The sequence below is a fragment of the Cavia porcellus genome, unplaced genomic scaffold (assembly GCF_034190915.1).
Source record: "Cavia porcellus strain 051 isolate PalLab524CR breed Dunkin Hartley unplaced genomic scaffold, mCavPor4.1 scaffold_19, whole genome shotgun sequence".
Taxonomy (NCBI): Eukaryota; Metazoa; Chordata; class Mammalia; order Rodentia; family Caviidae; genus Cavia; species Cavia porcellus.
In genome coordinates, this window is record NW_026947502.1 from 38,727,223 (window position 1) to 38,871,401 (window position 144,179).

General features: G+C 36.9%; 1 long non-coding RNA gene across 1 annotated transcript; it reads left to right on the forward strand.

The window, feature by feature from the left end:
- The first annotated feature begins 9,089 nt into the window (after positions 1–9,089).
- Positions 9,090–114,245, forward strand: LOC134471718 (uncharacterized). Its single transcript, XR_010041306.1, has 3 exons — positions 9,090–9,195; positions 29,139–29,344; positions 113,248–114,245. It is a non-coding gene; the product is annotated as an uncharacterized LOC134471718 (long non-coding RNA).
- The last annotated feature ends 29,934 nt before the right edge of the window (positions 114,246–144,179 follow it).

Below are 144,179 nucleotides of genomic sequence, written 5' to 3' on the forward strand. Positions count from 1 at the left end.
TAGGCCATAAAGGTTTAGCTGCAGTCTCCTCTCATGCTTTCTACTTCTGGCCTTTGTTACACGTTTTCAGTCCATTTCATACTGATTTCCTGTTTCCTCCCTGGATCCAGGATGGGGGAAGTGAAAAGGACAGTGTGTCTCATGGACCAGTGATTTAGCCTGAGAAGCTCCATTTCCAAGAGAGCTGAAACGTGACCGGAAATGGGGCAGTAACTGAGGGAGAGAGGCCTGTCTTCTTGCCCTCCCTCCCTGAGAGCTGCTTGCATGATTGTATTCCCAGAAAGCACACAGCATACTCCTATATCAAGGCTTCTATTTTATGGACTGCTCTTCCACTGAGATTCTTTAGGATATTAAAATTCTCAGACTATTTTGAATAATGAAGGCACCAAACATAAATTTCAATGTTTGCAGATAGTTTACTTGAACATACATAAAACAAAATCCAGTAAAAACACCACAAATATTAGCCAAACCGATAAGCTAGAGAAATTGAGTGAATACGGGCATATACTATGTATATAGGGGCTGTCAAGTCTGGACATCTGAAAATATAGGGTAGCATATAATCCACCAGATACAGACTGAAACCCAAGCAGTAGCTGAAGCTGCAATCCACAGCTGCAAGTTTTTTATTCTTCTGGAAATTTAGGGGATTTCTTCCCCTTGGAAGACATCTCATGTGTCTTTGGATCTTCAGGACACAGAGAACTCGACTAAAACATTTGTTTGGAAATAGAAGATAAGAAGAGCTACTCCTTTCATGCAAGAAAAATTTTCTCTCCTGACAAAGGGAAGGAACAAAAAAGCTGCAGAGAAAATAAACGGAAAAGTCACCTATGAAAAATCAAAATGCAAAATTTTTATTACAAACAGATCCTAAAGTCATAATATGAAAAGCAAACATCAGTGGAAAGCTTGATCCCACACTCCACAAGTGTGGAACACCCGCGCTCACGAAAGCAATCACAAACCCACTCTTCAAGGACAGTTAAAAATTTAAGGACAAAGGAACCCCCTGGGGGGAGGATAGGCAACGTGAGGATGAGTGCACAGTGGGGAGAACGCACACTTTCACAGCCCATGGCAGGAAAGGCACATGACGAAGGGAATTTTAAAGGCAAAATATCCCAAGTACTCGAGGTAAACAAACTGACACCAAAAGGTAAGTAAGCTAAAAGCCACTAAAGAGATAAATGTAGGAATACATCCCACAGTGGAAGAACCACGGGGCGGGGGGCAGATTTGCAAAAGATTCAAAAAAGTACTTCAGAAACAAAGTAGAGAAATTGAAAATTTAAAAATTAATATACACTTCGATTCTGTTAAGATCTTTGATGTTCTAATCTTGCCATCTCACAGCAGTGTTGTCAGTTAATTCTGCTTGATTGATGTTCAAATTAGTAAGCACAAGAACTTCCAAATATTTTTAAATTCTGCTGGTAATCAAAATGAAAATATTGGAAGAGACATCCTTAGGCATGGAAACATTGATTTCAGCTTCATTTTTCAAATCTTTTTTAAAAAGAATTCACAAGTCCATTAATGTACCTCACTCTCTACAATGCTTCGGATGTTTTATGAAGAACTGTTTTGACTACTGCTTAAAAAGCATAGTGAGCTTTGCGGTATAACTACTTATAACTAGTGGGAAAAGTTTTATTACCTTTAGTTCGATTTATTTTGTGCATGTTTTAAAATTGGTTTTAATTTTGATAATTTTCTATTATTTCCCATCGTTCTGATTGAGCTAGGAAAAGCTATTTCATACTAGAAAGCCTGTACATTCTGTGTCATTAAACTTTGGGGTTTGGAGTTAATAAAACTGTAATTCAGGGTTTTGGCACAAGTTTTCTTTTAGAGTCCCTTTAGGGTTACTCCCCCAATGGGATTTTTTTACAGTCATAATTTTCCTTTTTAACAAAGAACCTATCCTTTGGCCAATGCTTGGTAATAGTACTTTTGTCTCAGCTTACAATATAGCATATTTGATGTTACCACATTAGGACTTTTTAGAAACGTACTTCTCAAAAGGTGATTGGCTGGTTCTTTGTACCAAATTATTTTGGATATTTGCTAATCTATTGTCTTTTTGGGACCCTCTCTGTCAGAATACTGCAGAACAGTAGACTCTTCATCCTTTAGTAAATTTGCTGTTTCCTGTGTCTAACCTCTTCTATTAACCTGTGTAGAAAAAAATCATTAAGAAAAAAATGTCATTACTAAAACAAAGTGGATGCTACTAGAAATACTTCTTAGTAATTAATAATATCTTATTGTATTCATCCTTCATTCATAGGATGTACTTTCTTTAGCGTTTATCTTTTAAAATATTATTTTACTTAAAATACTACGTTTCATCTACTTCACTTTCTTCTGCTCTCGTCTTTATTTTGCCACTTACTTGTTCAAATGAACACACTGCAAACTGGCTTTCTTCATCATGACCAGAGATCATTTAAAACTTTCAACTTTTCCGGCAACACGGACATCTTCCGGGATCATCATGGTTGTTTCCTGTTCCCAGATCAGGAATTTCTTACTCTTCAAGGAGTTTAGTTTCCCTCTGACAGAGAAGAGCATCTGGAGATTACAGGAGGCAGGGGCGCACCGCGATGTCACTTCTGAGGGCAACATGGCTGGACACTGGCTCAGGGTCAGAGGAAAAAGACGCTGCTCTTCAGTTGTGGATGCACATTAATATTTTTTATTTTTGAATCAAGCACTTTTAATTCATTTTGCATATTTTAAAACTTCAGTTTTTGCAAAAGATCCTTAATTTTAAGTTTTCTTCAGCAAATTACGTTGTGAGGGCGCTTCTTGCTTTTCTGTAGTCTTTGGGAATATTAACTTTCTCTCTTACATGCCTTAGTGACTTTATTGCCAAAGAGCATATTAGATACATCGGCAGAAGGAAATTTAAAAGTGACCTAGAATAAAGCCCCAAAACACAAACTAAAAATATGAGATAGATGCTAAGAAACATGAAGAGAGAGCTGACTGAGAATATTCAATTTTCTCCAATGGAAACTTGAAAAGAAGAAAGCAGAAGTAGATTAGAGGCATAAATTCAATAGATAATGCCTGACCACTTTCAAAGCAGATGGATGGCTTCTCTTTCTCATGTTAGGGTGGCATCTTGTCATCCTGAAAGGATATACAGTGGGAGGCAGAATTCTAACCCATACCCTAGAACTGTCAGCCTGTGGTGCATACCAGCCATATGAGCTTTACCATGCGTGTAGACCTTGTAAATACGATGGGTGTTTACTTACAAAATGTACTTATATTTTATAGCAGAGGTGATCAGCCTATGCAGATGGAGTTAAAGTATCAAATCAGATGTTTTTAATTGATCTAAAGGGAGTTTAATGGGGGCTGGGAGTGTAACTCAGTGGTAAAACATATGATTAACATCTAAAAGGCTCTGTGTTTGACTCTTAGCACTACAAAAGAAGAGGGTAGATGGGAAATTAGAAAGACTGGGCCAAACTAGGGAAAAGCTCATAAGAGAGAAACTGGATTCTTCCTTAAGAGAGCTTATCTCCTCTCAGTTCTTCATAAGCAAATGACCACACTATGAATGTTTGTGTTGGGCAGAGATCTATAAGCAGCGTTTGTAAATTGAGGGTGATCCCTAGCTCACGGTGAGTGAGTAGATGTGGGCTAAACCATATAGCTTCATGGAGAGGCGTTTTGTCAACAAACTGAGGGGACTGAGGGAGGCTTTCTCTAGTCTTTGTTGAGACTTCAGATCCACTCAACATGAGTGTTGCAATCCTGTAAGACCTGGAAGCAGAAAATTTAGTTAAGGCATTCCTGGACTCCTGGATCATCAAAACTGTGAGGCAGTAAAATCAGGCTGTGTCAGGACACTTAGCATATGACAATGTTTTATGTAGCAGCAGTAAGCTGTTTGCTCACCGATCATGTTTGTGCCAGTGACATGGACACAGTGAATCATTTCCTTTGAAGTAGAGAGTGATATATATATTATACATAAACACATATATAATACTCTGCATTGACCTTTTTGGATTTTGAATTCAGCATACTACACTGCACTTGAGATTACAAATTTGATTCATTTTTGACTGACCGAGCTATCAGAGTAGAGCGATAGTCTGATCAAGAGGTCTCTGTAGTAGGTGCAATCACGTGGACTGGTGCTCAGTCTGTGTCACACTGTAGAGCTGATGGTATTAATGGTATCTGTTATGAAGAAGGAAACGAGGAAGCTTTTCTGGGAAAATTCCATTAAAAATCTCCTGCATAAGAAACCCAAACTATAAATAACTTAAAAGCAAAATAAAAGATAGCTTTTAGGAAATGGGGATTTAGACCTTTCTTAGATGGGATGGGGTTGTAGGATGAAAAGATAGGGAAGAAAGAAAAGGGGAAGGAAAAAAATTAAGATGTAATATATGTATGAACCAATTCTGCGTGATGAATGCATTCATTATATATTGCAAGCATACTGATAAAAAATGTAGGGTAGACCTACTCAGTTCAGGAATAAAGTTATACCTTCTATAGAACATACATACTCTTTATTTAAAATACGATTCCTGGCATGCTTGACTTTATCATAGACTGAGGACCTGACTAATGTTCACCTATTATCTACACAATTAGAACTAAACACACTGAGCTATGTACTCTACTATTTGCTTTCCCAAAATAACGTGTAAGTTCAAAGAAATGGTGATGCATTGTATGGAGACAATGGTATATTTAGCATCAGGCCTAGGTAAAGTCAGAAGGCATTAAAGTTACAAAATTAGGTAATCTAGACCCGATGTCCCTAATTTCATTAGTCCAATTCCTCTTTATAAGGTCATAGTATAACGTATGGTATTCTTTCTCACCAAAGAATAGAGAGGAAAACTTGGCTTACATCTGCAATACCACCCACTCAGGGGTAACCCTATTAAATAGTATTTAGAAAATCCTTTTTTAGGTAAATATGTGAACAGGGTACACTTTGTCTTAAAAGAGAAGTGCACGGAGATACAAACATCCTGCTGAAATCCTGGAGAACGGCAGTGTCCAGTTGGTCAGGGGTTTGAGTCAAGAATACAAAGAACTGGAGGAGGGACTGAGGAGGGATTGGAACAAAGCATATAATCTTTGTGTCTCACTCTGGTGGATGGTCTCAAGATATCAAGGGTACAGGATCACTCATGCTATGAATCTCATCCGGTGTTTTCTCTTCAGTCACTTGTGTACCACAATGGTATCTGTGCATGTGGCAATTATAGCACAGCTCCTGGAATATGGTCCTCAGTAAGGCTAATGTAGGTCCTCAGTAATGCTGCTGAATGCCTCAGAGCCAAAAGCAATGAGAGATGTGGTGTCCCTGCATTACTACCAGGAGTCAAGTTGCAAAAGTTGGAAAATTAACATACAAACTACCTAGTTGCATTTGAGTTTCAGATAAACCATCAATATTTTTAGGTAACTATACCTCACAAAATATTTGAGACATACTAAAAGTACATTGATTACCTAGCTGATGTCCAAATTGATTTGAATGTCTTATGTTTTATCTGGTGGTGCTCAACAAAAGGCCAGTCAATTATACTAAATCCTTCTGCAGAGGGACAGGTTAGGGGTTCAGAGATTATCATTACCAGAATCAATAACTATCCTGGATACAGTGAATTTTCCTTCTCAAAGTGGTTTTAGAATGGCTGAACAACAACCCATTTTACTTCCTCACATGTTTATTTGTGAATTTCATTATGATTTGCAACAATGTACTAATAAAAATAGAGAAATAAGTACCCAACATAGTACTCTTATGGATCTGTGAACTCCTAACAGCGAGTGCTTGAAAATTAATATGGAATCCACTCGTCTTACATGTACGCAGTGTCCAGCTAGCAGATTAATACAATGGATAATAAAATCTTGTCTAAGGTATTAGTTGAAGAATATAATCTAGAAACTGATGTCCTATCTTGAGAGGATTTGTGTATTTATTGCCATCTAAGAAAAGTTAATTGCTAAAATTCAGTCTCTTCTACAATCATTTTTGAAATCTCACTGAAAGCAGAATAGAAATTCCTTTACTTGAAAATACGTTAAAAAGTTTCAGGGTAACATACGCTGGCTGGTAAAAGTAGCATTCCTTTTTTCATGTGAGAATACTTTAAGGATGCCTAAATACTATATTCTTTGGCCTGTGTGTTGGGTACCTGGGATTGAATCTCATTATTAGAGCTTTATCTGAATATATGGGCTGCTTATGTATAGTGTGCTATAATTTACTTTTAGGCTATAAGAAATAATGCCTGCTACTCCAACTCTTACTCAACGTTTTCTTAAAATCCTCTGCAACACAAGAAAAAGGTCACATTGGTGAGGAGTTGGATGTAGGGGTCCCCTGGTGTTGGCAGGCGGTGGGGAAGGTAGTGAGATTTCAGCTGGCTGAGGAGGAAACTGAGGAGAGGCTGTGGAAAGCTGGGAAATGCAGAATGGTCTCTGGAAAATCTAGTTTGGAAGAAGAGGAAAGAGACAGGTAGGGGTAAGAAGCTTGAAGACAGTTCAATATTAAAATAAGGTAGGACTCACGCATAGTCACAGGTGACTAAGCGGGAGGTACTTCAGGAAGACAGGTAAAGACAAAAGAGAGGACTGAAGGAGAAAAGTCAAGAAGCCCAGGAAAAGGGACACTATTTTTTTGATTTTCAAGAGTCATAAAGTCCTATCTATTTCAGTGCACAATAATAGTTTGCTTATTTGGGCAAATTCAAAATTATTCAAGTGGGGGCTTAGCTATAGGTTATCCTTATGACATGTTTTATTATTATATTTTAATTGCATGATAATGAAATACACAATGTAAAGAGAATTGGAGAGGAATGTTTATCCCACTGAAGAGATCTTAATAAAAATAAACTCATTAATAAAATAAACTACATTATATTTGCATAGCAGCGGTGTGCTAATTACAATTGCTCTTTTACGCCGCAAACATCAACTAGAATCTTTGCTTGGTAACATTTGCTAGCTTGAGGCTATAGCATACATAGTCCAATGGCAGTCTTCCAAAATACTGTGTAACCACTTGTTTTAACATGGAAGACCTAACACTTTCCTTCTTTATATTATTCCGAATTAATGAGTTTTGCTGTACTGTGGAGAGTGGACCCAGAGAACACTGCCTAGTTTGATGACCAGTACTTGGAATTGTAAACAGTCATTTCCTTCATTTTCTTTCATTCTTTCAACCCAAAGCTCTTGTCTAGAGTCTAATTCAAGCTGAGTTCCTTTCAGCCACACCTGGTGGAAGGGTGGTGACGCTCTAGGCAGCTCGGGGGAGCCTGCCTGAGTGCATAAAGTCTTCCCACACTCAGGGCTGCTTTGTGTGCATCGCCAATTTACTTCTTGCTGCTTTGTCTTGGGCCCCTTACAACATGCTCTAATGACAGCTCAGCAGTTTTAATAGCCCTTTTTAATGGCTGGAATCAGGGCCAGTGTGTCCACACACAGCCTATTCACCAGCTCTCATCAAAACAATTCCATTTTGCTATATGACGATGCAGCAGACCATGGCAAGCGGCCACACACACTCTATTCAAGTCCGAAGCTGGACCCTGGGGCCAAAGCAAGTCAACCCAAGCAACTATCACATTAAACACTTTTTAAAAAGCTGTCTGTTTCTGAAACAGGGCTTCCATTTCAGTGGGGCAGTGCAGGTTTCACTTTAGAAATGCTAAAGCAACTCTGCACAATTTAAAAATCCAATAGAGAAACTTTTTCCTTGAAAGGGTGAGAGATTTTTGTTTTGACTTTAAGATGTCATTTGTGCTAAAACACCTTCATGTCATATCCCGGAAAGGAAGTCTGCAGAGAGATTGTGGATAATTTGTTTAATTAAGACACACGAGCATTTCTTGGTTATTTTCCTCGTAAGTCAGTGCACAAGTTTAGTGAGCCTGTCCTCACTATAACTTTTTGACTTTGATATCTTTGTCATTGGGTGGTTTTCATTTCCAAATCTTTATAATGTCCTGACCTACAGAGATATAGCAATAAAGGGAATACTAAATGACACTTAAAATAAAAAATACCCAGTTTCTCTACGTTCCCTTAGGGATGTAATTTTAAAATGTAAATGCATTAATGATTCTTCATGAAAAAGGTTCTTTCTTTGCAATTTTCAGTTTTAAAAGGTGGATTTCTAAGCAATATTTAACAAATGTAAATTTAATGGGGCTGCTGTAAATCAGTTCACTCACTTTATATAGAAAGACAAATTAGAAAATGCTGCTTTGTTAATGCTTATTACCTATGTATCTCAGCCAACGTGCATCCTAGGTCTAGAGTTTTCATTTCGGGATAAACTATACATGTAGTTAAACAAATCACTACACAGTTGTGGAACAATATTTCAACTCATTTTGTCTTCTGATAGCACCTTGTTTGAACAGAGACAAGGAATCTTTGAACAGAGACAAGGATAAATGAAACCTAGAGGTATTGTTAGACTCTGACCACCATAGTGTGATAATAAGGTGGGAGATGAAGCCAGTCCTGGTGATGGAGCTCGCTCACTGTTGCTGCTGAAGTGAGTGTGCTTTGGAGTGTGCAGATGGTGAGCCTTTTGCCTTAGGTCTTGTTCTTATGCCCTGCACAAGAGTCCACTTGTTGTTTCCAGTGTCTGAGACTTAGAAGAGCTGATGGCATGCGGAGAGCAGATACCTTTGCTTCCTTTGAGATGGGGGGTTGTAGGGAGGGAGCTCAGGGCTGATGGGTGTGGGGCCCTTCTGACAATCCTTTGACTGGAGCATGAGTAGCTGCTAATGCTTGAGCTGCCAGACACCTGCAGACAGATGAAGCAGGTTCAAAGACAGTGATGTGAGAAACACTTGCACGACAGACACAACCATTACAGATGAAATTCCTGTACAATTTAAGTACAGGTATGGAAAGTTCTGGCATGTGGAGAAAATAATGTACCCTCAGCAGCATAGAGGAGTCTCCCCAATGAGGCTTAACATCCAATTGTTGAGGACAGGGCAGTGTCTAGCAAGCCAGCTTAAACATAGCCATGTGATGTAAATGTATAAAGCCTCCGTATGCTCAGTTTCTGGGTGACTGTGTGTCATCTGTGCAGAATCTAATTCAAGCATGTGATTTCAAGTTTGGAACCACTGACACCAACTTGAAGGAATAAAACAATAAGATGTAAGTATATCCTTATCTTTTATTTCATTTGTCCATGTTTGTAGTACATAGTAAATGCCTTCATCATAGGGAGTGGGGTATCTGTGTATACACATCTCTTAATTCTTTTATTTTATCCCCTTCCTCTTACCTCTCTTCTCCATCCCTCCACTGCCTTCCTTTATCGGGTACAGATACACTTGCAGCCAGTGTAGAACATCCAGAACCTGCTGCATTTGTATTCGTTTGTATTGGTTGGGTGGGATGGGAGTGTGGTGGAGGCAGGTTGTTCTATTTTGTCATGCGGTGAGTCTGTTTCTGTGCTCTGAAAGAGGACAGTTCCCATTTTCCCTGGCATTGCAGTGCCTCAGGCAATATATCACATTCACCTAGAATTGGTGGTAAAGCAAATTATTTATAATATCTCTACCTCTTTGTCCTTGGTGGTGAATTTTGCTTCAAGGTAATTCTAAAATTTAACAAGAATGTCTCAGTATTGCCAGAGAGAGAGAGAGAGAGAGAGAGAGAGAGAGAGAGAGAGAGAGAGAGAGAAAGAGAGAGAGAGAGAGCAATTGGATAGAATTGGGAACATATTTTACATTTTATCACCTTTAATGAGGCAGTCAGAGTCTCACTGCTGTGATGGACTGGTTACCTTCAATATATTTTCTAAGGCATTTAAGAAGGGCAGTATTTTCTTTTCTCTGTTCCCAATATTACTGACTAAATATTTAATCACTAACTAGAGCTGCAGTAGCTGCTTCTCAGAAGTGATGAATAACAAGCCTGTACATTTGTGAACTCCCCATTGTTGGCCGATTAGGTTGACTTTGCACAGAGAGGGTGGGCAAAGAGGTCTCACTACTCACAGTCAGAGTCCTAACGCCAGTGTCACTCACAGATGTGACAGCCCAAAGGCTGCTTTGCCATTACTGTGTCATCTTACTAGTCTCTGGGCTAATATGAGGTTTCTTTTTGGTGTTCCTAATCCTTTTCAGAAGTATCCAAGTACCTTTCTAACATTTTCTAAAATGTACCTCCTTTATATAACTCCTATGGTATATTCTCCCCTTGCTAGGTAAGATTTTTCACTTGTTCAAATGGTGAAACTAAATGAAAAAGAAATAAAATTATTAACCTTTGACAGTGTATCCAAAATAGTGTAAGAAATAGGATGAAATATTCTGACTCCTTTTAAATGGATCATATTGGAAATCTGCAGTACAATCTCATATCCTCTTCTTTTATCAAAGCAGTGGGACTTAACCCATTTTCCCTATGTGCTCATTTTTTTGTCAGATAAAGTTATTATGCAACGTTATGAAGACAGTAATACCTACCTGAATCAAAAATTTGTTGCCACAACTATAAATAACACTTGAAACTACCTCCCTCCTTCCTGACACACAAGAGGCATTTTATTTATCACGGTTTCTTATTCTTACCCAGGATTGAACTCATGACGTCTTGCTTGCCAGGCAGGTGCCTATGCTTCTGAGTTAAATCCCCACCCTGGTTTCTTCTTATTATTATCTTCTTTTATTACTTAATTAGATGCATTTACCTGGTGTTTGCCACATAGCGATATCAAGTTGTGATTATTTGTGCACCATCAGTTGTGCAGCCCAAACAGCACAGCTATTCTCTTGCCTCAGGGGCTACAAGTCTCAGATCGGGCGTCAGCAGAGTTGATGTCTTCCTAGTTCTACTCTTCTCCTTGGCTCACAGATGTATCTTCTTTTTATGTCTGCCTGCGGTCTTCCTTTGGCACATATCAGTGTCCAAATTTCCTTTTGTAAGAATACCAGTCATTCTGAATAAACACCTACTAACATTGTTCTAACTTAACTGCTCCTTTAAGGAATCTATCTACAGAAATAGTTGCATAATTACCTTTTCAGGTCATACTAGCTATAAGGAAAGGTAAATGGTACATTTTGGGGGAGTATGAAAAAATGTCATCTTGTAGGGCAGTGGAACCTGAAGAAATACTTAGGATGTGGGAAAGAGAAGGAGAGGTAGTTCAGTCAGTGTTGATGGCGTGGATTCCACTGTGGACCACTGAAGCACTTTCCTACTGAGACCATGAAAGCCATGGTGGACTTTGCAGCAGACTTACCCTACACCATGGTCCAAGAAGCTAGGTGTTTAGACAGCAACTCATGGGCATGAAGCCTGCCTTTGAAAGGACTGGATGGAGTTCTGAGGTCACAAGCAGTGTCTGCAACAGCAATGTTAAATTCAGAGGTCGTATGGACATGGAATTGTCTCAGTATTTTCCTCAGGATTTAGTCTGTGCTAGTTTTGGGTTGGGCAAAATGGCACAGTTGTAATAGTCATGAGACAATAGTGAAAAATCTCTAATGGAAAGTGTGATATGTATTTGTGTTACTATGAATGCCAGCTGGTATATGTTTTATTTGGTAAAGAATAAAGTGAAATTAAGTCGGTAGTTTTAACAGAGTAGTTAAAGGTTGGCTTGGAAATAGAACTGACCTAGATTTGATGCTTACTAGCTATGAACAAGACACTTTCTAACTTTTCTTTATGAAAAGAGAATAGCAAAAAGTATTATTAGATTATCTGAGAATATGTGAGTTTTTCTTAGTAACTTCCAGGTCGTCAATGCCCAATAAGGAATTATTATAATTATTCTAATAGTAGTAGCAATGCAACTTTGACACGTTACCAAAGTATCTCTTTCTATCTAGCACCAGAAAACTGACTCTGTCTTCTAGAGTCCAATGTTGAGATGAGGCCTCTACTTTTCTCCATCATTAAAGCAAACATCATCAAAATCAAGAGGTATTTGCATACATAATCAAGAGATTTTGTGATAGTCATGAAAGAGCTTTTATGGTGTGAGATGCTCAATGGATATAAGCTTTCTGTTTACATGTTCAATATAACAGAAGAGCAGGATTTTCTCCTTTCACTTGCCAGCTCAAAATTTAGATAAGGCACCAAAATCGTTTGCTTTCTAAGACTGCAATCTTTGTTATTTTGCCACATAACCTGAGTACAGCAGACTATTAGCTATTTAGAGAAGAAAAGAACTGTTAAAATGCAGGAAACTGAGTGTTCAAATATATTTTGAAACACAATGTGCAGTTCCAGAGAATATCCACTGATTCTGATTTAATACAGTTTGATGTGCTATTCTGGGTCCTGATATTCATCATCTGCATTACCTTGAATCTCTGTGGAATCTCACCTTTTGGCTCCATGTCTCAGGTGGAACCTTGTTGTGTCAGATGAATATTGCACTCCTACAGACATCTGCCCCAAGCAAGTGTTTGTCATCTTGGGAAATGCATGTAGCACTGATTTTAGAAGCTCCCAAACCCAAAGCTACTGTTCTCCTCCCTCCTGCTCCCCTTCCCTTCCTTCCCCTCCTCTCCCCTCCTGTCCTTCCCCTCCCCTCCCCTCCCTTCTCCTTCTTTTTCCCTCTTCACTTCCTTTCCCTCCCCTTTCCTTTCTCCCTTTATTTTCCTTCCTGTCTGCTTACCTGCCTACCTTCCTTCTCTTTCTTTTTCTCTTGCTCATTTGCATTTTACTTTGTCATGTTTCCTTCTTGCTTGGATAAAATCATTTCTCTTTTTGGTCCTCTTCTCTTATACAACATCTTTTTATTGTATCTGCCCTTGCTGGCTCCCATCTTCTCATAAATGTGATTTGGCTGGCAGTCAAGTCCAAAATTAACCTTTCTAAAACAAACCTTGTATCTGCAAAATATAAGCATTAGAGAAATTGGGGTGCTATTGTATGATACAAAGTGGTGAAGGGGTATCTTTGTGCAGCGATGAGGTTTATTACTTAGCAGGAAAGCAGTACAGCTTGAGGTCATACATGTGGTCATGTTTAATTGGCTGAGTACAGCTCTCCTCTGTCCTTTCCTGAGATACAAATTCCATTCCACCTCAATCATTCTCCTTCAATTACATTTGCTTCTATCTCTTCCCATTCCATCTCATCTAGTTTTCTTCCTGTTGTGTGTTAGGGACCACTCTGAATAAAGACACTTTTCTAGGTAATAAAATCATGATACGTAATCTGTAAGGTTTCAAGATGCTGTAGGAATTACTGAGGTGGTAATTAATACTAAGCTAACAGGAATTTATGTTTAAAATTGTATTTCAATTAAGTGTTACTTACTCAAAGGATGCCACTGTGTCTCCAGACTTGGAAAAAGTAAACAAATTCTTCAATGTTCTTTCCAAAGTGAGGGTAAAGTACAGTATTTCATTTCTGATCTTTATAGGGTAAAGCAAGAGTTGTGGGACAGAGTTATCTCTACAATGGAAAATTCAAATTTAGTTGTAAGTTATCATCTTTTTTTCAAATAAATTGTCCAGTTTGTAAGTGGTTGCAGAAAGCTTTGGAATGACTTTCCCCACGTTCATTTTACTCTCATACACTGTGCTGTTGCCACATGGTTGTGTGAGATTCACCCTTTCTGCTGCTCCAAGAGTTCCCTGCGGTTAATTGTGTAAACCATTCAGAATAATCTTTAAATTTTTATGCAACATTAAAAATAAGGAAAGTGTATTTTAGATATATAGCTCCAATTATCTTCATTCGTGTATTTACCTGTAATTAGGACAGAACTAATTGAATCTTTTCTTAACCTAGATTGGGTCAGTGAAGCCCACGCGATGCAAGATTAAGCCACCGAGGCCATGGCATTTTCTGTCAGCTTCGGTGACTCCTTGAGGATTGTTCCAGCAAGAATGGAACATGTGCTAACTCTGGGGAAAATGGGTCTGTGCAGTACACTGTGAACCAGGACGTGTTGTTTCAGGTTTTTCTGAATGCCCTTTTGTGACTGCACAGAGATAAGAACTCACAGAGGAAGATACAAATAGATGACAGGGAACTCAGATTGAACTCCAACTGAGACTCACCCCACTCCGAGAAGTTCTTAATTAACCCAATTGGGGCTGAGTTTTCATTTATTTAAGATCTGAACAAATTTAACTCAGTTACTTTTCTACATTTTGTTTACTTAGGAGTTGCTTTTTTTTTTCCACATGAGCAGCTTCTTGCAAACTTCTATATAAAACCTACATGTATCACCGATGCACGCATAGAATTTTGAGTGTTGTAGTTTCATTTTTTTTCAAACTAAAATTCTAGCAAAGTCTCCTCTAGTTTCTATGCTTTGTGAGCAAAACCAGGAGTTCGTGGAGAACATACTAATATAACCAAGGGAGAATATAAAAGTTTTCCTGGTAAATTTTTATAATATAAACATAAGTCTTCTGACTTATGTATGACTATCTAGTTCTTATATTCTGGATAAAGTATTAAAAGAACTGGACCCAAATGCCACTTCTGTCCACTAATATACTCTGTCACATAAGAAAGTCTATTTTTCTATTTAAATATGTTTAACTGTAAAGGAAAGTTAGATTTTATGTGCTAGAATTTCTATTAGCCTAGAAATTGCTATGATCTTTCATACTTAAGTGTATCAATGCCTCCTCTTTGATCAGATTCTTACTCTCCTTCCTTCCTATCATTATTTCATTGGTTTTTCTTTTCCTTTGGTAAACACTTAACAATGTTTTTATTCATGTTTGTTAATGGCTATGACTACTTAAGTTGTATAAAGAGGAAAATAATACATAATAGCTGCTCTGATATTTTTTTCTTTTACATCATATTGTGTTATCAGTGCACACACTGATACTTTGGTCTGAAAGCTGTCCACTGTCTCTTAACTGACCTGATGGTGAAGAAGATAGCTTACCCAACCCATGCACCAATCTTTGTTTCAAGTCTGAAGAGAAGTCATGAGATGACATTGAGCCCTGAGTTAGAAAGGAGAGTTAAAGCTTTGCAAAAAAGGTTCTTTTCATTTTCCCCTTTTATTTTACAATAGACACTTTCTTCCTCCGTCCTTTTTTAAGTCAAACTTGCCATCATTCTGACTGTATTAATTGTAATTCATATTAAAGTTTACTTAAAGGTGTGATTGCTAAATTGTTAGATCACCAAGAGCCACCTGGAAAAGCCCAGTTTCTATGCAGGAAATAAGATTTGTTTTGTGGGACCTAAATCAGCAGCTCAATCAGATTAACAAGTGAAGATCTTAATGCTTTTTGAAAATCTAGAATCTGCAAATTTTTTTTGGAGAAAACTCTGCACTCTTTGAGAGTGCAAGAAACCCAATAACAGAATTTAAAATACTTTTAAAAGTCGCCTTCTAGCTAATCCCTAGATCTTTTGGGAGCTACTGACCTAGATTAGGCTAGGCCTAAACTTGGCTCAAAGATATGTAAGATTCTTTATTGTTTCACAATAATGTTGGTCCCTTTGTATCTGTTGATATAGCTTGAATTTACATTGAATCCTGCCATTGAACTTTATTGCATTAATAGGACTAAAATGAATAACTATCAGAAATATTTTTCATGACCACGAGCTGATTCATATACAGTTAAATACAGGTGAGAGAAATAATATGCATGTGGAAATGTGCATGGGCACCTAACATAGAGCGACAGCCTCAAATGCAGGTAAAACTTTAAACAAGTAAGTGTGCTGGAGTAAGAAGACAGATCAGGCAGTTGGGAAATGCATTCCCTGTCAGAAGGATCTTGCCAATCCTACCGGTTCAGTCAGTTGGTTTCCTATGAGAATTAGGCAGAGGTGTGCCAGATGGTCAGATAGTGGTTTTTTTTTGTTTGTTTGTTTGTTTTGGTTTTTTTTGTTTGTTTTGTTTTTTTTGTTTTGTTTTGTTTTGTTTTGTTTTAAGGTAAAAGTCTCGACTTTACGTCAAAATATCACCTTTCAATTTCACAGTTTAATTTTTTTTAATTACACAATTTAAATCTTGGCACATTTATAAAGTACAGAGGCATATAGGTGAGGATTAATCCTAGAGGGAAAATGTTTGCTTCTGAACTCTGCATTTTTGGCTGCCTCTGCAGAGCCCAGGGATGCTGGGAAGTGAGCATGGAGGGCAGTACCAGGAGGAGCAGGCTGGCTGTGCGCTGGGCCCCGGAGCCAGCACCCTCACCGCTGCTGAGGGCTGCATCTGGGAAGCCTGCTGTCTTGGACGCACTCTTAGCCCAGGGGCACTACCTGACTTAGGCCTCTGTCCTCTGCTGTGACACCCTTAATCCTAGGGCGTGCACACCAGCACTTTGGAATATTTATTTCACAAAATGAAAGCATGCCATATTTTTTTTTTCCTACTTGATGGCTAAAAGTGAAGAAAAAAGATAGGTGTCTTCAAATATATTTAAGTCCATAAATAAAATACTTTAATGAATGAAAATATAATTGTTGAGAAAGAAAAAACCTGAGTGGTTATTGAAGCTTTTGCAAAAGAAAGGATTAAACATTTTAATAATGTATTGAAAGTATTTAGGTGGGTTGCCAAGATTCAAACAGCAACTAGACAGAAGACAGCTTAATTCAAAACTCCCTTATGTGTTTATAGAAATAAAAGTGTGTGTCACCTTAAAGGAAATAACTCACCAGTTAAACTCGGTTACTTTGTACAGACTTTTCCAACTAGCTTGTTTCATCATACACAGTTCCTTACCCAACACAACTAAACTACAAATGGGAAACTTTGTCTCATATTAATAATCTTATTTGAAAGATTGTTCAGAATTTCTAAAATACATATTGTCAGGTTTTTAGTTTTAGCTTTGTATTACTGAACTGATTTTATCTTTTGATTTTGAAATAATTTCAGAGTTAAATTTGCAAGATTGATATATCAACATCCATATATCTTTTATGCAGTCATCAAGTTTAACATTTTTACCCTATTTTATTTCCTATCTTCTCTCTCTCCATGGTTATTCTATGTACTATGCATTATACATAGATATCAGTTATTATTTTTGGTACCAGAAGTGGAACTCAGAACCTCATGCTTATAATGCAGGAGCTGTGTCCCTGCCCTTAGTATCATTTTCTAATTCACCTTAAAGGAAGTTGTAAATATCACATCTCTCTTCCCCTGGCTATTGCTGTCTTCACTTAATAAGACCAAAAATAATTCTTGTATAACCTCCATATATTTATTAAAATTGGAATATTTAACAAATTCAACAACATGTAATACATGCTCTTTTCAGATATCTAGCATGCATTCGGATGTTACCTCTTGTACAGTTATGGTCCTTTAGAGCACTTTAACTGAGTTCAGTCCCTCACTCAAGTTTACAAATTGCCAAATCTCTTTCCTTTCCATTCTTTGTGATGTTATCTTAGTCTCCCTAAACGTAGTAATTTCCCAGCCTTTTTCATTCTTCATGGCACTGACAGTTTTGAAGAGTACAAGTGGATTATTTCTCATATTATCTCTCCATTTGGAGTTGTCTGGTTTCCTTAGAAAAACATCACATTAGCGCTACTGAGACATGTCACTTTCCTGTTAACTTTGCTCACTTGATTAAGATAATTTACATCATATTTCTGCACTCCAAAATTCCTTGTTTTTCTTTTATAATTTAGAAGTAATTTGAGAAAAGAGATATTTTTTAAAACTATGTGTCATTCCTAATCAAACTTTTACTCCTAAGTCTTAATGCCTATTGATTCTTGCCATAATCAGTTAATGCAATGATGAATGCAAAAATCATTATTTTCTAACTCTCTTCCATTTTTCTATGTTTATTAGTTGACCTTCTACTGGCTTTCTTCATTTTTCCTTATCTATATGAATATATATTGACTGATTCTTATTATATTGAATAGATTATAATCTATCATTGCCATTAGTTAATTTGATGCTCAGAGTGTCCAAATCTTAATGAAATACTACAGATATCATGGTTTCTGTAAGTCTAGTTCCATTCCATTACGACAGTGCATTCATTGGAGGAGTAAGTTCAGCATTTCTGATCTGTTTTCATCCTGTCCACTGCTTCAGGAAACTCATTTACCTGAACTGGTTGCATGGTTTCTGTTGTTTGGTTTTGGGTTGGGTTTGATCCATGAGAAGTAGGTGGTTTAAGGGAGAAAGGAACATAAATTCAGATATTTGTTCATTAATGGTAGTTTTACTTTTTAAAGTACTATTTCACATTTTGAATTAAAGAGGATAGAACTGAAAGTTGGCAGTTAATTTCCTCTCAGCTGTATTGCCCTGTGTTCTGACTTCAACTGTTATGGTGAGAATTCTGTTATCAGTGCAACTTTTGGTCTTTGTAGGTAAAGGTAGACTGTCTTGCATTATGGTTTATTTCCAGAAACTTTCATTGTCCTTGTCATTTTGCATTTTTACTCTAAGCTGTCCAAGTGTAATGTTCTTTATCTTGTCTTGTTTAGAGTTCATTGGCCTCCTAAATTCAGTACTCAGATTTTATTATTTCTAAAAAAATCCCAAGTATTTTTCCTTTTAACATTATATTTGTTCTATTCTCTTCCTTCAGATATACTTTTAGAAATTGTTTGAAACATTTTATTTATTTATTTACTTCTATTTTTTACTCTTAACAGTTTTCCACATTTTTGGCCTATTTCTCTGTCTCTGTCTAGATGATTTTGTGAGCTCTGTTAGTTCACTGATTTTTCACTCTATGTTCTATTTCACTGACCTATAGAATTTTAATGAGTTTTGTTTTTACATTTTGTTTCTCTTCAGCTCTATCCAACTTGATTCATGTTAACAATAGCCCAGGACAACTTTTATGTAACTTTCTACAGATTTATGAACCACACTAACATTGTTAATTGCACTTCCCAAGCTGATAAAAAGTATAGGCCATTGATATGAGATCTGCTTTGGTCTGAGGGAGGATTTTCGGGTGACATTATGTGTCTGTAGGTAACTTGCTCTAGGCCATGGCTTCATCCAGAATTTCACTATGAATTCTACAGAGAATGTGCAGAGATGGTGCAGTTCCAAATCTTTCCTTTTTTACAAATATATTGTCCTTGGTTGTCAGACGCCCTCTTGGAGATGAGTAATCCTTTCTTGGGAAGCTGCAGCCTTGTGTATTCACTACTCTGTTAGTATTTCATTTTGTTTTGGCCTGTATAGATTTCTTTTCCTTTCTTTGGGAGTTCACAATAATTAAATATTGTAAAGCTAGCTTTTGGAGATATAATTCATTTATCATAAATCTGCATACATCAGTATTCTGAGTTTTGGCATTTTGATGGAGTTGTGAAACTTCACTGCAACAATACTAGAGTATTTTATTACCTTAAACAGAAACTCTACCATATAACACTAATGCCAAAATTCCCAAAATTGTACAGCACTAGGGAACTATTCATCTATATTCTATCTCTATTTTGAACATTTCATATAAATGGAATCATATACAGTTTTTTGTGGATGTCTTTTTACATAGCATAAGATTTTCAAGGTTTGTATATTTTATAATATAAATCAATGCCTATTTTTTTGTTTTTCTGATTAATAAAATATTTTAGAGAAATTTTAGGTTTACAACAAAACCGAGCAGGTAAAAGAGAAAGTTCTGATGTTCTACAATGTATAGCCTTCAGCATGTGGAAATTCTGTGCCACAGTGGTAATTTATTACATTCAATGGCTATACACTGATAATTATTATCCAAAGTCTTTTGTTCATATTACGATTCACTGTTGGTGTTGTACTTTTATAGGTTTTCAGAAATATATAGTGAAAATATGCACCACTGTAATACTATATAGAATAGTGTCAGGACTCTAAAATCTTTTCTGCCCTGAATATTTATCCTTGGTTTTCCTTGTTTGCCAACATTAATCATTTCATTGTTTCCACCATTAAAGCCATCTAAGGTTTGTCCTGTGGTCTTTTCTAATGTGTAGATTATTTAATTACTAACTTTCAATCATTGTTTTATTAGTAACTCAAAATATTTAATTGTCTTAGAGCATGTCTCAGTTATTTTGTCAATGCTGAGATGTAATATCTAACATACATAACTTAAAGGAAGAAAGCTCTATTTTAAGACAAAGTATGTAGAAATTTCATTTCATAGCCGGCTCCAAGGCAGGGCAGCATGGCAATGAGGCATGACAAAGGAGAAATGGCTCATGGCATGTCCACAGGGAGCCTAGTGTAGTCCAGGGAGAGACAGAGGACTAATTCAGTAGTAAGCACCATGCCCCCATGATCCAGTCACCTCCACAAACCCTAGCTATGAATGCATGAATTTTAAGGGACAGCTAGACACAAAATATAATATTCAACCCCCAAAATCTCATGCACATCCACTTTTGGAAAATGTATTTAGCACATCTCCAAGTGTTGTCAAAGTCTTGACAGTTTCAGTATTGCTGGTAAGTCCAAGTCCAAAGCCATCTCTGAGATTTAAGGGAAACAGCTGTGAACCCTGTGCAAATGAAAAGAAAGTTAAAAACTTCCAACAAGGAACAGGATAAACATGCCCACCCTAAAAGGGAGAAATGGGAGATAGAAAGGAATGGGACCAAAGCAAGCTCAAAACCCAGCAGAGTACCATGTCCAGGCTCCTGGGGAAATTGTGGTAAGATATGAAGTCCAAAGGGCTTGAGAAACCTCACTGCTACAACATCACTGGTGGCTGTAACCTCCAAGGCTTCCCTCTTGGGCCAGCTTTCCTCACATATTCATCTTCCTAGTTCTCCAACCCTCTGGAGTATCCATTGTGTTTTCAGCTTCACATTTACTGCTTCGTGATGCACTGTCCATCATGATCATGCTGCCCAGCCTCCAGGGCCTTCTTCTGATATCTGGACAGAAAACTCTCTGACCCCACAACTTTTGCATTGTGCATGCACATAAAACCAATGCTACATGAATGATATCAAGTTCTGCCCAACTTGAGCAGTAGCTCAGCCCTTTCACATTTTGCTGGTAGTTGCAGAGATCTCAAAGCACCTGGATGACTGATTATGGTGAACTGAAACTTGGGAAATCAATACCCATTCCTTAGACTGCCACCATTCTGGAACATGGTATGCTGGGATTCTAGTCTCACATCAGTCTTTGACTTTTACACCTTTGAGTCTGCAAAGGGTGGGAAGTTGTCATCTCCTGGTGGCAGCTTCCTTAGAGATGTTTGAAAATTTTCAGAGACTTTAAATGTGTGTGTTTGGAAAGAAATTTCATTAGTTATACTACTTATAGTTATTTAGGAGGTCTGCCGTCTCACGCTGCCATCCCAGAAGTGGATTAGTGCATCTGTCTAATCTAGATTTCAAGATACCTTGAATAATTTTCAGCTTTTCTGCTAAATTTGCCAAAGTAGAGCTCTATAATTTTCTGAAGCCTCACAGTCATATAAACTCTAACTGATGTGAAAAATCTCTCAGGTAATGGCAATTAGCTTCTTGTGGCTCTTCATCTATTCATCTAAACATGTGATGTTGCACCTTCTGGTTTTAAAATGGATATTTTATCATCGTTGTTCAAATAAACATCTCACTGAAAAAACTCAAAACTGGATTTATGCATTTCATTTATGTAGGATTTGTAATGGCACTGGAGAGTGGGGAAGTATCTGTGAAGTGTGCTGTGATGATCAGATACTTAAAATCTTCAGTTTGGTAGAGATGTTACTTTTTGCATCCCCAACAGCCGTCCTATTCTTCAGCAAATATACTTTGATATTTCCTGGAGAAGCTGCTCTGTGTTGTGTGTTGTAGATGAACCACTGTGTCTTGCACAACAATTTCTAGAGTCTAGCTAAGGAGGTAAGTATGTAGAACATTCTGCCCTGGGCCAGGGGTCAGCGTAGGACAAATGTGGACCACAGTTGCTGCTGTTGGGATCATGGTGGTAGTAAGGCAGTTTGCCCATATGCACTTTTGCCATTGAGAATGACATTTGCAGTGTTCGCTGTGCCACATGTGAAGAGATGCTCTTTTCCTCTTGTGATCACTAAGGCCAATGTTTGTAAATCTAGAAATTCCAAAGGCCATTGTTGCTACTCTTAGAGAAAATTTATGAGAGAAAAAAAAAAGTCAACACAGAAGGGAGAGCTGAGGGACGAGGTAGAATCCATACAACACCATTTAGTATGACACTGTAGGGCCTAATAACACTAAAAGTATGCATGCTTAATTTCCAGTCTATATTTCTCTCTGTATCTGATTCTACAGTCCCCTTCCTGGACCAGGAATAAATTGAAATTCTGTCTTTTTCCTTTTCTAAATATAAGCCTTTTCTAAAACAAAGTAAATCATGTACCTATTTTAACTTAGGCACTAGGCAATAAAACTACTCATTGATTGCAAATGACTCAGTTTATTTTGGCCTTCTAAAATACAATAGTCATGAGTTGTCCTGCTAGCTGGAGAGGGTTTTTGGTTAAGAGTTTGAAACAGGTAGTGTGTAATGATAGATGCACAAGTATTTAGAGACTAGTCATTTAAAAAAAAGTCTAGCATCTGTTTCTGTCACACAGAAACTCTTGTTTCTTACTCAAGTAAGAAATGCGTGCATTTATAAAGAGAGATACTTGGGGGATGCGTAGAGACACCCAATTACGAAGCCTCCTTGTCAGCAGGTCTACTGTCTTCTAACAGTGAAAGCCAAGAATAACTTAAGCCTTCTCTGGAGCCTTCATTACCACCAAGAGCTGTAGCCACACATATCCCAGGGGATAGCAAGGGAAAGACTAGGTTGGGGCTCCCAGAGGGCTGTAAGCCTGTGTTTGAACAAGCTCTGCAGTTTTTCCTATAGGGATGTTTGGGAAAATGAGACAAACTGCAGGCTTAGAATCACCAGTGGAATTATTTAAGCTGTCTTATGTTTGTGTATCGTACTTCTCTGTGCTTCCGAAGCTCTGGGACTGTGGGCACAGAGAGCCAACTGTTTGGCTGTGCAAAGGCTCACACACATCAGTACAACCTCCTGCAAGGCACTGCTGTAAACAAGGCCACAGGAAAAGAAAGGCGGGCCCAGCTGCAATGACCGGCTCTTCCCTCTGAGGAAGTGCGGAAGTGGGAGTTAGGAGAGTCTGGGTGCCTAGGAGAGCTAGCTGTGGGCACTTGTATGAAAGCAGAGTTTTGCTAAATAAGGAAATAAAAAAGGAAAAGGACAAATCAACCTTTTTGTAATTTTGTAATTTTGCCCCTTTTCACTCTTAATTGCTTTCTAGTGTAGTGTAGAATCTTGGATGGAGGCCTTCATTCTCCTATTCTATGATCCCCTACCCCATCTCCAGCCCTTCTCCTCCCCTTCTGTACTCACTTTTTTCTGTCTCTCTGTCTCTCTCTGTCTCTCTCTGTTTCTCTCTGTCTCTCTGTCTGTCTGTCTCATTTCTGATACCTTTCCTAGGACTTCAGGGATTACTTGCATATTATAAATATTTTCCCCTGTATATTTTTGGGAAGGTAATACAGATCTCCATACTCCTGTTCAACCACCACATCTCTAAATCCCTACTTAAACTTGCAAGATGAGGTACCTGTGCTTAAATTGGTGCTAAGTAGACTCTTTAGAAACAGAAAAACAAAAGAACATGTCTACATTGTTTCACGAAAGTTTTGTCATTTTAAGATACTGGGACTATATAATAAAAAAAAATTGAGATTTTTATATACTGAGATTTAATATCTAGTATATGCACCTTTAAAAATAAATCAAAGCTTAGCTTTTTAAAATTTAGCTACAGGGGCCGAGGGTTTAACTCAGTGGCACAAGCATCTGCCTGGCAAGTGCTAGGTCTCAAGTTCCATCCTTGGTCCAAAGGGGAAAAAAAATTAGCTGCAAACTTTCACAATTACTTTCCATAAAATTATCTTTACTTTTTGGGCATACTACCCACACAAAAAGTTTTAAAACAGTGCCTTTTATTACATTATTAAACTGCTTAGCAAAATATTTCTTTGTGATAATGTAAAGGTAAATTTAAACCTAATCCATAGTAAGTGATTGCCATTTCCATTAGTTGAACTGGAATTAATGAGCTTTTCGTGGTTGACCCCATTTTTAATCACATTTTTTCTTGAGCCTTTTCAAACTGTACTATCTTAGGACCTCTTTGTTACTTACAATTATTTTTCAGTCCTCTAAAATCTTGATGACTCACTTCTTTTATCCCTTGTTCTGTTCTTTTTATTTGTTTTCCCTCTGTGGAGTAGACCATGAACTGTGACCTAGAAAAACCAACCAGTCCTAAGAAGAATGAGAATAATATTCTAGTTTCTTCTTATTGGTCTTCTGATTCTCCAAGAACTTAGATCATTTTGATGTTTGTAGCACTAGAACACTTGAGGTTTTTTCTTATTTAAACCACACATTTCTATCAATTTTGTATCTGGATCATTCTTTTTTTTTTTTTTTTTTTTTTTTTTTTTTGGTACCGGGGATCGAACCCATGACTATGCACTTACAAGGCAGGTGCTTATACCGCTTAGCTAAATCCCTGGCTGGATCATTCATTTTTGTCTCTTAAGTAATAGTCACTCATTTTTTTCTCATTAATGTGATTCCAGTACTTCTAATATTTTCATTAAGCCCAAAGCTCAACTCTGCTTCTAAGAATGAGCAAACCTAGGAGGAAAGCACTCTCGACACATACAGGCACACTGACTATCGGGGTTTACAAACTCCCCAGTCAACCACTGCCCTAAAAGGAGATTAGATCCATTTGATAAAAGGAATCAATGTAAACAGACTCCTTCCTGAATTTTAGCTGCCACACAAACTGTCATTTAGCAATGCTTTTAATGCATTAGCTCAAAACCCTGTAACAGTGTGAGATTTCTGTCTGACTCTCAGGGATCCTTGTGACCCAGCTGCATGGTAGTGGGTACCAGCGTGTCCCCACTGCTTATGGCACACTCCCATCAGCCTTCCTAGGATCCTGCATCTCTCCTCTTTGTTCAGATCTCCCTACATTTCTCTCTAGAACCCTTGTTCCTATGCATTAGGGATTGAATCCAACCCAGGGCCTTCATACTGAGCGACATCCCCAATCCTGTTTTATTTTACTGCAGGGTTTCCTTAAGTTACTAAGTTGCCAGGCTCATCACAACCCTCCTGCCTCAGCCTCTCAGAACCTTATAAATATAGGTGTGTGGCTCCATACTGGCCTTATCTTGCTCATCCAGCAAGAAATCGCTGCTCTTATTTTATTTTTTTACTCAGTTATTTATTTTGGTACTGGGGATGGAACTCACAACCGCGCACTGGCAATGAAGGTGCTTATGCCACTTAGCTAAATCCCTGGCCCTAGATTGCTACTCTTATCTTCCCTGATCAATAACACTTTTACCTCTTGGATTTCACTCCCCATTCTCTTTCAAATTGTTTTATTTTAAAATACTCCCACACTTTAAGAAAATGCAAAAACAGTATGTTGACTTTCTGAACACCATCCTCCTGGCATCACCTGATGACACTGTCTGAATGACCATTGTACAATAAGCTAAACAATAACTGACCTACATATGGTACTTGAGTTCTACAGATTCTCCTTTTTAAGGTCCAATAGTGTTCTCTTCAGAATATAAGAAGTCTCTACTTTCTTTTTGCACAAACTTCTAAGCACCCATTTTGTTGCTGTTGCTTTTTTTTATATTAAATACTAAGTACCACTGACAATGCTCACTTCACTTTAAATTTCCTACTAATTTTAATTAAATGCACAGAGCAGCCTTTATCCGCATTCCCAAAGCCCTAATGATAAGCGCATATCAGTGCCCCAAACAATGACCAGTTCCTTCCTGTGGCTGGGTGGAGTCCCTGCATCTGGATAAATGTTTGTTGGAGGATTTAAACCAAGGATAGCCAGCTCTCATCTGAAGTATTTGAGTAAACGCATCTGTGAAATGTTTATTTTTTATTGTTTTGCAAATTCGCATGTACCAACAATAACTCAATGAAGGTCAGGGGATTGAAACCTGTGAGGAGGTCGCTTAGGATAGGAACACCATCAGTCAATTACACACAGTCTGAAAGGTCAGATTATACCCAGGGTACGGTTTTACCACATTTAGAAGACTGAGTGTGCCTCAACTGAGGGTGTGTGCACTGTTCAAATACAGAGCATTCTATTTAATTTTTTCTTAGCTCACTTCATTCTACAAGGAAGTTGCCAGACTTGTCATAATCCTCCTGCCTCAGCCTCTCTGAACCCTAAAAATATAGGAATATACCACTAATGAAATTACAGAGGATTTCTTGTCCTACAGGGCTGCAGGCTTATTTATAAGGTCTATAGTTTCGTAAACTCTTGAATGTAGAGCCAATATACTGTGACTTATTACTAGAATGTCTACATGGACAGGGGACTTCATTTAATTACCATAATATAACAGTTTGATATGGGACAGACATAATAGTAAAAGTACTTGAAAATCCCATTTATAATGATAATTATTTTGGGGAAAAAAGCATATTGTTTAATGGAAAAGCATCTATCTGGCAAATTCTTGCTGGATTCAGTGATGTGTTTTAGGGGTGACATGGGGAGAGCTAAATTTTCACTTTGATGATGGTGTCCAGAGACACATCAGTTGCAGAATATGCGACTGAAATCTGCATGGAAGAAAGACCAGGCAATGTCTATGAGATGAAAAGATAAACGAGCCCCAAATCCAGAAAATAAAAAACCTCAGAGGAGAAGAATGAATCATCTAGACCTTGAATTTGCTAGCTATGGAACAGGCATTAGAGCTCTCTTCTGATAAATGGCAACTCACCAACAGATTTCTGAAGAGAAACACTTTGTACTGTCAGAGCTTTGCCTACTCAGAACTTCGTTCATTTTGCTTTGTAAGACTCTAATAACTCATATTTTAGAGTGAATATTTATTGGGTAAAAGAGACTACAAGATGAAAAATTTTCTTCTTTCTGTTATTCCATCATCGTGGGAATATTTCGAATCTAAGACTTGATCACTGAGCTTTTGTCTTGCTGGGTTCCTAAGGAATAGGGAGAACACGCACTAGCCGGCACTTATCACTAAAGAGAGATATTATTATCCCTATTTTACATGTAAGGGCAATGAAGTCTAGAAATATCACACACAGGAAGTGGATAGATTTGAACCCAGATTGTCTGATTCCAAAGCCTCTGTCATCTTAATTTGTAGAAATTAGGTCACTATAAGTTCCTCATAAGTATTTATAAATTTGTGTGAGAATCATGCTGAAGGGTTGTAAAAATAGTGCAGATAACAAGGCAAGAGGGACATCATGAAGCCACAGTACTCAGTCTCCTGCTCAGAGGGAAGCATTTGCGCACAGGTAGTCTTGCAGAATGGCTCATCCAGAAAAACCGAGGTAGGATGCCAGAGTTACTGGGCTGTAAGTGGTAGATCAGAGGCTGAAAGGCAGGCAGCCTGGCTCAGGAATCTGTCCTCTCCCTGCATTTTATATACTCTATCCTTGAGACACATGATTTCATTTGACTGAGGGACACTAACCAACACATGAGTTTCTCAACTAATCTATCTCCTAATTACCTAATTAGTAATCAACTAGAACTATTGGAGAAGCAATTCAAATTCTATCCACCTGGGGAGGCATCACTGTAGTTTCCCTGCTGCTCAGGTAGATCCAGGGCAATCCTGTTCCTCTACTAGTATAGTTCACCTCTTGCCACCCTGGCTTCATTTACGTTAGGAGAAAGTACCATGGGATATTGGCTCTAGCCATGAGAAATGCTGTGTATTATACTCAGTTTCATAAAGATGCTGTGTTGGGAGAACGAGGGGACAACTCCCCTAAAAGACTTCTTTTCTGTCTTTCTAGCACATACTCTTAAGTTTGGGAAGTGAAAAAAAAAATGCTAACCAAATATTCTACCCTAGTTACTGAGATGGATACATCTCAGCTTTTAGGGAGTCAGCCTCCTTAGCTTTGAATTCCCAGTTTCCCATGGGTATGTATGTTAACGTGTGTCTATTTCCTTGGGAGAACATCAGCTCACACAGAGATATTCTTTGCAATGAGCTGGCCAGGCCCTGAATTCCCGGCTGGCTCCTCTCCCTGACAACTTTTGCAATTAAGGCTTTGGCAAGGAGATCTGCTGCTCCTCCTTAATTCCAGCACTGGGAAGACTATGCAAGAACTTGTTTGTGGAGCATAATAGACAATCACATCTATAGAAAAAAAGGGAAGGAGGTTTTATGAAGTTGATTAATACCAAATGATAGTGCTTAAAACAATTGTGGGAAGGATGTTGTTCATGGTAAAAGCATAAGCCACTGATTCTTGCTGAGTCTTATTTCATTTGGCCACTGTCATAAGCTATAAAATTTTCTTTTGTGTGACTTCTTAGCATTGTCATAGGTGAGAACCAGAGAGTGTATATCTTCTTCCTAGCTTTGCCCTTATTTATCACACAAGCATAACACAAGCACAGTGTATCTTTCCCCTTCCATTCCCTTCCCTATGACAGTGAAAATGTTCTTACTTGGACACTTTGTCACATGTTTCCCATTGTGACCTTAACTGCCTTCAAATGCAGGGCTCTAAATTGTGACATAAAGCTGAAAACCAGTGGGAGCCTGGCACTGAGGAGGGAGTTCTCTAAATAATGGAACAAATTCAGTGTCCAAAGTGGACTATTAGGATTAACTTTGGCTATTCCCAACAGATGGAAGCCTGGGTCCTTTGAGAGTAGGAAAAGCCTGCAATCATCTCTTCCATTCATTGCACAAATGGTATCAGCACACCATTGTGTGGTCCATCTGGTCATCTCTCGGTCCTAAGTAACTTTCTCGCAAGGGAGAAAGAAATACTAAAAGAACAAGCAGTTTGAAATAGATCACTCATTCATGTAGCTTCTAAATACATATGTGAAGCTGCCTACACAGAATCTGTTTGAACTAGACAGGGTTCGTTGCGAAATGCTGTCACTTGAGAAATGCGGTTACATCTGTTTATTTCCATTTTAGGCTGCTGTCCTTAAAATAGTTTACCTCAATGCACTTCTGCGTGAAACAGGAAGAAGTCCGAGTGTGGGTGGCAGGAGAAGCTGGGTATCGTAAGCAGAAAGTTTGCACAAACAACACACAAAGCGCTTCTTTTTTCTTGTCTGCAGATGACCACCATCATGGGACATTTGCATGCATGCATCTGGAGGAGGCTTTAGAATGACTTGGGCAGTTGGACCGGAAGATGGACACCACAGATCCATAGCAAGCCCACCTGTCCCAGGGGTCCTGTTGTCTATTTCATAAAATGACCGTGTGACTTTCAACATGAATAAAAGCAAGGATGCTGACACCAACAATGTTATTAAAGATGGTGAGATAGTAAAATATAGCAGGTACTTGGAAGTAGATGTGTATCCGTTTATGTGTGTGCATTTGTAACTTAGTAGGTGTATGACCTCATAACATTTAATGTATGTTATCTGGTACTGACAATACTGCATAGTATTGTCAACTATATGTTTTTCTTTTTAAGAACAGGAAAATTTATTGAAGAATGGGAATGGAGGACAGGAGTACCTCTCGAGAGACAGGTGGGGTCCCAAATGGGTTGCATAATTTTTTTAATGTATAAAACATATTAAAAATAAAATAAAGGCTTTTTAAATTTTTTATTAAAAATGAAGGAAAGAAGGAGATTAAGATAAAAGAGGACATTACAACATAATAATATAGGTCAGAACAGAACAATTTAAACCATAGTGTTTCACCACAAGATAAAATGACATAACAGTAGGTATCATAGTGTCTCTTTCCTTGAAATATTTAAGTATAACTTCATATATTACAGCATCAAACACAACATGACAGTGTAAAACCATTCAAGAGAATGCAAGTATTACAGAGTATTTAGAACCAACTAATAGAAAACAAAAAATGGTTTCTATATTATCTCCTTGTCTATAAAAGTTTTTGTTTATATTATCACATATAATAAAATCCAATAAGATACAACACGATAAACCTATGGAGACAGAAGAACAAAAGCTTAATGGGACTTCAAAACAAGATGATATTAAATCAGCACTAGCTATTATATTGTCTTGTTTTCTTCAAAGTAACTGTTCATACAATTATACACAATAAAATCAAACAACCCAGAATAAAACCATTCCAATTAATGAATGAAAACATTGTAAGTCTTCAAAGCAATATAATAGGGAATCATGTTTACCACATACTTTTGTTTTCTTATCATTTCTTACACTAGGAAAACTATTCGGTATTTATACATGTGAGTTTGATTTATTTCACTTACGAGTACGGTCTCAAGCTGTGCCAATTTATTTATAAATATCTCAATGTGATCCTTCTTTATAGCTGAGTAGTACACCATTGTGTAAAAATACTACAGCTTTTTTATCCATTCCTCAGTTGGTGGACACTTAGGTTGTTTCCAAGATCTGGCTATTACAAATTGTGCTGCTATAAACATGGGTCCACATGTATCTCTGTGGTATGAAGTTTTCAGTTTTTCTGGGAATAAGCCTAGAATTGGAATAGCTGGAACAAATCGGATTTCCAATGCCAGCTTTTTAAGAAATCTCCAGACTGACCTCCAGAATGGCTGCACCAGTCTACACTCTTACCAACAGTGCAGTGAGTTCCTTTTCCCCCACAGCCTCTCCAGCATTTGTTGTTGGTAGTTCTCTTGATCTTGGCCATTCCTTCAGGAGTGAAATGGAATCTCAATGTGGTTTTAATTTGCATTTCTTTAATGAGTAATGATGAGGAACATTTTTTCATGTATTTATTTGCCACTTGTTTTTCTTCGTCTGAGAAGTGTATATTCATCTCAGATGCCCATTTTTGGATTGGATTGTTGAGCTTTGGGGGTCTGATTTTTTAAAATTCTTTAATGTTTTAAACAGAAGTCCTTTGTCTGAGGGACAGTTCACTAAGATTTTTTCCTAGTTTGTGGGTTTTCTTTTCACTATGCTGGAGATTTCTTTTGACATGCCGAAACTTTTTAATAAGAGGTGATCCCAGTTATTGATTTTGGGAAGTATTTCCTGTGCAGTTTGATTCCTGTTCATGAATTTTCTACCTACTCCTATGTCTTCAAGAACTTTACCCAATCTGTCCTCCAATAGATTTAGTGTTTCTGTTTTAATATTCAGATCTTTGATCCATTTAGATTTTAATTTACTATCTGGTGACAGGCATGGGTCTAGTTTTAGTTTTCGGCATGTAGAGAGCCAGTTTTTCCAACACCACTTATAAAAGAGACTATCATTCTTCCAGTTAACATGTTTGGCCCTTTATCAAAGATAAGGTGATTGAGTGTGTTTGTAGTTGTGATTGTATCTTCTAATCTATGCCATTGATCTTTGGCTCTGTTTTGATTCCAGTACCATGTCGATTTTACTACAGTTGCTTTGTAGTATAAGTTCAAATCAGGGATTATGATGCCTCCTACCTGGCCTTTGATGCTTAGAACTGTCTTTGCTATTCTAGGTCTTTTCTGGTTTCAGATGAATTTGAGGAGTGATTTCTTTAGATCCATGAGGTATGTTGATGGTATTTTATTGGGATTGCATTGAATCTGTATAGCAGTTTTGGGGGAATGGCCATTTTCACAAAATTTATTCTTCCTTTTCATGAGCAAGGGATGTCTTTCCAATTTCTGAAATCCTCTGCAATTTCTTTTCTCAATGTATTATAATTTTCCCTATATAGGACTTCCACTTCTTTCATGAGAATAATTCCTAAATATTTCATTTTTTTTGGTTGCTAGTGTGAAGGGTGTGGCTTCTCATTTCTCTCTATGATTTCGTTGTTAGTATATAGAAATGCTATTGATTTTTGAGTATTGTTTTTGTATCCAGCTACATTGCTGAATTTATTTATTATATCTAGGAGTCTTTCAATGGAGTTTAGGGGGTCTTCTATGTAGAGTATCATGTCAACCACAAATAATGATAATTTAACTTCTTCTCTTCTTATCTTTATCCCTTTTTTTCTCTCTCTCTTGGCTAACTGCTCTGGCTAGTATTTCCAGTACTATATTAAATAGGAGCGGTGATAAGGGACATCCTTGTCTTGTGCCTGATTTTAAAGTAAAGGCATTCAATTTTTGGCCATTTAGTATGATACTGGCTGTTGGTTTGTCATTAATGACCTTTATTATATTGAGTTAAAGACCTTCTATTCCAATTTTCTGTAAGGTTCTTATCATGAATGAATGTTGAACCTTATCAAAAGCTTTATCTGCATCTATAGAAATGATCATGTGATTCTTACTTTTGGTTGTATTGATATGGTGGGTTACAGTTATTGATTTACATATGTTGAACCATCCCTACATGCCTGGGATGAATTCCACTTGGTCATGGTGTATAATCTTCTTGATGATTTGCTGCATCCAATTTGACAATATTTTATTGAGGATTTTTGCATCTGTGTTCTTGAGGGAGATTGGCCTATATTTCTCTTTTTTAGCTGGGTCTTTCTCAGGTTTTGGTACTAGAGTAATATTTGCTTTTAGGAATGACTTAGGAAGGATTGCTTCCCTTTCAACTTCATTGAAGAGTTTGAGGAGTGTCGTCATTAAGTCTTCTTCGTATTTCTTGTAGAATTCTGCAGTGAATCCATCTGGGCCTGGGCTCTTCTTTGTAGGTAAGGCCTTAACTACACTATCAATTTCATTAATAGAAATTGGGTTATTTAGCAGTTTTACATCTTGACATAGCTTTAGTGCTTCATATGTTTCTAGGAATTTATCTATCTCTTCTGTGTTATGAAATCAATGAAAGTAGAGGTTTTCAAAATAAGAGTTGATGATCTTCCGTATTTCTACAGAGTCTGTAGTGGTTTTACCTTTTTCATTCCTTATTGCATGAATTTGAGCTTTTTCTTCCCTTTTTAAAATAAGTTGGCTAGGGGCTTATCAATTTAATTTATTCTTTCAAAGAACCAAATATTTGGTTCATTGATTATTTGGATTGTTTTCTTAGTGTCTATTGCATTAATTTCTGCTCTGATTTTTATAATTTCTTCCCTTCTTTTGGCATTGGGCTTGACTTGCTCTTCTTTTTCGAGATGTTTGAGGTGTAGCATCAGGTTGTTTATTTGTATTTCTGTTTTCCTAATATGGGAACTCAGTGTAATAAATTTTCCTCTGAGCACAGCTTTCATTGCATCCCACAGATTCCAGTAAGTTATATTTGTATTTTTGTTTGCTTGTAGGTATTGCTTAATTTCTTCTTTAATTTCCCTTCTGAGCCACTAATTACTCAAGAGTGTGTTATTCAGTTTTCATGTGTTTGTGGGATTTTTGCACTACCTTTTATCAGTAATTTCTAATTTCATTGTGCTATGATCTGACAACATGCATGCGATAATTTCAACTCTTTTACATTTATTTAAATATGTTCTGTGGACTAATATATGGCCTATTTTAAAGGATGTCCCATGTACTGCATAGAGAAATGTGTATTCTGATGTTATTGAATGGAACACTCTATATATATATCTACCAAGTCCATTTGTTCACAAGTATGATTCAGTTCTGTTATTTCTTTGCTGATTTTCTGTCTGGTTGATCTGTCCCTTGGTGTCAATGATGTGTTAAGGTCTCCTGTGATAATCGTGTTACTGCTAATTTGGTTTTTAATTTCTGTTAATACTTGCTTTATATAACTGGATGCTCTGGAATTTGGTGCATATATATTATCTTTTCCTCTTGAAGTTTTCCCCTAACCAGTAAGTAATGACCTTCTTTATCTCTTCTGATTATTATTGGTTTGAAGTTCACATTGTCTACAAACAGAATAGCTACCCTCGCTTTTGGGGGGGGGGTTCCTGTTGCTTAAAGTATTGTTTTCTGACCTTTGACTTTCAGTCTGTGAGTATCCTTTTGGGTTAGATTGGTTTCCTGTAGACAGCATCTGCTTGAATGTTGTTTTCTGATCCATTCTGCCAGTCTGTGTCTTTTAATTGGTGCATTGAGACCATTTACATTAATGGTTATAACTGTTATATGTTGGTTTATTATTGACATGTTATCTTTCTGCTGTTGAATTTCTATCCTTCTGTTCTGTTTAATTGTCTGCTTTGGTTAGTGGTTTTTTCTTAGGTGTATCTAAACTGTCTTTCAGTATTCTTTGCAGGGCTGGCTTGGTGATCATGAAGTTCTTCAGCTGCTCTTTGTCATGACGTATCTTATTTCTCCATTGATTTTGAAGGACAGTTTTTCAGGGTACATCATTCTAGGTTGGAAATAATTTTCCTTTAGGATCTGAAATACTTCACTCCATGCTCTTCTTGACTTTATTGTTTGTGCTGAGAAGTCTGCTGTGATTCAGATAGGTTTTCCTTTATAGGTGATCTGTCTTTTCTCTCTGATGGCTTTTAATATTCTACTCTTCTGTTGGATTTCTGGGATGGTGATTATTATATGTCTGGGTGGAGTTTTATTTTGGTTATGGCTATTTGGAGTTGTATATGCTTCACTGATCCTGATGTCAGTATCCACTCTCATGTTTGGGAAATTTTCAGCAATTACTTCTCTAAATAATCTCTTGACATCTTTTATGTTGTCCCTTTCTTTTTCATTTATACATATCAATCGAATGTTGCTTTTCTTTGCATCATCTTGCAGCTATTGAATTGTTATTTCCTGATTCCTTGTTATGTTTAAAAGATCTTTCCTTTCCTGTTCACTATCTGCAATCCTTTCTTTGAGGTTTGAAATTCTATCCTCATTTCATTGAGGCAATTTTTACAATTTTCAATGGAATTTTTGATTTCCTGTGCATCTCTTTGCATCTCCGTTATGTATTCTGTTTGTTTATTATATTGCTCTTCTAGGGATTCTATCTTTTTTTAGTTCCTCCAATTGTTTAACTGTATCTTCTTTAGATATGTTCAGCATCTCTTTCATTTCTTTTATCATTTCTTCTTTTACCTGGGAGATTATTTCTAGTTTGAATTCATTTAAAGCTTCCTAGAGTTACTTCTTTTTTTCAGTTGCTATTATTTCAGGTATTTCAGGTGTATGGCATATATTTTCTTCTATGTACCTAGCTTTTGAGCTTTCTTGGGAAGTGCGGAGGTTTTAGATTTCATTTTTGTCTCTCATTTTGTCATTTTCCTATATTTCTGTGCTTCAAGTGTTGTTCTAAGGCTTCCCCTGGATGTTTTGGAAATTGTCTCCTGTGCCCTAGCCTCTTGAGACTGAATGGAAGTTGCTGAGCCTGGTCCAGTTAGGCCCTCAGGCCCTCCCGTGCCACCTTCTGTGTTCCAGGTAGCTGGGCAGACACTGAAACACTGTGGATGATGGGTTAATGCTCTTCCCAAGTGAAGACCAATGCCCTGGAACTTACTTCACCTACTCTCAAAGCCTGTAATTGAAGAAGGTCACTGGGTGTACTATAATTGGCCCACAAAACCTCCCAAGGCTAGTCTATGTGTTTTGGCTGTGGATGGGTCTTTGAGCTCCGGAAGAGATGATCTTAAAATTTCCCGGGGCTTGGAGTGGTGCACAAATTTACCCCAGCTGCTGGCTGAGTTTCCTGGTTTGTGAGAAGGTCCTTGGGCTTGTCCTGGGCAGGCCTGAAACCTGCCAAGTGCAGCCCAGTGTGGCTGGACTCTGGGCGGGTCCTTGAGCTGTGGAAGAAGTGATCTTATAATCTCCCTGGGGCTCAGACTGGTGTGTGGACTCCTAAAATAAAGTCTTAAAACAGACATTCTTATCTAAAGCCATGCACATGCTTCAAGGCTAAAAAGACAAAGGATGTTATGCTTACAAAGAATGTTGTGTGTCTTTCTTGTATTGTGATAGTCTAGGAATTATTTAAGATAAGCACTCGGAGCATTAGTTGACCCTCATTAAGAAAGTAGTGATTTTTAAAAACATTCTTTTTTTGATAAACTAGTGTTCTGCAGTTAGCTAAAAACTGTCTGTGTGGAATGTGGCTTTCAAGGCCCATACCAGATCAAGGCCGGTGTGAAGTTCTCCAGGGCTTGCAGGGAGCTGGATAGTTGACACAGAATATGCTCTGAGGCTGAGGATGGAATGTATTCAACTTTGTAAAATATTCATAGCTATTCTATCTATTTTATGTTGGTTTCCATAGTCTATGAGATGGCAAGTTGATCTTCATTTTCGAGTGTTTTTCTCATTCAAGTTTATGTGGCCAGCTTGCTGGAATCTTGGAAGTATTCTTCTTTTCCCTCCTGACCTTTTTAAGAGCTCAAGGATTCACACTCAAGGGATTTTTTTTCCCATACTGTGAAATCAATAAGTATTACTAGTGCAATGAGGTATACAGGCACTACACTACCTATTTAAACTCCCATTAGTTACAATTTTAGTTGTTAAGCATCATTAAATAAGCATTCCTTGGCCTGAGCATCTCACACCTCAAAGTCATGCAAATGCTGGATCATGAATTCTGATAAATGCCTATGAACATTTTTAGGCAGTAGGGCATCATACTTTTCAATCAGTATAAGAACCTCTTGAAGACAGCAGATTAAAGTTAGACATAAATATTTAAAGAACCCACTTTTTCACTGGCAACTGGAAAAAAATACCAGATGCCTAATGTGACTATTGGCAAGCACTGTCATCATCACAATGAGTGTATCTAGATGATGGTGTTGGTAGTGATAGTAGGAGCTATCATTCACAGGTAATGTAAATGTGTAATAAATACACAGGTGCCACACATACTGAGGTAGGTGGTCAATTTGGAGTAGTTCGAAGCTCATAAAAGATCTCTTGCCATAGAAAAAGGCGTATTCTAGTAGGTATGGTGATGACATATTCCAGCACATAGTGTAGTCTTGATTTCGTTCATAGCAAAGATGGATAGATTGTCTTCCCTGTCTCTTAACGAGTCCCTTAGAAACTAATTTATTAAGCTAAATTTTTATTAGCTAACAACCTTAATTACAATTTTATAATATTTTATCTTACACACTGACTTTTATGGTGCATATTTGGACAACCACTTGCTACCTTATTTCAGGTCTTGAAACAAGGCTCAATATCTGTTTTCAAATAAAGTCATGGAGGTGTGCCACTCCAGGAAAATTTAAAAATTCATTACAACAAATAGGATTTGAGTAATTGTTTGAATAATGCAATGTACAAACATCATTACAAATTTGGATATCATTATCAGATTGATGTATTGATATATTGAATATATGTCAGGTTAAAGTGACATTTTTTTGGTTCTTATATACAAATAAATTTTCCTAAATTCTTGATTTTACTTTATATACAAAGACTGTCTTGCTTATCTTGTGGTCATTTTGTATAAATTTAATTGTGTTCATCTGGTACTCGAGTCAGTAATTTCTCATTTAATAATTGTTTTTTATTCTTTTTTCTATGGTGTTATCTTTTTTAGAGTTGAGATAGGTTTTTAAAGTTTGTTTTATTAGAACAGTTAAAGGAAAGACATAAGTAAATTTGCAGCAAACATCAATCTGTTAAGACAATTACCAAAAAGTATAGCGAAATGTGCAGCAATCTTAGAAATCCCTTCATTAACCACAGTATTGCTTCACATAAATTTAATGGGAACCAGTCAATTTGCTCTCATTGTTATTTAATATCCATGTAGTGCAAAAGTATGTACATGACTCTATATTAAATGTAATTGTGTCTTGAAACCATTTAGCAGTGATTCCAAGGAGGATTATTGTCCAGGATTACATCAAAGGGGCAGTGACTGCAGCCCTGTATGTAAACGTCTATCCTGGATAAGAGTAAGATGCAGTTGATATAGTGGGTTACACCCTAATATAATACATTTTTCTGTTTCTAGGATCTGGTGGCCAAGTTATTTGTTTTGTTTTAATTATCTAGTTTAATTTACAAAATTCCGTTATTGAGAAATTTTTCAAACTCAGTTCATCTGAAAAGAGATAGCAATCATTCAGTTTATCTGAACTCTGCTTCCTCCCCAGTGACAAAGGGAAGGAGTAGACATTTGAATTAAGTGAAAGCCACTTAATGAATTGTTCAGGCCTACACTTAAAAGTGCTACCATAGAAGCGTTATTTAAAAAATAGTGGCAAGATCCAGGAAGTTTCCGCAGTTTGAAAGATGGAACACTAATTAAAAAGCTATATACAGATACATTTTTGTATAAACTGACTAAAAGTGGCAGAGGATTGATGCTTACCGAAAAATCATTTAAAGTGCTGAAAATGACAAACTCTTCAACCTAAATGAATACTTGCATCTACATACAAGTATCAAGCAATTTTGAGAGCTGTTTCTTCCCTATCTTTTTTCTCATCAGAAAAGATTCAAGGTAGGGCCAAATAGGAATCTCCCTTCAAATTCACACTGAGAAAGGAACGTCACAGAGTCCTTAAAAATTCACTCAAGTTTCCAACGCCCGTATTCTTGAAGACATCAAACTCTCTACTTACCTAAGGTATGTGAGGGGGATTTGAAAGAGACTTCTCAACATAGACTTGCTAGAAATTTAACAGTATGAAGTTAAGCTGCGAAGTGGAGAAAAAACTGTCCAGGTGAGAATAGTGACTAAAAAGACAGAAAGTTCTACTGGTGGGGTTTTTCTTTTTAAATCAAGGTTCAGAATTTAGAAACAGCACAGCATTTCCACATGCCCTGGTCTTTTTGTTCTCTCTTTGTCAAATACCTTCTTTATGAAGCTCATCCGTAGAATTAGCTGAAGTACCTGTTTTAAGCACCACATTATCTTTCTCCATCACTCTTTTAGCTAACAGTGTTACAACCCTAATAATTTACCCACAGGGTCAATCTGCACGTATTTCTGTATTATTTTGTAACTGGCTATATTTGTCATATGCATGACAAACGCTAAAGCTGACCTTTGTAATTAGACCAAAACATTAATAACTCAGAGAAAACCAATAAAAGTAGAGAAAAAAAATATTTTCAGGAATTTTAAAAATCAGTGAAATTAACTGCTTTGCTTTGTAGAATTAAAAGAATAAATAAATCCTTTTACAGTTTTAAGGAATAAAATCCTTTCATTAAATAACATTCCATTCTGTGGGTTGTTCAGTTGAATAATACAGATATTGGCAAATACTTATTTCTCAAATTGCTATTTTTTTAAACTCAACAAAAGACCATGGGGTAAAATTTAATTTAAGGGACTGAACTATTTTTACTTATTTACTGTATGCCTGCGTAATCCACAGATGCATAGGAGTTTCTGTTTTCTGAATCTTAAGCCCATATTTTTCTGTTTTATCTGCGCTCCTCACCTTTTACACAGTGTAGGCTGCACAGAGCTTCATCGAGCTCAGTAGCGTGGGTCTTTTTCTCACCACGAGTCTTTCCTAACTCACTGGAGATACCGAGGCCACTAGACCTGCTGGCGTTGTCCGTCATGTCGTTGGGCCCCAGCAGAAGAGAGGCCAACTCCAGTTGGGTGAGGAAACAACTGTGCGTGTGTGGATATACCTAAGGGAGACAAGGTCAGCACGTCCACTTCTGCTGGCCACTGAGCGTGGCTGGATGTTGGAAGGGAGGGCACAGAAAGTTGAGTAAGCACCTGATGGTGGTTTGAGGAATGTGCTTAACTTATTACCTGTGAGACACTGGGAAAGTCATTTACTTTCTCTGAGATTCAGTTGCTTTATCTATGATTTGGGAAGAGTAAGGTTAATTTGATTATTACAAAGGATTTGTGAGAATATTTACTTTATGCCCACAGAATTACTTATCTCATTGCCTTATGCATAGTACAAAATTTATATTTTTTACAGGACTATTTTAAGTTTTTTTGTTTGTTTGTGGTATTTTTCTTTTTGCAGTGTGCAGTACTGGGAACTGAACCAGGGCTTTTGCACTTGTCTGCATCTCCAGCCCTTTTTAAATATTTATTTTGAGACAGACTCTTGCTAGATTACCATGACTTAGAGTTCTCCTGTCTCAGCCTCCAAGAGTGCTAGATCCAGTGTGCACTGCCACGGCTAACTCTCAGGGCTGGATTATCTGAAAGCTATGTGTGAATTTCCAGTTTTAGTTTGCTTGTGTAGCCTTTCTCTGTTGAGACAAATTCCTCATGCTGTTTCTTCTGTCCATGTTCAAACACTGAAGAACAGGAAACTGCTAACATAAAGGTTGGTGGCATGGATTTACTTCAAGGTGCAAAGTGACCTGGACCTAACCTCAGATCGGTAATCCGTACCTGCAGCTACCTTTCCGCACGCCACTCTTCCCTTCCCTGCTGTTCTGCCCTCTGGAAGGCACAGGCTTCTGCATATGCTCCTGAATCCATCGCCTCTCTCCTTAGTTATTGTCACAGTCCTGAGTTATTCTCTAGTTCCTTTCTGATGTCAGTGTTTTTATCCACAGGCTTCCCCCTCCTGCTGTGACCTTGTTCCATTTCTTCTACTCCAAGCCCCACATGTGGGAGGGATTGTATGGCTCTTTGAGGGATGTGAGGGGTGTATAGGGAAATTCTGGGTGACTGGAGAATATCTCTTTTACAGATCATCTATTCTCAAAATGAGCCTTTTTAAAAAAATTTTCCAGTACTAATATTTATGATTGCATTACACCGAAATGCCTGCTTCCACTCAGAGTGTTTCCCAGTGACCTCTGAGTCACTCACCTGCCAAGGGACAGGGTTTCAGTTGCTGCTTCAGAGGCGGTGTGACTGCACTGACCTGCAAGCTCCCACTTTTCCTCTGGCCTCCGAGCTCACTCCTTCCTGGTTTTGACCTCACCCATGCACTGCTGTCTTAATTCCTTGAGTCTGTAGTTCCGGTTCCACTCACTCCTCCTCCTCTGTGAACTCAACAATGGTCATCACTTTGGTCACCTTACACAACTGACCTCTAAATTAGACCTTTTTTTGCTCTGTGAGAATTTTGTTAAGAAACCCAACTTCTTCCTGGGCTTTTCTCACCTAATAAAGCCACACCTTGTGCAAGTCTCTTTCTCTCTGTCTGGTTTTTGTTTTCACATTCTCCTTAACCTGAGAGCATCACCATGTGTACAGTCACAGGCACCAAACCTCTCCCTGCTTTGCTGGCAATGACTCAATGTAATTACTCTGATTTTTTAAAAGTACATATTATGTCCTGTGTTCCTCCCTGTTTTCCCTGCTTGTTTTAGATGCTGTGACTTTTCTCCTGTTGTTCACACTATCCCTCACACTGGTGCTTTGTCTTTGGTTTTAATCCCCTAAGACTTGTTTTCTCACTAGTGCGATCCATCTCAAATACATGTCTATTTGTATTATGATCTCCTTTAATCACAGAGTCAGATTCCAATTCCTTAGCTTAATGGCCTCAGTCCTTGGCTATCAGACCATGCCTACTTTTTTCAATTCCATTGCTTGAAATTGTATTCACAGCTCTCAATTGTGGAAATGTGCTGCCTGACATACTGCTGTCCACAAGGATTATGCCGCTTCCAAATCCTGCGTTTTGTGCCACCTCTTCTTTCTTTCTGCAATATTCTTCTCTAAATTTTTTTTACCATGATATGACTAAGTCACTCTTTAGTACTTAGTTCTGCAGTGATTTCAAGAGAAAAATCTTGGCCCAAATATGACAAAGTGAACTCTAACTGCTTTCCTAAACTTTCAGATCACTTAGTAGAAACTGAAATTGGAATTACTAAATTATTAGTGAAAATCTTCTCTTTCTCATGAAGATACTGGTAGTGGAAATGTGTATTATATTTCCATATTGTATATTTTCATTGACTAACTACACTATAAATAATTCTTGAAGTTATATGAATTCTTGCCAGACAGCGTATTTTGACCTGTCCTAGGGCAATTATCCCAGAGTAGCAATTGTGTGTTCTCAAGACATATGACATACATAACTCACTGTGGACATTTCTCAAGTACTTTTTCTTATTCTTGTTTGAAAAAAATCCATATTTTTTTCTCTGTAACAAGAACAGTGTACTGAATGGGAACTTCTTAAATTACATATGGAATACACAATTGCTCATAGAAATATGTGGGATACATTATTTTCTTTTTAGGGACTACAAATCTTTCTGTAATTAAAAAATACTCAATGAGCGAAAAATTCTAATCCTGCAGCTGCACTCGTCTGTCCTGCCGAAGCTGTCAGTGACTGAATGCAGCATCTGTCCCACTGTCTCCTGTCTCAAATGCCAGCTTAGAGCTTAAAAGAATGAGTTGGTTATGTAGGGCACACTTGTGGTCCATAGATGCAACAGGCTAAAAATGTAAGGATTAAAAATAAACTTCTGAAAGTTCATAGCCAGCAGAGATGCCCTGATATAAAAGTGTTATGGGAAAATAATTTGAGAGAGAAGGGAAAGATGTAAGAAAGAAACTGTTAGATACACGATATGGAAGTAATAAAGATCTCCAAACCCTGAAATGAATAATTCTCTGGAGCATATTGTTTGTTTAATAAAATTGTGTAAGTCTTTAAAAGTTTGTAGTTGTCATCAGCAACAGAACTAATGGATACCATTAGAAGTTTGTTTTCTATTTGAAAGAAGATACTGTGATTTATTTTATAAAATGTCTTGTTTGCTATAGTGGACTAGGGAATGGGACAAGAAGCATACAATGTTATGCTATTAATGTATAAGGTAATAGAAACATCATTATTTCTTTTGGTTTTGAAACTACAGGCTTGTGATGAGGATCATAGATAAAATTCAACACCTTCAATCCCAGTGCTGTAATATATGGGAAAGAACAGATATTTTTATAGGTATGCTTCCTAGAGGTAGAGAAATGAACTTGTGTGTTTAAATTAAGAGTGAAGAGGGTGGTTAGTTTTAGGAAATTAGCTTGAGAAAGCGGGAAAGTCACTTAAAAACATGCTTATTAAACTCTTTTAGATTTGTAGAACTGGGAACTTGATATCCCAGTCTTGCCTTGATCTCCTCTCCAAAGGTAACAGTGCTCATCAGCTTCTGCATTATGAATGCCAGGGGCCCTTCTTTCTAGCCTCACACCATGTAGATGTTCAAAGTTAATTAACTTACAAACTACTTCCTCAAATGTGGTCTGTTTAGTTTTTTCCTTGTTTTCTTACTGTTCTGAGCGCTATTTTTTTGCATAGTGTAAATAGCTGGAAAGCCATTGAATACAGCGGCGGTGGGGAAAGGCCCAGAAGCTGGAGGAGTCTGGGAAGCTGCCGGAATCTGTAGGTGCCCGTTGGCCTTGCCTGTAGTCAGTCTGCACACAGCTTCTCCTTCTGCTCTTCCCAGCTTGCCTTTCCCCGTCTCTTCATTCACCACCACCCTGACCTTTTCTTTACTCTTACTTTTTTCCCTCTCGCTTTTATCTTAAAATTAACAATTTTTAACATTTAACACTTAACTGAAGAAAGAAATTTAAGTATAACTGATGTGGCCTCCTCTATGCCCCGGAAATGAGTACGGTGGAGCATCTGTCCTTTCAGAAACACTTGGTTTACACAGTACATTTTTCTTAATTCTGATACTCTTTCATTTTCAAGTAATTTATACCCAGTGTCCATAAAGAACAATGGGAATTTTGTACCAGTTTTGTAATTACATATTTCTTTGCCCAGGAGGCTGCTGCAATCTTGAGTAGAGAATAATTGTGACATTCGAGATGCTATCCTTCTGGACTTACATTGCCTGTCACTGTCCTTCCCCTGTGCTATTGTGCCCTCAAGTCCAGGATCCTCTTACTACTTGCAAAGCAGCCTAAACGCATGGCGTTCGTTCGGATTCATGCTTCCTGGGCCTGGGCTGCCTGGGCTCTGAATGCCGTCTCCCCAGAGCCCCTGTGACCTTTCCCCAGGCCACCTCAGCGCTGCCCTGCATTTCATTTTCATTCACTTTTACAAGGAACTGAGTGGAGAAAGAAGTTTACCAATTTGCGTTTCCAGGACGCAATATTTATCATACTTGTATCTGTTCCAGAGTCTGCAAAGTTTAAACAGAAGAAAGGCACTGAACTGATAACATGAGGCGATTTTGTGGAGAGTGAGGGAGCCATGGTAAATCCTGGTGGAGAAGCCCTTTCCCGTGAACTCCCCATCACCGCTTTTGGATACACACTCTGGGGACCTGGGGATGCCAGGAACATGAAAACTCTGAACCGGCTCAGCCTGGGTGCCTGGAGAGGGCAGTCGGTCTGCGCTGGCAACCTTGGCAGCTAGCTGCGTGGCACGGGCTAGTTTTCCCCAGCCTTCTCCTCAGTCTCTGCTGGTCTCTGGCATATACACCTCTCATCAGATTAGCTTTTGTCTGTCTCAGAGCATTGTGAAATGTGTCATTTTCACAGTCCTGTTCATATAGTCCCTGGACAATGACAAAAGCACCTTCATAAACTGCACAGCCATTCTGTTTTCTGGGGAAGACCGCTTTGTGGTGTTGTTGCTGCCAATGGAGTCCAACCCTGTGTGTGGAAAATGACAACCCTAAATTTTTAGGGGAAAGGAAGGTGGATAGGAGTGTTGTTCTAATGATGAAACACACAAGCTCCCACATATCCTGCTGCACCAATAGAAAGGGAATGATGTCAAAGTTTTACCCAAAATATATGTGCCAAGATAATTCTTTGTCTTTTAACCAAGCTAGGACGGCGTTAAGAGATCTGCTGTAGTGCGCTCCCTGGAATGTTTCACCGCAGTTTACTTGAGTTTCCTTCTATATTTTACAATGTGGTACACTGCAATTTCTTTGGCACCTCATTTTCTGTAAGCTCCAAATCTTTCTTATTTCTCCATATAACTGTCACTTGCGGCTTTCTTTTCTCTCAGTATTTCCCTTATGTTCCAATTTGCTCTGGTTTCTATTTCTGCTTTGTTAGAGGCATGCTCTGGGCTTCTAATCCTCCATAAACTGTCGAACATTTCAAAGATATTTTTTTCCTTCCAATGAAGCATAACACTAAAAGTTTATATTCAGATGTCTGTTTTGTCTAATGATTTAAAATTTTCAAGAAATGTTGACATCGTTGTTTACATTATTTTCCCCACTTATATCAGGTTGGTTAGGCAGAGACTGTAGTCCTCATTCTTCTCAAATAAAGAAATTTGGGAAGGTGGGACACTGGGGCTTGATTAACATCAGGTAACTTCTCTGTGACAGCGTGAGGGTAGGAGCTGAGTGTTCCCACTTCTCCTGTATGGTGCCTCTTCCATGAGCTCAGTCTGGAAACTGATAGAGCCCTGCTATCCCTTTCGGATAAAATGTTTAATATATATATATATATCTCCAAACTGGGAAAAATCAATGAAAAGAGGAAGTTCATACCTTCTATTGGTTACAAAATGGCATAGCATTTCTCAGAAGGTTACAAAAATATGCCAGGCATAGAAAGACAAATATATAATCTTCCATGTGGTATCTAAAATGTTGAACTCATAGGATCAGACAGAATATTGTGGTCATTAGAAGACTCAGGTGAGGCTGGGGGAGAATTGGAGATATGTTGCTCAAAGAATGCAAATTTTAACCAGACAGGAGTGATCAGTTCTAAAATCTATAGTTAACCGTAATAGATCATATGGTTGAAAATTGCTGAGTTTCAATTGTCCTCACCATGGAAACTGTACGACCATTTCACAATGTATACATAGTGTGTGTCATGGATTGGTAACTCGGTCAACTTAAACACCAGCTGAACTGAATTAGCACAGTGCTGAGTGTGGACGGCCCACCTGAGGACTGTTGCCAGCATACAAAAGAGACCAGAGAGGAAGAGTAGCACTGTGGATTCTCCTAAGTGAGTGTTGTTGTTTGGAACTGCTCGTTCTTTTGGAGCTGTTTATGTTCCAGTAGAAGCTTGTCACTCTAACTTCCTGATATGGGCTTGGCTGTTCTCATCATCAGTGGATCCTGGGAACTCATTGTCACTGAGAGTGACAGTGGTACTTTTCAGGGAGCCCTGGTCCTTATTTTGTGCATCACTTCTTGGCTCCAGTGCAGAACCCTCAACCTGCTAGCACATATCCTTCACCCTGTTGGCACAGACTTTCTGGCTTTCACTGCTGATCTTGGGACCTTCCCAGAGCTGATTTGTGAAATAGACTTTCATGAGGCATTGTTGTGGGCTCTGGGCCTACTGTTGGCCTCATGAGGGGCACTGTCATGGGCTCCAGGCTTTCAGCTGAACTCATGCAGAATATTGCCATGGGATCTAGGCCTTGGCTGGATTCTCTAGGTCTTTGGAGTGCAGACAGATTTTCTGCACTTCTTTCTTGTATTTGACTCTGGGTGACTAGCATAAGATATTGCTATAAAATCTTTGTCTTGTATGTAATTGCTCTCCTTGTAACCCCTGACTACAATAGTATATTTCAAGATAAAATGATATATACAAATATATATTTGTTGCATTCACATATATACACACATATATGTATATATATATATATATATATATATATATATATATACTTAATAAACAGGATAAAAAGTAGAGAGTTTTTCTTTTCATTACCTAAACAATATAGTATAACAATTAATTATGTAAGATATACATTGTATTAGATACTGCAAGAAATAACCTAGAGGTGATTCAAAGTAATAGAAGGATATGTGTAGGTTATATGTAAATATCACTCCATTTTGTACAAAGGACTTGAGCTTCCATGAATTTCCATAGAAACGTTGAGGGAAGAATCCAAATTCTTAGTTCATACCTTTGAAAAATTTTATACCTCTGGGATACTTAGTTAATTTTTTTATTCTATGACCATGTGTTATTTGTCTGCTCAATATTGTATTCCTAGCTCTTCCAGGAAAGTCTAGCTCATGGTAGAAGATAAGTTCATTTGTTAGACAAAAGAGTAAACCCAGGACATTATTTCTTCTATGGCTTCTCAAAAGTTGAGAATACAGATACTGTGTAGATAGGGGTTTGAACCATGTTATTATCAGCCTCTGATCACTTCCATTCGGTCCCCCAGCAGTGGTCAGTTTTCCATTTACGCACAGAAGGCATCGAATCTGTCTTCCACTCCTCCTTCCTTAATGGAGTAGATGGCTGTCCTTTCTGTGTCTCGCTCTTTCCGTTTAAATCTTCTCCACCTGCCCTCCCGTTATTTCTATTGCCCACGTTTCAAGTCCTCCTCGCCTCGTCACACCTTTTCTACGCGCTTCTTTGATCAGACTTCAGCTACTCAGTGCTCCTGTCCCCGGAACCACAGCTCTGAGGGTGGGAAGGACCCTTGTTCTCTCAGCAAGAACTGCAAACGACCTGGCGGGTGAAGAGTGGAATCAGTCTGAGAAGGCCCAAATCCTGCTTTGGTTTATAATGTGATTTTATGAAGTAGGTAAGTGGTCTCCACTCTTTTCTTCTGTACAATGACAGTGATAAAACGGGAAATGTAATAGGATAGACACACTACTTGGTTTTTATTTGACTAGATTTCTCCCTAACTCCCCAATTTCTGATTCTCTTGCGATGGTGACGGAGGAGTGAAGCAGGGATACAGGCATTAGCATCTTTGCTGGCACCCTGGAGTGTGGCGCATGCGCAGTGCTGACTCCCAGCGGATTATTCTGATTGGTTTGAAGGTAAACTATTATTTTTCCTCCTCATTGTTCTCAAGCCAAGGTTCTCTGAACTTTTCTATTTATTAGGACAAATAATCTTATGGCTTCAATACAAGAGTTCATGATTTCTTTTTAGAAATATAGTCTCATTCCGCCTTTTTGATCGGATTGAAATATAAATTTGATCAACTTGTTTCTTCGAAATTCCTTATACATTACTTAAGATAACTGTCGATATAGGCACGTTCCATAACAGAATTGCAGGGTGCGTCACTTCAGTCGTTGGTATATGTCGGCTCAAGGACGGTTGCAGCTGTGGCTAACTTCTATTTGTCTCAGCCCTGTTTGCCTAACCTGCAAAATAAACAAGGCTATTGTTGGAGATGTTCTAAGATCCTTGTTTTGAACGGTATTACACTGTGTACAACAGTGCTTTGTTATGCCAGTGTAATATCTTATCTAAAATTATCCCCTTCTTTAACCACAGTACGTCCCCAAGCCTTATCACACACTTCGCTGAATGTTAGAGAATGATTCTGGAATTTTACAAGAATTCCATATAGACTCAAAGTGTAGGCCTGCGATCTCTCTTTTGAACATTTGCTTGTACAAACTTTCTCACTTTGATTTCTCCAAGATAGCAAGAGTAGAACAGCAATTTCCACCTTCAAAGTTTTCTCTATAACCTAAAAAGTAATTTGTAAAGATCTATAGACTTGGTGTTATTACAAATTTGGGCGTTTACCTACTATCGTTTTCCTTATCTTGAGATTCAATTTCCTTTTAACCATATCTATTCAATACTTTCCAGCTCAGTGATTGTTCCCTTTGATATTTTGTCCAGAAAAAAAGCAATCTTGCATTCTGGTAGCATTTAATTATCTGCCCCAAGCAGTGGGCTAGCTCCGTTTTTCTTCTTATGTCAGCCACGTAACATACAGATGGAAAATCCATTAGTTCTCCCTAAATTTAGTTTGAGAATTTTTGTCTTTTTATTTACTTTTTACTCTTCCTTGCAGTACTCTTTAAGATTTATGGACTTTTATATTTATTTATTCTGGGGTAGTTTTGTTTTCCTCTGTTACTATTATCATCCATCATAACCAACCCAACAAAACACTTTTTTAGCATATTTGCTGTGTTGTCAGATTCTTCTTTGGATGCGTAAATGTAAATTATACTGAAATTACTTTACTTTCATTCTGCTCAAGAGTCTGTCCTTATAAAGTCCTGCTGCCTCTCAGGATATCTAGAAATGGGCTTATATTAATCATTTTAAAATTTTAACATTGTCACAAATTTTGAATAAAAACTATATTTCATTTAGTATTTTCCATGTGTTTTAAATTCAAATTTATTATAGATGTTATCATTTTCTCTATATTTCAAAATTTTGACCAGAGTAATTAAATTGAAATCCATAGTGTAAGTTAGCCTACTGATTTTCTAACTTGTAAAAGAATAAATTGTTAGAAAATTAGTAATTTACAAAACATCACAATGAATAAGGGATATGGTAAACACTGAACTATATTTACATGATATAATATGTAGACCTAGTGATACTTATAAAAATATTTAAACAATTTAAATGAATGAAAATCATATAAAATGTTATAATTAAAAGAGGGAAAGGCACCAAATTATTTGTTCTTATGTATATCAGGATGAGGGAGTAAGATTGTTTTACATGCTTTTATTTGTACAACTACATTACTGGATTATCTTTTCTTACGGAAACAGTGAAGTGCATATATTAGCAGTGTAAACTATGCAGTTAAAGTTATACATATTAAAGTATAGAGAGCTTTTTATAATTGCTTCTTTCCCTCAAAAGGTTAGTGCCAACATGATGGCCATGTTCTCATTAACATTGTAAGAGTCTTAAAAAGAACTTCCAGTTTTTCCATACTTATAGCTTTATTTATGTTTCCTTCTACCTCTTCAGTCAGATTTATGCTTTCTGGAATCCTTTATCCTACATTTTGCTCCCAGGTGTTTTCTCTGACTGTCTCTTTCTCCATTTCTTTTGTTCTCTCCCCAACTCTGTCTCTGTGCTCTATGTTTCCATATTTCTCTCTTGTGGGTATGTACACAGATGATACATAATACTAAGGCCCACTTCTTCTGTTAGGTGCTTGCTCTGTGCACGAAATGTGAAGATCCACAATTATACTGTAATTTTATGCCACAGGCCAGGCAAAATATCTGACTGATATATATATATACATTATCATATATGTATATGATGCTGTTATTACAATGGTAAAATGTTATGTTTCCTGATTTATTTACCTAAAAAGTATGAAAATAAATGTGTATCAATTGCTTCTATATTTTTCAAACTTATAGAAATTTCTTTTTTATTTAAAAAAAGATTAAGATAAAAGAGGACATAACAACACAGGTCAGACAGAACAATTTAAGCAATATAGCGTTTCACCACAAGACAATCCCACATAACAGTAGCTACCATAATGTCATGTTCCTTGAAATATTTGAGTATACCTCCATATACTACAGCATCAAACATAACAAGACAGTGTAAAACCATTGAAGGGAATGAAAGTATTACATGGTATTCAGAACCAACTAACAGAATATGAACAATGGTTACTATATTATCTCCTTGTCTATAAAAAATTTTGTTTGTAATATCACATATAATTAAATCCAATATGATATAACATGACAAGACCAATGGAGACAGAAGAACAAAAACTTGGTGGGACTTCAAAACGAGATGATATAAAATCATCACTAGCTATTATAATGTCTTGTTTTCTTCAAAATAGTTGTTTATACCATCATAGACAATAAAATCAAACAACCCAGAATAAAACCATTCCAATTAATGAATGAAAACATTATAAATCTTCAAAGCAATATAATGGGCAATCATGAATACCACATACTTTTATGTATTCTTACCATTTCTTACACTAGGGAAACTATCTGGTATTTATACATGTGAGTTTGATTTAGTTTGCTTATGAGTATGGTCTCAGGCTGCACCCATTTATTTATAAATATCTCAGTGTGATCATTTTTATACCTGAGTAGTACTCCACTGTGTAAAAATACCACAGCTTTTTTATCCATTCCTCAGTTGATGGAAACGTAGGTTGTTTCCAAGATCTGGCTATTACAAATTATGCTGCTAAAAACATGGGTACACATATATCTCTGTGGTACGATGTTTTCCGTTCTTCTGGGAATATGCCTAGAAGTGGAATAGCTGGAACAAATGGGACTTCCAATCCCAAGTTTTGAGAAATCTCCAGACTGACCTCCACAATGGTTGTACCAGTCTACACTCCCACCAACAGTGTAGGAGAGTTCCTTTTCCCCCACAGCCTCTCCAGCATTTGTTGTTGGTTTTCTTGATCCTGGCCATTCTTTCAGGAGTGAGATGGAATCTCAGTGTGGTTTTAATTTGCATTTCAAATGTCTAACAATGATGAACATTTTTTCATGAATTTGTCCTTTTTATTTCTTCATCTGAGAAGTGTGTATTCATCTCAGATGCCTATTTTTGGATTGGATCGTTGAATTTTGGGGGTCTGATTCTTTTTAATTTTTTATGTTTTCACAGGCTGGGGATTTAGCCCAGCGGCATAAGTGCCTGCCTTGCAAGCCTGTGGTCGTGAGTTTGATTCCTGGTACCAGTAAAAATACAAAAAAAAAAAAAAAAATTAGAACTGAATTTTTTATGTTTTAGACGGAAGTCCTTTGTCTGTCGGACAGTTCACTAAGATTTTTTTCCCAGTTTGTGGGTTTCCTTTTTCACTATGTTGGATATTTCTTTTCACATGCAGAAACTTTTTAATAGGACGTGATCCCAGTTATTGATTCTGGGAAGTATTTCCCATGCAGTTTGATTCCGGTTCAGGAATTCTCTACCTACCTCTATGTCGTCAAGGTTTTTACACAATTTGTCATCCAATAGATTTATTGTTTCTGTTTTAATATTCAGATCTTTGATCCATTTAGATTTTAATTTAGTACATGGCGATAAGCATGGATCTAATTTTAGTTTTCTGCGTACGGAGAGCCAGTTTTTCACACACCATTTATTAAAGAGACTGTCATTCTTCCAGTTAGCATGTTTGGCCCTCACATGTTTGGCCCTTTTATCAAATATAAGGTGGGGGCTGGGGATTTAGCTCAGCGGCATAATCGCCTGCCTTGCAAGCAGGCAGTCGTGAGTTCGATCCCTGGTATGGATAAAAACGAAAAAGAAAAAAAAAAAAGGAAAAAAAACCCATAAGGTGGTTGAGTGCGTTGGTAGCTGTGGTTGTATCTTCTAATCTATTCCATTAATCTTTGGCTCTGTTTTTATTCCAGTACCCTGTTGATTTTAGTACAGTTGCTTTGTAGTATACCTTCCAGTCAGGGATTGTGATCCTCCTGCCTTGCCTTTGCTGCTTAGAAATGTCTTTGCTATTCTAGCTCTCTTCTGGTTCCAGATGAATTTGAGGAGTGATTTCTCTAGATCTATGAGGTATGTTGATGGTATTTTTATTGGGATTGCATTTAATCTGTATAACAATTTTGGGAAAATGGTCATTTTCACAATATTTATTCTTCCTATCAATGAGCAAGGGACAACTTTCTATTTTCTGAAATCCTCTTCAATTTCTTTTTTAAGTGTATTATAAACTTCCCTATATAGGCTTTCATTTTTTTCGTGAGAATAATTCCTAAAAATTTCATTTTTTTAGTTGCTAGTGTGAAGGGTGTGGCTTCTCTGATTTCTTTCTCTGTGAATTTTTGTTAGTGTATAGGAATGCTATTGATTTTTGAGTATTGATTTTGTATCCAGCTACATTGCTGAATTTATTTATTATATCTAGGAATCTTTCAATGGAGTTTTGGAAGTCTTCTATGTAGAGTATCGTGTCATCCACAAATAATAATTTAACTTGTTCTTTTCCAATCATTGCCCCTTTTATTTCTCTCTCTTGGCTAACTGCTCTGGCTAGTATTTCCAGTACTATATTAAATAGGAGCAGTGATAAGGGACATCCTTGTCTTGTGCCTGATTTTAAAGTAAAGGCATTCAATTTTTGGCCATTTAGTATGATACTGGCTGTTGGTTTGTCATTAATCGTCTTTATTATATTGAGTTAAAGACCTTCTATTCCAATTTTCTGTAAGGTTCTTATCATGAATGAATGTTGAACCTTATCAAAAGCTTTATCTGCATCTATAGAAATGATCATGTGATTCTTACTTTTGGTTGTATTGATATGGTGGATTACAATTATTGATTTACGTATGTTGAACCATCTCTGTATGCCTGGGATGAATCCCACTTGGTCATGATATATAATTTTCTTGATGGTTTGCTGCATCTAATTTGACAATATTTTATTGAGGATTTTTGCATCTGTGTTTATTAGGGAGATTTGTCTGTATTTCTCTTTTTTAGTTGGGTCATTCTCAGATTTTGGTGCTAGAGTAATATTTGCTTCCAGGAATGACTTAGGAAGGATTGCTTCCCTTTCAATTTCATTGAAGAGTTTGAAGAGTGTCAGCAGTAAGTCTTCTTTGTATGTCTTGTAGAATTCTGCAGTGAATCTGTCTGGGCTTGGGCTCTTCTGTGGGTAAGGACTTAGTTACATTGCAATTTCCCTAATGGAAATTGAGTTATTCAGCAATTTTCATCTTCTTGACCTAGCTTTGGTACTTCATATGTTTCTAGGAGTCTGACTGTTTTTTCAGTGTTATCAAACCATGAGAGCAGAGCTTTTTGAAATAGATGTTATTGATCTTCTGTATTTCTACAGAGTCTGTAGTGATTTTCATTCCTTTTTGCATGAATTTGAGCTTTTTTTTCTTTTCTTAAATAATGTTGGCTAGGGGCTTATCAATTTTATTTATTCTTTCAGAGAACCAACTCTTTGATTCATTGATTCATTGGATTGGTTTTTTAGTGTCTATTGCATTAATTTCTGCTCTGATTTTTATAATAACCTCCCTCCTTTTGGCTTTGGGCTTGACTTGCTCTTCTTTTTCTAGATGTTTGAGTTGTAGCATCAGGTTGTTTATTTGTATTTGTTCTGTTTTCCTGATGTGAGAACTCAGTGCAATAAATTTTCCTCTGAGGACTGCATTCATTGCATCCCACTGATTCCGGTAAGTTGTATTTGTATTTTCGTTTGCTTGTATGTATTGTTTAATTTCTTCTTTAATTTCCCCTGTGTCCCACTGATTGCTCAAGAGTGTGTTATTCAATTTCCATGTTTTTGTGGAATTTTTTCAGTTTCTTTTATCATTGATTTCTATTTTCTTGATGCTATGATCTGATACCATGCATGGGATAATTTTATCTCTTTTGCATTTGTTTAAATATGTTCTGTGAACTAATATATGGCCTGTTTTAGAGAATGTCCCATGCACTGCGGAGAGGAATGTGTATTCTGATGTTGATGGATGGAACACTCTGTATATGTCTATCAAGTCCATTTTTTTTGCAGGTGTGACTCAGTTCTGTTTTTTCTTTGCTGATTTTCTGTTTTGTTGATGCGTCCCTTGGTGTCAGTGGTGTGTTAAGGTCTCATTTTGTAACTGTGTTATTGCTAATTTGGTTTTTCATTTCTATTAATACTTCCTTTGTATAACTGGGTGCTCTGAAATTTAGTACATATATATTTAAGATTGTTATCTCTTTCTCTTGAAGTTTTCCCCTAACCAGTATGTAATGACCTTCTTTATCTCTTCTGATCATTCTTGGTTTGAAGTTCACATTGTCTCCAAACAGAATAGCTACCCCTGCTTTTTTTGGGTTAGATGGTTTGTTTTAGACAGCATATGCTTGCATGTTGTTTTTGATCCAGTCTGCCAATCAGTTTCTTTTAATTAGTGCATTGATTCCATTTACATTAATAATTATAACTGTTATATGTTGATTTTTTGTTGACATGTTATTTACTGCTATTGCATTCCATTTAATTTTCTGCTTTGCTTAGTGGTTTTTTCCTAAGTGTATATAGACTGTCTTTCAGTATTCTTTGCTTGGTTGGCTTGATGATCATGAAGTTCTTTAGCTGTTTTTTGCCATGGAAATATCTTATTCCTCCATCTATTTTGAAGGACAGTTTTTCAGGGTACCTCGTTCTAGGTTGGAAATCATTTTCCTTTAGATTATGAAATACTTCATTCCATGCTCTTCTTGACTTTATTGTTTGTGCTGAGAAGTCTGCTGTGATTCTGATAGGTTTTCCTTTATAGGTGATCTGTCTTTTCTCTCTGACAGCTTTTAATATTCTATTCTTCTGTTGGATTTCTGAGATGGTGATTATTATATATCTGGGTGTAGTTTTATTTTGGTTATGGCTATTTGGAGTTATATATGCTTCACTGATCCTGATGTCAGTTTCCATTCTCAGATTTGGGAAATTTTCAGCTATTACTTCTCTAAATATTCTCTTGATATCCTTTATGTGGTCCCTATCTTTTTCGTTTATCCCTATTAATCATATATTGTTTTTCTTTGCATCATCTGGCAGCTGTTAAATTATTATTTCCTAGTTCCTTGTTCTTTTTAAAAGATCTTTCCTTTCCTGTTCACTGGCTGCAATGTTGTCTTCAACTTCTGAAATTCTATCTTCACTTTCGTTGAGGCGGTTTTTACAACTTTCAGTGAAATTTTTGAATTCCTTTATATCTGCTTTATGTATTCTTTTTTTTCTTATATTGTTCATCCAGAGATTCTACCTGTTTGTTTAGTTCCTCCCATTTTGTAACTGTGTCTTCTTTAGATATGTTCAGCATCTCTTTCATTTCTTTTATAATTTCTTCCTTTACTTGGGAGATTATTTCTAGTTTGAATTCCTTTAAAGCTTCATGGAGTTGCTTCTTTATCTCAGTTGCTATTGTTTCAGGTATTTCAGGTGTATGGCATATATTTTCTTCTATGTACATAGCTCCTAAGGTTTCTTTGGATGGGCTGGAGGTTTGAGATTTTATTTTGGTCTTTCGTTTTGTCATTTTCCTATATTTCTGTGTTTCAAGTGTTATTCCAAGGCTTCCCCAGGGTCTGTTGGAAATGATCTTCTCTGCCCTCAGCTCCTGGGACTCTGGCTGCCCAGTTCCCTGGATTAAGAGAGGGTCACTGGGGGTGGGGTAGGCAGGCCCAAGCCGTGCAGGGCAGGTTGAGTGTGGCAGGCAGCTGTGATGTTCCTTGGCTTGTGGGAGCAATTATCCCAAACTCCTGGGTTCGGGATGGTGTGCAGACACTCACCTCAGGCCTCCCAGTTTCCAGAACTGGGGGCTCAGGTAGGCCCAAAGTCCCAGATCCCAATGAGCACAGCAGGATCCCAGGAAGTTCTTGCAGGCAGGCTCAAGACCTTCTGAGCTGTTCCAGTGTGGCAGGAAGCCATGAAGTTCCCTGGCTGGGGCAGGAGCAAGGATCTTAAACTCTGGGGCTTGGGGGATGGTGCGGGACACTCACTCCAGGCCACCCAGTCTCTGGAATTGAGGGCGCTGGCCAATCTTATAGAAACTTCTACATTTCCCTACTCTTCTCCCCCTCCATTTCTTCCTTTTTTTTTTTTTTTTTTTTTTTTAATCCTATCCTGTCTTTTCATTTTCTTTCTTCTGGTCAATGTCTGCCATTGTTTATGTAATCTTTAATGATATTTTTATTTAGATGTTTTTCTTATTTAATTTTGATTTTCATCTTTTGACTAGGCTGGCCAGACCCACCTGTTACACACTTTATATCTGTAAAAGGTACATTTTCTTCAATAGGAAATTATGCAACCAATTTTTCAACCAATTGGCTGTCTTGCATATCCCAATGAGAGGGTCCATAAAGAACTTTTATTAGACTTGCCCCAGAGTAACAGCTTTAATTGTTGAAGACGAGGCCCAGGAATCTATATTTTTTTAAAATTTTATTTAAAAGGAAAAAGAGAAACAACAAAACAAAACAAAGCAGTGTAAGGGTACAAGTAATACAGACTACAAAAAAAAAAAAAAAAAAAAAAAAAACAACAGTAAGAAATCACCAGTTAATAGATTACACATTATCATCTTAGAGATAGTTGCTCAAGTCACAGTATCAAAGCATACAAAGTGGACATTCAAACAGTGAGACTGCAAACAGTTGTATTCAATGATCCAACCAAAAACATTAATATGGTCATCTATTTAACACCCCTAAACACACTTGCAGTTGTATCCTTTAGAGCACTTTTTTTTCCCTCTCTTTTTTACAACAACAGATCGTCTAGGGTGGTTACTTTCTCCAATATAGTTTGTAGTACATTTATTAGTCTTTGGTACATAAAAGTAAATGCTCAGCCTGCTACACTATTCAGACAGCTAACCTCTTTTCATCTCACCTCCCCTCCGCTTGGCTCCCCTTTCCCCTTCCCTTATCTCCCCTTTCCCCTCCTCTCTCTTCTCTGCTTCCTCTCCTCCTCCCCTTTTCTTTCCTATCCTTTTTGCTCCTCACCCTTCTCCCACCACCTCCTTCTCTTTTCTTCCTCTCTTCCTTTCTCCCCTTCCTCTCCCTCTTGGGTCTATTTCTCCTCCTTCTTCTTCCAAAACATAACCATGCTCACTGGTCATAACCATGCTCACTGCCACAGTTTAGATCTAAAATGTATCCACAAATTCTCATGCTTTCAGAAGCAGAGCTTTGGAAGTGACCAGATCATTGATTTGCATGTGGATACATCCAGTAATTCCTTATTGATGTTCTGAATGTGCTAGTAGGAGGCAGAGTCTGGTCATAGAAAGGGACATGGCCTGGAAGGCTGGATCTTTGTGTCCTCCCTTCTCTCATAGCTTCCTGCCTGATGAGGCAAGAGCAGCTTTCCCCTGCGTCCATTCCTTGTGTGTGTTGTTTCTGCCCTGGAGCCAGACAAGAGGACCAAACCATCTGATATGCAGAGCCTAAATAAACCATTGTTTTTTTTTCTTTTATTTAGAGAAAAAAAAGCAAAACAGAAAAAAGGTAGAAATACAGAATTTCAAACAAATACCATTAAGAAATTACTAGCAAAATAACCAGTAATAAATAACATGTCAATAAATCACATATTGTTATCTTAGAAGTAGTTGTTCAAGTTACAAATCAAAACACAAAATGGACAGACAATCAAACAATAACAGTACAAACTATTCTGTTTGATGAAAGGGGCTGTGGAATAAAAGAAATGCTTCTTCACTGTTGGTGGGAATGTAGACTGGTGTAGCCACTGTGGAAATCAGTGTGGAGATTCCTCAAAAAACTAGGATTAGAAGTTCCACTCAATCCATCTATTCCCCTTCCGGGTATTATCCCAGAAAAATTGAAAAGGTCATGTCACAGTGATGTATGTGCACCCATGTTTATAACAGCACAATTTGTAATCTTGGAAACAACCAAAATGACCATCAACCACAGAGTGGATGAAAAAGATGTGGTATTTTATACAGTGGAATATTAACCACTGCTCCTTTTAAATGTTATCCCAGGAAAGACAAATCAGTGAATGTAACAGTTTTGGATTAAAGCAGACACATGAAAAATTCCATGTCCAGCGCTAACCAGCATTCCTTAGCGGGAACGTAGCAAGCCTTCTTCTTCTGTAATTGCTGTTTTTCTTTTATGTATTAACTGATGCTTTGTTAAGATGTGAAATACCTGAATGTTTGTCAAAACATGTTCAGTAACAATATCCTTCTCCTAAATAATAATGTTATATTTCACATGGCAACTTCCATTAGATTCAAAGCATCATTCAGGTTACTTTCTTGGCGTGCTATTTCAGTTCCACCTAATTTTAGATTGTGTGTTGTATTGCAGTATTGATTTTAGGTAAGTTTAAAAATGATTTTCTAAAGAAAAACACAAAATACAGAATTACTTCTGTAGTATGATGATAACTGTATAAAACAAATCAGAGAAAGCTGACCCATAAGTCAGAGAAAAATTCAGAACATTATTTTCGCCTTCTTGTCAAACAATAGCTTCAAGAAATATACCTAGAAGGTTACATTTACATGTCAAGCATAGTGGCCTCTTATTGATTGGAATATCAGTTATTTCTGTGTTTCCATTTATTCTCTCTCTCTCTCTCTCTCTCTCTCTCTCTCTCTCTCTCTCTCTCTTTCTCTCTTATGTCTTTGTCCTGAGGAAGGAACCCAGGACTTTGCACTGAACTATATCTTTAATTCCTTTTCGTTTTTTATTTTGAGGTGGAGTCACCCTAAATTGCTAAGTTGCCCTGACTGTCCTAAAACTTGTGATCTTTCTGCATTATTTATTTATTTTTTTAAAAATTTTATTTAAAGAGAAATAAAGCCAACATAGAAAAAGGGTAAAAATAATACATGATTAAAAAACCGATAACATCACAAATTGATAAATTATATATTGTTCTCTTAGAAATAGTTCAAGATACAGAAGTAAAGCATACAAAGTGGACATTCAAACAGTGAGACTGTAAATAGTTCTGTTCAATGATCCAACAAAAACTTAGTAATATTGTTATCAGTCCTACACACTTAAACATACATATGGTTATATCCTTTAGAGTACTTTCTTTTCTTCTCTTTTTTATAATAGCAATTTCACATTTTAGGTTTTATTACTCCTACATTTCTTATTACTTTTTGCACTAGAGACACATTGTGATATTTATCAAATATGATTCTTATATGTTTCACTAATGAGGATAGCCTCACATTGTCCCCATTTGCCTATGAAGGCCTGAAGATCATCCTTTTTTGTAGCTGAGTGATACTCCATTGTAAAAAAATACCACATCTTTTAGATCCACTCTATGGTTGATGGACATCTTGGTTGTTCCCAAGATTTGGCTATTACAAATTGTGCTGCTATGAACATGGGTGCATATATATTGCTGTGATATGACGTTTTCAGTTTTTCTGGGAAAATACCCTGGAGGGGAATAGCTAGATGGAAGGGAGCTTCCAATCCTATCCTAGTCTTCTCAGAAATCTCCATAATGATTTCCATAGTAGCTGCACCAGTCTATAAGAACAATGTGTTCATCTCAGGTGCCTGTTTTTGGAAAGGTCTTTGAATTTGGTGGGGGGGGGCTTGATATTTTCAATTCGTTATATGTTCTGGATATGTCCTTTTTCTGAAGGTTTGCTCGCTAAAATTATTTCGCATTCTATGGGTTTTCTTTTCACTCTGTTGGTAATTTCTCTTGAAATGAAGAAACTTTTCAATAATATGAGATCCCAGTTGCTGATTCTTTGAAGTGTTTCCTATGCATTATGTGTTTTGTTCATGAATTCTCTGCCTATCCCTACACCTCCAAGACGTCTACCTGTCTTGTCTTCCAGTAGATTCAGTGTTTCTGTTTTAATATTTAGTTCTTTGATCCATTTAGACTTTAGTTTTGTGCATGGTGATAGGCATGGATCTATTTTCAGTCTTCGGCATGTGGGGAGGCAATTTTTTCAACATCATTTATTAAAGATGCTATCCTTACAGTGAACATGTTTAGCCCTGTTGTCAATTAGATGGCTAATTGTCTTTGTAGTTGTGTTTGCATCTTCTAATCTGTTCCATTGGTCCTCAGGTCTGTTTCTTTACCAGCACCATGCTGATTTTATCACTGTGGCTTTGTAGTATAATTTCAAGTCAGGAATTGAGATGCATCATGGCTTGCCTTTGCTGCCCAGAATTGCCTTTGTTGTTCTAGGTTTCTTCTGCTTCCAAATGAAATTTAGGATTGTTTTCTCTAGATCTGTGAGTTATGCTAGTGGTATTTTTACTGGATTGTGTTAAATTTATATGACAGTTTTGGTGGTATAGCCATTTTCAGAATGTTGGTTCTTCATAACCAAGAGCAAGGAATATCCTTCCATTTTCTAATATCCTCTTCAGTCTCCTTTTTTAGCATAGCACAATTTTCAGCATATAGGTCTTTTACATTCAGAGATTGATTTCTAAGTATTTCATTTTTTAGATGCTATTATGAAGGGCAATATTTCCATAATAAATTTAACATAATAATCTTCAGTTCCACCCATGTTAGTGCAAAGGTCAGGGTTTTGTTCATTTTATGGCTAAATAGAATTCCATTGTGCTTATGTACCATATTTCCTTTATCGATTTATCAATTGATGGACACTTAAATATTAGGTATTCTTTTGCCACTTTTTGAGCATGTAATCACATTGACTGATGTCTTATCACCAACAAGACAAAACCGACAGGTACTTTCATATTAGATCTGAACAGTTAGTCTTTTGAGAATTATACTAGTAGGTGGCTTAAAAATAACAGGTCCAGTAAAAAATGACCCTCTCTTCCTTCTTCCTGAAGACATCTTAAATAACAAATTTACCCAACAAGCTTTGAGATTTTATTTATTTCATTTCTTTCAGCAAGGCTTGTCAATTTCAGGTTAGGGTGCGTGTGTGTGTGTGTGTGTGTGTGTGTGTGTGTGTCTGTGTGTGCATGCACTGAAAGTGTTCTGTATCATCACAGTGGTAGTCTGCATGAAATTTTATTTAACTGTGTTATAATCATACTACAATTTCAAAGGTGACAGGATCATTTCAACTGTTTGGTACGAAAAAGTCTGATTGTGGTACCACAAAATCGGAAAGAAGATCTGGGGCAATAAAGGTAAAACTGTGCCAGACAAAGTGAGACTTTAGCTTTTATTCCTAATACTAAATGAACTTTGCATTAATTTTTATGTTTTTTTTTTTGCATTCTAAAACTAAATAATATTAGACTACTTTCTTCTCAATGTGAAAATGCGTTGCATGCTATTTTCCTGGTGTCAAACATCATTTTAGGCCATGGAAATCCTCGGTTCTGGGGTCTCTTGTCTGCCCCCTCTGGTAAAATATGAGGTCAGACTTGAAGGTTGCACTTTGTGCAAGAGAGGGTGGTAATAATTTAGCTTGACTTGTGATGTCCCTGGACAGAGATGGCCTTGAATGGACAATCAGTGAGCTTCAAGATCACTTCGTGGTCACAGAGCTGGTAGCTAGGACAAGGCATCATATTATATTTTATGTGATATGTGAGACTGTGTCCATACCCTAAATGGAGTAGTTAGCTTCAGATTTTATCTTTCCTAAAATTTCAGTACGTATTGTAAGGTTATGAATGTTATGAAAAACAAAAAAGAGAAATCTATTAACCAAGTGCTGGATTTCAGTCTCCTGGTCCCTGTCAGGGTACAGTAAATAATGTCTTATAAGAATACAAAGACAAAGGGCCTTCGCCAGTACTTATTGTCCTGGGGCCCATAGGAAGACAAGCATAAGACTTAATATTTTATTCAAGAGGTTGATGCTTGTTCCATGTAGGGATTAAAACCTTTGGATCAAGAGGCTCAAAATACGTAATAATGTATAATTTTCAACTATTTGCTAGATTCAGAGATAACATAGAAAGTGACAAATTTCCTCCCACTTTCACATGAATGTGATGTTCATAGAGGAGAGGAGAGAGGTCAAGCATGTTTAAAATCCAAAGGGCTACAAACTTCAGGACTGAAAATCCTTATGCTTCCAATCATTTAGACCATTAATTACAGGTGGTGAACTTTAAAAAGAATTAAGTCAATTAGCTCTGATGGTGCCAGCCTAGAAAGCTTTAGAGAGTAGCTGATAGCTCTTGAAGAATTTAGAGAAAAAAAAGTCAATTAGTCGAGATTTTATTTTTTAATTATTTTATGCTGCATGAGATGCCACATGAAAAATACCTTTCGTTTTTCAAGTGCTTTATGTTCTTCCACTGCATGAACTTCCTATTTGTGGCAATCTAGTAGTTTCTGTATCAAGTCATTGAAATAACATGCTGAGAATTTAACTTCCACTGGACTAAAAGCTAAGGAAATGAACTGCTGTCTCCATCATCATAAATCTGTAGAAGTGCTAGCCACAGAATCTAAAATAAATGACCACTTCTTATGTCACGTGTCAAACATGGATTGCTCACAGGTGGCTGGATTGAACATTTGACTCTTGAATCCATTAATCGGCAATCAGAGTTGTTCTCAAGTCTATTTGTCCCATAGGACACTATTTGGCTGTTTTACAGATTTCTTGAAGGTGATCAAATGACAGTTTGATACACACTTCTTAGAAAATCTCTTAGTGCAAGTGTCATAAGTCTATTGGCAATCATACCCACAGCATGATATTTCTATTTCTTTTCCTTTTCCTGTCACACATCATTCAAAATGGAAAAAAGTCACACATGATTTATATCCTATAGACGGCTCCTTATTGCAGTGTTTTTTCATTGTGCTTGGCTTTAGAGTCACCTGTGATGTGTGCTAAAAAAAATCTAATTTCCCTTCAGTCTAAATTCAGGACCATTTATCCTTGAGTGGGACCCAAAATCTAGACTTTAGTGAGCTGCTCAGGAAGTCTTTTGAAGTGATGAGCTGAGCCGTATCTTCCACTGATGATGTGGAAGTCTAGAGTTGATAGTTAATCACAGTCAGTCATGTCTTTAGATCACCATACACATCACTGAACCCTTGATCTCAGAACTGCTCCAACTAATTTTGAGGATGAAAACAGGGTTGAAGCCATTGTAGAACTACGAACCACAAAGAAAGCTGCCCCAAAGTGCTGGTACCTGGTTCTCTGTTTATGTCTGAGTAAGAAAATCACCAAGCTCTGAAGTAACTTCCTTTCAAATGCACAAAGGGTTCTTGTTAAGGTAGGAAATGCACACTTTTGATTTTAAATATATTTATGGAAAAAAAACATTGGGATTTTCATTGTGTTTTTCCTTGAGAAATGGTAGCATTATCAATAAAATGGATAAAATTTTTCAAATTAGAGGTACAGACTGTTCCTATGAAATAGCAATTGGAGCCAATAAACAAAAGAGAAATGGTTTTAGACATTCCTTTCATTAAATGTTTCAGATTGAATCAGATTAATGTTTAGAACTGGCTAAAGATGATATTTCTTCGGAACTTGCCTTATTTTTAGGGAAAACTTTTCAATTTTCTAAGATTTCAAAACTCTTTTTATTTATTTTTGGTATTAGGAATCAAATTCGGGGCCTCACACTCACCAGTCTTTCCGTAAGTTTAAATCTACCTTTTATCCTTATTTGTCCTCTATTTCTTATGCCTCCACTCTTTTCCATATTTTCTTTCCTTTCAGATGTGAGCTCTCTTTCCATTTGTTGCCTCTTCTACTCTTTATTTCTTCCTTCAGTTTATACAACTGTACCTAGTAATCAGCTCACCCGTGTTCTGTCTGAAAACAAAACACAACAAGAATCTCTACTTCTGAATGGACCAATCATTTTATAAACTAAATGCTAAACCATCCTATGCCCCTGTGACTCCTATCTTGCTTGCTATGGAGTTTCTGTACCAGATCTCAAATTGAAAAGTCTAATTTCTTTAGACTTTTCAATTTTGAAGTTCTTTAAAACTGTTAATAAACATTGAGTCCTGGACTAAATTGATTTCTTCATGATTGGCTGTAGACTGCCCCCTTTATTAGGGCAAAATCTATCCCAAAAGATTCTGCAGAAAAGAGGAAATATTTGTGAGGAAAGCAGATGGTTCTAAAATAACACAGAAACTTTTGAGAAATCTTCTATCAGGAGATTTAATATGACCTTAATTCAGAATTTCTTTCACAAAAGAAGACTAGAAATAAATGTCTTTGTCTTACTTCATTAGTGAAAAGATGGCTAAGTAAAGAATTTCAAGCAATTAGGCTGTATTTAGAAGGTAAAAATATTCAATAGGCAAAAATTCAATATTTAATTTTAAAAATACTACGTAAGTTTTAACTCTCCCTTCAGTTTCACAGCCATGTTATGGGAGAGTCTAAAAGATCTCAGTTAGTTGCTTTTAAGCTAAAATTCAAGATCCTGAATGAGCCTAAATTGTTTACACAGATGATAAAGTGTTTTATGGACTAACCGTCTTATCTGCTACAGGAATAGGCCATGTTCGCTGTTATATATTTTGCCTATGCATTGTTTTTTACAAGTCTTTAGACATTAAATCTTAGTATTAAGAGATGTGAATTACAGAGCCCTATAAAATTACCCAGCTGTTCTCCGAAGTGTTTTATGTTTAGTGGGTACTTTTTTCTTTAATCATGTAGAGAAGCTGTAACATGCTAGGTCAGCCAGCTTTACTTTGTCTTTCCTATGACAAGCTGTTGAACTGGTGAAGGTAATATGATGCATAAACATTAATTTTTATTATTTGGTGAGCAATATTAGGGCTTAGGGTCCAAAAAATACAGTTATATCCGCTTAACATATCTTGCTGTCACACTTTTATTGCCAATTCTTCACCCTGAGAGCTGCTTCTCAATTTCTCTCTAGAGTCCAGTAATCAAAAAGTTTAGTCCAATTCCTTCTTGCCATTTACCATATGTGGAATAAAGTAGCATTCGCCACCACACCCTGCAGAACAAAAATGTCAAAGTGCTATCATTCTCTCTACGTATTAACTATGGACTGCCTCTCTTTTCTCTTTTGCACTAAGGCAATTACCAAAATCTTTCTCTTGTCTTGCTTTGCATACGCATTATTCTCTGAGTTTAGTTTTTCTGAAAGCTTTGTTTAAACCTGAAATTTAGCAAAAGCTACATATTAAAGGAGAAAATATATGATTTGTTTTTTGCTAGTATACTGAGTTTTCTACATTTAAATTATATTGAATTAACTTATATAGCAAATTTTTATAGCTAGCATTTATATTTCCTTTCTGTAAACACAGAGGCTATGCAGAAAGTCATATAATTAAATTAGAAATTCCTTAGCAGGAGGAAGAAGTATATACTGCCATTAATGAAACCATAAAACTGCAAGGAACAAATACTTCATAGCGGTCAAGGGCAAAAGAGCATGGGTGATGGAGGAAAACTCCCCTAAAGAAAGATATTTAATTATTATTTGAATAAAACCATTTCTGGTCACAAACTTAATGTTAACCTTTCGTCGTTCTACCAAAGAAGCTTTAGCGCCAAGGAGACCACAGCACAGAGTCCTTCTGTGTAATAAATAGTACTACTGCCTACAGGATGCAGAATTTAACAGTTTCCAGAACTCCCTGTGTGTTTATCCTGTGCTGTCTGGTCATTCAAGGATGCTCAGGGAACTGTGCAGGGCCTGATTAGAGGGAGGTGCCTGTCTTAGGACTGGGGACACGGAAGCATGGCTGAATACAGAGGAGGTTAAGTAAGGAGTCAGAGAGGAAACTCCACAGAGTTGGGCAGTGCTCCTATTCCTTGAATTCTCAGAACAGAAACCCTTACGTATTCCAGGCCCTGGCACTATCGGGCCACTGCAGCCTCCCTGAAGCATGCTTGCAGGGTAGATTTGCTCTGATTAAAATGATTTTCCCAGACATTCTGGTCTGTCTGTCAGAACTGCATGAGAAACTGGTAATAAAATGGTCACGGAGTGACCGTGACTGTATTGCTTTTCTGACCTCCGAAGGGCTTTAGTCGCAGGGGGATCTTTACCAAAAATACCATTTTAGACAAGAGGGAATTTTAGAGGCTCTAAAGGAGTGCAGTGTTGAAATAAAAGTACTGTCAGTGCCTCTTGCTGCTTTCTTACTGGCAGTCACTGCTCGGTGCATTGGGTAACTGCTGGAACCCAGTAGTTTGACTGAGTGGCTTTGGTGGCTGTGAATGGGAGCCATGTGGGTGAAGTCTGTGCTCACCTGGCTGGGCTCAAGGTGTGATTCTACCTTATCATGGTGGAGGTTTCCTAAGTTAGCCTTTCACATGCTATGAACTTAACAAAAAGCTGCCGCTAGAGCTCATACTGTAAAACACAAAAAAGCCGAAAGCAAAACTTTCAGCTGTCTCTATACCATAAGATTCACAGAATTTTCATTATACGGATAACTAACGTAATGGAAGTAAACTTGCACAACCAACGTCTGGCATCATGGTGGAATTTAAAAGTGACACTGTGTTTAAAGAGTTAGAATGGAAGTTATAAACTCTCAAAAACTGAAAACTACTTAGTCTTTTAAACATTAGTGTAAGTTACTTGTTTAATAAACATCTAAATTCTAAAATGTTTTTGACTATTTTTGGTAATTTCAAAATGACCTAAATACATTAGTTTGCTTCTTAAACCACACATGTGAAATATGTAGTGAAATAGCAGGGTGATTTTCTTTGTCAAGTGTTTTTTTTTTTTTTTTATAATTATAAAGTTACTCATTGTCATTTTATGGAACTTATAAAAATATTGTATAAAGGAGCAAAAAATAAAAAAGTCATCTATAACTCCTAGCTCCTACTCAGTATTCCATTGTAAACATTTTTGATGTGATGATATAGTTTCTTATTCCTTGTCCATGTGTAAATAGCTGCGTGATTTTTTTGTTAATACTATAGCATATATTTTTTTACACCCTACATTTTTCCAATAAAATGAGAAGTTGTGTGTCTGTACAATATTACATAATTGAGATCAATTATCCTCAACAGTTTAAATTAGGAAACTGAATTGTTTGTTGCTATTCTATGTTACTGCAACAGAGTGCCATGGTCTGCAGCAGATTCTAGTGTTTGTTAGCGCCACATTCAAATCTGGATTCTATCACTTTACTAACTTTTAAATTTAGCAATACATGTTTCTGGATGTCAATTGTTGACCTGAAAGTACTTTATCCACTTATTCTCAAAATTCAGATAATAATGGTTTCCTGAAGCAGACGCAGTTTTATGAGAGTGATTACAACATTGACTTTTTCTTGATTCTTTGCTCTTGAATGTTGTCTTAATTACATTTTACTGGTCGCTGAGACAAAATACCTGATTCCCAAGTTGAGAAAGGAAAGGTTTATTTCTTACAGTTTTTGGAGGTTTCAGTCTACACTCAGTTGGCTCCCAGGCAGGCGGGGGGCATGGCTGGGCCGCAGTTCATGGTGGCTGCAAAACAACAAGCAGGAACCAGCAAAGAGCAAGACACACCTTCTTCCTGCCATTACATCACATCCTGGCTCCACCCCTATGTGGGTGGAGCACTGACACCATCAATCCAAGCACTAGACAATGCAAAGGCACAAATGCACAGTGCAAACTCATGAGGTCTGGGGGACACAGACATAAACCATGACAAATGTGGTCCTCTGAATCTGTCTCTTTAAGATGTGGTACAGTTTTCACAACTCTGATCAACTTGGGCTAGGAAAACAGATGCACTTGAGACCATGATGGTAAAGGAAATAAATCAGACACACAAGCTGAAATAGTACATGATTTCTCATATATGAGAAACCTAGCGTAAAAATAAAAAACAAAGTGAAACACGGGTAATAAGAAGTAGGTGAGAGATAATTCTCAGAGGGGACGGGATAAAGAGATGAGGGAGGACAGAATATAGGGACAGGGGTGACAGAAGGAGATGGGTTGCATTGTGTTCAGGCACCAGCTTCACACAAGGCATGCAAGCGTCACATGCTGCAAATATGTACAAAAGCAAATCAAAACAAGAGGATGAGGAAATGGATGGGGCTTGGAGGGGAGGGAAAGGGGATGAGAAAAGGAATTAAGATGTACATGAACCAACTTCCCACCAGGAAGGTAAATGTTATGCACTATGCATGTGAACTAATAAAATAAAACTTAAAAATGCAAAAAAACTTATCAGTACCAATCAATTTAAAACTACAGTGTTAACATTTTCCCTCTCCCACCAAGTTAGAGTTTTCAAATAATGAGACCTGTTCATCATTTCTACCAACCAACCAACCCAGAAGCAGGAAAAAATTGTTAACTGTTAACAGATTTTTGATTTACTTACTTGGTTTCAGTTCTGTGTCCTTTGGCTTTGGTAAGGGACCACCAAGTATGCCTTTGCTGTGGTACAATTCCAACCCTCAATTTCTTAGTGAATCCTCAACATATATTTCCCGTGGCGTCTCTAGGATTTTCCCAATACACACCAGATAAAACCTTCTTTTTTTCCCATCAGTGCCCACTATGGTTTGACTGTTGATGGTTTTTGCTACTGGCATTCCCTTGTCTGCGTTGGAAAGAGAGTGTTGAGGATGTAGAGGTCAAAGTAACTTCTGGGACTCTCCCTGAGACCAGTACTGACTGTGCCTCTGTGGATGAGCTGTGTCACAAGAACTTGCCACAGGCTACATACAGCATCTGGGCAAATGAGAAAGAGCACTCCATTGCTCCATTTGCAAATGAAAACTCACAAGGAAGACACACTGAAAATGTTTAAGGCTTGGGATCTGTCAGATCTGACTTTCAAATACAGTCCTCTGCTTGGTGCTTTCTAAATATGGGACCATTAGTTTATGGCATACGCTGTATGGCAATTAAATTGCCTAGTTCTGATAAGTAACATGAACGGGGGATGTAGGGTTGTTGTTAGGGTTAAATGCCAACAAATGCCTATAGCTTCATTTTTGTTCCTCACTCATTCTACAAAACAGGCATGTAGTCTATCACGTCCCTCTCCACCCTATTCTTTTTCTGAAGGGAAGAAACAGAGAGGTGTTTAGATTTGTGGATAAATAACATGAGGCAGGGTGCATATGGGGAGTGGGAATCCACTGTGATGCAGCGGTCAGTTAACCCTATTTGGTGGGCTCCAGACACAAATCTCTCCATGTCTTGACTCGAAAGTGCAGCTTTGTGAGTTTCTCATTTGAGGGGAGTGTAAGGATGAAACATTTGCACAGAAACAGTGAGTTACCCCTTTTAATCAATAAAGATATATTTTTAAGATCAAAGGATGGAATGACACCAGCAGGAAACTGATTTCAGAGAGAAATATAAGATATTCATATGAATAAATTCATAGTAAATCATATACAGTTTTCAAATAATTTCAAAGAAGATTGCAATTTCTCTGGTTATCTATAATGATGCAAAATCGAAAATCTTATGTTCATTCACTTGAATATTTATGAGAAATACGTATGGTAGAACTTTGAGAATACAAAATGTGAGCTGAATCCCCACATTCTCAGAAATACATTAAGATGTATATTAACTGTCTCCAAAATCAGTTTCTAGTAGGAAACTCCAAGCTGAAAGGTATTTCTACATGGTTAAAATAACTGTAAGGCAATAAACTTTAGCATTGTTTTTCTCTAAGGGAAAAATATATTGAAAGGCTTTGCTAAAATTTTTGTATGGAGAAATAGAGAAGTAGGCGGGGATGAGTAGGTAGAAGTCAACAGAAGACCACATGATGAGGGGAGAGATTGATTAACACACCGCAGAAGCACTTACCTGGAGCACAAGCGGTTTGTGAGTGCATTCTAGGATACACGTGTGAGAGTCATAATTACCAGCTGTTGTTGAGTTTAGCGGTTGCAGATAAGGAACTACACAACCCCGGGTTTCTGTCTTTTATTCCATTTTGATACAATTCTGGGCAGTGGAGGATATTACTTTAACCCGGAATGAAGTGAAGAAAAACAATGTTTTTCTTAATTTAAACAAATTAAGGAAGCTAGATAATTCACCTTTATTTGACATCAATTTGTTGAAATATTGATTCAAAAAGCAATTAATTGGATCTGTCTTATAAACATCATTTAGAATATCCCATCTTGATTTTTAATTGCCTTTTGCTATGCAGAGTTTGAAGAAAATGGTTAGCTGTGAGTGCTTTTAATGCCTGCCGTGATCTAATAAAATAACAGAAAGAATTTTTTTTTTTTTTCTGTTTAGGCAGTTGTTGCTTTATTTCCTGTAGCCCATGCAGTATTAAAAATTAAGATGTGAATAGGAAGTTGCTTTAATTTACAAAGGAAATTCATGGAAATTGCAAGATAAGCCTTTATGTGAACTTTAGTGTTTTATGGCAAATTTTTACTGTGGGCTAAATGTTACATGGAAATGTAATAATTTACATAGATCCCTCTTATGTGGCAGATTCTCATATTTCTATTGTCCCAAGATTAGAAGTGTTTTAGAACCATCCAGTTACAATCTGAGGCTGTTTTCTCATAACTGTTTTTGGATTTACTCCTTTATAATTTTCTTTAATTCTTCAGTTGGAACCAAACTCAATTTGGTTTTGTTTTTTTAAATAGCTTTCTATTCCTAACTACTAATTTGAGACCAACTTAGACCTATTTCTGTTCTTCTCTTTTCCACAATTTGCATATTGCTTTCTTTTCACTGGTTGCTAAAATTCATTTTATTACATGAAAATAGTTTAGGGTGATTCGACTTTTTCTAGTCAGTGTCTTTGCAGTGGAGCCAATAACTTTCTATTTGTCACCTTGGAGGTGGTGCTACCCTTGTCTCCCTTTATTCATTGGCAAATCAAGCCAGTTATTGTTTTCCAGATGAGAAAACCCAGAGGCAGAGACTCCAACTTGAATAAATCGTAGAGGTAGAAGGTTGTGTAAGTAGGGTGCAGACTCTCACCTTTGCCAGTCTCTAATGTTGGCATTTCCTGTGATTCCCTTTCTGCCCTGAGGGTAATCAGGTTCCGTTTGCTGCTGGGGTTGCTGCTACTTTTCAGGGCTGAGGTTGAACTCAGGCCCTCCACTATGAGGCAAGCAGTTTACCTGTGAGGTGCGTCTCCGATCTGTGTTCTCTGGATTCTTGCTTTAAATAGTTAATGCGATATGTCTGTCTAGGCCTGAGCCTTCCTGAAACTCAAACATCATATATGTGTTTCTAGGTTGCTGTCTCTGCTTAGATATTGCAGTAGGTATCTCAATCAAAATTATTCAAAAACAGTTACTTGTTGCTAATCTCTCAAATAACATGTGGAATTTTTTTTCAGTTATTCCCACTTCCTGAAACCAAAATTTTTGGTTTTTAAAAAATATGCACCTTTATTCTCATATCTCTTCAATCTGGAAGTACTAACAGTTTTACCATGTATTTCAAATCCTTTGTCTCTCTGTTCCTGCCCCTCCCCTGGTCCTTCTTTCTCCCTCTCCCACTCTCTCTTCTTTCCTATTTGCTTGTTATCAGGTGTTAAAACTCTATTCCAAGATTCATTATAATTTACTCAAAGATAGGAGGCTCTACCTAAGTTTCCTAATTTACTACTGCCTCCCCTAATGTATTCTCAATGCTCTAGTTGTAAAAATGGATTTAAACCAATAATCATATCTTTAAAAATCTCTACCGTGGATTTCTATGATGTTCAGGATGTATCAAAGTACCTTATGCACCACTTTCTTGTCTGAATTGTTCTTCTTATCATGCAGATTTTAGATTCAATGAAATTTCCTCAGGGACAGTTTGAGCATTCAGGGTAAAAGTAACCAGTTGGTTTCCTGTGGATCATTATACTTCCTAATAAATTGTCATACACACTTTCTTATTTTTCTGTTTTCTCTATAATATAGAGTACATGAATCAAGGACCCTGCCCACTGTGAGTGCAGAAATTCTTAATGCTTTTATTCAGCCTATCATGTTAGGGCGTCACCCATAAAACAAAAGACAGACTAACAAGAGAAGAGCATGTCACTGTAGCATGACTAGAGTTCTACAGGACATAGAAGACTTCAGAAATGAAGATGAAAACCCCAGAGACCATGGTCTACTTTTGTGTTTTGTTTTGATGACTAACGGTCAGTCACGCAGACATGTGATGGAACAAAAGCATGTGATCTATTGATAACAGCTTCAGCAGGACTCCCAGCAAGACCTTGGGTTTGTTCAGATCCTTTTTGGTTTCTCTGTGAAGCATTCCTCTTCCAGCCTGTGGACAGAGCATGAAGACCTCCCAGGGGAAAGCAGAGAGTGATTTCAGTAGGTCTCGTGGTTTCCTTCAGGGAAGAGTTGTTCTAATTGATCTGATCTGCCCAGGAGAAGAGGAAATTCTGATTTCTGTGGTGAAGAGGAAGAGAAGGAAAGAGGTGAAAAGGAGGCCAGAGAAACCTTGTTCAGAGATCTTCCCAACGTGCCTCAGTTGAAGATATTGACAATGCCAAGCTGCTATAATTCAGGAAATCACCAACATTTAAGCCCCATTGCTAACATGGTACTATTTATATTCCCAGTGCTGGACACAACCTACGTATATAATAAATATTTGTAACAAATGAATATAAAACAAAAATTCTTTGCCATCCTACTATAAAATCTAATCCCCTAATCAATGTACCTTATGGTCAATTATAAACATCTTTGTTTACATATTTTCTTTTTTTTCTCTCTCTCTTTGTCTCTGAGACAAGGTCTCACTATGTAGTGCAGATGCCTTGAACTCACTTATGTAACCCAAGGTGGCTTGGAACTCAAAGTGACCCAGCTGCCTCAGTCTCCTAAATGCTGGGATTTCAGGCATGTGCCACCATGACTGGCTGCTTATGGGTCTTCCTGGAGCTGTATTTTTAATGTGGAATTGCTGGGGTAAAAGGTAACCATATTTTAAATTTTGTTAGAGACTGCAGAATTAGCTATAAGACACTTGCCACTTACCTACAATGGAAAAGACTTCCTTTAGTCTCTTAACAACACTGGGTATTGTTAAATCTTTGCTAAGCCTAAAGTAAAAATTGATATTTCAGCAGTATGTAAATATGCAATTCTGGGCTGAGCATTTAGCTCAGTGGCTCAAGTGCTTGCCCGGTAAGCGTGAGGTTGTGAGTTTGATCCCAGGTAACAAAATAAAATAAATCAGTATGCTCTTCTTCAATTAGTAATGAAATTAAAAAATCATTTCAAAATTTAATTGCCCTTAACATTTTATGACTTTCCCTTTATATTCTCATTTCTGAGTAACTGTTGATTTCCTTTTACTTCTGAGTATGACTTCTTTCATTTCTTATTTTTTTCTTCTTATCATCTCTTACTACTTTTTCCCTAAATTTTCCTTCACATGCTATACATGTTTGTGTCTTTTAGTAGTTCGACTACAACATGATCCAAACAGTGTGTTTTGGCAGATTATTTTATAAATTATCTTTAGGAGTATTTCATGCTCGGACAAATTCAAGAAATTTGAGATAGTGTAAGTTTCAGCAGGTTTCTATAAAGTGGTATATCTTAGATTTTTAATATGTGAAAATGATTTGTAAATATCTAAGAAAGGGATAAAATACATAGTTTTGATAATTATTTGTCCATGTAAATTCTTTTTGGAAATACTTAATTGCACATAATTTGGGAAACCAGAAGTAGTTTTACAATTTACTCCCATATTTATTAACCTGATAAGATTTTCTTCTGTTTTATTGGGTTTTTTTGTTTGTTTTCTGGCTGTATGAAGAATTGTTGAACAGTAGCCACAGCTCTTACATTTTTCTTTCTTCAGTTTTGACAGGAAAATAAGTCATGAAAATTTTTGTGCTTCTGTAGGAGAGACATTACTTGGTGTTTTTATTTTTTTCACTTTTTCTTTTTGTGTAAGTTTAAAGAATGCCACATTTAGGGTGACATTGAAGTTTTCCAAAGGCTGATAATGACTAATGAGAGATCAGCTCAGATCACTCATAAAAAGAAAAACACCCCAAGACCAGTTGATATAAAATAATGAGAAGACTAACACAATTTGATAATCACAATCCTGAACAGTAAGAGTAAATTAGCAGGACAGTTGGATAAAAAGAAATAGTAAAAAGTCATATGTTCTAAAGTGTACAAAATTTAGCTACTTTTTATTTCTCCGAGTTTTAATTATGTTCAAAACCATACTGAAACTTAATTATCTTCAAAACTATACTGAGACTTTTGGAAGCAAAGCATCACAGTTTAAGGAAAAGACAGTTGCTGCTGACACTAGGCAAGGTTAGCTAGGCAGAGTGTCCCTCTCAGACACCTCAGACACCCTACGAGCAAACTGCACCTTTGGAATGACTGCAGAATTAAGATACCAGTGGTCGATTTGCTTTAATAAAATAACTCTTGTATCTGAGTCAGTAATAGTTGGGATTGAATATTGTCCCTGTCACTAGCTATGTGCTTCTGCATGTAGTTTAGCCTTTCTGACCTTTAAATATTTAAGGCGGCATTGTGTCGGAGCCAGCCTTCAAGAAACAGCTGATTGTGGATCTGTCCTCCCAACCTTGCATTTAGTGATGCTGCAGTGATAGCTCAAAACATTCACGGTGGCATTAACATACCAAAGAACTATCTCATGCTACAAATCAGACCATGTCTGTAATTGTTTCCAGGGAGACTTTCTCAGGACACCAGCTTTTTTAGTCTATCTTAACTTCAAAGTATTGTTGAAACAATGCAATGGTTTAGAGAATTATGAAATTACTGTATTAATAATCTTAGCCAACTGAAGACATTACATTCAACTTGATAGCTATCTCTAAAGTATATATTCCTTTAAATGTGCATAGAACAAGTTATAGATTTCCAAAGACGACAAAACTGGAATGCATAATTCTGTATTGGGCAATTTTTGAACTATTTTAAATATTTTCATAGAGTGCCTATTTTATACATGTTTATCATAAAATAAAAAAGGTTCTTCTCTGCAATATACTTTTTGAAAGTTTACCTACTTGTAATAATTTAGGCATAGAAAACTGACTTCAGAGCTAAGGCTGATGCTAGGGAGAACTACACAGTCCTTCCCAAAATGCTGTGTTAAGGTAGTTTAGATTTTTTCCTTTAGCCAATTTTAAACTATGTAATTTCATCCATTGTTACCTGAAAAATTTTGTACCAATTGTATTTGTTTTCGGTTACTTTAGAAATATTAACGGAAAACCAAAGATCTGTTCTGAGTAGAGACACCGGTACTGTCTGGTGTGGTAGAGAGAACAGAGTTCACCGCACGGGAAGCTGAATATTAGTCCTTCAGTGACCTCCATGAAAGGATAAGGAAAAGTGTCTGTGAGGGAAGATTCATCCCCACTTCACATAGAGATTCTTATCTTCCTATTTCCCCTAAAAACCAGCCCAATGGCATGCTACCACTCATGGTTCTATAATGTATCTTGTTTACACTGATATTGGAAGTACTCAGCTTATAAAGATGGGATTCATAACATCTTTGATGAACAAGTTAGAACCTGAGAAATATCTATGATATTTTCACAACGAATAGAGGAAAGCACTAAGAAAGCAGCTGATTCTACCGCTTGTTCACCATGCTGATTGCATTGATCAATCTGGGATAATAAAATTTCTTCCAGAATGCTCTTTCTTTAATTGTGGATTTGGGGTTTGCTGTAATTTATATACCATTTCAAAGCATTCTTTCATTCACTTTCATTTCTTATTACAAGGAAGTTGGTAGTCATTACATAATAATTTGTTTAAATATGCCTTTTAATGAATATATTTTTGGCATAGAGAAACTGGAACTTCAGCGTGGTTAGGTCATATGCTTCAGAAAAATCTCTGCATGCCCATTAGAGGTATCTGACATATGAGATATATTTTGACAGGTTATGTGGTTCTTTCAAGAAGTGATTTTATATTAACATCATAAGACTTCAAATTTTGACTAGCAAACTAAAAAAATCTTTAACATTATTTAAGGAAAATGACGTTTCTTTGTCTTTTTTTAAGCAAGCCCTTGTCTATAGTTGGTTTTTAAGAGCTTGAGCCTTGCCTTGGCCAGACTAATGCTTTGAAACAAGCAGTAGATATTGTTCAAAGAGACAATAGATTAATAAAAGAGAACAGAACCAAAAAAGAGCAATTGAAAAAGTGTCTAGACTTCCATAGTCATCAAAACACAAATGTGAATGACATTAACAAATTTCTAATTAATCAGGTGACAGGGTTTGCTACGTAGTCTTCATCCACTTACTTTGATGAACTAATACAGACTTCTTATTAAACAAAAGCAAAATTTACGTTGATGTTGGCAACAGATAGAGTAAGGTTTTGAATAAAAATATGGACTTTGTGAAGATCAAGCTCATTTAAGAAGCCTTATGCTGGGGCTGGGGATTTAGCTCAGTGGCATAAGCACCTTCCTTGTAAGCAGGTGGTCATGAGTTTGATCCCTGGTACAGATTAAAAAAAGGAAGCCTTATACTTACAAATATATTTTTGGTTTCACAAAATTCAAAATATTTCAATTAATTGAAATTGGTGCTAAAAATCACTATCAAAGTTTACTTTCATACTTAAAGTCAATGTTAAAATAATATGAAAAGTCCAATGACTCCTTTACTTCAGTAGCACTGTGAGAAAACTCAGAACAAATCCCACCAGGAAGCAGCGAATAGCAGAAACCTGTCCGGAGTGCTCATTTATCTAAGACTGAACATCAGTAGCTTTTTAATTCTGTTGTGCATGTATTCTGATATTAAAGAGAATAGCATCAGCCTTTCACTCAATTTGTGTATTTTTAGAATGATATAAATATCTTTCATTTTAAATAACTTAGAAAAATGGAGGTACCTGAGATAAAGGGTTATTATTGGGACTGTATAAAGCACTAAAAAAAAAAAAAAAAAAAAAAAAATCAGTCTTCACAGATTTAAATACTCAACACAAAAATGGACATCTGAGATAAACACACTTCTAAGATAAAGAAATACAACCAGCAAATAAATACCTGAAAAAATGTTCAACAGTACTGATCAATGGAGAGATGCAAATTAAAACAACACTGATTTAGCGATTTAGTATTAAGAAATCAACCAAAAATAAATGCTGGAGGAGTTGTGGGGAAAAAAGAATCCTTTTCCATTGTTGGAAATGCAAACTGGTGCAACCACTGTGGAAATCAATGTGGAGATTCCCCCACAAAACTAGGATTTCATATTTCATTCCACTCATATATTCCCCTTCTGGGTATCTTCCCTAAAGAATTAAACATATCATACCACAGTGATATATGTGCACCCACATTTATGGCAGCATAGTTTATAATAGTCAGATCTTGGAAACAATCCAAATGCCCATCGACTGAGTAATGGATAAAATGATATAGTATTTCTATATAATGGAATACTATTTAAGCACAAAGAATGATAAACTGGATAATTTTATATGTAAATGGATGCATCCTAAGAACCTGATTATTAGTGAAAAAATATGTCATGCATGTATAAACATCATACTGTTTCATTAGTGTGATAAGGAAAACACATGTATTTTGTTCCAGAGAGAATGACTTCAGTCAATGACTCAGGTCACACCGCATTTACTTTAACTAACCTACTATGAGCCATTTTGAGTTGCTGTTTGTATGTTTTAACAAATTTTTGATGTGTAATGTTTGGGCTTTTATATGTGGATATTTAATTGTTCTGTTATATCTATTGAGGATACAATCCTTTCTCCAATTAAGCGCTTTTACATCTTTGCCAGAAATCATGTATCTGTTATGTGAATGTCTGTTTTGGGACTTTATATTGGTACTTTGGTGGTTTGTCTATCTTGATATCAATGCTATTGTGTCATGGTTGGTGTAACTTTGTGGTAAGTCGTGTGATTGGGGAGAGTTGGAGCTCTAATTTTAGTCCTTTATCAAAGTTGTTTAGACAATTCTGAGTCTTTTCTATTTTTACAGAAATGTAAGAATCAAAATGTTGATCTACATGAAAGATGACATTGACAGTGTGAAAAGAGACTGGGTTTTTGATCTTTATTATTTTCTTCTATTTGTTTTTGGTTTTATTCTGTATTTTATTTTTAATTTCTCAAAGAAAAAATGAGAACATTTTATTACTTTCTTCTTTTCTAATGAATGTACTTGGTGCTAAAATAAAAAATACATGGTAAAAGTTCTTTGTAAGTTTAGAATATGCAAGAATTTTAAGTCAGAAAAGTCAAAAATGTTATAGGAAAATATATCATAACCGATTTTTTCCTATAAGTTTAAGCAGAAGAAAATAGAATCCTAAATTGATTAAAGATGTTACTCAAACAATTTGATACAACATATTGAAATATGGGAGTACAAACAGGCAGCTCACAGCAGAAAGAACAACTAATGAACATATGTGAAAATATTAGCATTCAGGAAAAGGAAAATTAAAACCTTGTAAGGACAATATCAGACTGACTCTCTCTCTCTCTCTCTCTCTCTCTCTCTCTCTATATATATATATATATATATATATATATATATATAAAATACATATGAAATGTATCCTCTATCTATCATCTATCTATCTATCTATCTATCTATCTATCTATCTATCTATCATCAACATGGAGAAGCAGAAAGGTTAGGATTTATTACTTTGTTCAACAGAGTAAATTTTGCAACAGTGTTTGAGGGGCATTTGGTAATATGTTATAAAGTTGACCCAACAGCAGCAGTGATAAAGTTTTGGGCAGAGAGGTAGGATAATGCTGCATTTAAAGTATACATATATATATATAATAGGTGAAACTTTTTATGGGGTGTGATTAAAAATATGTTGAATATTTATATTTTAAAACATTATTACAACAAGCCAGGCATACAGCTCAGCAACATAGCACCTGCCAGGCAAGTGCAAGTTCTGAGTTCAGTCCTAAAAACCAAAAATTATTACAACAAAAGACCAATCCATAGCCATAAATCCCCCTCAAAATAGTCCTCCTTACTTTGAACACACTTACCCTATTGTTTTGCCTCTCCTGGATGTCTTTAGTTGTACTATCATGGCTCCTTGATGTCCTGAATCAATTCAAAATATTTACCTTTCATGGGCATTTTGAGTTTGGAGAAAAGCCAGAAGTTGTACTGGTGCCAACTGATCACAGAGATGAGTGAAGACATCCCATGATGTTTTTATTGGACTGCAATTGCTGTGAACATTTGATCAAGAAAGTATAATAAGTTGAGTGAAGCCTTAAACTTTAAATATTTATTACAGTAAAAGACAAATAGCCACTTCAAAGCACTCAAAACATTCCCTCTCATTTTGAATATACTTATCTCTATATTCTCTGCAATATCTTTAACTATAACGAGTATTTTTACTTTTTGTTAGTACACATTTGTAGTACATAATAATCACATTTCTCATTGGAATTTGGTATATGCATATAACATGTCTTAATTATTTTTTTCCCTTCTGTGGGAAGCCCTGTAATTGGCTGTCACCTTATATCTTCAGGCCATACCCCCTTAACAGCTGCAGGCTGTACCACCTTAACACCTGCAGGCTGCACCACCTTAACTCCCTCTGGGAGTTAAGTTTGGTAGTTAAGCAGCATCTTGCTTACCTAGATTGTTTGATCTATTCAAGAATTATGTTAATCAGTCCACCTTATGAGCCCGTGCGCGCGGGAAATTTGAATTGACCTATAACCCTCGGTCTTGCCACTGTTGCTAAGTTACCTGCTGACATCTCAGAACCCAAATTCCTCCTCCTCAATAACCTATACATTTGTTACTCCTTCTGTGAATAAAGGAGACTTGATTGGACTTCCTCATCTTGTCTCCATCCTTTGTGTCTCTTGTCCCCTCTTCATCCCCACTCCCCCTCTAGGGTCTCCATGGACTTACCCACAGGCCAGGACACCCTTCCCCTTTTTTCTCTTTCTTCCTCCTTTCTTTTCTTTGTTCCTTTATCATTTGTAAAAGCTCTATCTCCTTACCTTCTGTTATCTACCTTTTATATTGCTCTTTATATTTTGGGTATTTCATACAAAAGGAAACATGATATCTAAACTTGTGCACCTGATTTATTTCATTTAACATTATTGTCACATGTTACATCCATTTCCCTATATTTGACTCAAGTTTATAATTTTTATGGAGGAGTAGCATTCCACTGATTAGACATAGCACATTTTCTTAATCTGTTCATCTATTGAGAGGCAAATAAGCTAATTCCAAGATATAACTATTGCAAATTGTGTTTCTAACATGGTTATGCCTGTATCACTATAGTACATTGTCTTTAGTTCTCTTAAGAAGATACCCAGAAGAGGAACAGGTGGGTCACATGGAATTTCCAGTTTTAGTTCTTTGAAAAATCTCCATAATAATTTCAGTAGTGATTATACTAGTCTATATTCTCATAAACAATATAGAAAAGCTTTTTTCTCAGGATCTTGTCAGCATTTGTTATTAATTTCTTTTTTGTTTTTAAAGAGGATAAAACAAAAGAGAAGAAAACAAAGTAAATCAGAACAGAACAACGCAAGCAACACAGCACTTCACAACAAGGCAACTGAGTATCAACAGTAGCTACCATAATGTCTCTTGTTTTCTTTGAAACAGTTGAGCATATCTTCATACATAACAAAATAGTATAAAGCCATTCAAGAGAATGAAAGCATTACAGGACTTCAAAACCAAATTATAGGAAATGAACAATGGCTACTATAATATTTCATTTTCCTTAAAAAATTTGTCTATACCATCACACATAATAAAATCAAATAAAACTAAAAACCCAATCAAACCAATGAAGGAAAGCAATTATAAGACTTCAAAGCAATATAATAGGAAACCATGATTACCATAAAATATTCAAAATAGCTGTCCCTACTATCTGACAGCATAAAATCTAACAAAATAAGATAGAACAAAACCAAACATAAAAAATTCTATAAATAATGCAAGAGTTCAAGATAAGACAATAAGAAATTGACACTAGTTTCCACCTTTCCCTCCCAGGTGTTTCCACCACCTTTGCTCTTACATTAACTACTTTGCTTTTGCTCTTTCTGTTTCTTATGCTAGGGTTCACTCGTATGACTTCAAACTATTTCAGCCATAAACATGTCTCCAGTTGCATCCATTTTTCTACAGGAGCCTTGAGATTATTCTACTTTATAGCTGGGTAGCTTTCCACTGCTTGAAAATATCATATTTTTCTTATCCATTCTGCAGTTGATGGGCAAGTTACTCTTTTTTCTTTTTTTGGTTTCCTGTCACATGGAACAATTGTTTTCTTAAAATTCTGTCTATGAATTACCTTTCTAGTTAGGTGTGTTTCTTGTATACAGTATATTGATGGATCTTGTTTCTTGATTCACTCTCCCTGTGTTTCTTTTTATTGCTGACCTGAGGCCATCTACATTAAGGGTTACAGCCAGCATACATTGGTTTGCCTCTGGCATGCTATCCTCCTGTTGTTAGTCATCCACTTTTCCCCTTCATTTAGTTGCCTGTCTTGTTTGGTGACCTTCATCTGCTGCTGTTGCTGGAACCATGGCCATTTTTATCTCTCTCTAGAATATTCATTAGTACTCTCTGTAGGGTTGGTTTGGTAGTCATGAATTCCTTCAGCTATTTTTTTTTTTTTTATCATGGAAGTATCTTATTTTTCCATCAATTATGAAAGATAGTTTATCTGGGTAGATCAATCTGGGTTGGAAGTTGTTTTCTTTCAGGGTTTGAAAGCTTTGTTCCAAACTCTTCTTGACTTGATGATTTGTGTGTACAAGTCTGCTGTGATTCTGATTGGTTTTCCTTTATAGGTGATCTGTCTCTTTTCTTTAACAGCTTTTAGTGTTCTGTTCTTGTACTGAGTTTCTGGGATCTTGATTATTATATGTCTGGGTGTAGATTTACTTTGTTTATGGCAAGTGGGAGTCCATTATGCCTCAGTTATCTGCATGACAGATCTATTTCCCATGTTTGGGAAGTTTTCTTCTGTAGGTAGCCTTTTAATTTCATTTGTGTTGACCCTTCTTCACTGATACCTATCACTCTTACATTATGCTTCTTTGCATCATCTTGCAGTCATTGAGTTGTTATTTCCTGATTCTGTTATTTTAAAGCGATCTTTCTTTTCATCATAACTAGGTGCAATCCTGTCTTCAAGTTTGAAAGTCTATCTTCAGTCTCTTTCAAGTGGTTTTTCCAGCTTTCAATTCAATTTTTAACTTCCTGCATCTCTCTTTGAATCTGTTTCATGAATTGTAATTCCTTTCTTCATTCATTCAAGGTTTCCATTATTTCCTATGCTCCTTTTTATTATCTATGTCTTTTTTAGACTTACTGAACAATTCTTTCAGTATGTTTGTGATTTCTTCTTTGACCTGAGACATTATTTCTGATTTGACTGCTTTTTTAATCTCATGAAGTTGTTTCCTTACTTCAGTTGCTATCCTCTCAGAGATTTCAGGTGTGTGACTTCCATTTTCTTCCATGACCATATCTCCCAGACTCATTGTATGTGGGCGAAAGGTCTGAGTTTGGCTTTTGCTTCTTCGTCTTGACATTCTCCAGGGTTCCTCTAAACAAGCTGGCTGTGGGGTCCCAAGGACTTCCCACATTGGCTGCCCTTAGGCAATGTAGGGGGATGGGACAGGCACCTGGGTTCCTCTAATTCCAGATTTACAGGGAGGTAGCAGGGTGTGGAGTGGGCTTCTCCAGAGCTATGTAGCTACACTGGGGCCTCACTGATGATCAGGGGTGTACGTAGGTGAGGCTGCTTCTTTTAGCCTATGAGTCTACACTGGGACTCCCACAATGGTGGCAGCCACACAGGGATATGTTTGTCTGATTCTGCTAGTGGATGGATGATGGTTTTCTGTGGGAACCAAGGGCCTCAAACGGTGGCCTATGGATGCACAGGGCTTACCTGGCTGTGTGTCCATGCTCCTGCTGGCTGCCTGCAAATGGAAGCCTTCCTGTGACAGCTCCCTGAGTGTGAAGACGGGTCTGCTGCTTCTCTCTGCCCACACTGGCCACCTGTAGGATGTGGTCTTTTGGTGACCACACAGTGGGCAGAGGTGTATCTATTGGTCTTCTTTGGCCCATGCTGGGCATGCAGAGGAAAGGGCCTTCTGGTGGCTGCACCCGGCAGGCAGAGTTCTGTGCTGGGCACTTGGAGGGTTGATTTCTTCTTTTTTCAATGATAATCATATGGATTCTCAGTGTCACTTAAATTTGCATTCATCTAATGGCTAGAGATGTTGAATATTTTTCATGTATTTATTGTTATTTTAAGTTCTTCTCAAGGGTGTCTATTCATTTCAGTTGTGCATTATTTGATTGGATCTTTTATTTAGGGATTTCAATTTTTATTTATTTATATATTATAGATATTAGTCTTCTCTCTAAGAAATAACTGGAGGAAAGTTTTTCCCATTCTGAAGCTGTCTTTTTACTATGTTGTTTACTTTGCTATTCAGGAGCTTATTAATTTGATATGGTCCTATTTATTGGCTGCTGGTGTTTTTCTCTTGCAACTGGGTTCTGTTGAGAAAGTCTTTGCTATTAGGGTTTCCTGGTACAATAGAGAATCAGACAAACATGTCCCTGTGTGGCTGCCACTATTATAGGAATCCCAGTGTAGACTCATAGGCTAAGAGAAACAGCCTCACCTACATACACCCCTGATCATCAGTGAGGCCCCAGTGTAGCTGCATAGCTCTGGAGAAGCCCACTCCTCAGAATAGGATGCCTTTTATTGGAGAGGAGTGTACAAGTCATGGGGTTGGGTTATGTGACCCCTGGCTGGAAGCAGTGTTTGGGGCAGGCTTTGAAGCCTGAGGAACTGATTGAAATTCTCATCACAAGTGCAGAGAAGGAAAGAGGAAGCTGTAAGAAGGACTGAAGGGGAGGGAGGAGAAAGTGGTCATCAGGGTAAGTGTGGATTTGATTTGGGTTTCTGCCATGTTAGGTCACTGCCATAATATCAAGTAATTTATACTAGGACAGAAACCTTTCATTTCCCTATGCCTAAGTCTTCAAGATTTTTACCTATTTTTATCTTCTAGTAAGTGCTCCTGTTTTAATGTTTAGATCTTTGATCCATTATTTTGGTTTTAGTTTAGAACATGGTGAGTGATAGGGCCCTAAGTTCAATCTCCTATTGTTAATAACCAGATTTCCCAATATCATTTGTTAAGAAAGTTATCTTTCCCACTTGCATAAGTTTCTGATTATTTTGTTACAAGTAGCTGAGTTAGTCAGAAATATTATAGGCAGTCAGACAGGGATGGACCAGTGCAGAAGGCCAGCTATCTTGCAACCCTGAAGGAGACAGACATCTCCCATTGTGGGCCAGACCTTAAGACGAAAGGTAAAGCAAATACAACAACACCCTAAGTATAAACATCAGAGATTGATATTCTAAATAGATATGGATCACCTTAAGGAAGCCAAGAGACACCATCTCAACCCCCTTCAGGAAGAGTCATTGCTTTTTAAGTATGCCTGCTTCCTATGTGACTCACTTCCTCATTTGTCCCTGATTTGGTCAATTTTATCAGAACAATCTTATTGGTTGATCATAGCTCTGTCCCACCTCACGCCCCCCTGCTTTGCAAATTCCCATTTTTCCCATCTTGGACCTACATCACTTCCTGGTTTTTCTCTATAAACTTTCCTAGAAAAGACAGAGTGTTTGGCAACCCACTCAGGACCCCTTCTATGTGTCTTTCAGACAGAAGTTTTCTTTCTCTCAATAAATATACTCTACTCCTAACCTCTATTGTTCCTAAAATACATTCTTCATTTTCAGAGAGCATGGTCTTGTACCAGGCCATTAGATAATAGATTGGGAGTTTCATTCCCCAATATCACTTTAATCAAAGATCAGGTAGCTGAATGTGCCTGAAGTTGTTTTCATATCCTCCAGTCTGTTCTGTGCATCTGTTTCTTTACCATATCAGGAGTTTTTTTTTTTTTTTTTTCTGTGACTGTAGCTTTGTATTATAACTTCACGTCTGAGATTGTGATAGCTGCTGCTTTGCTCTTGTTTCCTCGGATTGTTTTTGCTATTCCGGTTCTCTTCTGATTCTATTGGAATTGTAGAATCATTGTCTCCAGCTAGCTCTGGCAGATATACTGTTGGTGTCTTGGTTGAGAATGTGCTAAGTCTGTGTATCAGTTTTGGAATTATGGCCATGTTGACAATATTTGTTCTGTATATTAGAGAATGGGATACCTTCACATTTTTTGATGCCTACTAGCTCTCCTTTTTCAGACTTCTGTAGTCTTTGTTGTAGGGATATGTCTCTTTCTTACTCAGGTTAATTCCTGAGCACTTAATTTTTCTTGCTAGTGTGAGTGGTATTGTTTCCATACTTTTTTTTTTTTTCTTTTTGAGTTTATTATTGGTATACAGGAATGTGGACGACCACCTGGATGACTCTTCTTGAAAGAAGAGGAATTATCTCGCCATTTTTAAAAAAATCTGTATTATTTCTACTGTTTTTCTGTTTTGCTTTATTCTCTAAATAAAAAAAATGATAACTTGACTTCATAATTTCCTATATACATCCATTTTATTTCCCTCTCTTGCTTGATTTCTCTGGCTAATATTTTGAGAACTCTATTGAATGGAAGTGATGATAGCAGGCATCCTTGTCTTGCTCCTGATTTTAGGGAGAAAGTTCACAGCTTCTTCCCATTTTATATGATACTGGACAACAATATGTAGTTTATCTAGTGATTTCTTATTGTTATTTTTTTGACTAGTGATTTCTCGCCTTATTTCCATGCATTGATAAGTACAGAGCTGCCTAGACTTTTCTAAATACCCTCAGTTGGCTTTAAGTGATGCAAATGGAGGTGCTGATGTATAGTCTTTGAAGCAAGTTGACAATAAGTGTTGCCCTGCCTCTGAGCTCCCCAAAAGCATGTGTGAGTTCTATGCTGAATTGAGTCTTGATATAATGACACTATAACTTGATATTAGAGACTATAACTTCCCAGGGCATAAAACATTCTGCATCAGAGCTGAAACACTGACCCCAGAACATTAGATACTGCCTAAAATTGTGTTACACAGATCACTCTTTTTCTATACCTTTGTCCCAGTGCATTGCAGAGGTGATTTCCTACTTAGCCCAGCTCTCTGTACTCACATACCACATTCACTCATCTTTGAGCACTTTCGTCCTGACAAGTTAACAAGACCTAGGTTCAGCCCTGGCCTTTGTTCTGGTTAGTCACATCCCAGCCAAATCCAGGACTCCCTTGACTCTCGACAGCTCCAAATATGCATTAGCATCTTTATTCTTGCCATGGGTCACAATAAAAGTGGTGGATTAAAATTAGGGTACTAAGCATAAAATATGGACAGACAATCAAACAACATCAGTACTTGAACAATGACTTCAATGACAACAATATGTAGTTTATCTAGTGATTTCTTATTGTTATTTTTTTGACTAGTGATTTCTCGCCATTTTTTTAAAAATCTGTATTATTTCTACTTTTTTTCTGTTTTGCTTTATTCTCTAAATAAAAAAATAAGGCACTAAAATTTCAATAACTTTTTCAGAGAATTACAAATATAAACTTCCCAGACCATGATGAGTACCAGAAAGGGTTCTCAATATAGGAGCACTGTTGATTTTTATTTGTTGACTTTCTATCCTGCAATGTTGAATTTGATTATTCTAAGAATTTTTAGGTAAAATTTTTGGGATCTTTTACATACAAGGTAATGTCACCTGCAAAAAAATGATAACTTGACTTCATAATTTCCTATATACATCCATTTTATTTCCCTCTCTTGCTTGATTTCTCTGGCTAATATTTTGAGAACTCTATTGAATGGAAGTGATGATAGCAGGCATCCTTGTCTTGCTCCTGATTTTAGGGAGAAAGTCACAACTTCTTCCCATTTTATATGATACTGGACATTGGCTTGGCAGAGATGGTTGTCATATTATTTTAAAATTTAAATATTCACCACATGTTTTGATCACTCCCTATGTTCAATATTGAATACGGTGATGAAAGAACTAGAAAAAATTTTATCAATTGAAAAACTGGAGTTGTTAGTTAGTGGATAACTACATTGCATGTACTTTGAATTAATTTCAAAATATATTTGGGGAAAAGAGAAACCTTTAAATATTCAGTTACATATTCAAATACAGGGTTCTTCCTTTAATAAAATTTTGTTTTTCTCAGTTCTGTCTCCTAGGTACATACTTAGTTCTTATTATGTGCCATCATTGATGATATTAACATGAATGAACTATGTACTTATATTTTCCTAGGCAAACATGATCTCACATCATGCTGTTTTTTTTTCAGAATCCCTAAGTTCTAATATTATCAAATATTTCAGTAAAACATGAAACACTGAATTTTTTGAACTACACAGAATTCTTAATAGCAGTACAAGAAGCCATGCTTTCACAATTTCTGTCTAGTATGTCAACAGTGTTACTCTTATAAGATTAAAAAAAAACCCAGAACTTTGCTTTTTTAAAAGAAATGATCAATCATTTTGGTACAAGGAAACAGGAATTAACAAGCTAGACCAGAAGATTAAACTTTTGTCTCTTGGGTTATTCCAAGTTCCAAATGTTGCTTTCAACAAGTAAGTCATAAATACCCACCATTCAAGTATCTTATTTATGTGTAACAATACTGTAAAAATTCCTTGAACTTTTACAATTCAAAACAGCCAGCAGTGCTCATCAACCACATCATCAGCCACAAAGTATAAGGTAAAGACAGGATCATCTTGGATAAAATTCTAAAGAATCCAACTTGACCCCAGATTATCTTTGAAGCAGTACAATTACATGGATTTGTGTTTGGGGAAATTTCAAATTTCATTTAATATTGGAATTTTAACATTAATTGAAGCAGAAAGCTTTTCCATTTCTAGTAAATAGGAGGCAATGGTATGTTAGATATCATTCACACAAGATCTGAGTGCTGTCTTTCCAGAACAATCCATTTCATTTGGAAAAGGTACTTTGGAAAAACAATCATTTGCTGAGTGGAACTAAAAGTTCAATGTCATGGGCTACTTAATTTTCGATTAGAAGAAGTGATATTTTACTCTTGAGACTGAGGAAGAAAGCCAGATGCTGTCAGGGTAGGATGCCACAGAGACTGGGGTACTTGACTTGTTAATAGGATCCAACAGCCAGAAGAAAGAGACTTAGCAGAGTCACAGGCAATATCACACTGAAAAAGGAGACACTGAGGAAAGCATTTGGAGTCAAACTGAGCAAAGAATGAAATCAGGATCATGGGACAAGTGGGGAGGAGAAACCAAAATTCTGTGGTCCAAGTAATAGGAAGACAAATGCAAGACCAGACTTCAGGACTAGGCAAAGTCAGTCATGGCCAGGAGTTTTTAAAACTTGTTGTACATGAAAATCTTCCGGGGAGAATATTAAAAACAAAGGTGCTAATATGATCCTATGATCTATTACCTCTTAGCCTCTAAGATGTGCTAGGTTTCAGATATTAGTGTACTGTTTCTTCTTTCAAAAAAATCTCTGTATGTAACTCTGATATACAAACAGATTGTAACAATTTGATTTGGATATCATAACTCACATGTATGATAGGTTATTAAACTATTTCTCAAAGAAATAATCAGGGGTTGTAAGCTGTATATACACAGCCTCACCAATAATAAAGTTTAGTTCTAAGGAAAACTGGGAAGTGTGGGTTTGTATCCCAGGGTGACCAAGCTTCAAATAAAGAAGGTGGAACTCAGTTAACTGTCACAAATGACATTCAGTAATTAATTCCTACACTGCTTTCGGGACTTGAGAACTGAATTGGACTTAATTTGGAAAGAAAATTAGTTTCAAATTCTCCTTCCTGTACTCTTAGTGACCCTAACCAAGTCATTTAACCATTTAACCTTTTTCCCCCTCTCTTTTGATAGTGTAATAAAAATGACTGTCTTTCCCCTTTAGATGGGGGAAATTCCTTGGAAAACTTTAAACTTTAAACTATAAAAACATAATCTCTAAGATGTAGATGTATAAATGTCAAAATTTAAAATACACATATAACTGAATTCATCTTCATTTCCATGGTTTAAATATTCTTGAAATAACTCTTTACTTGAATTCCAGTGTATTTAGTTTGATCTGACTCCTTTTCTCTCTAGATTTATATATAGAAAATTAAGCTGAATAATTGTTTTAAAAAATATTATAATAAGAGAAACATTGCTTTTAATCCATACCAAAATCTTCAAACACCCTTCTCTCATTATTCTGACCTCTTTCTGCAGCAATTGTGGCAGTCCAATTTTGTGAATTTAGGTGTGTTTTTCTGGTCACCTTGATGTCCTTAATGGATAAAAAAATATTTATGCTTTGCGGTCATTTTGACTTTGAGGAAGAATAAGAAGTTTCTCGGTGCCAGATCCAGTGATGAGGACATGCTGGGTGTCGTTTTTACAATTCCGCTTTTCTAGTAGATGGCACTGCATAGCTCCATTCTCAGTAATTTTTATCACAACTTGTAAAGACACTGAAGAAAGAAGACTTCCATGGCCCAAGGTCAGGTACAGATCCACACTCAGCTGTAGACTGTAGGAGTTCCAAAGCATAAATTACATAATGGAGTTTTCGTTTTGCAGCTCGGATGAGGGGTTTCTTTACTCCTTCATCAATTACTCATTGGCTGGGAAGCAGGGGTTGGGAGAGGGTGATTGATCATAAATTCCGCGGCACTTCTAGTAACCTTACTCCTGTAGCCCAAAGGAAACTTTTTGTAAAAGATTAAGCATGCAGTCTTTGGAAGAAGTGCACAGCATTTAGAAATATGTAGTTGGCCACAATCTCTGCAGAAAATTATAAGGGCTAAGATTAGTGCTGCCGTAGTTATTCTGGAAGCCAGAACTGATTCTTGTGATCACTTTTCTCTGATACCTATTTTGAAATTACCCTCAGCTAACACTTCTATTTTTTATGTTAGTATCCCCATGGGGTAAATCAGACAAACATTTGAGGATCCATTGTGGCTACCAGGCATTTATTATCACTGTAAATACCTATGCACAGTTAAACCTGTGGCAAGCGAAAGCCACCACTATGAATTTTCTGTATGATCAGCTAAACTTCTATGAAGTGACATTCCCACAGATAAAAGTAGATAACCCGTACAAAACATAGAAAAATAATTCCCTAAATGCATTAGTAGAAAGTTGAAAGATGGAATATTTTGGAGAGAATGATTAGCAGGATGAAGACAAAGGGATGGACACAAGGCTTGTCATTTCACAGCTTTTAGCTGGTGATGTACATGATTCTTACTGTCCTTATAGAGCATATGACACTGTCATAGACAAAATTGCTGTCTCTTTGGTATGAGGAATCACAGGACCAAGTTTAAAGACTAAAACACAATGCACAACCACAAATACAGAAATACACGAGAGGTTTCAGAAAAGAGAGATCTAGATAGGAGACTCTCTTAATTCCATGCACGTTGTATATATACAAATATAAACTCTAAAAATTTGTGAGTAATTCCTGAGCCACATATTAATGGAGAAGACTCCAAACTACCCAGTTAAGGGCAAAAATCATTCTAATATTTGTACTGCTATAGTAGTTTCCTGTCTCATTCTAATCATGTTAATTGCTTAAAGAAACAAACAAATAAATAGTAAACACTAACACTCTTGGAACAATATAATAATACAGATTTTCTATAATACATATTCACAGTTTTTATGATGTTGGTGATTAGAAAAATAGAAATCTGCGACACATTCTTAATTAATGGGACTAATGCTGAATGAAACAGATTTTTGACTTAGCAGACAAAGGTTTAGAATAATTTTTACAATCTTATCAGTGAAATATGCTCATAGGGAATTTAAAGGCAAGAAATCCCTTCAGAGACATGGAAACTGTAACGAACAACTGAAAAGAAATTGCAGAAAGAACTGAATTCAGTTTGGTTATAGGAATACCAAGACATGCTGTGACCTAAGTCCTAGCTCTGATATAACAGCAAATCTAAATCTTTATGAGCAGAGTCTATTATCCTTTTCAAGGTGCTAATTTCTTTTTTCCTTTCACTTTGTTCTTTAATGCTGTGAGGAGTTCATGATACCCAAAGGTAAGTGAAGCCTTACATTAAATAGGGCTCTCGAGGTGTGCTTTTTGAGAAGTTGGGTTATGGGCCTTCCAAGCCTAAACATGCACAGAACTGGGATGCACAGATTCTCCAACATGTCAGTGGAAACAATAAGGAAGTGGGACAAAAATCAGAGAAAATCTACTTTCATTCGGTAGGTTGAAGACCTGTGAATTTTACTGGTTAGGGACCCAGCTCCATGTAATCACTGGTCATCTTAAGGTTTATAGTTATCCTAAAGGACAGTCATCTATCTTTGCAAGGGGACATCATGAAGATGATGTCTCCTGACTGCATTTGAGAGGATAGTCCAACATTTCTACATTAAATTGCATGGCATATCGTAAGACCAGTGTTTCTTCTGATCCTGTTACTATGACACATTCTCACAGTAATGTGGGTCCTATGGTCCAGTGTGATGTTATTTCAAATTCTGCACCAGAATGTCATACATTCGCAAATATGGTGCATGCCTAGGTGCTGTGGTCAGTGGGGGTAACCTTTTCTTTTTTAATACTGATAAAGAAAATGTGCTTCACTTTCTACTATGAAATCTTTCTGGTAAAATCAAATAGCCAGGAATTAACATTTCTACCTCTTAAAGGAGTATTATCATACCTAGAATTCAGCATTGTTTTCTTTTGCTGACAAATTGGAAAGATTATTTTTAGTGTCAGTAACTAGCTAATGGTGAGCTTCCATCTTCAACACTATGGCTGATATGTTTATGAAGCATGGTATAAATAAACCCAGTGGCAATGAAGGGAAAATGCCCAATAGCATCCTCTTGATGAATTGTCCTGTTCACCTAATTGTCTGATTCTTCTTATCCAACAGATGTTCTACCATGGGCGTCATAGTGTAAAACAAACATTCTTTTCTATGATAATCACTCTCCTTCCACCGATCAAAGGACTAATGTCAGGGTTTTATTAGATTCTCAATATGTCTGTCCTATGTATTCATTCAAGAACCAGATGTATGGCCTGTGGAAGGGTCTGTGAATCCATGGGATATTCTATGAGATGGACCTAGGCCATAGCTGTATTACTACTTGACATTCAAATGAATAAATATACTCCAATAGGGGAAACAGGGTTATGCATTCAATTTCTGGTATTGCATTGGTTCCAACACAATCAAACTTAAGAGTTGTGTATGTTTCCTCTTTTGATATGTAACTATTCAGTAATGAATGGTCGCATGTCTTTCTGAGAAAGGACAAGGTACAGCACCTTCATTCCCTGGAGAGACTAATATAATTTTATATTTTGATTCTACATAGTGGAAATTAACTCAGATATGGAAACTGAACCAATGATGAGGAAGTTCATTTGTGGTGGTTGATAGAAACATTCTTGATTAATTTAACCTCATTCTTTCTCTCTTTCCCTCCCTTCTTTCCCTCTTCTTTCCCACTGTCTACCACCCTCCCTTCCTTCTTTATTCCTCCTCCTTTCTTTAGCTGCACAGTGCTTTTTCCTTTTAGTTACCCATCTCTGTTAGCCATTGAAATAACGTCCTGAGACTGTTATGGCCTTACCATAGTGCTCATGATCATTGTATCTACTTTATCTCTATTGTATCTCTATTGGTTACAGTCTGCCACCTGAAGCCCTCATACTTATTGTACTGAGAAATCTAGTCACATAAATATCTTTTGTGCTTCTCCTTGTCTTCAGAATATGATGACTGTGGGCCGCTCAGTGATGTGAGAAACCACCTCAAATGCAACCTTAGCAAGCAAATTCTACTGAGCATAGCTAATGGGTAGGGCTTTTTTGGATGGGGATTACATGCGAGAGACTTTCAGAGCTGTTTTGCTCTCTTCTTCCCTACTCTGCCAAGTCAGTAGTTTGTTCTAGTATTTTCACATCAGTTAGTGGGGACCATTGTTTTTAATGAGACAGGCACTAGCCAGTGGAGCAGTTTATCAGATCAAGCTTCAGCCTCTTTTCTAGGAAACTGAATCCTGAGTCAGAGGATCACATCCCCCTATCAACAACCTTCCCGTACCCGCTTTACATTGTTACTTCTTTCCCTCTGCCACCTGACACCCATATGACCCCCTCCAGTGTACACTTTCCCAGTTTACTGTGATAAAACTTCGGTTCTGAAGGTCATTCGTACTATAATCCCTTTTCTTCCTTTAACAGGATAGCTTTGTTCCAGTTGGGTTATCTTTGATCCTCCTTGGGAGGAGATCTTGAAAAGAATAGCATTTTCTTACACAGGGTTTCTGTTTTGGTTGAATCACGTGCATAGTCCTTAAACAAGGAAGAGAAGATAGCTCTGTTCTGCAACAGATCTAAGGGTTCTGATAAATCTGTGAGTTCTGGCTGTTGTGTGCATCGTATTCCAATGTTTAGGCCCCCACTGTTACCCTGGGAGGTGAGGGTGGAGTAAGAGATTTAACCGCTTTGCAAGTTTATCTTTTCCTGATTTTATCATTTTGCTCTGTATCTGGAGAGAGTTTCAACTGTCCTCTGCCTGCAGGTGATAAGTTGCCTTGCAGGCTTCCTGGTTTTCACATTTTGCCGCAACTCAGTCACTATCTCTTTTCAGTGCATCCATATCACTTAACAATAACCACTTAAAGTCAAAACTTTAACAAACTCTACTTTATACAGCTCAAGTCTCAAAGATATTTACCCAGTGTTCCTCTGCCTGGTTAGTCTCAGCTGCTCAGACAATAGTAACATCAAGAGAGCCTGCAGGACTTCTCAATGGTCCACATGCCACTGTGATACAGTCTTCACTCGTGTCTGTTCCCAATGTCTCTAAAATCTAGGATCCCATTCTAAGAGCCTGCTTGAAGGGTTACTTCATGTAGCACTTTGATAATGTTTTCCAGAAGCAGGTATCTAGCTAAGGACACCAAGTTATGTATTCATGTTTATTCCTTAGCTCAGGTGAGAAACTGTTAAGAGAGTGGAAAAATGAGACCATTTCAGGGGAAGGAGGTAGAGTAGTACGTAGTTTCAAGGGAAGCTCTAGGTGCAGACTGTTGCCATGGGCATATGTATTTCACCTGGGCATTTGACTTATCTTGAGGCAAGGTGGAACTTCCGTCTTTGCTAGCATCATTGGATTCTAGCCACATCAAGGGGATTTGCACTGCTGAGAACTTTTGGAGCATCCTAGGAGCTACCCTCTGACAAATCCTCTGAATGTAGGATTGGTCTGAATGTAGGAATTTCCCACTTGTGCACCCCTCAGCTTGGAGAGAAGCAAGAATCAGACATCATCCCACCAAGTACTTTTCTATCACCTACCTTTTTTCTAGTTTCCCCCAGTACCCAGAAAGTCTGTTCCATTTCTCTTTTAGAGACCCATCTCTGTTTCCCATTTTGCTTCCTCTTTTTTTCTGTTAGGTATACACAGAAGAAGAAGCTGTGATAACAATACCTCATGGCATGACACTGTATTTTTTTAAACTCCAGTCCCTGTTTACTTAAGACAATTATTTTCTTTTTCAACAAAACCTAACTCCAGCGAAATAAAAAGTACTTGTCTCAATCTGATGCCTCATATTGGCCTAAAAACATTCTATTTTGAAATGATAAGCCAAGCAATGACTCTTCTGAACTTGGCTGAGTGCTAGTGGCCCTCAAAGCAATGAATGTCATTGATTCAAAAACAGTGCCGTCAGGGGGCAAATGAGATGGACAGAATGTCAGCCTGCTAGCTCAATAATGTCATCCCTGTTGAAAGAATATTGTAATATTGTTGGGCACTGAAAGTATTTCTCAAAGATATATAGTGCTTATAATTCCACACATGCTGTATTGAGTTTATTTCTCCTGTTTATTCAGGGAGAATTGGTTATTTTTTCTCTACCATTTTTCTTTTTCTATGTACCTGCCCTTCAAATCCTATGTAGGTTTTCTTTTAATTTGCTTAGGGTTGGGAAAATAGAAAACATGTTGGATATATATGTTTATTAATGGTCATATAACCTTAGGACAAAAACTCTAAATAGTCAGAGCATTGTGTCTGTGTCTGTTTGCATGTATTCACAAGCCTCAGTGTGTTAAATTTCTTCTAGATAACTTTTAATATATTATTGTGTTGAAGTTGCCACAGATATGGCCTTAAAGTGAGTCAATTTTATTCTCAATACAATGATATTTTTATTAATTGATCAAATCTCTTCATCCTCCTCAAGCTAAAGAGATTTAGACATGAAAAATTCTGGCACTTGTGGAGTCAGAATTTATTCATAGTCCCAGTTTACTATGGGTTCTAAAATTTGCTTACCCTTTAAGACAGAAAAGAAAGAGCTGGCTTAATTTCTGGGGATGAGGGTAAGTTGGGCAAAGGAAAAAAGAATATAAAATGCTCGAGGAACATGGATGGGCAGACCAACAGGGCTATCAAATTAACAGGCCATGTGTGAGGTTGATTTTACATGCGGGTTTGATGGCTTTCAATTAGTCAAACCACGCTGGGACATCTGGTCCTGAGTGTGTTACATCATTACTAAGGTTTCCAAACTGGAAGGCTGCTCTGGTTTCTCTAGGTTTTCTTTGGAAAAATACTTTTATTTCCATTATGTTCTGTAATGGAAAGAACCAAGTTCAAAGTTTCATTATGAATTGGCTGTTGTTTTCCCATTCATATGTGTGAAACTATGGAAATTATATTGAATGAACTCCACGAATATAGAATTCCTGTGTACATATAGGTTCAGAGTAAGCCAGTGTCACCTTAGATCTTTTTGGGATATGAGTCATGGGAGTTGGTGCTACACTGGTGAAATGGAGGTCATTTTGCAGATATAGAGAGGGAGTCTCCTGCTGCTATGAGTTAGAACTCAGAAGCCCTTATGACAGTGTCACTTTGCTGGTGCCATGATTCCCTCCAAGGGTGTCACTTTAAACTTCTTACTGGTGCCCTTCGCCACAGTGCCAATTTCACTGTTGGGTGATGGACCATGGTTGCCAGATGACTTCTCTGTAGTGAACAAAATCAGCCCCCTCATCCCTGTCTGATGCTTTTGTTTCTCTTTTCTGATTCCTGATGTGAACTGCAACAGCAGAGAACCAGCTTATTCTCCTTCTTGACTATTTAACAATATCCAGGATACCTTTGATAGCATGTGTGAAAACATAACATTCATAAAGACTCATCATCGTCTTCTTTTGTCATTCTTTGAAATCTTCACTTCTGCAGATGGAGAGAGACACTGGGGCGAGGTGTAGGTTCCCATGGTGGCATTTACAGTGGGTTCACTGTGGTGGCGGGACCTGCACGGGAAGAAGAGAATAATGATGTTCCTAGGAAGTTTTGCATGGTTCAGTTCAGAATCTTGCAAAATAAAATGCAATGATTGGACAAATTTCAATAGAAAATCTTAGCATTCACCTATGAAATATCATTAAAATGGTAGTCTGGAATGCTAATATGTGCACATTAAGTAAGGTATTTATTTTGGTTATATTTCTGAATGAAGGTCTGCTTCATGGTTCTTCACTTAAAAGGGTGCACTTAGTTAGGGAGACCTGTGCTTTCAGAAACACACCCATGCAGTCATGAGGTACCTGCTAGATTAGCACAATTCCATTCTGTCATAACTTTTGTTTGCTTTAAGGGATCCGAGAGAACATCTCTGTGAGTCACGCAAGGTAAGACAGACATGCTGAGATCTGAAAGTATTAAATATGAAATAGACAATAGGACAACACAAGTTTTATGACATACTTTTGACTTAAAGTTGAATATTATGCCACAGACTTCAACCTGCTAACTGTGGGCTAAGCCCATGAATCCTGTGTGGACAGGCATGGTATGCAGCAGCTGCAGAGACAACGGGCACCCATCAGCTGCCTTTACTCACGTAAGGGCACAGAACTCACACACAAGACCTTAGTCTTCCTGAGGAGCCTAGCCCTGTTGCATCATGTCAGGTTCAAACAGCTTAAAACTGAAGAAATATTTAAAAGTTCCTTAAAAAGTAACAGCCTTGAGGCTTTTCTTGGCATTTTCCTTCTCCTAAAATGACACCTTTATTTTCTTAAGAGGCTTTTGTGATTTTTTGCTTAAGATTTCTTTGCTCTGATTATAGGATTTCTAAATGCAGGTCTTGGACCTCATTTTGTTGGTCCACACAAGTCAGAGACTAGTTTTCCTTTCTTCCTTTTCTCTGGCTTTCTTGCTTTCTTTCTTCCTTTCTTATTTTCTTCCTTCCTTCATTTATTTCTTCTTTCTTTCTTTTTACTTTCTTTCTTTCTTCTTTCTTTCTTTCTTTCTTTCTTCACCCTTTTCTCTGTCTTCAGTTTGTTGATAAAAATATGTTCTCATAAGAGTGAAGGAATTTTAGGTCTTCTCAATGAATGCAGTATATTTGCACAATCAGACTCATCAGAAGTCATGGAGGGACAGGAAACAAGCACCCAAGCACTTTGCATGGCACAAATGTATAATAAGATGGATAGATGTTGAGTGCCCAGAGTGTGTGTTTTAGAAGTCAGGGCAGTAATTTGTTGTTTAGCTTTACTCAAGTACTACTGAGCAAAAACCCAGTCATATATCCCCGTGCAATCAGAAGCCTAAGCCCGGAAATGTTTTTATGACTTTCCTTATCTCTTTGTGCTTTTCTCTGGGGGTTGAGATATTGGCCTAGCTGCTGTCTTCATCACTGGGGTGCCTCCTTGGTCCTTCTACTTCGCCCTTATCACTCCATCTGAACATAAGTAGCTGGTTCTCTCCTTCGGATTGCATGTCCCTCCTTGACCATTGCCGACAGTGGCATACCTCACCGAGCTTGGGCTGCTTCTTCTTGGAACTTGACACAAATAGAGGCTCTTGGGCCAAATGAGTCTTTCTCCTGAACACATATAGAAAAATAAATACCACTTAAGGAGCTGTTAAAAATGTGCCTCCAGTCCGTTGGGAGCCCCATCTGGGAGGGAAAGGATTTCTTACAGGATATCAAGTACGGAGATGGACCCAAGTGAGTGAACAGGGGGCTGGACCTCAATTTGCTGGCCTAACATTGCTCACCATGTGGAGAAACAGAGTGGCTTTCAGAGCAAGTTCTCATTCTGGACAGCATCCTTCTTGCTGTTGGAAAGGGCATTTGCAGGATTGCTGGTACCTCACAACAGCATTGGCAGGAGAAGGAGAATGTGGATTGTAAGTATTTTCTGGCATTCATATCCCTTCCTGGACAGTGTCTGTGTCTGGCTCAGGGCAGGTGACAGTGAATCCAGCCAGCCAAGACAACTCAAGCTTTTCAGCACTGTGCTATGTCAGATAAACAGATTTCCTTCTGTCATCAGTCCCATAAATCCACTGCTGACTCTTATTTTTGTGTGTATCTCTGAATATAAAATCTTTCATTAACCTCCAGGTCATGAGACCTAGTCATCTCATTGATCCCTCCCAGCCCAGCCCACCCCCACAGTGTCAGTCTCAAGCTGCATGGTGAGAGGAGGCAGGTGGAGCTGAGACAACCAGAACTGACTTAATGCAGTCAACAAGCGTGACTCTTTTCCCTTTAAGTTAGTAAATACTTTCAGATTCAAAAACAAAAATATAATCTTCATAAGAGAATGGATTTTTAAGACTTTCTTCGGGAATAGTCAGCCTTTTTTTTTTTTTTTAAACTTTTCGAGTATGTGAAATACCATGTTTTGTTTTTCCTAGGCATTTTTAGAGCATTTGACAGACAAAATGAGGGTGACATAAATGTTAACAAAAAGAATTATTACCTAGGCCATAAGAAATTTCCATCTCTGAATACTATTTACATTTGCACGGTTCATTGAAGTTATGTTATAGTTGTAAAAGGACCAGTGAATGATTCTGTTTGCATAAGTAATATCTCGTTCTCCTCTTACTTGTGATGAGGGTCTCCTGTCTGTCATTCCTGCTTATCTCCTGGAAGTCAAGCAGTGAAATGCAATTGCCTTATGCTGTGAGGCATTTGCACTAGTATTGCTTACAAAAATAAGTACAGAAAATGAAAGACGTTCAGCTTCGTCAGGGTCAACTCATAGACTCCAGTGACTGAAGAGCAAATGCAGAATTTAGTTAGCCTCATTTTCTATTATGAATATGTTTAGTGAATATTTTCATAATAGAGAACATAACTTGTTTTGTTGTATTTCAATACTCAAAAGGTCCTGGACTTTTAAAAACTCTCTATTTAAGTATTATTGACATTTCTAAGACCTACACAATACCATGGTTTTATAGTCACTGAAAACCCAGTTACTCTTCAGTGTGTGGTCTATTAAGGCACATGTATCCTTACTGTGTCTGTATTTAAACCATAAATATAAATCTTCATTTCCTTTCTTTTATCCTAAAGACAGACATATTTGTATGTGTGTGTAGAGCATATGATTTTTATTTTTTTAAATTAGAGTGTGTGAAGGGAAGGAAAATTAAAAACTCCCTATCAAATTTGTAATGTGCATATAAAATTTGGTTTGACAAAGAAGTGCTAAAAGGGAGAGAGGGTGCTTAGCTCCAATTTGAATATAAAATTACAGTGTTTAAGTACAAGTTGATAAATGCCAAGGAAATAGATGGAAAACATTTGGTAAGAAGATTCCTGCAATGCAAGTCTTACCTCGCTCTGCACTATGGGTTTATTCTCTCTTTCCCATGTCAGTATTATTTCTCTGAGTCATACTCCTCAGAGGATATCTATTTAATACTTGTCTTCTATTGTCTATTTTAAAGTTATATTTGGTCCTATTCTCCCTGTTCTTAATGTAGATCATTTTTATTATCAACTCTTATTACTCTCACTATGTGCTTCATACATAACAGTGGCAAGAGTGGAATCTCTTCATATGTATTAAAAACCATATTAATTATAATGATAGAGTAATGTAGATTATATGTCGTATCATCTAGGTGTTTGGGACAACCAGCTCGGTGGGGTAGGCTGGGAATGATGTGGATTTGTAATAACACACGATGACTAAGTTTGAATGGGTAAGGAAAGTTTTGTGGGATTTACTGGACTTTTAGTGGACCTTCAAGGACACTTGGGTTTGAAGACCGACAGCCCTATCATCTGCGTATATAGCTCTACATAATTCTTAAAGTACTTTTGCCAACTTCTCAATCCTTTACTGTGTACTCTGAGGAAAGTGCCCTGACTTCCAGTTTAACTCTCCAAAGATACAGTAACTTGCCGCATGACACCGAAGAACCTGGGGCAGTTCCCAGAGACTCGTGATAAAAATCTCCTTTCACTGTGTTACAGGTGCCTCTATATTAAAAAAAAAAAATAGCATAATGGAGATGATCACTGGCATAAAGGCCCAGAGACTGGTTTTTGTGAATTTGTGTAACTACTTAAGCCTGGAAATACTGTAAAAACTGAAATACAGTATGTTGCGTCTCTTCTATGAAATATTTCTCTGCTAAAACTCTAGTTTCAGTTTACTATAAGTATGATCCTCAGAATATACTACCAAAGAATAAGTGTTTTAGAGGCAGACAGACTTTGGTGGAATAATTGTTTCTGTTTCCTACTATCTATTATTGTTTTCATATTTCATGGCTATGACTCTTTTCTGCTCTTTTTAAAAAATTTTTCCTGACTTCTGTTTGCATAGTTATTTGCTTCCTCATTCGTTTTCATATCGTAGACTTAATTGTTGAATAAAATACATACAATCATATGATGCTTTAGGGTGCATGACTGTATCTTTATTCATATATTTTATTATGTTTCCTATACAATGCATTCTATTAATTTACAGATTATTTCTTCGTATAAGCTTTGGGATACATCTGTAATACTGGGTGCTTTATACCACCACTTTGCTGGTTAGATATCCAAAACAGACAAGCTACCAATTAAGGAGTCAAACTTATATGTTGGAACTTGATCATCAGGCATCACAAGGTACGGCCTTTGGCAGGTGATTGTGCTGTAAGAACTCTGCCTTTTTGAATGGTTTTCATGCTCTTATAAAAGCAAGGGAAGGTCTTTATGTTTTTCTGCCATATAAAGACATTGTAAAGTAGTTCTTGTCCCACAATTAAATAGACATTATATAGGTATGGTACCGGAAAGAAAGAACATAAATTCTACATTGGGCAGAGTTAGAATGATGTACCTTTAAGATGTGTGTGCTGAAAAGATCATTATTTGCTAGAGTTAGTGGAAGATGTCATCTGTAATTCAGGGAACGCGCTCTGTAGAGGCAGCATCTCCTGGTGTCTCTTTTGAATTATTTGGGCTTCAGAACTGTGACCAGTAGATTGTTGCTGCTTTTAATTACTCAGTCTAAGCTAATTTGTTTCAACAGCTGGACTAAGCTATGAATCTAAGTAACTTGTCAACTGTGACTCAATTAAGAGATACAAATTGGGATAATGTTATTCAATAGTTTGTGTTTATTTCACTAAACCATGATGCTTCTGAGATCGTCTCTATGTACTATATATATATTTGGCAACCCCAGTTAAATGATAGATCTGCCAGCATTTTGTCTTTTTCATGTTTATAAGCTCAGAACCTGCATACTGCAAGGAACATGGAGAAGGTGTAACCTCATGTACATCACCATCAAGGAGCTTTTGAGCTACTTGGAAAAGGAGAAGTGCTACCCGTCATGATTTTTTTTTTAATTTTATTTAAGGAGAAAAAAAAAGCAGAGAAAGGGTACAAGTTATACAGATTTACAGAAAAAAAGAATAAACAGTAAGAAATCACTAGTTAATGGATTACATATTGTCATCTTAGAAATAATTGTTCGTCACAAAATTAAAGCTTGTAGAGTGGACATTCCAACAATAATACTGCAAACAGTTCTGTTCAATGATCCAATAAAACTCAGTGATATCATTTTCTATCTTATACACTTAAATATACATGCAGTTATATAGTTTAGAGCACTTTCTTTTCCTCTCTTTTATATAATGACTATTACACATTTTGGGTTTCATTGCTCCCACGGTTCTTATTACTTTTTTGGAAGAGAATAAAACCAAATGTGACATAACAGAACAGAGTCGGTCAAATCAAAAGGGTGGACATAATAGATGATGTAAAAACATAATACAAGGTGATCAACAATGGTTACCATAATGCCTCCCGCTATCTCTAATAGAATTGCCTATATCATTAGTTATAATAAAATTGAACAAAACAGTAAAGAACAAAACCGACAAAACCAAAACATTGGAGACATTGTAGGTCTTCAAAAGTAGATAAAAGTCAACGAGAATGGGCGTCATAATGAATCTCATTATCTTCACAGCTGTTGCCTAAACTTTCGAACTTGATACTATCCAGCAAAACAGAATAGGGGAACATCAGTCAAAAACAAGATGGTGAGAGTAATACAGGGCTTTAAATCAAGATAATGGAAAGTCAAAGTGGGTTACTATAATATATCCTGATATTTTTATTTTTCCCTTAATTAAAAGGATAAAAATAAAAATGTAAATAATGGAGTGGAGATTGAGATAAAAGAGGGCATAACAACGAAACAGCACAGATCAAAACATAACCATTTAAGCAGAATAGTGTTTCACCACCAGATAATCCTGACATAAAAGTAGTTACCATATTGTCTCTTTCCTTGAAATCCTTGAGTACAACTTGGTATACTGTAGCATTAAATATATCAAAACAATGTAAAACCATTTAAGAGAATGACAGCATTACAGGGTATTTAGAATTGACTAACAGCAAATGAACAATGGTTTCTGTATAATCTCCTTGTCTTTAAAAGGTTTTTGCTTATACTATCGTACATAATAAAATCCAATAAGATACAACCTATTTAGACCATTGGAGACAGAAGAACAAAAGCTTGATGAGTGTGGGATTTGGGGCGTAGACTGAATAGAAGCAAAGGAAAAAAATGTAGAAAGGTTCTTTAGCCCTATTGTGCTCTTTCTGTAGGTAAAGTGCTTGCCCATTTTCAGTCATTTTAGAATAGCAGTTGGTAATGCCACGATATACTTCTGGGAAAGAAGAAAGATGAGTTCGGGGGAATGGTGTTCTCACAACATTTCAGGAAGGAGATAACAACACAAGCAAGGACACTGGACATCAGCCTTTTGGAGAGTGGAGAGCTATTTGGAAGATGAAACCAGTACATGCTGATCCAAGCCTGCAAGTAAAGGAAAGGATGAGGGTCTCTCATGAAGCAGCTATAAATCCACAACTAAACAGAAGTTATGATGGGTGCGTACTGGAAGGAAAGAACACAAGTTCTACTTTGGACAGAGTTTGGTTGATGTACCTTTAAGAAATGTGCAGTTGAGCGGTTGAGAAGATTATTGTTTTTATAAAGTTAGATATAATTCTGCTAAGGATACTAGGTGTGGTATCCTACATGTGGTATGCCAGGTAGTTAGAGGTATACTCTGGGGTTTAATACAGAAAGGTGTAAACCACAGGTAAAGTTTTGAGAGAATTATTTTTTCAATGGCAAGTGAAGTCCTGGGGCTGATATAAAAATATCCCACCAAAGAAAAGTAAATCAAGGAAAAAATCATTTGAAATATCAACATTTATAGACCATATTTAAAAAGGAACATGTTAAATGAACCTAGAAAGAATTCCATATTTTGAGCAAAATAATAAAAACCAACTCCCAAGCCCAAATAAATAAACCAACCAACCAAACCAAGATACTACACGTGGAAAAATATCCATTCTGTTAAATATTACAAACCAGCAGTTAGCTAACTGTGGGGAGAGAGCTAAATCTGGGTTGCCGTCTGCTTTATTAAACACAGCTTTATTGGAGCAGAGCCGTTCCCATTCATCTGCGTGCTCTCTCTGGGTGTCCTTTCCCTGGGACCACAGAGCTGAGTGGTTGAGATGAGGACTGCACTATCACAAAATAAAGTCCTTGCCACCTGGCCTCTTTTTTTTTTTTTTTTTTGGTCTTTTTCGTTTTTATCAGTACCAGGAATCGAACTCAAGACTACCTGCTTGCAAGGCAGGCACTTATGCTGCTGAGCCAAATCCCCAGGCCTGACCACTTGGCTTCTTACAGGAAAGTTTAGTCATTCCTGTTTAGACACATCGCAAGAGGAATGATATTTATCTGATAAAGCAAGTCTTCTCTAATTTTCAGTGTAATTTTCTGCAATGCTTTGTAAATGAAGACTTCTGCAATAAAAACAAACACTGCATGTGATCGGATCAACAGCAGCAATAAAGATTCATAGGTAGGTAAGTAAATAGACAGACAGACATGTAGATTTCTGTCATTGAAAATAGGCAGAGAATAAAAAAAAGCTCCAGTTTGCCCTGTTGGAAAACCATAAAGGAAATGGGTCAGCTGACCTCCTTCACATTAAAAGGATGAATATGTCAGTCATCCATGTCAGTTCTTGAAATGTTTACTTATTCTTAGCACCCTTCTATGAAGACACTGTTCCCTTCGGCTTCATAAATCGCACTAGGAAAATACACCTTGAATTATGAACTCACTCAATTAAGCATTCTGGAGGACAGAATTGCTTTAGGCTTGAAAATGGAACAGCATCTCAGTAGAAATTAAAAACATAAAGGAATGTGTTCAGGTAATTGCTTATTAAATTTTCAAAGCCGGTGACAATAACAAGTTCAAACTGATTGTTCAATATGTTTAAACGAGATGATGCTGAATGTACAACCAAGCTGCACCAGCGAGGCTGAAGGTAAACCTTATTGAATAGTTAAGCATAGCAGAACCTTTTTGCCTCTGGGACTTGGAACAAATTCAATAAGTTTGGCTGAGATAGTCCAAATTAAATTGGTTAGTGGCAAGCACAACTTTTTCTAGTTTATAGTGACCCTTAGCTCACAAAGTTTCAAATCAGCTGTGGGTCTTAGCCACAGAAAGCAAATGCGTGCATGTTCTCGCCTCTGGAATACACTCTTGATGCCATGCACTGTTTTCCTGCAGGAATTTCTCCTGCTTTCCAGATTCTCCCCTCAGTACTCATGCACACACTAAAATCCTCCCACGGCTTAACTCTGGACTGAATTTGTGGATCTTCTAAAATGCCATATCAGCATACATGCTGTCTTTAAAAGGACGATTGTAAGTCGTTACTAGGAATGATCACATAATGCTCTGATTGGTAGTTAGGAAATTCCTACCTCAACTTTGATGCAAGATAGATTTACTTAACTAGACCTTTTCCAGTTGACATTCTTGTAATATTTTTATTGTGAGTTCTATATACTTTCTAATCTACAAGTTAGACACAAAATTTAATGTCTGGGTTTCTATATTCAGTCTCCCAGGAGCGCAATGGATTAAACACATAGTGATTCTCTACATTATTTTCAGCTGTAGATATGACACCATATATTAGTCAATATTTTCCAGATTGGTGATCCAAAAACCTCTGATCAAATATGAAAGCAATGATTATATTACATCTTTATGATAATCTGTAAGCTAAAGCAGAAAAGTGAAACTATTTTCAAGCTAAATTGAAAGGAGAGCCTAATGTCTCCATATGTACGTGAGAAAGTTCAGTTACTATAGCGTCTTACTTTCTGTGGCTAAACTGGGACTCAGAACCATGTATTTTTCAATCGTACTTTAATAGCAGGAGAAACTGGAAATTGAACTGTGATATATAGAGAAGGCCGCTCTGTATATAGTCTGGTGATGGGAAAGTTTATTATACTCACTTGGAGGCTCTTAAAAACTGAAGAGCAAAAACACATCAAAGCAAAAAGAATTAGGGCAAGGGTGGGCAGGAAAATAATCGTTTGGATGAAGCAAAACTAGAAAAGCGATAGTTGCTATATAATAGAGAACTGTGATACTTACAGAACTTTTGAAAGGAGTTTGAAATCATAACTGGACTTGCTAGAGTATCTTTTTGTGATCCAAGCCCCCAGGACAACATATGAGTGAAAATTCTTAAGAATCAAATTCTCCCAGATGAAAATTCTATTTGCTTTAGCACATTTCCTCCAGATATTTTCTGGATTTTTTTTTTTTTTGGTAAGGCCATCTGTTTATTGCTTATGCATATGAGATACCCTCTGAGCCCTCCATTTATCAGTCACATATTGGGCCATATTAGAGAGAAGGAATATGCTGCAGTAACAAACCACTGCCCAAAAATCTAAGTGACAAAGGCTTAAAAGTCTGTTTTCCTCAGCTCAGTACAGGTCTGCTGGACACCCTGCTTCATGTGGCCTTCACATTGGACCTGGGCTGTTTCAAAGGCACGCCGCTGGACCTCAATGGAAAGCCAGAAGAGCATCACCCTCGTAAAATATTCAGCTGGGGGAAAACATCACTCTGATCACACAGCACTGGCCACAGCCTCAAATGATCATGCCAAAATTCAAGAGAACTATAGGTCCTCACTTTATGAAAGTCAAGAGCATTTCATAGATAATATGTTTGGCCATCTCAACATATGATATGTAAGGCACTGGGAAGAGATATCTGTCTTTGAATGATTCATGATTCATAGCAAGTGATGGAAATCAAGCACTTGTAAGTTTAAGTAAGTCACATTATGAAGAAAGGACATCTCAAAGAAATCTCAAGAGAAGATAATGCAATAATGTGACCAGAATTTGGACACTAGCTTCATCATTTAATAGTTGTGTAAAGTGCACACCAGATTTAATCACAAAAGTGACTCAGTTTCCATATGGTGGGGTGACTGATAATGTTTGTGTTGTAGTTATTCTGTGAAAATGTGTGTGTGTGTGTGTGTGTGTGTGTGTATCTTAGATATCATTTTTAGCATTAAACAGTTGCCAGATTTTTCAACCCACATGGTGACCTCTCAGGATCTAGAGTGGCAGGGAAGACCGCATTGTAAGACAAGATCAGCCTCCTCGGCCTGTCCTTGAAGGGAAAGCTGAGTTTACTTTCCATAGAGAAGCTGAGAGCCTGGGATGGTGGCACATGTCTACTATCTCACACCCTGAGAGGCTGAGGTAGGAGACTCATAAATTGGAGCCCAGCCCTGGCAACTTAGTGAGACATCATCTCAAAATTAAAAATTAAAACATGGCTAGGGAAGAAGCTGATAAAAAGGCCTTGGGTTTATTCCACAAGACCACAAAAGGCAGCTGAGAAAGTGAGCAAAGAACAGAGTACACACGTGATTGACAGAGATGTATTTGGTTGTACTGAGAGACTTGTGGGGAGAGTGGAGGGTCCCTCACAGCAAGTCAGGACCACACAGACAGTTTTAATTTCAAAGCAGAGTACAGGAAAATTGATTTGACAGAAGTGTGTAAAATGATTGGTAAAGCAACAGTGCAGAGAGGGACTTCTATATGACAAGAGGAAGTAGTGGTAGAAAGAACAGAAGGTCTATAAGACTGTTCACCTAAGAGGAAAACAAGCAATCTAATTAATCACGGTTAGATGACTACAAGATAATCAGAAAGAAAGGGAGATGTGAACACCAAATATCTGGTATTTTATGCTCCAATACCTAAATACAACAAAGCATGGTAAAGTTGACTGATCATTCTAACTGAATTTCCTGTCATTAGGTGGCAAATCACAGCTTCACAAAGTACCCAAGTGCATATTTCCTTGTGTCTTGGTGCCATACCAAAAGTCAAAACAAGCCCATGAAATTATGTATGTTGACTTATCTATTCCTTGGAGAAAATACCAAGTAAGAGACTGTCAAATAAACACAACAAAATCTATGAAAAGAATAAACATAAGTGCAGCCAAGTAAACCAATCAGCCTGAAGTGAAGAACCAAAGTGAATTTAGTTGTTAGAGCAGCAGTTAATTCCATGGCTGTGAGCACACAATGACTGGCTTCGCTGGCAGGCGGTGTGTTCCATAGCTGGCTGCCAGCTGCTGTATTTAAGGCTGCTTTAGATTAGAATGCAGATGTACAACATTTAAAGTTTATAGTTTAAACATGGATGCACGGAACGTTTTAAAGGCAGCCTAACCTGCAAACTTACACAGTGATTTATACCAGCTTACAGGCTAACCTGAACTGTCAGATGTGCTGGAAACTACCTTGCTTGGCAGGGACCTGGAGACAAAAATGTCTCAGCACTTTGTTTTTAGGGAACTCCTGATGCAGGGGTGGGTAAAGGGATGAAAGAAGTTGATTACAAAAATAAAACTGCATACCAAGTAGGAAGAATAAAGCTCAGGTTTGAGGGTTTATAATGAGCATACAATTTAAGGAAACTCAATAGACGTACGGAACAGAAGGAATAGGATTCTGTCTCGGTTTCAGACATTTCTCTATTGGTTTTCTCTGATAAGGTGCAGCTGGGAAGGTCTCCACTCAGTCTTTTTTTTTTTTTTTTTTTTTTTTTTTTTTTTCTTTTAAGCTCATATATTCAGGCATCAGTTAATCCTTTTTTATTAGTTGAAATTAAGATGCATTTATTAAAGGAAGCATGGTGAGAGGGAGAAAGAGCTTACTGTGGAAATGGAAAGATTCAAACTTTTATAGGATTGGTACAACAAATATATCTGAACACTCGTAAGAAACAGTTTGAAAAATATCTAAGATCGAGACCGCAGCTCTTCGGCTGTAACATGGTTGACGGGCCCTAAGCATTTGCTTATTTTCTGAAAGCCTCCACTTCGAAAGCTTGCAAATTTCCTTCTCACAAATTCAGTTATGCTTTTTTCACTTAACATCAGAACTTGACTTTCTGACTCCTTCTTTATACTTTGATGCAGTGTCCTTAAAAAATATTCAGTGGTACTCTCATCTTGTGAACCTCTGTGTTACACTTTTCTTTTTTATAAATGAAGTCAGTTCATTTTCTCTGACCCAACTCTTCTTGAGTTTCTTTGTCCCAGCGGTCCTCCTGTCAGCATCTGACCCATTTTCACGAGTAGTTTCCTGTTGTCCGTGGGGGCCCATATGCCATCTTTCACCTCTGCTTTAAGCAGCAATTCCTGCACACTTTCATTTACAATGCAGTGAGACACTGAGATTGTTTTGCCGCTACATAAATGTACTGAGTCCATTCTTCCTCTGGAAAGCAATCTGAGAAAATCTGTATTGGCCACATGGGAACAATCTCTGGCATATTCTCTCACCATTTATTTTTTAGTGTTAGATACCTCTTCAGTGGAGATACTGTATGGTCAATCATAAAACCCACACAAAAAATAAGTATTTGCAGGAAAGCAGAAAATATTGTGAAATGATTTAAAATGAGTGAGTACGTGAAAGGTACCCTCATTTCCTAGCTGAAATTAACATTTTGTGGCTTCTTAGATGTACACTGGCCAGAAATGATATTGCTGTATTTGTTTAGTTTTCTGAGTTGAAATTCTACATACTGAAGTTGAGCATGTTTTCTCTAAATTTCCAGGGCATGAAAGAACCTCATGATTCCTACCGGTTAGTTTTCTTTATATATTTATGTGGTCTTCTTTAACTCTGCAAGCATATTATTTTGAATTTTTTACGTTTCTGCCTTATTTGGACCTCCCATATTAAGACCTCAATGTAAAAGGTCAGAACAAATGAAAAAACCAAAGAAAATGAATGTAAGAACGTTTCATTCCTGTCACAGTCATTCAAAGGAAATAACCACCAAGGGAAAGGGCAAAGGGAAGTTTACCAAAAAGCTGCACAAAATGATCATCGGTTAGAGGACTTGTATTCCCAGAGCCAGCTTTCATCTTCGAAGACATTGTAAACAGGTAGATTGCTCAGAGATTTTATTATTATTCACAGTTTAAAACTGCAGTGTATTGCAGTTTCAACTGGTTATTGTATGAGAGCTAAAGTATCCGGGGGATGGGAAGATTCCACTTACAGTGTTGTCCAATCTCTTCTTACTGAACTCTGGAAGCCGTGAGACATCACAGTTGGCCACGTATTGCTCTACAGTACTTGATAGCTACTCAGGGCTCTGGGGACACCTGAAGTTCATGTGATGATATCTTCCCCATCAAAGGTTTCTTCATGACCAGCACACCTGCCCTGCTCAACTAAGTATGACACAAAGTAGAAAGGACATTTCATGTCACACAGCACATTTCCACTTGCTGTGTGTGCTTCTGCAAGGGAAAATCCTTGTGAAGGTCTGCTCCTCTTTTTTGGTCTTGTGGTTTGTTCTACTTTTCTCTTTGTCTGTGTTTTTCTAAACCAACGTGTTTATCACCACCAACAAATTATATTTTGATTCCAGTTTACAAGGGAATTACTCAAATATTCACTGATACTTACGCATCCTTTCTCCAAGAGAAATAACTTGGGCAAATATATAAGGGCAAGCACCAATTACATTGAAAAACGTTGAATACGAATGTTTCTCTTGTTATTTCTTCTAAGAAGTTGCATTCTGGGAGAATAGGTGAAATTTGTAGTAAATTTAGTGTTAATCGTTTATTTTTTCTTGCTTGTTTGAAAATTGTTGCTTTGTTAAAATGGTTACAAATTCTAAGATACTCATCAAAATGTTCCTTGATCAGGAGTCCAGTGTGAATTTTCCTTTTTCCTTTTCTTTTCCTTTCTGGTGGAACAGAAGCATGTCTCTAATGTGCTTAATGATGTGGGGTGCACCCAGGAAGCCAGTGTCTCACGGGTAGCTGTTAGAGAGGCAGAGGAGCAAAACAGGTTGCAAGGTTACCCCTGCTTCCGAAAGCCTCATTACCGCAGGTCTACTCAGCTTCCCTTGTCTTCTCTCCAATGTGATTATACTCAGCTAAGTTCCTTATGACCCACTGCTTTGCTCGAACATCTACATGATCTTGTCACCATTCTAATAGAACACAATGCCATCCCTAATAGAGCCCTTCTCTCACATTGGTGTGTTTTTCTAAATACCACTTTGGTCAGTCTGTTTCTGTTGCCTGGGATGAAGGGAGTTCTACCCTTCCAAATTTGCCCAGGGAGAGGATTGGGCTCCCTAACAGGCGTAAGAGGAATTTATTCAGTTTAAGTCCCAGTTGCCTATAATTTCCAGATGGCAATGTATGGTTAAATTAGCTTTTGCTAGTGTTAAAAACAGAACGAGAAAACTTCATACCAAAAATCCACAAAGATCTCATCAGCAATCACAGGGCACTCCTAGCAAGTAGCAGCGGGAGGGTACCACCTGCCAGTCCCTTCAAAAAGAGAAACTCATGGAGAGAAACATGAAATCAGCAGCTGTTTTCAAGGGTGAAGTTGCTCGAATGTTCTTCCTGAATCTGGACAGTTTTTACAATCCTAAGGAATCTGGTTTTCATACTGTGGTGAATTCTTGAATAAATTTTATTCTTAGGTTGGCTAGAAAAGCTGCTTGTTCAAATTCATTTCCTTCTGAAGTAAGCAGAGGGCTGGAACTACCTGCGCCTGTGTCTTGACTGGCACCATCTGTCCAAGCTTGGCGAGTCTGATAATGGTGTCGCTGCTTAGCTATTACTGAGAGGAAGGAGGGAGTGGGAGATGGCAGACAGATAACAAAGCTGACGTCCAGAGGTCTCTGTCTTTTAGTTATAGGGATACTGTTGGTTACTTATTTTTATTCTTCATGGCTGTTCTTTTCTCAGTGTAACAAAAAGAAACTATTTCTAACATCTATTTAGAGCAGTTAGAATGTGAAATCAGACTCCCCTGAGGAGGAATCAGACATAGCAGACAGTGTGAACTATGAGCCCCACCACAGGCTTAGACAGAAAAAGATCAAATATCTGTGACATATGGTGGGAGGATTTTCAGGCTCTGATATTAGACGTGTTAGCAAGGAGGGGTGCCCCTTACAAGAAATGCGAGAAAAAAATTTTTTACAGATAATTTGTCATACATGTTTCTGAGCTTCAAAATCTCTTTTGTTAAGTAAAAATACAAGTTTTGCTTTAGATGCACAGGAAAAGTGGAAAATAAAATCAGTAATCGCATTAGTAACATCACTGTACTTTCAAATAAATGAAAGTAAAGTACAAATTAAGGTAAGCGAAAGTGAAACAGATTAGGCAGCATGATGTACAATGTTTTGGTAAATTTACACATAGAATCAGGATGACTGTTTATGCACATTATCTACCTTAGTGGCTATATTTTAAGGTTATTAAAGGCACACTGGCTGCATATATCAACTTATAATAACCCATAATCCTCAGTAAGTTATAGGAGAATGTTTAAACCTGATACAATTGCTGCAGCCTGAGGTCAGAGAGCTCACAGTGGCTCATTCTGTCAAGGAGACACTGCAACATGGTCAAGGAATCAGAGCTTTGTTTTTCTCAGATATGTCTTATAAGAGCTCAAGGTGTAACATCTTCAGATGGCTTTGGTTTTTCTTGTTGTTTTGCTGTTGGTTTTATTCTTTTGGAAGAAATACACAAAAAGTAAAAATCTAAGATTTTTCCCTTTTTTCTTAAAATTCTAAATACAGTTAAAACTGTGAATCTAGAGAAGTGTTTATTAAAAGAAATAATCTTACACGAATAAATATCGGCCTAAAGTGTTTCTGAAATCCATTTTAGATATCCATTTTAATTTATAGGAACTGACTACTGCAGTGCATATGGTATATTGCAATTACTTTTTTTGTCAAAGCAAGGTGATGCCTTCTGATATATTAGGATAAACTCTTTTTGTTAGATCTGGGCCACTTATGATGGCAGTAGAGCAAATTGTTCCTATTTCTTTCAGTTCAATAGAACCTTTAATCTTTAATTAAACCAAGATTTTTTTCATTCATCTCCTGCTGATGATGAATTTATGTGATTAATCACTAGTTTTCTATTTTTGTCAGCCTTCAGTTTTGACTCAATTCATGTCTTTTTTTTTTCCATCTAATTTTTCTATCTTCATGAAACTGTGCTGGTCTCAGGGTTTTTTTTTGTTTGTTTGTTTTGTTTTGTTTTGTTTTGTTTTGTTTTGCTTTGTTTTGTTTTTTTTTTCCTTCAAAAACCACCTCTATTAGTGCTGAAATGGATTATTATTCAGAATAGCAAAGCCACAAGACAGCAATGGGACATTTTCTAGGTCTGATTCATCCTGGTGTCATAACTTCAGACGTGCTCAGGAGTGATATTTGAAAGATCTACTAGCCAATTCAACAAAGGCTTTTACCAGTCAAAACTGATAAGCCCCTGTGCTGGGCAGACTCCGTTAGTCTCCCTGATGTGAGAAGCACTAACACTTCATTGGCTGATTGGACTGCGGCATGTGAGACTTGCTGGATGAGAGCCCTGGCTAGTGACGGAGTAGGTGGGGCTCCTCAGGGTGGCAGCTATGCATCATCCTATCTTTCATTCTTAATGCAGGGTTTCAGCGTGAGCCAGCTGTACATCACCCTGAAGATTGTGCTTGAGAGATGTTTTTGTCCTGACCTGGTAGTGGGGGCCACGGTTCACAGTGACACAGCACCTCACCTCTCCAAGTGTGGCATGTGGACCAGCAGCATCATAGCACTACCTGAAGCATCTTAGCAAGACTGAACGTAAGGTTTTATCTTGGACCCACTGATTCAAACTCTGCACATTAACATGATCTCCCGGGGAGCTGTGTGTGCACTGAAGTTAGGAAGCCCAGACTGCAGGGCATCCTGGGAAGTCAGGAGGTGCAGATGACTTTGCTCGGTGTTTTTTCCCCAGATCACAGATTAAAGACACCTTGGGATGGGGAGCAGGCAGTGATCATATTCTTTAATCCCTTGGTCACTTTCATGCAGCCTTGCTTACGAATAATTGACATTTCTGCCTGGTGTAATCAGAGGAAGTATAATTTGTTTTTATCTGCAGCAAAAGTAAGCAGAACCACATGAAAAGCCTGCAAACATTTGCCCCTGGGCTTGAAAATCAGTTTGGTTCAGACCCTTTTGTTATACTATCAAGAAAATGAGGTAACCAGTGTGTTATGACTCCTTGGAAGGACTTTTATCATCAATTTGAATTTTATGCTAAATGTATTTATTTAAGGCAAAAAACTATGAGACGTGAAAGCAACACACTGCTATTTTAGCTAATCTCGGGGTGTCAGAGACGAAGGTTTTCTCTTGTATGCTGTACAGTGGGCATCTTATGTGAGAATTCCATCCTATGTCATCACACTCATTCATCCATTTATGTACTGGTCTTTCATTCAATATATACACACAGATCTCTTATATTGCAAGTGGTATAACTAGCCAAAAAGGAAAAACATAATGAAAAGAAAAAATCCTGACTGTCAAAAGTTGTATCTTTCTTCTGTTCTTTGACTCAGTAAGAAAATGTGACATCTTCTTTTCTTTATGACCAATAAAAGTAGGCATGGCTAAATATTTATGTATCTTTTCCCTTAAAAAACGTTAAAAAAAATTATTTAAGCCAGGCATGGTAGTTCAGGCCTGAAATCGCATACTGGGAAACCGAGCCAGGAGGGCTGGGCCTGAGTGACTTACTGAGCCTCTGTCTCAAAATGAAGCCGAAGGAAGGAGAGGAGGCATAGCTCAGTGTGAAAGCCCTAGTTTAGTCCTCCATGCAGGAAGCGAGGCAGGAAGGAGAAGAAAGAATGGGATGTGAAAAGACAAGGGTTAACCACAGACTCCTGTCCAGGTTCTACGGGTTACTTTTATCAGCTTCCTGAGATAAATGGTAGGAGAGAAGCCCCTCTCGGCCCCACACTGTTGCTACACTCTACTGCCCAGCTGCTGGAAACTCGGTCCATACAAGAACGGAAAGGAAAAGCCTTTTTGCCAATACCAACTAATGACCCAGCAAAACAATCAATGTACTAATGATGATCCTGTAACCTCTCAGCTCACGTTATATGAAAGTACCAGGACTACATATAAACTCCAGCCCTAACCTACCTTCCCATGGTTCCCTAATCTCTGTATTTATGCATGTGTGTTCAAAAGCATTATATAGAGCATCAGCAAGGTGGAGTGCACTCTGTCGAACTTTGTAGAAACATGGTAAAGTAAGCAATGTTTCTTCCTCTAGTATTTATGCTAGAAAGTTGCTTCCATTGGAGCTTCACATGTATTACATTGTAGCTCACTATTTCTTTCTCTTTGATTTTATCCCATCAGGTGGGGCTTCTCTCCACTCCTTCCTTCAGGAGATTTCAGTTGATTCTTTATATTATTTCTCATGCAGTCTGGGTTTTGGTCATAACGTCTTTGCTTACCCTTATGTATTAAAGAGTTCCACCTATTGTCTCTCCCAGCAGAGTTAGCGTGTCTGTCTTAATACTTAGATCTTTGATCCATTTTGAGTTTAGTTTAGTGGGTGGTAAAAGACGTGGGTTTAGTTTTAACCTTCAGCATTTGGAAAGCTATTATTTCCAGCATTATTTATTAAAGAAGATTTCTTTTTTTCTAGCAAAGTTGTTTGACCCCTTTGTTAAAGAGAAGACGGCTGTGTGAGTTTGAAGTCATTTCTGTCTCTTCTAACCTAGTCCATTGATACTTGGGTCTCTTTTTTGGCCAGTACCATGTTGCTTTTATCCACAATAATTCTGTAATACGTTTTCATCCAGGGACTGTGATGTTCCCTCGTTTTCCTTTGTTTCCTAGAATTTTTTCTACTATTCCAGGTCTCTTGTTTCAAATGAGTTTTAGGGATGCATTTTTCTAATTCTGTAAGGTATATCAATGGTTCTTTGATTGAGATTGCATTGAATCTGTACAGCAATTTTGGGAGTATGGCCAGTTTTACTATGTTGGTTCTTCCTACCCAAGAACAAGACATATCTTTCCATTTTCTGACATCCTGTTCAGTGTCCTTTTTAGGGTACTATAGTTTTCAATGGATAAGTCTATTGCTTCCTTTGTTAGATCGATTCTTAAGTACCTCATTTTTTCAACACTATTGTGAAAGATGTGGATTCTTTAGTTTCTCTCTCAGTTTGTTGCTTGCATACAGGAAAACTATTGATTTCTGAGGGTTAACTTTGTCTTCAGCTAAGCACCTGAATTTGATTACTAAATCTAGAAGTCTTTTGAAGAGTTTTGGGTAGAATATGTAAAGTATCATGTCATCTACAAATAATGATAATTTCACTTCTTCCTTTCCTATCTTTATTCCATTTATCTTTCTTTCATGTATAATTGCTCTGGCTAATGTTTCCAGAACTGTATTAAATAGGAATGGTGATAGTGGATATCTTTGTCTTGTTCCTGATTTTAGAGAGAAAAATTTCAGTTTTTGATCATTTAGTATGATGTTGACTGTTTGTCAAAGATGACTTTTATCAGAGTGAGGTAAAAAATATCTATTCCAGTTTTCTGTAGAATTTTTATCATGAATGAATTTTAGGTTTTATCAGTTTTTTGCATCTATGGAGATGATCATATGGTTTTTGTAAATATGGTTCTGTAAGTATGATTTATTTCAGTACTTGTTTTGCATATGTTGAACCGTTCTTACATCCCTAGAATGAATTCTAGTTATTCATAGTGTATTATTTTCTGGAGATTTGCTGTATTGTGTTTGAATCTGTCTTCATTAGGGTGATTGGCTTGTAGTTCTGTCTCTCTCAGACTTTTTTTTTTTTTTTTTTTTGGTTGTTCCCTGTTTTGGGCATCAACATCAAGGTAATATTTGTTTCCAGGAATGACTTTGAAATTATTGTTCCCCTTTCTATTCCAATAAAGTGTTTGATTAGTAATGGCATTAGATATTCTTGTAGGATTCAGAGTGAATCCAACAGGACCTGGGCTGTTTTTGTTGGTAAACTTTTAATTATATTTTCAATTGCATTGACTGATATTGGATTATTTAGATATTTTATATCTTCATAATTCAATTTTGATAATTCATGTATATCTAGGAGTCTGTTCATTTTTCTGTTTTCTATTTTATTAGAGTAAATTTTCTCAAAGTATTTAGTAATGATCTTCTGAATTTCCAGAGTATCCGTTGTTATTTTACCCTTTTCATTCTAATTGCATGAATTTGAGCATTTTCTTTGCTTCTTTTCATACAGTTAGCTGAAGATTTTACATTTTACTTAATCTTTCAAAAAATCAACTCTTTGATTCACTTATTTTTTGTATTTTTTTCTTAGTCTGAGTTGCATTAATTTCTGCAGTGATTTTTTTTTATAATTTCCTCCATTTTATCAGCTTTGGGCTTCATTTGTTCTTGTTTGAAGTTCAACATTAAATTTTTATTTGAGCTTATTCTGTTTTCTTTTTGTTGCTATTGCTTTTCTTCTTATGACTGCTTTCATTGTGTCCCACAAGTTCCAGTATGTTGTATTGGCATTATTCTTTCATTGTTGATATTATTTAATGTCTTCTTTAATTTCATCTGTGACACATTGGTTGTTCAGTAGGTATTATTTATTTTCCATGTGTTTATGGAATTTTGTGGGGGTTTTTTGGTCACTGATCTCAAATTTCATTGTAGTGTGGACTGATAATATACATGGGATAATTTCAGTTCTTTTGCTTAAACATGTTCTATGGACTAGTATATGGTCTCTTTTGGAGAAAATTGTTACTCTGTAGATAACAGTTTATTCCATGGATTGAATTGGATCATGAAAAACTATCTTAATCCTTTCCAAGGGTGGCATATCCTACATCTCTGACTAGGTGCTGTCTCCAAAGCACTATCATCTCAGTATTGCCATGCCAGGGAGACTTCCAGCACATGAATCTCTGGGGTACAAATCAAACCATCACAACAATGGCTCAGTAATTTATCTACGGTCACACAAGCAGTTATGGGTGAGACTATACTGTGTATTTATTGGGCATATTTTAAATCATTCTCAAAATTAATACAATGATGCCAAAAGTATATACAACACATTCTTAGCATCAAAAAGCATAACCAATTCAGGCTAAGAGACAAATGTTTAAGTGTCACATTTGCCACATTGTTCTCAGCTCTGTTGCTTTTGTCACAAATGACTGTGTTCAGCACGCCATCCAGATTCGAGGAACTGAACAGGAGCATCTTATTGGTTGGGTTAAGTCTTATGCCCATGTCCCAGCTGGCAGGAATGATGGACATAGAGCCTGTCTCCTGCTAAGGCTCCAGAAGTGGGAGATTATCCCAGATTTAAAAAGAGTTCTAAAATGGGCAGCTAAAATGTCATACATATTCAGGACTTCGTCTCTTGATCCGTGCCAATTGTGTACAAACACACGCGCTGCTGTAATGCCAATATGTAGGTGCTGAATCCGCCAAGCCAGCCACACCTCAGCCATACTGCTTTCCAAGAGGCATTAGCAAGAGCACTGGTGGTGACTTCAAAGGTTTCTAGAACTATAAGAGAGCCGGGTAAAATGACTAAGGACTACCAAGGCCCAGGGCCACGTGCCGAGGGTCTGATCCTCAGCATATGTTATGGTATGCAGGTACATGACACAGAGCCCGATGGCTTTTGCACACTTCTGTTTTAAAGTTCTGGCCAGTCTTCATGCACACCTCCTGTGCTGAAGATTGCAGTCATGGGCAGTCTTCATGACAAGATAGAGGTTTTAAAATGTTAGTGGACAGGAACAAAGAGGGATCCTAAGTAAAATTTCTAGAGAGAACTGGATCCATGTTGTTTTAGAAGATTCATGCAGGGATGAGTTTAATACCCTAGAAGAACAAATATTTCCTGATGATGAAAGATAAAGGAGGCTTTTCAAAAAAAAATGTAAAATGAAGCAAGCCAGTGTGAAAACAGCAATCAATAATCCTCGGGATTAGAACCATATATTGCAAATCCAGAAAATCTCGTAAGGAATTTTCTGAACTCAAGAGATACAAAGAACTGGTTTGGAGCACGAGGTGTTTTTTCTGGCTTTCTCAGGATAGTTGGAGGAAAAAATAATTTATCACTTATCCTCTCCCCAAAAAAGAATATATACTCTTGCCCTCTGGCAACACCCAAAATGCAGCACTTTATTTTAGGAAAATATCATTAGAAATGACTGTTTACTGATATATAACTTCTACTATACTTAAGACTCTTCTAAATCCCCTATTTCTTTCCGGTAACTATTTAAGCAAAGATTGTGGCTATATGCAGTACATAGTAGCTAGGAAACACTGGCAGCTCTTAAGCCTGGACTTCTCTGAATATACTTCCTTACTTTGTGTCACAGTCACTTTCTTGGGGCTGAGACAAAATACCTGATCCCCAATTTAAGGGAGGAGAGGTCAATTTGGCTTAATTTTTAAATCCGTAGTTGCCTGTTTCTAAGACAGAAAAAGGATAGAGGAAAGGCCTGCCTTGGAGAGAGGTTGCTAATGCCATAGTGATCTTGAAACAGAGAAAGCAGAAAGGAGATGGAAAGGGACATAGGTCCCTTGGTCATGCCCTTTCCCACCCAGTGATTCACTTCTTCTAGCCAGATCCCACCTCCTACGGTGCTCCCCACCCCAAGCCCCAAAAGCCCCTTCTCGGGCACATGATAGTTTGGGGTAGGGAGTCCTTTTAAATCTAAACCATAGCACTTTACACGTATGCATTTGTCCTTTCTGTCCTTACTCCAGCTCATCCCTCCATGTTTTCTACAAAGTGACCTGTCATTTAGGATGCCCATGGCACATAGTATAGTGACCATAGTTAGGAAAAGAATGCTTTAAATTACTAATTATTGTTAAGCAATAATAACAGCACCATTTGCTTTGTACTAATCTTTTTACTCCAACATTAGGTGACAAGTGGCAAAATTATATCTAATTTAGAGTTCAAGAACTGGAGAAGCAGAGATTTAGGTGACTTCACATAATTACCTTACATGTTTCTTGGAGGCGTGCTGCTTAGGCAGTGAAAGGTAAGTAGCCTGAGAAGCAGTAGGGAAGGTGTGCAGTGTTTCTGCTCGGCCTCTTTCATCTTGCTGGGAGTGTTTTGTGGTCCAGGTGAATCTACTCTTGGAATGGGGAATCAGTCTCCTCACCCCTGGCACGCTTGCTCTTGTCGGGGTAGTACAGGGTAACACTGTATGCGGGTGGTGTGTGGTCCTCTCAGCTACTGTCTTAGTCACTGTCTCGTTGCTGGGACACACGCCTGACACAGCTTGAAGGACAGCTTTGCTTTGGCTCATGTTTTCTTCTCATAGTGCACTGACCTTAAAGAAGATGACCTGGAAGAAGGACACAGCTGAGGAAAAACTGTTCATGGCATGGTGGCCAGGAAGCAGACAGGGAGGGAGGGATCAGGGAGGACAAATGCCTTTCTAGGTTATGCTGTCAGTGACACCTGTTCTGAGCAGACTTACATCCTAAACACAAGTCAGATAAAATTGTCCCATGATTAAGTCATGGTTCAAAAGTAGAAATTCAGAGATCTAGGCTTAGTCCTGGTCCATAATTACTATCAGTGTGACTGAGGCAAATGGGTTGCCCATCCTGATTCAGAGTTAAGGGGGCTGCCACCAGTAGGAGGGATGTGACAAAGTGCATGCACCCAGCCAGTGAAGGCAGCAGTAATGAGCAGTCTAGAAATAATGCACCAAGTAAATTGTTTAAAGGAATCAGAAGAGTTTAGGGCAGAGAAGAGGAAATGAAGCATGATGGTTACCTTCAAATATCTGAAAGCCAAAAAAAAAAAAAAAAAAAAAAAAAAAAGGAGAGAGAGAGAGAGAGATTAAAATTCTGTGTATTCCTTTACAGGAAAAAGTGTATATGGCTGGCAGGAAATACATAGGAGAAAGTTTTAGATCACTGGAACAACTACCAAATGATTGGAGATGTTCAGATATAAATGCCTCAAAGTGCAGAAACGTTTCTAACCCTGGCAATGCTATGAACTTGCCTTTCATGAATATTAAAAAACGTTGTATCCTAGAAATATAAACACTTACATAGCTATGTGTGCAATTCTTGGAGACATTTTAGTTGTCACAGATTAAGGGTGGATGCATGGCTTCACATTCGTGTGTGGAACCTTTGAACACTGCTGCAAACATCCTACACCAAACTCTCCACAGCAAAGAATTAGAAAAAGTTATCAGCCAAAATACTAATAGTACACTGATTGAGAAACTGAACTGGATAATTCTACTGTCACTTCTAAACACTGGACTCAATGATTTCACATTTATTCACAAGAATTTTACAGATGGAAATTTTAATATCCTTTATATCTCAATTCAAAGATTCTTCTAAAACTTTAGATTTTTTCTTTTACCTTGTTCTTTTCCCAGTTCCAACCATAACCAATTTTGTTTGCAGTGACTTTTAATTAAACTTTAAACATTGTATATGTGTTATTTGAATGCATGAATTTAGATCCATTTGATCTTTTCCTTTAAACTCTCTTTATTTTTAAAAATCTATAGCTTGACTTTTTAAAATGTTTTAACAGGCTATTTCATTTTTCTTAAGTGTTTACTAGGCATGTGCTTCACTCTGGAATAGTTTCTGTTGTAAGAATTTTATACAACTCTCTGAAGATACTTCATTGTTCTGTAGGATGGGGTCTTAGACATGGCATTGGGCTGCCAGTGAGGAGACCCAGCTCTGAGGCTGACTGGTCAAAGGTCACACTCACAGCTTCTTCATCCATGAAACAGCCTGTGTTAGTAACGCCTCAAGCACTCCTAGCACTAACATTTATAGGGAGCAGAAGGAAAACATTTAACAAATATTTCCAACGAACAAAGTAAGGTACAATGTACTTCAGATGCTTAATCTTTTAATCCTCAAAACAAACCTGTGAGATTGGTATTTTTGCACCCACTTTTAATTAATAAGGAAGCATGTTCAAAGGGATTATGTGAGTTGCCCTATAGCACAAAACTAAGTAGCACTGAGCTTTGATCTAAATGAGACAATTCAAGCATTATCTCTTTTAGAAAACTTTTCTTGATCCCTTTGGCCTGAATTCCCAATCCTGGTTCCATCACAGCATTTAACACATTAATTAAAATTAACTGTGTAAAGTGCGGTGCTGCCTGAGTGCAGATCCTGTCGTCTAGTGGCTCTGCGTTATTCTTTCTTACGTCTGCAGCGTCACAGTGGTGACTGCTACATGGGACGCATATGAAAAATTTTAAATTGAATTAAACTCATTGCGTTCCTCTCCGAATTTGTGTTAGCTGAGGTGAGCAGCCTTTATATAACACAGCTTGATGATCCCATTAATATGGTATTTTTAACATTTCCTACTTGAGGTCTGATATTAATCAAACTTACATGTTGCAAAAATGCATCTACTTAATTGTCTTCTCCTTCTCCTGAATTAGCCTTTCTTCACTGGCATTTTATTTTCTCCTTCAGTATGAATTTTCTGGCGACTGTCTCATTTTCCCCACATGGTTCTTTCTTATTCCCATGCAATGAACAAGCCACTGCATTCTATCAGGAGAGAGAAGGCAAACTGGGCTCCTGGAAGCCCCCGTCTCACCAAATTGGTGATCTGTGGGTATCTTGATTGTTGCACCCACTGTTGCCTTGTCTTCTTAGCTTTCTTTTTGAATTTAAGAAATATTCCCAAAAAGAAATGAAATGTGGTGCCCAATGTTTCAATTTAAATCAGAGCCGATCCCACCAGCGAACTGCAGAGGTTGTCTGTGGGTCAAAGCGGCAGCCTCCTTTCCATGTCTTTCTTCTTGATTTAAAGACGCATTTAACAGTCAGAGGAACTGACCTCCAAGCCCAAGAAGATGACCTAGCGTTTGCTGCACACACAGGCTGAAGTATTATATTGCTGTTTTCCTGAGTTGCAAGCAATAACAGTACCATTCTGAGGATTAGCTTTCTAGATTGCATTTTAAGTGGCAGTCATAACAACAAAAATATCAAGCTGTTAGGCTTTTATAACTGGAAAAAACAAAATCAAGGATATTGGTAGTCCAGTCAGACAGCGAGGGAGAGAAAGATCTTTATTCTCAGTGTTGCTGACAGGTGAGAAGTCTTTTCAGTTCTTTTGGATGAGATTTGATGAACCTAATTACTTTTATAAGCAAGAATCTTTAGCCAGAAACACAAACCTTGTTTTTTTCTTCTCATAAATTTGAAATAAGATTACAAATAAGAAAATGGGCCATTTTACTATAATAAAATATATAAACAGGAATATCAAACTAACACCTACATAGATAAAAGAGAATCATAGGGAAACTGAAAAACTTTTTTATCCTCTGCAAAAGGAGAGCAGAAAGACTTTGAGCTTCACTCTCTGTGTCTATTTAATTTCCAAACAATCTAGAGATGATAACTTAATGACTTGCCTGTTATGGAAGGTGTGGAATAGGTTTCCACAGCATAGTTCAGTGTGGTGTTTTGTAAAGGGAAGTACAATATCAGCCAAGAAATTAAATACCTCTAGCATATATTTAGCTCCAGGATTTGAAAAACCCTAAATTCTAGGCACAAATCTTATTAATCTCAGCTAAGGCCTAAACCTAAACCTGGAAAAATGTAAGATCATTTTTCCTGTTATTATATGTTCTCCTGGGGCTGCACTCTATTTGCTTGACTGACCATAGCTGGACTCAACTTCTGGACATTATAAGCTACAATAGGGTTTGTGGAAAGTTGAAATACTAAAATACTGGTAGGACACATGAGCCATTTTCTAAATTGGGGATTCACTTTTGATGAAAAATATTTAGACTCATTTTAATATTTTAGAATATAATTAAAATAATATTCTAATTCCCTCAAATATATTCTTGTTTTTTTAATTCAAGATAGTGGTGTTTTACTAAAAAAAACAACTAATATTTTATTATCAAGTTGCTAATTTCTATTTATGGGTTATACTAATAATGGTCCCACCAAATCATGGACAACTCTTTATTCAAAAGAGTCATCCAAGATACAACAATCACTATTTTTGTGAGTAGTCATTTGTTCTTTTAACAAGATCTTTGTAATGGGTGCTTGTGTGACTCAGGCTTATGTCAATTAGTTTTTTATTGGCTTATTTAGAAAGCCAAGAATTTGATCCCTCTTTCATAATAAATAATGTGACTTTTTTCCAACTAAAACTATATACAGTAAAAGGCAAATTTATGAAAATTAGCTGATATAAGAAATATAGATGGATCCCATGCCTCATTTAGTTAGCCTTAGAGTTCAAATTGATCAGAAATGAAAAAAAAATGCATTAAGGTATAGAGGCTACGGACCTGGTACCCAGCTGCCCCTGCAGACCTGGAACACTGCCAAACCCCTTGTCAGTCACAGCACCAAGCTGGCACAGAGTTCACCTCGACCTGCAGCACCCTGGGAGCTGAGTGTGACTTGTTTTGATGCTTCAGTGCATATGTCGACAATTCAGCTCCCTTCAACTCGGAGGCCCTATCTTTTCCCACTAGTTTCCACTGTTCTGTTGTCTTGAAATATTCAGTAACATGATCCCAGAGCACACATCAAGTAACGAATGAATTATTGTTCAGTTTGTCAGTCCCTGCATTTAAAGGGTTTATAGTGTGTCAGAAATTGTGGCAACAGCCTCTTGTGTGATTTCTTGCCTCATCCTCATCCTTCAAATGGAATGAATTTGAGGCTAGCATGAGGTTGTTCATGAGAAATATTCCCTATGTGAGTGCTCAATCAAAAGCCATCCCTTTGCTCAGAATAAGCGATAGGGTACTTTTGATTAGATCTTTCACAGAAAAGGAAAATGTTAGGGACAGTGTCAAAGAACCAACGACAGACTAATTAATTTGTTTTATTGTTGGGAGGTGAGACAAGTGGGGAGGCAGGTAATATGAGATAAATGTAAATATAGTTTTTTTTCTATTAGTTCTTTAAAAGTGCATGATGTATTAATAGCAGTAATATAATAACTAGAAATTTTATAGAACTGAGCTGCATGATGACTTTTAATCCCATCCTATAGGATAAAATTTTAGATTACCATCCCTATTTTCTTTCTTCCAAATCAGGCTAATACCTACAGGCTATTGTTTATAATAAAGTCAAAACAGTCTTATGACACTAACTGCTTAAATCAAACGTAGCTTCTTCTGTAGGTCTCTTTTGTGATTCTCCTTTGATAATAAATATAATCAAAACGTCAAAGAGTAGCCTAGGGAAGAGAGAAAATTACCTAGGAATGTGTACAGTATAAACTAGAGACGCCATCAGACATCAGTCGGTGAAGTTTAAGATACAAAAGAAAGGGGTCAAATTGCTTCCTGCTGTGGCTAAACTAAACACATATCTTTCCCTGACTGCATTAGGCTGTTTGAAAACGCTATGGTGATGTCAAAATTGTCACTGGAAGGTTTTATTGAGTAGTCAATCTTTTGTCCTTTCTAGGCATTTCCAGGGTTTGCAGGGCGTCCACTTTCCTCCTGGACTCCCCGAAGCCTTGCGCCCTGTGCCTGTTTCTTCCTAGACCGCTCTTATCTTCCTTCCAGGGGAACAACTCGCCTTTCTTTCCTTCTTGCTGAGTTTCAGCTTTCCGAGGAAGTACTCTTCCCGTCCTGATGTGGTTTCCCCTGGGGAGCAGGCTTAGCTCATTCCTTGTGTCCTCTTTGGTTCAGGGTCTCTTCCCATGCCTTGGATCATGGTTAAACACAGTATCTGCTTTTTACTCAGCTGCCTTTCGTGCAGGGTCCCTGGTGCTAGTGCTGGGCTTTGCTGTCTAGCTCTTTTTTTTTTATATCGAAAGGTGCAGCTCCAAATCTCATCTGAAAACACTACCACCCATGCATTGTCCTTGATGTAGGTTATCTTTCTCCCTCTCTCTTGCAAATGACTACTACAGAGTTAGCAGTTGTTTGTGGTCTCTAATGTGTAGCCTTGCAAACTACTAAAATATATATGTGCCTGCTGATGGTCCATGGTACAATATGCCCCTCAAGGTTACAACATTTTCATTTTTCTTTACTTGGGTTTTGCATTTGATATCTTAAGGGCTCCAAAGACAGTCAGCCACTGACCTAATAACTTCTGCATAGAAAAAGTGTAGTCAGTCTTATATGAGATTTTGCCTGATTTATAAGTTTTGTAGATTGCAGGCATCCTCATAAATCACATGAATTTTGCCTTCCTTCTCAACCAGTGTAACTAAAAGTATGGATTTTGGATTCTGGTCTTCAATGGTTATTGCTTTTTAATAACGAGAATAGGAACTTCCATTAGCATGTAAATCAGCGTACCATTTCTTACACAGAGAAAGTTTTGCTGTGGAAAAAAAAAATAATTGAACTGCTCTTAAAAAGATACATAGTTGACTTGATTCTGCCATAGTCCTTATAGAATCGGGGCCTGATAACAAGCAGATCTAGACCAGCAGTCTGAGTAGCACTGCAGTGAATACTTTTCTGTGAGAGGAAATGTCTTGTCATTTAAAACTCAGTATTTTGGGGAGGTGAAACTGTCCTTCTTAGCTTTCCTTACCCACACCAGATGCTTCTCAGCTTTTCTGGGTCATACGGAAGCTATAAAAGTCTTAACTTTTGGAGGTCCTCAAAAAATTCTTGCTCTAATCACCTGACAGAAGTATTAAATGCTGAACACACAATTTAAACATTTTCAAAACCGTTAAATCACTTGAAAGAGCCAAAAAACAATACTCAATAAAAAGGCTTTGTATACAATTAGCCTTCCAGGTCTGTGAGCACTGCTTGTGGTAGAGTTAACCATGTGCGTATAGAAAATACTGAAAAAATGTGTCTGTATTGCATATGTACAGACTTTTCCTGTCATTATTACATAAATAATGCAACAAGTATTTACATTGTACTAAGTATTATGATTAATCAAGGGATGATTAAAAGTATATGGAGGGATGTGCACAAATTATATGCAAATTGTACACTGTTTTTATATAAGTGAGTTGAGCTTCCAGAGATTTTGTTACCCATAGGAATCCTTTAAGTCATTCCCTAAAGATATCAAAGGAGAACCCTTCAGAACAAATGTTTCCATTAATAATTTAATATCTTCATTTTCCTTCTTCCTATTCAGAAATAGTACCAGTTAACTTTGTTATAATCTTTTTAATTTTAAAATGAAAAAAGAATAAATACAGTGATACAGAATTTCAAAACAAAATAGTAGGAGATTAACAATGGTTAGTATACTTTATTTTGTATCTTCAAAGAAGTTGCTCAGGTAGCTATGATAATCTTAAAACTCATTATGGTTTTTAATCTCAATTTGAATTTGCAAACTACTAAAATATGTGAATTAATATTAATGTGAGCATGTCATGATTAAAAGACAAAACCCCTGAGTTGGGACAGACTGAAGGTTAAGATCAAACTCGCTAACATCTAATGTGACTTAAAGGAAATAGAGTAGCCTATACTAAACAGAAACTAAAATGGGTTTTTACACTTACAGAACTTTAAAAACTCTATATCTCCTTATTTTTTTATCTTACTATCTTGAATCTTGAAGCAAAATAACATGACTGAAATCATATATATCCAGGCATGCACAGAACCACACAAAATTTTATTATTCTGGGCTAAATACAAATGCAAATGAAATTATTCTCCCATTTTCTCTGTAAAATATGAAGCTGCTAATATATTAAGCATAAAAATGCATTATTATGAGTTGTTATTAAATTCATCATTTTCAGTGAGTTCATTTCATTGTATTTGTAGAGCACATCAGTGGCTCTGCATTTTGAGTTGCATCGTTCTTTCAAAGAGATGAAATGGGATTTATCATTATGTTATTTTTATTTGTTTGTTTCCACTCAGTCTTTCTGCATTGCATAAACCCATTAGGAACACCATCAGAGTAGGCTCCTTGAGACTAATTTGGTTGCTACCAGAAGTCAGTTTGTATAACCCTCAGACTATCCCAGGATTTGAACTGAAGGCGCCATGTCCCTGTCTGTGATTTGAGGTCGATGCAAAGGATCTTCTTTGTCTCACATTGATGTCACACAATGTGCCTAGCACAGGTGGGACTGAGGGCTAACTGCCAGACCATAGAGCTACACAACCAACTCAAAATTGAAAATATTCCTCTCTTACCCATTCTGACTTTCATTTTTACACTTATTTGTAACCTTGAGAATTTCCAAATCAGAGTTCTGAAACATTTATGCAAGGTAATAAGGATATAGTATCTCATCTTTTCTATCCTCAAAGAACCATCATGGCCAAATATTTCTCAATTTGCAGGCTTAGTCTGCATGTCATTTTCCCCAGAAATTCCTTCTCTGAACAACAGATCTGAAATTACATATCCACTTTCCTTTTTTCCCTTATACTTTCCCCAAATATTTCTTTCAAAGCATTTACTAAAATGATTCATCTCATGATTTTTTAATTGTATGTCCTTTTCTGAAAAATATAAACTGCACAAGGACAGTGAACTGTCTTTCTTCTTTCTTTTCTTTTCTTTTTTAACTTCAAAACTCACCACATGTCTGGCATATACTAGATACTATTGTTATGTGGACAGTTTGAAGAAGAAATGAATGCATGTGTTTAGTCTACATATGTGAGGTTGCTTTTTTGGTACGTTGGATTTTTGGAAAGAGTGTCACATGATTTCAAAGATGGCTGGGTGGTAATGAAAAGTGTGTTTTGACAGCCTTTGCATCATGCCCACCAATAGCACCAACCAAAACCCTCTGATTGTTCCATCAAGACCTGCTGACTGGGGAGTTAGGTATCTAAATTTTTAGATCAACATTTTAAGTTTCTTGGTTTCGTTATGTGGTAACTTCACTGAGTAGCTGATCAGTGTGAAACAAAAATGTGTATTCTCCTCACCTCCATTTAATATGACAGTTTTAGGGCAGACTGCAAAATACTTGGTTCTTTCACCATTAAGAATTTTTAAAACAGCTTGAATATCAGATTCAGTTCAAAGTATGGGGTGAGTCATATAAAAGGCTTTTACCTGAATTACATGATTACAAACTTTGTTTCTCTAAACGAAGGGGACAATTAGTCAAGTTCATTTTAGCATACAAACTGCTAATCATTTTTTAAGGATCAGACTGGAAAGAACATTAATGGTTAAGATCTCAGAGAAACTTTAACTTTGTGAATCAAACTAAAAACGAAATAAGCAAAAATTTTAAATGACCTTGTCTCTTTTGTCAGGAAAAAAAATAAAAAGTCACTGAATATTTGGGAAAAAATTATAACCCTGTGTCATTGGTTACATTATAACATGACCTGGAAATATCACCAACAAACAACCTCAAATCTAGATCTGGCATGTGTTTTATACTTGATCTGCATCCTAATTGTATTACTAAAATGTAGTGAGTAAGACAAATCATGAAAGGGAGAAAAAGATCAAGAGAAAATCTAAATTGGATCAATATGACTTACAGATTATTGCTAGATGGGCTTTGCTATAATGGGTTTTCAAATAATTAATGTTTTGTAAGTTGAGCAGACACAAGCAAATTGAACTGAAGGCCTGTAACACTTCTAAAATATTGCAATAAATTATTTAATTTTGTCCTACTTATTTGTTGAAAATGGAGAATCTGATATTAAATATATATGAAGACACCGAAGAAATTGAATGTATAAAGAAATCTTGAAAAAAGAAGAAAATATGAGACCTAACATTACCTTAATTATAGATATCATAAATTCACAGCTATTAAAATTGTAATAGTGGCATATGAAGGTCACATATATGAATAGCAAATAATAAACACTGAACTTACATAATTGTAACTACAGTGACCAGGTTAACTTTCAGTGAGATCAACAAAGAAATTCTATGTAAGAAGAAATATCTTCCCACCAAATAGTACAGGACAAACTGGATATAAACATGAGACTATATGAGCCTCAACTCCTGCCTCTCATTATATGAAATAATTAATTGGAAATGAGTCATAAGCCTAAACAAAAATGTGAAAATTATAGAATTAAAATAGGGAAATAGCTATAAAAACTCTAAGGTAAATGTATAGAGAATAAGGAAGTAATAACCATAAGATAAAATACATAAATTAAAAGCTGTTAAAATTTGAAACTTGTAGTTATTAAAAAAATGAATTTTCAGCCTTAAACTGAAAAGAAAATATTTATAAAGAAATGACTAGTGTTCATGATTTATTAAAATATTTAAAATTCAACAACAAATGGATGAACAACCGCATGAAAATAGAGCAAAGTATTGAGCTGATACATTTTCAAGATATGAGTTCAGATAGCAAATAAACAAGTAAAAAATAGTAATCTTTATCATTCTCCATTACCCTTGAGGGAAATGCAATTGAAACTACTGTGAGGTACTGTTACATACTCACCAAAGCAGCTAAAATTACAAAGACTGACATTACCAAACGCTGAAGAGAAGATTAAGCAAGTTGAATCTCATGTTATCATGACTTTGTAAAATGAGTTGGCAGTGTCCTATAAAACTAAACATATGTGTCTTCTGTCATCTAACAATTTCAGTGAATTGTATTTTTCAAGAGAAATAAAAGAATATAACCACAAAAATTTCTGTGAGAATAGTCCTAATCCCTTTATTCATAAATCTGTGAAGAACTGAAAGACTCATCACAGGAGAATGGATAAACAGGGCAGGTAAAATCATTTGACAGGATATGGTTCAACCACATTGTAAATAACTGATACAATGAGAAATATGGCTGGATCTTAAAAATAGTAGGCTGAGAGAAAGCCTTTGATGAAAGAAGACAGAGTGTATCGTTCTAGTTATAAAACACAATGTTATGGACAAAGCCAGGCTTCATTGACCTTAAATCAGGACTGTGGTTACCTCTGGTGGGGTTTAGAGAGAGACAGAAATTTACTTGGATGTAGAGACTTTTGGGGAGGACAGGTATGGTCTACATTTTTGGTAAGAGTTTAGCTACTTAAATGTATTTTAATAACAAAGCTAACGGTAAAATGCTTTATTCATAATTTATTACAATGCAATCTGAAAACTTAAATACAAAAATATTTGAAATGATATTCTAAGAAGATCAACTGTCTATAAATCATATCTCTTAATTTGTGCTTTATATAATCATGATTTGGGGTTCTGTGTGTCTGTGGATTTGATGCTACATACTGGTTTTTGAAGAGAAATTCAGAAGTATCAGGTTCTCCAGCAAAATGCCATACTTGTGATTTCCCACACATATTTTAAAAAACCCAGGTGTAGCATTCTTTTCAAATCAATAACAATACTTCAGATATTTATTATGAATGTAGTAGATTACTAGATATTAAACTGGAACTTATTCAAATATTTTTCAATATCATGATTGTTTTCTTCGAAGTGCATTACCACTCAAAAATTAATGAGGAACCATTCTAACACATTTCCCAATATCACTTATAAAGGTGGTGACCTGAATAGACACACTTGTATTTTGATGCCTATTCCGATAATGTTTGTTTATATATAATATTCAAAGATAAAAAAAAATGAGTTACTCAAGTTCATTATTAAAACAAGGGTAAACTTAGGCTGATTTCTTTCTTTTAGATTATATTATCCACCCTCCATCATTTTTTAATCATCAATTTTATTCTGAATGCAAACTCTAATAACTAAAAAAATCTCTATTCACATAAGATTGAGTAGCCATATTGAATGCCATGTTGAATTCTGTGTTAGGGAAGAATCATTGAGGCTGCAATAAATACTTCATTATGATTTCAAGAAAATAGTTTCTAACTGCTAAAATCTGTTAAAATTATGATGTTTTCTAATTAAGAAAGAATATTAGATTTTTAAAAGCTGTTTACTAAACTCACAGATCAGTTTTTATCTGATGTTTCAGTCTTCTTTTGATTCCCATAGAAGTACTACAATAATCACATTTAGGAATTTGGGACATGCTATTTTTATTTTAAAAGACAGGTGCCATATCTCACAACACCCAGAAGAAAAGTAACTCACTCAAGCAGAACTGGAGGTTTAACTTGGTTGTAGAACACTTACCTTAGGAGTAAGTGTGTGAGGCTATAGATTCCATCCCAGGGCAGCAAAAGCCAAACAAAATCAACCACAAGTTGGAGCCAGAAAGACACAAATAATTGGAATGTGAAAAATTTGAATAATTAAATCATAAGTTATTCATTATCCATTTTTTGGAATAAATGTTCTTCATATGTTGACATGATCAAATTTTATTTTCTCAGAGAATGCAAGAAAAATGTGATATTTTTATTCATTGTTTAAAATGTTTACAAGTACAAAATATTTATTTCAATAAATTTGGTTTAAAAAATAGCTGAGGACTGGATATGTTATCTGCAGATCTGATCAATGTCTAAATATACATTTTTGTTTGTTTCTTGGACTTTTATTTTTGGTGCCAAGGATTAAATCCAAGGCCTCCTTTGTACAAAGCTTGTGCTGAAGTACACACCTCAGCCCTCTGTTGCTTTTCATAAAGGGCAGATTTAGATAGGTTTCTTAGTTCATTTCAAATTATATTAAAATTATAACCATCAATTTTAATAGGGTACCATATTTGATCTTAAAAGTAACATGATTTTAAAGGTCAGATTTAGATATTCCCATAAAAATGCTATCTATAAAAGAATAAATAGTTTCACTATAATCAATTTTCATTTGTTTATTAAAAAGCAAAGCTTTTAACTACACAAAAATACCATTCTGTTCCTCTTTTGTTTTGTACTAGGTGAGTCACTCCTGAAGCTCCAATTCCCTCCAACAACTGCTCAATACATAGTTTGTGAGCCATGTGGCATCTGAGGGACTCATAGCCTACTGTCATTAGCCAGGAGATATTTAAGCACAATACATTAGTGAAGTAGAGATGATACCAGAGTGCTTCTCCTCAGGAAGTGAGTCTAAATAATAATCACTGATTCCCAATGGTGAGGATGTCCTTGGCTCCATATCTTCACATCATTTTCCAAAAATACTATGAATATGCCAAGAGAAAAAGGATCATATCTATGTACTATAATTAAATTACATCTATTTTACTTACATAGATGAGGCCAGATAATCTATTGCTCTATCACATGGAATATTTTTCTAGCATTTAAGGACCTCATAATATTTGCCATAGTTGTAGGGCCTAGAAATATGTTAAATATACTCTGATAATTAGAAAGTGGCTTTCCTTATTATCCAGCTAAGATAATGATAATGTCCATGTGTAATTCACTCTATCATTGGGATACGTAATAAATGGAGAGCCTGACATCCGTGATCCTGATAGTAATGATAGTTCTGACTGCTAGATATGTGTCATACACATGGTCTCGGATTTTAGTTATCACTATTACTCACCATGAGAAAAAAATATATCCATCTTTTAAAGATGCATTGGAATGCCATAGCAATAGGCTGACTGGCACAGCAAACTTCTTTGAAGTAAGCAGTTACCAGGAGAAGGCAGTTTATTTCTTGATTCAGTTGTTTACTATATATTTTTAGTAGGGTCACATTAGTATAATGTATAAGTGCCCTAGGCAGAAAGAAGACATCTGGGATTCTTAAACAATTTTTACCATTTTTAAATGTTTCTTTTTGTTTTACATTAGGCAGCTTTGGAATCTATACATAGTAATTTTGAAGGGATAACTGGGATGTACACATTTAGCAGCTAAGATATAGGAAACATGACCATTTCTAGATTGCATTCTGTGGTTGTCATGAAACATAGAACTCTTTTGTCCAATTAGCAGCATAAATATTTCCATTCTCATTGGTAAACTGGCTTCTATAAATTTTATCTCTCAATGAGAAATATTTTCATGAAATTGTGTCTTCTGTAGTTCAAACACATGTCTGATGCCATCAAAATAAAATGTCTAATTGTGTCCTACTTGTCCACCCTTACATTCTTTCTTCTAAATTAGATATAGAATAGGAGAGACAAAATATCTACTGTCTGTGGCCAATACCTATTTGAGCAACCATTTTGTTTTTATTGTTATGGATCAACTTATATTTTCATTTTGAGAGACAAGAGATGAGCTATCAGGATGGAAAATAGAATAAATAGAATAAATTTAGTGGGAGTGTTGCTGATCCAGTGCAGTACTATTTTAATGAGAAGAAATCTTTGATTTCAACATGGGGAAGGAAAGCTCCAGGTAGAGTATCCAAGTTTGGTCTTATTCTCATCATGCATACACATGTCTTACTGTGTGTGTGTGCGTGTGTGTGTGTGTGTGTGTGTGTGTGTGTGTGTGTGTGTGTATGCACATGTGCAATGCTAAGGGTGTAAGTCAAGCGGATTATCGTGAAATTGTTATTTTTAAAAGGTCAAAATTGAAAAACACTTGGGCATATACTGGTGTGACTAGAAGCATAGACTTCCTTTTCTTGAGTATTTACTAACTTACCCAACTTCTACCGAGTGCCTACCATGTACTGTCTATCTGTTAGATATCTGTGGCAGGAAGAAGAATGCATAGCATCTTCTTTGAATTTCTCCTGATGGAAAATATAAGAGTTTGAAGCCTTAAATTTGGTACCTTGTGCTACTGTGGTACTATCATGACAGCATGTACCACGTGGTTGTGGGGGACAAGGAATGAACACCAGACAGGAGATTCTTAGAGATTGTCCTAAAAAAGGTGATTGATGTTATTCCTCTTGAGCTTCCTCAGAAAGCTCAAGAGGAATACCAGGTTAAAAAAAATTCATGCCAGCTTTGAGGACATAGGAGTCAAATGAAAGGCGAGGAGGCTTAGGTGATGAAAAATGTAGAAAGAGACCAGGGCTGGGCTGTGCAGGGTCTAGTTCCACCCACTGAAGGTCAGTATTGCAAAGTTCAGAATCATGCAGGGAAGAATTTATTTAGCTGTGGTGAGATTTACATTTTTGAAAGGTCTTGCTAGTCCAAAAATGGAAATGAGATTGAATAACTACAGAACTGGAGTTTGGTGGCTAAAGAAAATTCCTTTAATAATCTAAACAAGGACTGGTTGAGTAGTAGTGATGAAGATATCGGTGAGTTGGGAAAAATTTGCAGAATTGATAGCAGTTGTGGGTGAATTGACATGAAATGTGAAGTATGGAGGAAATTTCTTGTCCTGAAGGCTTCCACCTCAATTGCAAAGAGTCTGGGAGGCCAAGCAGTGTGCCCCCAAGAGGGCAACTTGTAAAGATGTAAGGGTGAAGCCAAACGTGCAGTGGAGACCCAAGAAGTTTGGAAAAGCCAGGAACATGGATGATCCAAGGAAAGCTGCAAAAAGCGAGCAGAGAGGATGTAAGAGAAAAGCTGTGGCAGCTGAAATCCCTGGAAGTGCCCTGGGGGTGGAATCACCCAAGCCTCTCAGAGCTTGCAACCAGACTGCTTCAGATGCGGAGCATGGAACTCTAGGACTTAATGTTCCCCCTGCTGGATGTTGGACTTGCTTTGTTTCCAATGCTTTATGTTCTTCTGTTTGTAACTTTTGGAATGGTAATTTTATCTTGTGCCTTTGCTTTTCAGAAATATTTAACCTTGTTTCATTTGTACAGACGGGGTTACAGTTAAGAGTTTGCTATAGATCTTGGAGGAGATTTGGGTCTTTGACTTTTGAGCAATTCTGAAACTCTTAGGACAACTCTTGTCCTAAAAAAAGGTGATTCATGTTGTCCTAAGTTGCCTAAGTTTTGGCAACTCTTGGAGATGGACTAAATGTCTTTGGTATAAATGATGTACATGAATACTGGGGGCCAGGTGTAGAATGTCATGGTTTAGGTCAGTGGCCCCCGGGGCCTCCTGGGTTTGCATTATGCATTTATGACTGGTTCATTATCTGGCACTTGGATTGATGGTGTCAGTGCTACACCCACACGGGGATGGAGCCAGCATACAATGTAATGGCAGGAAGAAGTGTGTCCCTCTCTCTTGCTGGTTTTGTCTTGCTATTTGCAGCCACCAGGAACTGTGGTCCCGCCATGCCACCCTGCCTTAGAACCAACTGAATATGGACTGAGACCTCCAGAAACTGTAGGAAATAAACGTTTCCTTTTGCAACTTTGGGCATCAGGCATTTTGTCTCAGTGACAAGTAAAAAGTAACTAAGACAATTCCTAATGTGAGAATGCAGGTGATTTGGGGTGTGGCTGTGAAATGCAGAACTGTGCTATGATAGGACCTTTTAGGATTCTGTGAAATTATACCAAGAAAATCCAATTTTAAAATGAAAGTCATGTTTTCTGAAAAATTTGATATAAAAGGTTCAAATATAAAAATAAAAGAAATGCATCTAACAGAATATTTTAAAGACTAGCTCCTGAGTCACATACATATTTTCTCTCTTTCTTTATCAAGTGACAGAAATCTGAATGACATAGAAATGTGACAGGGGAGGACCTCCATTAAAAATGGGCAGCTCCCTCCTGATGGGAAGGGAATGGTGATTAGGTTTAACCAGAGGGCTGCTGATTATTTACTTTAAAGATTTAGGTAACTTGATATTGTGAGGTCTACTTTATGTTTCAATTAGCGTTGTACTGTTATCCTCTGTCAGTGTTCCTAACTATAATATTTTCTGAATATAGGAGAGGAAGGAACTGAAAACAGCAAACGGAGCCATAGAACAGATAAGATTTAAAAAACAAATGTAACTTGGAGCTCTAGGTCCTGTGCTTTTAATAATGTAAAATAGCGAAAGAAAACACAGCAGCTATTAAGTGACAGTTCTACCTTATAAACTGGTTCAGAATCTGGGAGACAATTTGGGGTTCGGAGGATAGTGCACATGCTTGATGGAACTGGTAGAGGGGCTGGGGGAAATGCTAGGTGACATTCACTAGTTTTATCATTTTGCCTACAAAGTGAGGTTCAAAGTCTTTGGAATCATTAAGTCCTCCATGCCTTTTAGATGCTGGGAATATGCTTTGTATATCGTTAAATTAGTTCGCATTATCTAAAATACAAATGTGTTAAAACTCACATTTTCTGCAAGTGATTTATATTAGCATAATTTTGTCATAATGAAAATTTTTATTTGTAGTTGCATTTTTTGGCTTCTATGGAAATAAATGCCAAAACAGCAGTAGTTTGAAGAAAATGGAAGGGGCCTGAATTTTGATACACTAGAGTTGGTCAGCGCCCGAACTCTGACCCTCTCTGCCTTAATGACAGCACTCAGCTCTCCGCACACTGCTCGCACACTGCCACCACTGCCGCCCTGCTGGCCAGAAGGGAGGGGCGGAGGGAAACAGTTTGCAAACAGGTGAGCCCGATATATGTATCTTAACTGGAGCAGTCATCTGCCTGCTGAAATGCTTGGATAGTGTGAATAAATTAAAAAGAGGATAAAGACAGTAGGAACTACTGGCAGTCTCTGCCATGTGAGTCTTTTAAAGTATTTGGGTATTCTTAAATTTCATTGGAATTGCTGGATAGACATCTTATCAATTGAACTATTCTTGGTTAGAAATTTTTACAATCCTTTCTCTAAGGATATAAATATGGTAAGTATGACCCCATGTCAAAATAAACAGTGGCATATAAAGAAAGTCACGAAGGGAAAAATATATTTATCACAAATAAAAATTCCCTCTTATTACCAAGAGTATCTATAATAATATTTTCAAAAAATATTGTACAATACTTTGGAATTTAGAGCTTGTTTGTTCTTGTGTCTGATAGTTTGGCTTTCAGATTTCCTAAACTCTAAATTCTTACAACAAAAGGGACTCTGCTCTGCCTAAATCTTTTCCCAAAAGAAATATTAGTCACTTGAAGTTAAGTTGTTTAACTCCTAGATAATATCCACGCTTCTATGAATGGAAAGACACTTAGATGCACTGGTTCCTGCAAATGCTAGTTTTGTTCATTCTTTGCTCAATTTTCCTGATGAACCAAAACCATAGGTATACATATATGTGCTCATTGAATGAGTACGATTTTTTGTTTCTTTGTATCATCCTCTTGTTTTTGCTGTTGTTAAATTTAAATCCCATGCTTTAACTAAAAAGTGTGACAATTAAAAGGTGTTATATTTTTTTCCATATTTAATGCTTCGAAGTTTTGGGCAATAAATTTTATTGGCAAAGAAATGATCTCTTTTTAAGGGAGACTGTTGAGGAGGCTTTGACATGGATTGTGGCTAATTCTTTTGTATCTGGGTTTTGGCAAAGAGAGCTCTGTGAGCTCATCATTTTCTGTCCCTCCTTTGTTTTTATAGTCTCTGATCCATATCTAACTGTAAAGCTGTTTAGAAGGTATTCGTCTTGGTTTTCAAAGATGCTGCTCAGATCCTGGAAAAATTACCCAAAATTACCAGAAGTTAAAAAAGGGAAGTTAAATAAAGGATAAGTGAATTAAATAAACACACAAAAAGACCCTCTAAACTTTCTCCAATTAGTCTTCAGACTTCCTAGGCAGCTGTATTGTTATTGGCCATTTGTCTTTTTCATTTTATTGTAATGATACACCTAGAGGGCCAGTTCCGTTTCACTTGAGCTGGTGCAGAAGCTTCATTCTGAAGATCATTTTCTTTTGATTGCCATCTGCTTTCCATGATTTTCCCAGCCTATTCGTTGTCCTAATACTAAAGCAGAATGTGCTACCTTGCTCAGGGTCAGCTTGTATTATAGATATTCTAATGACACAATCTTCTTTAATCCATAAAAAACTAAGCCAATGTCAGAAAGATATAACCTATAATATAAGAAAAGTGCATTCATTCCCAAAGCTATCGAAAGGCAGAGATAGGTCTATAGGTGATTCATAGAACCCTTAAAAGTTGACAGGAAAAGTGATAGCAACCTCAGCTCTATTCTTCCTGGCCCTGATCTCAAATGGATTTACCTGATTCCAGCTAATTGAATGTGAACAACAAAGCATGATTGAGGCAAAGAGCAAAAACTCTTATCAGTTGTTCTAACTGTTCTAAACAAGGAAATGCAATTTCCTGATTGCTGAGAAGGAGGCTGTGTAAATCTTGGAGACGTGTTATATACCCCTGCTAATGAAATGTGTTTTAGTAATCTAGCTCTGCTCTTACCCTGATATTGGCCACATGCAATGTTTCTTTGTCTCAGGAAGCTGTGTTTGTTAAGGATGTCAAGTAGCTTTCAGAAAGTTTTTGCTAGGTAGTGCATGTTTTCTCTGTTGCAAATATTTGTGATAAGAGGTTGTTTTGAGAGAGCTTTCTTAATGGAGGAGAAGATTTTGAGACAGTGAAAAAGCTACTTTCAATTGACCATTGAGTTAAAGACAAAACTGATAAGGATTCAAAAGGAAAGATATCAGTATTCAGATATCACTAGCTATAGATGTGAAGGGCATGCTTCCCTGACAGGGCTTGAGGGTAGGTTTTCCTTTCTTTTTCAGTTATACTATATTATATATTACATATTTTATATATTATAATTGGAAACCATATTTCTACACTCATTTTGTCTCAAAATTGTTTAAATCACTATTATTTTGTAAAATAGATTTTAAACACAAGGCTCCTTCACAGGAGTTACTGAAGCAATGTTAGTTAATGTTACCAAGCATCGTGTTCGGCCTGTGTTGTGAGATGCTGGTGGTGCTGAGTTTGGTTCCTATGGTTTAATGTTTATAGCTGCATAATCAGCTAGAAACAAGAATAATAAGCAATTTGAAATGAAAAGGTGATTATCATCCTTACATTATAGAAGGAAGTATGTGAGAGAGTCTTCCGTAAAACTAAGAGAACATAGCTGCCGATCCTGATGGGACATACCTACAATTTTATATAGATGAAGTCGCAATAATCTGCAACCTGAGAATGGTGCATAGCAGCTGTGTAGCTCTGTCGGTTATTTGGTCGAGGCTTATTTTTCTCCAAAACTACTTGTCTATGTTAGACTGTTCACAACATATATAAAAGCCATATAGAAAAAGAAAAACAACATTTTGAAGGGCCACAGTGCTCCGTATTGTAAAACCCACTCACCTCATTCTATTTACCCAGTTCTCCAGTGCTGCACACTGAGTTTGTTTCTGGTTCCCTATGCATTAGTCAGCTTTCCATTGCTGGAACACAGTGTGATGAGCAACTGGAAAGCATGGAAGATTTAATTTGGCTCAAAGTTCTGAGGATTTCAATCCGTGGTTAATGGTTAATTTCAATCCGTAGAGATTCTAGAATTCCTGTTCCCTTTACAGATTCCTTGCTGCTGATGGAGTACTTCCCACTATCCCACCTTTCAGTAGTGTGTGCTGTGGGTGGGCCCTTAACTGCTGTGCCCCTGGGGGCTCTTTAGTATGCAAGCAGAGCACTCTGCAATCCCCAGATCACTGAAGCAAAAACGCATGCACATCAACTTATGGAAGTGTGAGCATTTCTCTCAGGCATTCACAAAAAGGAAGCCAGGCTGGTAATACAGTCACCCTGGGTTTACCAGATCGTCCCTCTACTGTTTTACCAGGTTCTCCACAGAAGCGTATAAAGGTTCCCATCCAAAATCTTTTTCTCTTCCATCTTGAGTAATTAATGGGACAAAGGAAGATTTCATAAGCTTAACTTTAAAACGATGTTTGAAGAGCAGTGACAGTCCTGACAATATTAATATAAGCTTTTTTGGCTTCCAGCCAATCATACAAATGATATTAAATGTCCTCAGAATAAAAAAAGCACTGGAGCTGACATTGAATTTGAGATGCAGTATGCAAATAAATACTTTTCCTTTATTTATCTTTGAAAAATAAAAACCTTGATGATATCATTATGTATATAATAGAAGTACACCTTGGGAGAAATTTGAAAATAACTGACCCAAATAAAGGATTGTATCTCTGCAATTTTATAAGCAGTTCCACAAATGGTATTGTTTTTAACAGAAACTGCACTTCATTATAAATTCAATAGGTAATCTGGAGGAAAATTCATGTCCTCTTGCTTTTTTATTTCAAACATTTTTAATGATGTTTTATTTTTGTATGCAGATATAATTATATTGTTTCCTGAGTAAATTTTTTGAGTAATTTGTGTTAGATATTTGGAATACAAAATGTCCTAAGAGAATTATAAATGATGTCAAGTTAGAAGAGATGACTTAAGTGGAAATATGTAATGCTTCCGGCTACTATTGAGCTTTTCTACTTTCTTTCATTTGCAGATTGCATTATTTCTGGTCTTTATTCCTTAATCACTTGTTGCTAATTCCCACAATCTAATTTTTGTCATGGTTCTAAAGTTGCTATCTTTAAAACCAGGTCACTTTATTGCCAAATATAGGAATACTTCTTCATTCTTTATAAAATATTTTGGCATTTGATTTTCTTTTTTTTTTTAAATTCTTTTCATTCAAATATTTTAAAATCTATTTTACTCTTATGGCTCTCTTTTGTCTCCATCATCTCTCCATTTGCTGTGCTTGCTTCACTGCTGTATTTCTGCTGTGTCTTACTGTTTTTTGACCTCACATTCCACACTTTCATAGCATAATTTCTGGGTCCTCACCTTTGTAACATTCCAGATTTTGCCGCTAAGGGCTAATTGCCTAAGTACAAGATATATGTAGAAGTGATGAACTATTTCTGTTGAAGTTTTAGGTATGAGACTTTTAGGTATGAAAAATATTGGAAATAGTTTATATATACATCAACAGATGAGTTGATAATGAAAAGGTGGCATTTCTACACAATAGAATGCAGCTTTTCCACAAAGAAGCATCAGTTTGGGTGATTTGTGAGAAAATGAACATACCTTGAGATTATGTTAAGTGAAATAAGCCATACATACAACCTTAAATACCACATGATTTCTCTTATATGCGAAACCTAAAATATGAATTATACAGCAAAGCAAAAAAATATCAGGAAATAAAAAGATATTTTACAAAAGGAAAGGGAACCAAGAGATAGAGAAAGGATGTTATAGATTGCAGCTAGATGCACCCCCAAAGTCTCAGGCAGTCACAACAGATAAGACTTTACAGAGGTGGTTACATCTAGGTATGCAATGCTAGGACTGAGAATGTGAAGTTGGAATTAAGGAATGAGTGCTTCCTTCCCTAAGGGTAAAATAAGATGCAAGGGAAAGAAAGAATCTTATCACTTGTCAGTTGCTGCTTGTTGGCTACATCTCTGCTTTGGTGCATTCTGTCCATCAAGAACTGTTTCTCCCCTGTGATGCTCCTCTGCCATGCCACCCTGCCTATTAACAGAAACACCTATGAACCGTAAGCTAAATAAATCATTCCTTCCTCCACTTAGGGGTTGAGTATTTTGTCTCAGCAACAAGAAAAGTGACTAAGCCAGAGGTAGAGGGACAAGAGAGAAAGAGTTCTAACAAAGGATGAGGATGTATGATGAACGTAATCAATGTGTTCTGCAAATGTGTTCTAAGAAAATAAAAGTTTTAAAAATTTGGACGTGATAAATGGATCAAAGATCTAAATACTAAAACAGAAACACTAAATCTATTGGAAGGCAAATTGGGTAAAAACCTTGAAGACACAGGAGCAGGTAGAGAATTCATAAACAGGACTCAAACCGCATGGGAAATACTTCCCAGAGTCAATAATTGGGATCACCTCTTATTAAAAAGTTTCTGCACGTCAAAAGAAATCTCCAGCATAGTGAAAAGAAAACCCACAAACTGGGAAACAATCTTAGTGAACTGCCCCCTTAGACTTCTGTCTAAAACATATAAAGAATTAAAAAAAACATCAGACCCCCCCAAAATCAAAAATACAATCCAAAAAAATGATAAACAATTTTCAGATGAAGAAATACAAATGGCAAATAAATATATGAAAAAATGTTCATCATCATTAGTCATTAGAGAAATGCAAATTAAAACCACACTGAGATTTCATCTCACTCCTGAAAGAATGGCCGAGATCAAGAACACCACCAAAAACAAATGCTGGACAGGCTGTGGGGAAAAAGGAATGCTCCTGCACTGTTGGTGGGAGTGTAGACTAGTGCAACCATTGTGGAGGTCGGTCTGCAGCTTTCTCAGAAAGCTGGGACTGGAAGCCCCATTTGACCCAGCTATTCCACTTCTAGGCAAATTCCCAGAACTGAAAACATCATACCACAGTGATATATGTGCACCCATGTTTATAGCAGCACAATTTGTAATAGTCAGATCTTGGAAACAACCTAAGTGTCCATCAACTGAGGAATGGATAAAAAAGTTGTGGTATTTTTATACAATGGAGTACTACTCAGCTATAAAGAATGATCACATTGAGATATTTATAAATAAATGGGCACAGCATGAGACCATACTCATAAGTGAAATAAATCAAAATCACATGTATAAATACCGAATAGTTTCCCTAATGTAAGAAATGATAAGAATACATAAAAGTATGTGGTAATCATGATTCCCAATCATATTGGTTTGAAACCATATAATGTTTTCACTCATTAATTGCAATGGTTTTAACCTGGGTTGTTCGATTTTAGTATCTGTGATAGTACAAATAGCTATTTTGAAGAAAACAACACAATGTAAAAGCTAGTGCTCATTTAATATCATCTTGTTTTGAAGTCCCATCAAGCTGTTGTAAATCTGTTTCCCCTGGTTTTAACATGTTGCATCTTACTATATTTTACTATATGTGATAGTATAAACAAAATTTTTTATAGGCAAAAAGATAATATAGAAATCATTGTTCGTTTTCTGTAGCTGGTTCTAAATACTCTGTAATTCTTTCATTCTCTTGAATGGCTTCACAACTGTCTTGATATGCTTGATGCTATAGTATAGGAAGTTATACTCAAATAATTCAAGGAAAGAGACTATGGTCTCTACTATGAGACCACTAAAAAAAATAAGAGACTATGGTGACTACTATTATGTTAGATTATCTGGTGGTGAAACACAATGATGCTTAAATTGTTTGGTTCTGACCTGTATTGTTCTGTTACAATGTCCTCTTTTATCTCAATCTCCCCCCCCCTTTTTAATTAATCTATTTTTTTCTTATTTTTTTTCAATTAAGGGAAAACTAAATTAAAAATAGCCAGATATATTATAGTAACTTTTTTGTTTTCCTATTAACCTGATTTGAACCCCAGAATTTGCTCTCCCCATCTTGTTCTGATTTTACTATATTCTATTTTGTTTGATAGTATCAAGTTTGTGGGTATAGGCAACCACTTTGAAGGCAATAAGATTTACTATGATGCCTATTATGGTTTGACTATTATCTTCTTTTGAAGTCCCGTAAGGTCTCCAGTGTATGTTTTATTGGTCTTGTTCTGTACTGTTTTGATCTATTCTATTATACCTGATGATATAGGCAACTCTTCTTTAAAAATAGCAAGAGGCACAATGGTAACCACTTTTGATCACCTGGTATTCTGTTTTTGCATCATGTACTATGCCCATCCTTCTGTTCTAACTGACTCTCTTTTCTTTAGTCATGTTTGGTTTTATTCTCTTCAAAAAAACGTAATAAGAACTGTGGGAGTAATAAAACCCCAAAAATGTAATTGTTATTGTAAAAAAGAGAGGAAAGGAAGGTGGTCTAAG